This window comes from Sitophilus oryzae, unplaced genomic scaffold (assembly GCF_002938485.1).
Source record: "Sitophilus oryzae breed Bouriz unplaced genomic scaffold, Soryzae_2.0 scaffold_1521_pilon_pilon, whole genome shotgun sequence".
In the NCBI taxonomy this organism is placed as follows: domain Eukaryota; kingdom Metazoa; phylum Arthropoda; class Insecta; order Coleoptera; family Curculionidae; genus Sitophilus; species Sitophilus oryzae.
This window is the reverse complement of record NW_022146194.1, coordinates 1,483,554-1,627,732: the sequence shown is the minus strand read 5'-3', so window position 1 is coordinate 1,627,732 and position 144,179 is coordinate 1,483,554. Positions and strand designations below refer to the sequence as shown.

Below are 144,179 nucleotides of genomic sequence, written 5' to 3'. Positions count from 1 at the left end.
AATAGATTAAGTATCATTTCTAATATTAGGCGAAACGTTTTAAAAATTGGACAAATTTTAAAATTATATTTACTTGTTATTTTTTGTTGTTATATTATAGCCAGACTAATACAATACACCAAAATACTTTACTTTTATTACGAAACGCGCGTCCACCAAAGGTTTAAGGTACTGTAATTTGTTATATTGTGATGTACCTACTATGATACAAACTACGTAAAATAATATTATACTAATGTAAAAAATGCTTAAAAATGTTTACTAGCATTTACTGCAGTCAAACATTGTTCTTTTTATAACCTCTTTTAGTGTTTTAAATGTACAAGATGGCTTAATAGCCGTAAAAACTCATCGCCACCTTATTAGAATATTTTGAACGAAAAAGCGGTAGTAATGGCCCTTTATGTGCCTTAAGTGCTGTTAAGGAGGTGAGTTTTGTTGATGTAAATCATAACTGTTTGCATATTTATAATTAATTTATTTTTGTTTCCTAAAATATTTCGATTAAAAGAAAATATGTAAATAGGCAACGCTGTGCCGGTCAAGCTTAATCACGTGACCAAAAGTTTGTTTGATATGAACTATATGTTATGGTTCTTAAAATCAATGAAGCGATAGTCATACATTACTAATCTGGTTACTTGGTTGGATACCTGGGCAATAAATTTATTCCTATTGAATTGGATTTAAAGAGACAAATCTTAGACCTTTTTTAGATAACATTTAACGGTCTAGATGTTTTACCAATTTAAAATTTCTCACATCCTCTTGGTATTTTTGAAAAACCCCAGAATTCTCTTGAAGAAATGCACCTACCACAAAGGTACATACATGTATTATCGTTAAATTGCCATAGACCATCGAAAAGTTAATTTCACCTCGTAATCAAACACCTTGGTTACTGAATCGAGTGTTGGCTTCTGGGCCCACCCGCACTTTTCAGAATGGGGGCCTCACATTCCGGAGCCCCCGGGGACACCGCCGCAGCGCCGATGGCAGAGATAAAGCGGACTGTGTGCGTGTCGGATACAGGAAAAATTAAGATTTGAAGCCACCTTCAAGCATGCACATTTTATATAGACACCTACATGTTGAACTCCTACTTTGACGCCAAATTATGTCAAAATTGCTTTAGGATCGACTTTCCCTTTTTTCTTCTTATAATGTCATGCTTTGTCATGCTTAGGTAACTTTTTGGAACACTTTTTAGCCGAACTATTCTTAAGCAACCAAGGTAGCAATAGATTACAACTTTATGTCATCGAGCAAACTCGAAGGGAAAAGCAGACCTTCCACTGGAGGAACAGACAAGAGTACAGGTATAGCAAAGCCTTCGTTCAAAGGCCTAATTCTTAAAGCACAAAAGAACTGTTAAGCAATTAATGTTTCTTACAATAGATATTTTGTAATCATCTGGTGGTACAGTTGCCAATATAATCATTGTTACAGGAATGAGTAATGTTATATCGCAGTTGAGAAAGATACCGTTGAATACTTAACTTTTATGCCATAGAATAAGAATAAAATATGCATTAGTAATAGTTATCAATTGATTTAAAAGGTTCATATCACGATTTTGAACATATACAAGACAACTAGCATTGTTAAAACAAGACTTCCAGAATATAGGTACTAAAATTTGAGTTTGTTTAAGGTTATGTCGACACTGAACTATCGATAATATCCTCCAAAATAGTCAAAAAACATACAATGAGTTAGTAGATTATATATTGTATGGTAGGGGCACAGTTTAATTAATATAACATCACAGTTTCATCATCATCATCATCATTCTCAGCTTATTCAACCATTTTTAGACTGGTAGTATACATTAATCGAACGTTTCTTCTTTAGAAAAAGTGGCATTCTAGTTTTGAATATGATTGAGGTTCTTCCATGCTAACTTAATAAAATTCTTCTTTGTCGATTTCTGGTAGTAGAGGTTGTTGGTGGAAATTTCAGTGACATATTTCAAAAAAATTACTATTCGGTAATCGATGTTGACCACAGATTCCCAATGTAATTGTTAGATCTATGAATAAAACGGTCTAAGGCGACCACAAACTTGTCAGGTATCCGATGACATAAAAAATACTTGTTTATATTGGTCCTGACTGTTTGTATGCGGACAGACAGATTTTAAGACCTCGTATGATTAATGGTGGACCGGGCGATAAATAACTCTCCTTTTTTATTGTAATTTTGAGGGACGACGTTGGTGTTAGCGGCGTTAGAAGGGGTGGAGGTTAGGGCAGGAAGGTTAAAGGTGCGGAAGGTAGATCACCGTAAATTTCATTAGGCTTGGGGTATTTTTTAACGTCAGCAACAATGCGGTTTTTAAATTATCCTTTATTTTATTGCTTCATCTGTTCAAGGAATCATTACGTTTTTGTTTATAAGTTATACAGTTGCTACATTTTTTAAGAATAAAACTATTCTAAGTTTACGACTTCTTTTTCTGAGCCATATCATCGTCAATGTCTCACATAAAGTACGTCTACTGGATCTGTGTCTATAAAAGGAATTTCAAAAATGTAGACACAATATTGGAGTATGATCAATTTACTGCAAAAGACATTTAAATAAACAGCAATATAATTTATAGATCGCTACCTATATACACGCGGTAGAGAGTCCACGTGACGAGTATGTCACGGCAAAACACACTCCGCCCACTCATTTTTTACGGGAAAGATCGATTGAAACGGTAGTAGACCGAGCTTGGAGAACAGTGCAGTCGTTATGGGTAAAATATTTGCGAGATTTGATTTTGTTTTTATTCTTAATGGTAATCTGCTGATGGACACATTCCATCCAGTTCGAAAGGGTCCAGTCTAGGAAAGTTTTCTCGTTATAATTCGGTTTTAATATATTCTTTTGATGGTAATAATGTTATTTAATAATGAATTTATACCCCACAACCAAGGAATCATACTTCTTCAGCTAATGGTAAACTGCTGATGGTAGATTAGTGCATTCCATCCATTTCGAAAGGACCCAGTCCAGGAAAGTTTTCTCATTATTATTCGGTTTTCATATATTCTTTTGATGATAATAATCTTATTTAATAATGAATTTGTACCCCACAACCGAAGAATCATACTTCTTCAGCTAATGGTAAACTGCTGATGGACACATGCCATCCAGTTCAAAAAGACCCAGTCCAGGAAAGTTTTCTCGTTACAATGGGGTTTTATTATATTCTTTTGATGGTAATAATGTTATTTAATATTGAATTTATACCCCACAACTGAAGAATAAAACTTTTTCAGCTAATGGTAAACTGCTGATGGACACATTCCATCCACAATATATTGGAGTTTGAAAGGATATCCAGTTTGAAAGGACCCATTCCAGGAAAGTTTTCTCGTTATAATTCGGTTTTAATATATTCTTTTGATGATAATAAGTTATATAATAATGAATTTATACTCCACAACCAAAGAATCATACTTCTTCAGCTAATGGCAAACTGCCGATGGACACATTCCATCCAGTTCGAAAGGACCCAGTCCAGGAAAGTTTTCTCGTTATAATTCGGTTTTAATACATTCTTTTCATGATAATAATGTTATTTAATAATGAATTTATACCCCACAACCAAAGAATCATACTTCTTCAGCTAATGGTAAACTGCTGATGGACACATTCCATCCAGTTCGAAAGGACCCATTCCAGGAAAATTTTCTCGTTATAATTCGGTTTTAATATATTCTTTTGATGATAACAATGTTATTTAATAATGAATTTATTCCCCACAACCGAAGAATCATACATCTTCAGCTAATGGTAAACTGCTGATGGACTCAATCCATCCAGTTCGAAAAGACCCAGCCCAGGAAAGTTTTCTTGTTATAGTTCGGTTTTAATATATTCTTTTGATGATAATAATGTTATTTAATAATGAATTTATACCCCACAACCGAAGAATCACACTTCTTCAGCTAATGGTAAACTGCTGCTGGACACATGCCATCCAGTTCAAAAGAACCCAGTCCAAGAAAGTTTTGTCGTTATAATTCGGTTTTAATATATTCTTTTGATCATAATAATGTAATTTAATAATGAATTTATACCTCACAACCGAAGAATCATAATTCTTCAGCTAATGGTAAACTGCTGATGGACACATGCCATCCAGTTCAAAAAGACCCAGTCCATGAAAGTTTTCTCGTTATAATTCGGTTTTAATATATTCTTTTGATGATAATAATGTTATTTAATAATGAATTTATACCCCACAACCGAAGAATCATACTTCTTCAGCTAATGGTAAACTGCTGATGGACACATGCCATCCAGTTCAAAAGGACCCAGTCCAGGAAAGTTTTCTCGTTACAATTCGGTTTTAATATATTCCTTTGGTGATAATAATGTTATTTAATAATGAATTTTTACCCTACAACCGAAGAATCATACTTCTTCAGCTAATGGTAAACTGCTGATGGACACATGCCATCCAGTTCAAAAGGACCCAGTCCATGAAAGTTTTCTCGTTATAATTCGGTTTTAATATATTCTTTTGATGATAATAATGTTATTTAATAATGAATTTATACCCCACAACCGAAGAATCATACTTCTTCAGCTAATGGTAAACTGCTGATGGACACATGCCATCCAGTTCAAAAGGACCCAGTCCATGAAAGTTTTCTCGTTATAATTCGGTTTTAATATATTCTTTTGATGATAATAATGTTATTTAATAATGAATTTATACCCCACAACCGAAGAATCATACTTCTTCAGCTAATGGTAAACTGCTGATGGACACATGCCATCCAGTTCAAAAGGGCCCAGTCCAGGAAAGTTTTCTCGTTATAATTCGGTTTTAATATATTCTTTTGACGATAATAATGTTATTTATTAATGAATTTATACCCCACAACCGAAGAATCATACTTCTTCAGCTAATGGTAAACTGCTGATGGACACATGCCATCCAGTTCAAAAGGACCCAGTCCAAGAAAGTTTTCTCGTTATAATTCGGTTTTAATATATTCTTTTGATGATAATAATGTTATTTAATAATGAATTTATACCCCACAACCGAAGAATCATACTTCTTCAGCTAATGGTAAACTGCTGATGGACACATGCCATCCAGTTCAAAAGGACCCAGTCCAAGAAAGTTTTCTCGTTATAATTCGGTTTTAATATATTCTTTTGACGATAATAATGTTATTTAATAATGAATTTATACCCCACAACCGAAGAATCATACTTCTTCAGCTAATGGTAAACTGCTGATGGACACATGCCATCCAGTTCAAAAGGACCCAGTCCAGGAAAGTTTTCTCGTTATAATTCGGTTTTAATATATCCTTTTGATGATAATAATGTTATTTAATAATGAATTTATACCCCACAACCGAAGAATCGTACTTCTTCAGCTAATGGTAAACTGCTGATGGACACATGCCATCCAGTTCAAAAGGGCCCAGTCCAAGAAAGTTTTCTCGTTATAATTCGGTTTTAATATATTCTTTTGACCATAATAATGTTATTTAATAATGATTTTATACCCCACAACCGAAGAATCATACTTCTTCAGCTAATGGTAAACTGCTGATGGACACATGCCATCCAGTTCAAAAGGGCCCAGTCCAGGAAAGTTTTCTCGTTATAATTCGGTTTTAATATATTCTTTTGATGATAATAATGTAATTTAATAATGAATTTATACCCCACAACCGAAGAATCATACTTCTTCAGCTAATGGTAAACTGCTGATGGACACATGCCATCCAGTTCGAAAGGGCCCAGTCCAGGAAAGTTTTCTCGTTATAATTCGGTTTAATATATTCTTTTGATGATAATAATGTAATTTAATAATGAATTTATACCCCACAACCGAAGAATCATACTTCTTCAGCTAATGGTAAACTGCTGATGGACACATGCCATGCAGTTCAAAAGGGCCCAGTCCAGGAAAGTTTTCTCCTTATAATTCGGTTTTAATATATTCTTTTGACGATAATAATATTATTTATTAATGAATTTATACTTCTTCAGCTAATGGTAAATTGCTGATGGACACATGCCATCCAGTTCAAAAGGACCCAGTCCATGAAAGTTTTCTCGTTATAATTCGGTTTTAATATATTCTTTTGATGATAATAATGTAATTTAATAATGAATATATACCCCACAACAGAAGAATCATACTTCTTCAGCTAATGGTAAACTGCTGATGGACACATGCCATCCAGTTCAAAAGGACCCAGTCCAGGAAAGTTTTCTCGTTATAATTCGGTTTTAATATATCCTTTTGATGATAATAATGTTATTTAATATTGAATTTATACCCCACAACCGAAGAATCATACTTCTTCAGCTAATGGTAAACTGCTGATGGGCACATGCCATCCAGTTCAAAAGGACCCAGTCCAGGATAGTTTTCTCGTTATAATTCGGTTTTAATATATTCTTTTGATGATAATAATGCTATTTAATAATGAATTTATACCCCGCAACCAAAGAATCATACTTCTTCAGCTAATGGTAAACTGTTGATGGACACATGCCATCCACTTCGAAAGGACCTCTGGCCGCTGAGGTATGTATGCTTCCAAACGCAATAACAATAATAGAAATAGTAATAAAAAAAGCAATATTAAATATCATCCGTTCCATCGTGCCCCTCAACCCTTAACTCCCTTCCCCTCCTCCTATATCGCATTCGGTTCATGTGCCGCCCTTTCATATGCGATCCCGCTCAGATAAGGCTCCGTCCCCATTCAAACGGCGGCCATTAGGCTCGGTCTCCATCGTTTTATACGGCGGAATTATGCAACCCCTGGCCACTACCGGCCTCTACCCGTACACACAAGACGCCGCGCCGTGTCCATTATTATTCGATCTCGAATCCTAATCCTGATGCCACCAATGTCGCAAATAAACTTTATTGGGCCGCTTCTTATGCTGATTGCAAAGCGGTGCCGTTTTTTGACGGAGAGGCAGGACAGTTGTTCGTAATAACGCGGACATAAAGTACGGTAAAAGATCTGGCAGGGCAGGTCTTGAATAGGGTACGTGCGCCCTGGAATATCTAGATTAAGGAAAGCTATTCTCCCTAGATTTGACCTATGGGATTGTTTTTCTGACGTGATTGGAAACGTTCCATATTTCGGAGAAGTACGGTGTTTTTTTGAAGTTATTGCATATAGAGGGTGTTCCAATATTTCGTAGACCTAGAACTACTACGTATTTTTGAAATCCAAGACGGTAAATTGAACATAATTGTATAAAATGTGTACTACTAAAGTATGTTTTGTTTATGTTAAAAAAAAACAGTGTGTGCACTATGTGCGCATATTTGAAGTTAAACTTTTTACTAACAGCTATTAAATTAAAAGATTTCAAGGATATGTTTGAAAAAGTGACATATTATAATGCTGTTTTAATATAAATATTATTTTCAATTTATTTCTGTAATCTGTTTGTTTTTTTTTTCTCTAATTTTATTTCTGTCTGTAAAAATGGGTTTCCTCAATTCCCCATAAGGCCCGGGCCCGTTAAAGGTTGTAAAATATTCATAATTTCTTGAATTTTTGAATTTTATTGGAAAAGAGGGCCCGAATTTTTGCTTGGGCCTTAGGGCCCGACCAGAAGAAAAATAGATCCTGCAAGGTCCAGTAACCTCCCCTTTGCTGTGGAGTGGATGAACTACTAGACTAATTAACTCTGGCGGGAATACACTGCATTGGGTATGCAGATGACATAGTCATGATCGCTCGGGGGAAACATGAAGGCGCCCTGTGTGCACACCCAAAACCGCGATAGTGCCATTCACCAGAAAGCGAAGTCTGAAAAACTTGAAAAGAATCCAACTAGATGGAAAGGAAACACTGCCATCACAGGAAGTTAAATATCTGGGAATAATCCTGGACAGTAAAATCTTGTGGAACAGGCATATTAAGAACACTACCAGCAAAGCCACAAAGACTCTGATGATATGCAGAAGTATGGCCGGAAATAGATGGGGCTGCTCCACTAACATTTTGCGCTGGATGAATACCATGATAGTAAGACCCATGATTACTTATGGAGCAGTTGCCTGGTACACAAAACTAGAGCAACGGACGGCAAGGCTAAACCTGTGAAAAGTCCAGAGACTAGCATGCGTTTGCATCACAGGAGCCACGAGAACCTGTCCAACAGCAGCAATGGAGGTCATTGTAGATCTAACACCACTGCACATTGTCATTGGTAGATATGCCAATGCGATAATGATTAGAATGGTTACTAATGGAATCAGTACTGGGAGAATTGTCAGATCAGGTGCTTGGAACACCCTCAAAAAGGAACTACCACTACTGCAACTCCCAGTGGATGATATGCCAAGAACGTACAACTTTGAGAAACATTTCAATGTAGTATTGAGCAATAAAAAGGATTGGAAGAGAGAAACGTCTGCTCAGCAGTTAAAAGACCATACCATAACTTGGTATACTGATGCTTCCAAAACCAATGGGGGAACAGGGATCGGAGTATTTGGGCCGAGAAGTAAATACTCCGAACCAATGGGCACCTACCCTAGCATCCCACAGGCAGAAATCTACGCTATCGAAAGATGCGTACAACTTATCTTAGATAGGAACTATCGGAAACAAGAAATAGCCATCTTATATGATAGTCAAGCAGCGTTAAAAGCGATCAATTCAAAATCCTCCTACTCTGGATACCTGCTCACCAAGGCATAAAAAGCAAATGATCTAGCTAGAAAAGGAGGAAGAACCGTTGTCTGCGAAAAATTGTAGGAATATTCTGGCCAAACACTATCAGAAATGATGATTTATGGAGCTTAACCAACCAGAGGCATGTGTGTAATGAGATCAAACTGAGGAAATGGAGGTGGATTGGTCACACATCAAGGCGTAGCGACTACAAACTAGAACATCGCTGGCAGAGCTATTGAGTGGAACCCACCAGGCAGTAGAAGAACTGGTCGTCCAAGATACACATCAAAGAAAGATAATTAAAAAGGAGATCGAAACCATAATATAAGGAAACCAGTAGCTTTATTCCTTGTCAAATCTTTTGTTCTTTTTCTGCCACTTTATATGGCCTTGTTCTCGCGTCCCGTGACCACTGACGCAGCTGTATAGTCGTGGTCTGTAACTAGGCAAAGTATTGTCGTGGCACTCGCCGTAGTTTCACAAAGATGTATTTAGGAAAATATGAGTTCACAATAAAATAAAATAAAAAAAAATTGATGATTGAGTAAAAATTTGCTTGAAAACAGAATATTTTCACATTTCGTGTAAGTAACAATTATTCTTCTGTATTTGAAAATCTTCTGATGGGAAGAAACGCGGAAAAAAATATATAATGACATATTTTTATATTATTATCTATTTCAAAGATTTTCCACAACTTTTTTTAAATTTAAAACAAGTTTAATTTTAACATTAATGTGTTTGTTTTGTAGTAATATATTGGTTAGGTGATTTTCATTGGAGAACTAATTAATAAACAACACATTGTACTAAATAATAAAATAACATTTTTAATCTTCAATAATTGCCAATAAACATTACAGAAATTTCAAAAGAGAAAAGAAGCAAGAACAATGAGAAATAGCATCACTACTTTCTCACGTAATAAAAGAAAAAAAATTTAGTTATTGTTACTAGTCCCGAAGGTACCGAAAGAACCGGGAATTAATAATTTCGAGTCCCGGTTCTTTGATATCTCAAAAGAACCAGGAATTTCCGGTTCTGAACCCTAGTTACCATATTATCAAGAAATTATGTTTTTAGCTAAAAACTCAAAAAGATTTTTTTTTCAAAAAAAATTCCGCAGAAAAATCCTCATATTTCTGGTGCCAAAATATACTACTACCCCTAAAAATATTTGCACTTGTTTAAGACTCACCCTGTATAGGGCGATTCACGGTTATGGTACGTTATAGCATTTCCGGAACCGGAGCTGTTTTTCGGAACCGGTAATTTCGGTACCATGCCTCTAAGGAACCCCGATTTCCAGTTTTTTTTCGGTACTTTCGGTACTAGCAAATTTTTGTTCAATGATGGTGCAGTTCGTTAAACAGCAAGCAAGGGATGGTTGTCAAAAGTAAAATCGATAAAAAATTCAGGTTTAAATGAAAATAATATCAAATTATTAAGTAGTTAATCAGTCATGAGAAAATTAACAAACATGATCACAAATGACTCTGAAAAAAAACTCAAAGCAAAATTTTTTAAATTATTACTACAACCAATAGCAGCACACAGTAAGACACTCATTTTTTGTCAATCCGTCTCTGTGCTGGGACGCAACGCTCGAACCTCGCAGGTCGACGGACGGAACTGAACTGAAACGCTCTGCAATCTGCCGATATTCGACAGATTGTAAAAACTGGCAGAAAATATTTGGAAGAGTGCAACTACTCTTTTCCTTCTACTATGTCGAAACATTAAACCGATCATTTGGCGAGATATCAAATCAATTGCAAACAACCGAACCCGCTGAAGAGCATTTTTTAAAACCCTATACTCCACTAAGAGTAAGGGACAAAACGAATGAAATAAAAGTATGTTTTGTAGTAAGTTGGCTTTTACGTGTTAAAAGAATATTCCCTTGAATTTAAACTTCGAACCGAAATATTTTCGGAACGTACTCTGACGAATCGAGATGTGCTTCTGCAGCTGCGAGCTCGAAGTGCCGGACACGCGTCTTTAATGAGGTACGTCGGCGCGACGCCGGCGACGCCTTTGAAGGTACCGCCACGAAACGGCGCGATCGTGACCGAAGATAATCGAACAGTTGTTTTAATATTTTCGGCTGGAGGTTTGTTTTTTTTTTTGGTTTCCAACGTTGTTGACAGGAACAAATAAATAAAAATAAGTTCTGTTACTAATTTACATGATAGATTTTGATGTGTGATATACAGGGTCCGTCAAAAATGTGTCCGGCAACTGTAGCTCCTAGAATCCTAGAAAAAAACTTGAGAATTTTGTTTAAGTACTGATCTAAAGTATGTACGAAAATGTATTTCAGGAAAACATTTTAGTGTGGACCGGGATGATTTTTTTTTAAATAGAACACCCTCTATATTATTGGATTTTTGGTTTGCTTTCAGATCATTTTACATAATCCTAAGATATGAGTAAACATATTTAGAAAATTTCAGAGATATTAATAAATAAATAAAAAATATATTATTGAAATATTTTGAAATACTTGAAATACTCTAAATACAAAAAATGTTCATTTTTTAATTCTCCATCTATTGAAAAAATAATATACAGGGTGTTCCGTGAAAAAAAAGCGAAGAAAAATTATTTTATATTTTAGAAAGTTTGGTTTAGAATTTTGAACATCCTGTATGATTTACGAATATCATATTTATAGCAAACTAAGTACAGACCATCTAAAGTAAATACCTAATATAGTTTTGATTTTAGGACAGTTCTTGAATTTTTAATAATTTTTTTAAGAAAGGGTGAAAAATGTGTATTTTTCATTTATTCATTAATATCTTGAAACTATCTAAATATATTTAATCATATCTTAAGATTATGCAAAGTGATCCGAAAAAAAGCCATAAATGCAATAATATACAGGATGTTCCATTAAAAAAAAATCATCCCGATCCACTCACACTTCTTTGAGCCATCCTAATATAGAAGTTAATATATTTTCCTGAATTCCTTTTCAAAATCAGATTAATTATTAATTAAGCTATTTTTCAATATCCAGCAATCACTGTACTACAAACGTGCTAACATATTCTCTCCCCTACATACTCCCTTTCTCCAACATGGAAGCGAACATTTATCTCCCCCTACCCCTTTACCCCCTTCTCCAACGCTTTCCCCATCACGACCCCTTTAATTTGCAGATAAGCCAACAACAACTAGCGAAACGTACGTGCAGAGGGCGCCTCATTAGCATGCCGACGGCGCGGCGAGATGGCAACAGCGCGCGCGCACCGGGAATTGCCCCATTAATTAGCATTGCTGATGATCTAACGATAATTAGTTGGAAGCGGGGGCAGCTAAGTGGCGCTGCGTGTAGAAAAAAAAACAGTTACTCAGAAAAGCTTTTGGTTAGATATTGGTAAAATATAAGAGGTACTGCAAAAAGTTAAATACAAAAGTTATATATAGGACTTTTAAATATCTATTAACGAGTAATAAATTTAAGTATACAGGATCGGTCATAAAAAAAGTCGTGGCACATAAAAGTTTCAATTTTTTAAATAGAACCCCCCTGTGTATTATTGCATATTTTAATTCTTCCTTCAATTCTAAGCAAAAATCGAAATACACACAATGTAGTTCAAACCAACCGTTTCCGAGTTATTGACTTTTGAACATATCACTTAAACAATTTGATTTAATGAATTTGGATATGTTCAGTTTCTTTTAATGATGCTATTCTGCCGAAACTGTGATACTGTTGTAATCAGTTTTTAAATGCCTATTAGCTACTAGTAAATTTAAGTATTCAGGGTCGGTAATAAAGTTATTGTGGCACATCAAACTTTATTTTTTTTTAAATGGAACCCCCTGTATATTATTGCATATTTCAATTATCCTTCAATTTTAAGCAATAATCGTAATACACAATGTACATAAATTGAAGGATTGAAATGTTAAACGAAGATTTTTTAATTTCCAGACTTGATATAATTTCATTTTATACATCTATAAATGCTAACTTGAGAACTAATGTCAAATATTATTAAGTATGACATGGTATGACAGTTTCGGCAGAATGGCATCGTTAAATGAAACTGAACATATCGAAATTAATTAAATCAAATTGTTTAAGTGCTATCTTCAAAAGTCAATCTCTCGATTTTGGCTTAGAATTGAAGGAAGAATTGAAATATGGCAGTAATATACAGGGGGTTGTATTGAAAAAAATGAAACTTATATGTACCACGACTTTATGGCCGACCCTGTATACTTAAATGTATTCCTCGCTAATAGATATTTAAAAATCCTATAACTTTTGGATTTAACTTTTCGCGGTACCTCCTATATTTTACCTAATAATCCACCATTTCCATTAGTAGTGGGAACTGGGAACTATCGAATGAATACTATCGAAACATTCGATAGTTAATCTAAAAACTATTCGAATAAAAATTATCGAATAGATGCGTCATCTGCCTTGAAATATTGTATTCTAGTAATTCGGCAGCAAAAACCATTCATTTATAAAATTCATTCATTTATGAAATTCATTTATTCGTCAGGATCGATTACAATAAAATATTAACTGGATTTTAGTTGTCGCCCGGCGACGTAGGTTTCTTTCCGAGAAACCCGACAGCGGTCGGTGGCAATGCTATGAAAGAAGCCGGCATCTTTGATTTTTTGCGGAGTCATATAAAGATAAGGACACATTATTTTTTTTATTGAGGTGCTAGTATTTACACAGAAAATACATTATGAAGGGCGCTGTTGCCATATATTGGTATTAGTTGATATTAGCAAAGAATATTATTGTTTGGCTTTAGTTAGTTAGGGATAGTATGTCTATATATTTTGCATTTTTTTATTAATATTCTGTTGTTACACTGCAATAATACTTGTTATTTTGGATGTAGGAAAATGATTTTAAATTTTTAAGCCAAGACTGGTTTAATAAAAATAATCGTAATAATTTGTTATACCTATTAACAACAAATTTAAAATAATTTAATATAAACATTTTTTTTTACGTAGTAGCAAAATATAAACAACAAATTAGATGTCAAAATTATTTATATTAGATCCTATTTAAAAATAATATAGTCTTTAAATTTTTTTTGGCAACGTTGGTTTATTAAATAATAATAATTACAGAACTAATTTGTTATATTAACAACAAACTTTAAAATCATGAAATATAAACATTTATTAATTTTCTAAGCATGCAGTGTAATGGAAGGAAAATATAAATAAAAAATTAGAAATCAAAATTATTTATATTAGGTACTTTATATTACTATTTAAAAATAATATTTATTTTTACTGGCATTTACTTTAAAAAATAAATTAAATATTTCTTCGCAAAAATCTACATGTAAGAGAATTAGCATAAACAAAATACAAACATCGTTAATTTTTTTTTAAATTGGCACGTGTAAAACTTTCAATTTAATTTTCACACCCCATAGTTTGAGTTCGATAACCCCATTTACTTAACCACATTACTTAAATATAATTATTAAGTTCAACTAATTCATATTATTAAAACATCTAAAATCCAAAAGGTTTTTTAAAATTAATTTTAAGTTCATCTCATCTCTCTTAAAAATTGCTACTTCTCAAAATTTCCCATTAAAAAATAGACCATAATATATACCATATAAAATAAAATAATTGAAAGATCGGGCTACGGAAAATCACACAAATTTTCGGAAAAATTTTGACACCTGCACACGCACACAATCGTCAATTAAAAAAAACTACTATTTTAGTATTTTAAATATTTTAATAAACGCAAAATAATAAATAAGGTGAAGTTATAAAAATTTGGAAGAACTAATAATGCACTGACGTACACAAAAATCAAACGAATACTAAATTTCATTTATCAAAAGCATTCGATAGTCGTGGCTCAACTATAACCATTTAGTTGCACGGCGAGGTTGTCACATATGCTTTAGTATACAAATGAATGAATGATTTTATTTGAATAAAACCATTCGATAGTTGAAATCATTCATTCAGTAACCATTCGATAGTCTAATTCATTCGATAGTTCCCATCGCTAGTTTCCATACATAACAGCGACCCTGTATAATAAGTCAAATACTAAAGTTTATAATAAACTGAATTTACAAATTAAAGCTGATATATTTTATATACAGTGTGCTAAAAAAATCAAGAAAATAGGGCTAAAAATTTAAAAAAATAACATTTTAAAATTGCCCAAAAAAATTTCCGTTGCGTTTTTTGGAATCTAAGTGTATATTTTACACATTTCTGTCAATATTTATTCAATTTCGTATTATTATTCAAACCTTTCATTAAAAAGAACCCTTCATATAAACCAGAAGTTTATGAGACAAGGTGAATAATAATCGCAGGTACACATTCTCCAACCTTTTTTCCAACTCGGCCAGGGTTTCTACCGAAAAATAAACATAATACGCGATTAATGCGACACCAAGACGTTTCCATTCTTCTCCGTCCAAACATCGTCAGCGAGCATAAAAGAAATATGGCTGGAAAACATTAATAAATATATAGTTACAAATTCCCACCTGTTGTGCGGGAAAATACGTATTTATCAACTGCGGTTCTTATTTAATTCTAATCTGCCAAGACCGGGCGTATAATAAAATGATTTATGGGCATGGGTCCTTCTCTGTATACCTCTCTTGACACTGTGACGAATAAAAGGTGTGATATAAAAGTGTGGAGAAAGGATGGAAGACAAGAAACCCGAAATATTTGTAAAGCTTTTGAATATCTTTTGCTAGTTTACCGTATTTTTAATAAAAAATACAACTTTACAAATTTCTAATGGACCGCGTAAGTGATGACGTCACGGCAGCCATTTTTGTTCGATTTAGTTCCAAACAAAACAAAGTGCTGTCACTGTCAATTACTACAACAAACTTAAATTTTTTTGTATTTCTCTCAAAAATTAGAGGAGATCAAGCAGGTAATTATTAGTATTTTGTAGATATATTAAGTGATAAACTTTCTGTAAAGTAAAATTAGCCTATTACTTTATTCAGATGGATTAAAATCGTATTTTAAATAAAGTTAAGTTAAAATGCTTAGTTTTCGTTTTCATGATAGTAGGTATTTGTTTACTGTTTTTGCTAAATATTCATTTTATTTTAGATAAACCATGTCTTCTGTTAAACAGGTTCTGAAATTCAGTACAGTTGTGAACTACTTTTCTGGAGCTGACAATACGAAACTTATTTCCACAGTAGAAAATGCAGTGGAATCAAACTAAATGAAAAAATTATATTCAGTTATCACGCAGGAAAATCGGTAAAAATCTTTTGACTCCTCAAAAGGTGGATCAATATTTATGTAAAAGGTAGTATTTATTTTCTAGTCTTTCATTGGAAGTTTATTATGGAATAAATAAATATGCATTAGGTAAAATCAATCAAATTTCAGATTAAAAACAGAGAACCTAGTATCTCTTGGCTACATATTCAACTCATTAGATCATCTATAACCATGTGTGAAGAGGATTCATCTAATAAAAGTGTTCAAAAAATGTTATGTAACGTAACCATTCATGTAACGAATTGGACGAAGTATGTTTCCACCTGACTAATATTTGTACTATTAATTAGTTACCAATTTTTGCTATATTGGAGTTTTCTCCTTAGGCATATAGAAGATAACAATATTATAATAGTATACATAGGTATTCATACAAAGGATATACATATTTTTATCTTTATTTGAAAATTTATAGTTATAATAATACATACTTTCGGAAATGGCAAATGTGAATATTTTAGTAATTTGTAAAAATAGTGACATTTATTTGTATAATTGTTATATTTTTAGTTTTAACTATATTCTTTAATTTTATACTAAATGTGAATTTATATTTTTTATGGGTATATTTATTAACTTTGCAATTAATAAATGAGTAAACAGAAAAGAAAATTTGTGTTGTTTTAAGTAATTTAATTTTACGTGTACATACCTACCTGTTTCAAATATTGAAACATTTATATTGTAATAAGTAACATTTTAAGTCACGTATGTTATTCAGTCAAATAAATTAAAAACATTTAGCTAGAATACTAAAGTTTTTTTATTAAAACTAAAACTAAAGGCATAAAAATGTATTATTTATAAAAAAAATATGTCGTAGACTTTAGATATTTGTTTTCGTCCCTTCCTCTTTATTTCCTGGCAGTCCATCGACTTTGGGTATTGGTAACTGATATAACGTCCATAAATGCATAAGGTAGCTTTGTGATGGCATAAGTATAGGCCTCTTACATTCTGATCTATGAATTGAGCTATCTTCATCAAGTTCTACCTATAAATATGTACAGCACAAGTTAAACATTTTGTACTTTTAATTACACATATTTTTACTCACCTGAACATTAGATATAAATACGATCTCTCATACTGGTATGTACTTTTAATAGTCCAAAGCTTGCCACAAAATGAAAACTTTTTCAAATGGTTGGATTTCAATGCATTTTCTCCTGTGAAAATAAGTTTCATTTCGTCAGCTTTCAGCTTCCAAAAAGTAGTCTACAATTGTACTGAATTTCAGAACATGTTTAACAGAAGCGATGGTTTAACTAAAATAAAATTAATAGTTAAAAAAACAGTAAACAATACTACGAAAAACGAAAACTAAGCATTCGAACCTAGCTTTATTTAAAAAAAAACAATTTTAATCCATCTGAATAAAGTTATTTCTAACTTTGCAGAACTAATTCTACTTTGCAGAAAGTTTATCACTTAATATATCTACAAAATACTAAAAATTACCTGTTCGATCACCTCTAATTTTTTAGAAAAACACACAAATATACAAAAATTTTAAGTTTGTTACAGTAATTGACAGTGACAGCACTTTGTTTTGTTTGGAACTAAATCCTAACAAAATGGCTGCCCTGACGTCACACTTACGCGGTCCATACACTCAGATGCCAAAAAAACGCAACGGAAAAATTTTTGGTTAGGTTTTTAAAATGTTATATTTTTTTATTTTTATCCCTATTTCCTTGATTTGTTAGCAAACTGTACAGGGTGTCCCATTTGGGAAATATTAAAATACATATCCAACGACATTACTTTTCTTTTAAACACAAAACAAAAAAGATTTTTTTAAATTTAAAAAAAAAATCTTTTTTGTTTTGTGTTTAAAAGAAAAGTAATTCGTTGGATATGTATTTTAATATTTTATAAAGGAAATGTCCTTGTATTCCAATGTCATACGATGCTAGTTTTTAAGGCCTTTTTGTGCAGAGGATGTTTTTTTGCTAATTGACTCAGTCAAACTGTCCTGATGACGGGAATAAAATTCTGGAAAGCTTGACAAATATGAAAAAGTAGTTTTATTAGCCTATGTGGTGATTATTGACTGCATCCTCACTTAAATTTTGAGTTTTTTTCTTAGCTTAGTCAGTCACGACTAACCTGCTATTTTTTATAATAAAATAATATACAGGGTGTTCCATTTGAAAAAACATAACTTTAGTTCATGTTTTCAAAAATATTTTTTTCGTAGAAAAACAGACTACACCACTGTATTCTATGTAAAAAGTTCTATAAGAATCAGTTTTCACCTTCTCGACATCATCCACGATAACGGAGATACGGGGACTGTTCGAAATTGCAAAATTTTCGAAAAGACCCTGTAGCTCAGAAACGAAGAGGGCTATGAAAATTTTGTTGACAGCATCTTCAGTTTGACAAAAAAGTGGGACAGGTTTGTGCAAACCGCATCCTCCTATCTTTACTAATAACAGAGATACCGTATGATTTCAACCAAAATGGCACCCTGTACAGAGTGTTCCTTAATGACATGCTAATATTTAAGAGAAAAACATCATATGAATGTATGTCCTAAATCCTAAACATCCTAATTTCTGAGATAGATATTAAATTATTATATATATATTATTTATATATATATTATTATTTAAAAAAACTTTTTTCTATAATGACTTTGATTTTATTACATGTATCTTCATGAAACTTGATATACGTCATCTATGTATCAAAATACGTATTCTGACGTAAAAACAATTTCATTTTTCAACCAGTACCGTCCGTACGGGTTTTACATTGAATATTTTTGACGAAAAATTGGTACTCCACTGACTTCTCTTAAAATAAAAATTATCATCTCTAAATAATTTTTATCTCTTGATTTTTAGTAAAGTTTTTCGACGCTAGTTCAGAAATTATTTGGACCAAATCGAAATAAAAATGAAACTTATACGAACTTTTTTACTTATTTTTATCTGCAGAATACGCTGCTGAAATTTCCCGAGTACAATTCGGACCACCCTGCATAATGAGATACTTCTGACGATTATAAATATTAATATTATTACAATCACTAGGTACCTTGCTATATAAATTCCTTTTTCTTGAATAAATCGGACACTTTGAGTTAAACTCCTCTAATTAAATTTAGTCCCCATCAGCTACCATGTCCGTAAATTCGCCTGCGGGGGCACTTTTCTATCGGCCATCCGCTAAACGAATATTTAATACACCTTTGCGCAGGTATCTGCGGGGTAATTAGCATTTTTATTTGCTTTTAAGCGAGCTTAATCGCCGGGGTCGATTGATTTATGCGAACCGAACGCCAATTACGTGTTTATTAACGCTTGTACGTACACGCACACGGGCGCATCCGCATAATGATCCACGCCTCATGAATAAACCCAAACGGACATCGATTGCTGCCGCATGTGTTTAGCGCCTCTTTTGTTAATGGCCGCCAAAACCATTAAACATGTTCCGCTTAGAAAAAAAACATGAATTTTATTTACAACTACATATATGTACAACCTAAAAAATGTCGACAGTAGTTCTTATTCTTCTTCTTTATCAATCTGCTGGCATCCACTTCTGGATTTACAGGGTGGTCCGAACTGTACTCAGGAAACTTAGGCAGCATAGTCTGCAGATAAAAATAAGTAAAAAATGTATAAATGTATGTCATAAAATGCTTAATTTCGGAGATACAGGGTGTACAAGTTTTATTTTTATTTCGATTTTTTGCAAATAATTTATGAAGTATCGTCAATATTTGGATGAAAATTGGTGTCTGTGAGTTTCTTGACATGAGAAATTTGATTTTGATGTCAATATGACTCCTACTGGTGGAGCGCACCTAATTATTTTTTACTGGTTTGAAGAGAAATAACTTTTTGTCGGTACCTGTATAAAACTGCTGAGTAAAAAATTATACATTTACGTCGCTTTTTACGTAAAAAAGATCTCTTGGTAAAAATCGCTACGAATAGTGATTCTCGAGATATTTGGAATCGAAATTATCAATACCTGTCATCATTGACATAAATTAAACATGCATGTTGACTAAATAGTTATTAGACTGAAATCATAAATTTGAAATGTTATGGTGCCAAAAATTCAACAGAAACTGTTCTATCTCATTTTTTCGGAGAAAAATTTATGAATAATTAAAAAAAATAAACAATTTCCAAATTTGTCATTTCAGTCAAATAACTACTGAACATGTTTATTTTTTATCAATGATGATATTATGTATTGAAAAAATGTCTATACCTATGTGGCCGATTCATCTCTCCAAAAAAATTCTTTATGGGTATTTCGCCACTGCACTGCAAGAAAAACCTACAAAATAAAATAGTTATTTTTTTCTTTGTTAGGCAAATTTTGTATAACTGTAAACATAACTTCTGACAAGCAGTGTCCGTTTAGGTTTAACGCCAGAAGTGTTTACAAAAAATAACTAGGTATTTTATTTTGTAGATTTTTCTTGCAGCGCAGTGGCGAAATCCCCATAAAGGATTTTTTTTGGAATTATGTATTGACTACATATTTCCTTTCTAAATATCTTGAGAACGGTTGCCCATAGTGATTTTTACCAAGAGACATTTTTTATGTAAAATGTCACGGAAAGTTTTATACAGGTACGGATGAAAAGTTATTACACTTCAAACCAGTTAAAACATATTTAGGTGGCGCCCCCTACAAATAGGAGTCATATTGACATCAAAATAAAATTTCTCATGTCAAAAAACTCCCAGACACCAATTTTTAGCCAAATATTATACATTTTCAGTTAAAAATAAATATCATTTTAAATTTCACTCTAGAGTGCCATGACCATAAATTAGGGTTTGCCAACCGTCCTCTGTTCTAGAGGACAGTCCAGTTTTTGATCGAACTGTCCTTTTTTCTCCTCACGTATTGAAAAAAGTTCTCTTTCTTACATACCAAACGCAAAATATAAAAAATATCGACAAAATGCTTAATAAAATTGTTAATTTTTCAACGATGTGTCTTTTGCAATTCTCCAAATTTTGAGTAAATTCTTCACTACATGTAGGCCAGGTTTCAAAAAACGTTTTGGCTTTGGTGCTTTTTTACCCCCTCATCCTCTATTTTTTATTCTGAAAGTTGGCAATCCTACCATAAATTTATTGGAAATTTGACGCGAAATACCAAGTGTGTAGTACCAAATTATTGGCAAAAAAATTGCTTTTTTCCAAATATGCTAATGAGTCACCCTCTTTCCATTAAAAAAATGAGTTATGATTAAAAATACGATTTGGACATCTTTTAACCGGCCAGGACAAAACATGAAAAATATTAGACGATCAAATATATATTTCCAAAACTCCTTGATTAAAAATTAGTGTTTTTAACACAGCCACGACACTCTACAGTATGTCCCCAAACTGCATCCTCTATAAAAAATGTTGCTTGTCCTAAAATGGTTAATCCCGTTTAAGGTTGATTCTCACTATACCTTCCGTTTCCATTCCATATCCGTTCCGTATTTTTTATTGTATTGACGCTATACGTAAGCTTCCGTTCCGTATCAGTTCCATACCTTTTATTGGACAATTTATATCGTTACGAAAGTTTTATTTTAAAAATTTGTATCTTTTGGAAAAGGTAATAGATTTAATTAAGAGGGGAAAGAATAAATAAATATCAGGAAAATGTTAACAGAGCTGGTACAAATGTAAGAACTTGACAACGCTGTTACCAATACGCTTCAGTATGTCCGCCAAAAAATGTATGGAAGGAAAGGATATAGAACGGAAGGGAAACGGAACGTTTAGTGTGCATTATCCCATTCATTTACATGATATAATATTTTATGTAAACGGAAGGGAGCTGATACGGAAGGTATAGTGAGAATCAACCTTTATACTTTCCAAATTTCCATAAAAAAAGCGTGATATTTCAGTGAATATTAGAAGTTATTATACCATCGTAGAAATACTTTATTAAAGACTTGAAGGTTTTATAAAATTTGTTATAATCAAATTTCCTTCTGTCTCATTTATTTGTTACCATCTTGTCCCATAGACCTTTTTCTAGTTATCACAACGATGATCAACACTCTCCAACCTTCTTAAACGCTACAAACTATTATAAATATCGCCCATTTACCATTTTTATTGTCTTCTCGAGTCTCGTAGCGCATTTTTTCTTCACACCTATTCTTCCTAGAGCGAGCTGTATCTTGGGACCCTAGCCATAAATCATTCGATTGTGCGTTGTTGAGGCAGATTAAAATTAAATAATAACCGCGGTTGATAAATACGAGGCACAACAGGTGGGGATTTGTGACCAAAAATAAATGTTTTACGGGTGTCTTTCTGAGCCGGTGTCATAATAGTCGAGCCCTTGGCTCGTTTATCATCGGTACAAAAAAATGGTGGAAGGGTTTTAAGGTTTTCAGGGTTATTTTTATGGAAAAGTTTGGTGTTATTTAAAAATCATAAAAATGCGTGTTTTTTTTTTCATTTTTATTCGTTATCTCTGAAACTAAATCTAAACTTGCTCAGGCAGTAAAAGAAATGAACACCTACCGACTCAGTCTAATGGGGCTATCAGAAGTGCGATGGAACGGACAGGGCCAACAACCAACATCTGCAAAAGGGCTCTTACTCTACAGTGGCAGAGACAAAATACAAGCACACGAAAGCGGAATTGGATTTCTTCTTAGTGATTCAGCAAAAAAAACTCTAATCTCATGGAAGCCAGTCTCAGACAGAATAATAACAGTAAGATTCAAGGCTAAGTTCAAAAATATTACATTCATCCAATGCTATGCTCCCACAGAGCCTGCTCAAGTTGAAGACAAGCAAAATTTTTATGGTTTACTGAACAGAACCTTAAACAACTCTCCCAAGGGAGACATTACAATTATCATGGGGGACATTACATATCACATATAAGTGAACAACCAATAAGTGACTCTAACTTCTGTTCAAACAACAATTTCGTTATTGGCGGGTCAATCTTCCCGCATAAAACTGCTCACAAAGTAACCTGGGTTTCCCCAGACATGCAAACAGAAAATCAGATAGACCATATACTGATCTCAAAAAGATGGAGGAGCTCATTACTGGATGTCAGAAGCAGACGCGGGGCAGACATTGCAAGCGATCATTTTCTAGTGGTGGGTCAACTGAGAATTAAACTTTTAAAAAAGATAGATAAAAATTTTGCAAAAAGATCGAAATATAACATCGAACAGCTTAGAAAACCTAACGAACTCCAGAAATTTAAGAACAAGCTCAAACAACAAAGGGAGAATACTAACGTAGCTTCGTGGAACGAGGCAGCAGACTTGTTTAAAACCATTGCTGAAGCGACATTAAGTACAAAACGCATAAAACGCAAAGAATGGCTTAGCGACGATACTTAGAACTTAATAGAACAAAGAGCTCAGATAAAACAAAGAAAAAATACAACTTCAACTCACGAGACCAAAACTACTTTACAACAACAATATCAAGTGTCGAATAGAGCAGTTAAGAGATCAGCCAGAAAGGACAAACGAGCTTGGCATGAACAACTAGCAAACAAGGCACAAAAAGCCGCAGAGCAACGCAATATGAGGGAACTGTAAAAAATAACAAAACACCTTAGTGGACAACGTAGTAACTTCAATACAGTTATTAAAAGCAAAGACGGCAGACCACTAACATCCTTTGAAGAACAGCTTGACAGATGGAAAGAACACTTCAGCAACCTGCTTGGACCAATAAGTGAACAAAATTTCGACAACGAGGAACCGGAGCCAACAATCGAAATGCCTGTCAACTGCGACACGCCAACGAAAACAGAAATACAAAAGGCTATTAAAACACTTAAGAACAATAAAGCAGCCGGCCCCGACAGCGTCCCTGCAGACCTCCTCAAAGCAGATCCTAGCACAGCAGCAGACATACTGCATCCTCTAATTACACGAGCTTGGGTATCTAGCATCATCCCAGATAAATGGAAACAGGGTCTCATTATTAAACTCCCTAAAAAAGGAGATACCACTAACTGTGACAACTGGAGAGGTATTGTTTTGTTAAACACCATTCACAAGATAATATCATCTATAGTTCATTTAAGGTTAAACTCCTATATAGAGCTTACTCTGAGAGAGAACCAAGCTGGTTTCCGACCGAACCACTCATGCATTGACCATATTAACACATTGCGCAGTATCATAGAGCAGTCAAAGGAATTTAGGTCACCTTTATTCTTATTATTCATAGATTTCGTCAAAGCTTTTGACAATATCCCCCATGCGATGGTATGGAAAACACGAAAAGAAAAAGGTGTTCCGGAAAAACTAATTAATATAATCAAGGAACTCTACAGAAACACAGAATGCAATGTGCTGCACAACGGTAGAACCAGCGACAGTTTTAAGTTAGGGACAGGAGTAAAGCAGGGTTGCACATTATCGCCGCTTCTATATAATATCGTGCTCGACAGCGTTTTGACTAAAGCCACAGCAAACATTAGGGGAGTACAATGGACTCTGACATCGCATCTGACGGATCTTGATTATGCTGATGATGTCTGTCTCACAACGCAATCCTTCAAAGACATGGAAGTGGTGCTCAGACGTCTAAAAACAGAAGCAGACAAAGTAGGATTAAGCATAAACATCGACAAAACAAAGTCAATGCGCATTAACACAAACAACAACACCCCATTCAATGTAGGAATCAAACATGTCGAGAATGTAACAGAGTTTACTTACCTGGGAAGTATTGTAACAGCAAACGGTGTCGCAGACGCGGATATTGTCAGCAGGATCAGGAAGGCACAGCGAGCCTTTGGTCAACTAAAATCAGTTTGGACTTCCCGTCAACTCTCCATATAAACAAAATTAAGAATATTCAATTCCAACGTCATACCAGTTTTATTATATGGCTGCGAGACATGGAGAGTGACAAAAATATCCATCAACCGTCCACAGGTGTTTATCAATCGCTGCTTGCGGAAAATACTTAAAATCTTTTGGCTAGACACTATACGTAACACCGACCTGCTTCATCTTACAAACCAACAAGAAGTAGGCATTGAAATCCGCAAAAGAAAATGGGGTTGGATAGGTCACACTTTGCGGAAACCTGATTGTAATATAGCGAGATCAGCGTTGGAGTGGAATCCCCAAGGAAAAAGAAAGCAAGGACGACCTGCTCAAACATGGAGACGTTCCATACTGGATGAACTTCAACAAGTAGGGTCAACATGGAAGAAAGCAAGAAACATCTGCCAAAAACAGAACCAGATGGAGAGCTTTCACTGAAGCCCTTTGCTTCGCGTAGGAGATATAGGATCCTATATACTATATATATCTCTGAAACTACCTACCAAATTTATTAAAAAAATTTTAATTAAAAAAATAAAAAAGTAATATGGACGAGCCAATTTAACGCCCGATATAGTCAATGAAAAAGCTAATGTAACAAATTGAAAATATGAGAAATATCAGAAGATGTATCTAATTCATTATTAGTTTTTATCTATATTTATTTAAGATTTCTATATAGGTATAGTAGTAGGTACATTAATCTTAGAAAATCGTTAAAATTTTACGGTGGTTCTCATTAAACTTTTACTAAGCATAAAAACTGACGACAGTAAACGAATTTAACCGTATAATTGTTTAGCTAAGAACTAACTTAGACCACACACTAGGTAATTGAAATCCAGCTTTGAACTACTACTGTAACCAGGGTTGGATTTCATCAAAATCAAACAGTCAAAAGTAAAAAAATACTAATTTAAGGAAATAAACCTCTCTAATGAAAATAAATCTCTCTAAATGAAAATAATCTAAGAAAATAACTCATTCCAGTTCTTAGAAGACTTAGATTATTCCAAAATATAGCTTTATATTCTGGAAGGAATTTAGTCAATACAGGGTGAGTCTTAAATAAGTGCAAATATTTTCAGGATTGGTAGATCTCGATAAAGGAAACATATTTTCTTTTTACCGTTTTTCAAATAAGTCCAAAATAACCGGGTTATTTTACTTATTTGACTTAAAATTTCAAAAAAATATTGCTTAGATTTTGAGAACCACTAGATCTTTTCTGGGGTTTCTTTCTTGTTAATTTAATCTACTACTTATATTGCCATATCATCAAGAAACTATAAAACTAAAAAAAAATTCAACATTTTTTTCAGAAAATTCCAAATTTACAAAAAAAATTGCTAAAATATACGACCCCTAAAAATATTTGCACCTTTTTAAGACTCACCCTGTATAAATAAGTCAAAAATTAAATAACTGGACTTAATGTGTTTTGTTCGTGGGCATAATACACCATTTAAAAATCATTTTACTCAACTTTCTTAAGGCCAACTGGCCATTAAAAACTAAAGAAAAGTATAGGCCAAGCACATGACGCCTAGGGCTTGACCTCGCCAAAATTATAATTGATTGTCATTCCCAGCCGTCTTTGACGCCATTTTTTTTTACTCAACTCTAACTGAACTGTTCCTGTGGGAGATGTCACAGCTGTCAGTTGTCCGAGATTATAATAAATTATTTCATAGGGAGTTGATTCTGTGGATGACAACTATATATTTTTTAAATTTAAAATTACGTTTTTAACCATTTTCTAAATACGTTAAAGCTATAGAAAATGATCAAATTGTTATGCCCTTTATTTTATCATGACTTGCCTAAACAACCTTGTATACACTCACAGTAATTTTTCATGCATTTAGTATTAAAAATGTATTAGCCATCCTAAGGATACAACAAGCTAAGTAATTTGCTTGACTGTTTCACATAATTTGAATTATTCCAAATTAAATACTTCGGTTTTCGATTCATATACCAAGAAGAAAGAAAAAAAAATGGAGGAAACCCTTAAGTATGTACAAAGCGTTCTAAAATGGGAGGAGAATACAACAGTCTATGAGACAATAGAAGCTGTCATTAATGGTGGAAAGCCGAGAATAAAACCCTAGACCATAAAATGCATAGACATTTTTCTTCGACACACTGTTCAAAAAATTATATCAGGTTTTTGTTCAGTTTATATTAAATCATTATGATCATCATTTTTAGCTTATTCAAACATTTCCAATTATGGTGTAGCCTCCCTCACATATTAAGTTACTCTTTTTGTAGATAACCATATAAGTCCATTGTTGTTTATTGTGGGCTTTTTTTATATATAGATGGAAAACGCCTTTAGGGCCGGAGTGTGGAGATCTCCCTCTCTACTCTACCCAGAGGGTCTACCCACTAAAAACCCATCTTTGACAAACCTCACTCTCCGTCTCGGAACCGCCCGGGGCATTACTTCAAGACAGAGGGTTGTCCTATGTGTGCATCCTATGTATTAATCGTTGCGCCAACTCTTCCTGAAATTTGGTTTTCATAAAAACCCTCAGCATTTCCGCAACCGCTATGCTCTTCTCTTGGTCTTCACCCATAAGTGACCCGACGTTATCTAGCGTGACCTTGGTGCCGCACCTTTCCTCTGCCACGTCCCTAAATTCCCTCCATCTTCCACACTCGAATAGAGAAGCATCCTTTTCAGGTATGTGTCAAAACACCCATGACCTGTGATAGCTTGAGTAAGAAAGTGGTCTACCTCCACCCATCCATTTTTGTGCCACTCCGCCACATTTTTAATAAATTGCTTTGCCCAGCCATCATATCTCTGCCAATCCTCCTGCCATTTCATCAAGATGTTTTCTCTTACTTGCAACCTATGTCCCTTGCCCAGCCTGTAGGTGTCGCATCTTTCCTCTACCTGGTGTACAATAGGCATGACACCAGCCAGTGCGGTAGGCGCGTAATACGTAAGACCAATCTCCTAATCATAGATTGCAGCATATTTTGATAGTGTTGATATTGTATAGCTCTTCTCCAAATTGGAGCGGCATACAATATCATAGAAGTCACGGCCGATGCCACTGTCCTCCTCTTCGTAGCCCTTGGTCCTCCAACATTGGGCATTACCCGCGACAGTATGTTAGTTGCAGGTGTGGCCTTTTCCACTATTCTGCGGACGTGGGTGGTCATACGCAGACCGCTGTCCGACCACACTCCCATGTACCTTACAGCTTTGCAGGGCATAATAGTCATTCCCATGATATCAGCGCTCCAGCCTTCTAATTTCCACTGTCCCACCAAAGCAAGCAATTCCGTTTTCTGTTTTGCTAAGCTGATACCCATGCTATCCAGCCTGTTGCCGATTATCAGCGCCGCAGTCTTCACTCTTATTTTCAACATATTGGGCGTTGAGGCTGTGATCAGGACTGCCAGATCATCTGCGTAAGCAAGAGTCTCGTATCCAGTTCCTATCTACACTGCGACCTGTGAGGCCTATTGTGTTTGTCCCCTTTCTATATCTGCACCCATTCTCTTATCCCTGTGCTCTGCATTAACTTATGCAGGTCCTTGATAGGATGGGAGCACAGTTCCTCCGGTTCTAGCCTTGCTTTCCCAAATAAAAAGGGTCGCTTGCGATCCAGAGCTTCGCGGTGACATATTATGTGCTCCGCTGCTTCAGGATCTTTATCGCAGAGTCTGCAGCAAAGACCTTCTTGATACAGGTTGAGCTTATTCAGGTAACACTTGACAGCCATGTGTCCTGTCAAGAGGCCTGTTGTAATCCGCAATTTATTCCTGCTAAGCATTAGCAGTTCTTTTGCGGTTTTAGAGCTAGGTCCTTGGATAAAAGCCTTGGTGTGCCTGTGCCCCTGTCTGTTTCTCCGGTGGACATTCTGGTTTTCCCTGATCCAGAGTTTTAGTGCACTACGGGCCATACATTTGGGTATTCCCAGTACTGGCTCTGGAACAAGATAGGATGCCGATGATCCTTGCCTAGCTAGCTCATCGGCTTTTTCGTTGCCTTGGATGCCGCTGTGGCCCGGCACCCAGAATAATTTAATTCTGTTTCTTCGAGCCAGAGCTTCTAGTTCACATAGGCATTCCCAGACGTGTCTCGACGATACCTTTGGGCTCATAAGCGCCCCAAGTGCCTCAAGTGCCGTCATGAATAGTACACATTGGTCGAATGTTTTCTTCTTTAGATAGAGCGGCATTCTAGATTTGAATATGATTGAGTTTTTTCCAAAAGTACATGCTAACTTAATTCTTCTGTTGATATCTGGTAGTAGAGATCCCGAGCTGTGTGTTAGTTGTCCCAAATATATAAATATATTCTTCTACTATTTCCAGTTTTGTGTTATTTATCAAAATTAGAGATAGCCTCTCTTAAATATCTAGATATTCTTTTTTTGTAATTATTGTGGCATTTCTTGAAATACCCGCAATATTTTAAGAAATGAATCAACTACAACAACGTGGACGGTTAAATAAAAATTGTACAAAGCTGTGTCTATGAATCGTACTCACATATGGTCAAAGGCTAAAGAAATGAAGTGGGGTAAGGGAGACGTATTTAAATTACTACTGTTTAGAAATGATAGGGACGATTTGATAATAGAGCTGGCAATATTACATGTCGTCATTGCAGAAAATTACCTCCTGTGTGCTTCGTGCATAATTTAGCTTAGTTTTGTATTCATATAAAGGTCTAAAATTCTGAAAACTACCAAGCTATGTTCGTTCAATTATTTAATAACTAGATAATTTGCTAGAAAAGGAGGTATAGTTTAGATTTCTTTAAAAACGAAGACAATTCAAATTGTTGTCTATTATATTTAAATTTGTATTTAAATCACAAAAATAGCTATACAGGGTGTCAAAAAATAGTGTATCTAACTTTGGTGTGTGATTCTACAGATAAAAATAAAACAAAAATGCCCTAAAATGCTTCCCGAAGAAGTTAGAGCCCTCGAAAAGTTAATTAAAAATAATATCTCTCCAAAAAAGTCTTATATGGTTTTTTCGCCATTGCAAGAAAATCTACAAAATAAAATAGTTATTTTTTGTAAACACTGCCGCGTTAATCCCACGGAGACTAATGGTCAGCAGTGGTCTACCAAGAAACAAATTTGCCTAACGAACAAAAAAATGCTTAAAGTTTTGGAAAGTTTATCCCTTTCCGTCATCGGAAGCAAAAAAATACAAAGAACAAAGAAAAAAACTGTTTAAATGCAACTATTCGAGAACAGTTTAGTTTTTTAAAAACAGATACGTCTACAAAAACCGTTGACGTTCTGTTAATCTGCTAAAATGACATTATATCAAGTTAAACTTCAAAATTAATAATTACTACCTTATAACAATTAGTTAATAAGGTAAAACCAAAAAGCTTCAAATTTTCTATTATGATTATTTTTAATTTGTTTGTAATTTTTACGTATGCGTTATATTTATTTATGTTATGTTCTTTAAAATCAAAGAAGCGATTGCCATATACATTACGCACATCTACAGATGTATGAGCAATACATTTATTTTTATTAGATTGTATTAAAATAGCCTCTTTTATTTTTCTTTTATAGGCTATCGCTTCTCTCATTATAATTTTGAAGTTGTTAAAATCTATAATAATTTTCTCTAAAAAAATCCTATATGGGTATTTCGCCACTGCTACATAGGATTTTTTTAGAGAGATGAACCCGCCACATTGGTATATACCAGTAGCGGCTCGTGACCCGTGGGTAGGCGACAAAATTTTAGTTGCATTTATTTGCCCCCCCCCCCCTTAATTTACATAATATTCTAGCCCACATTTTATGTAAATATATGTTATCTCTGGGTTAAAAAACATGACGTAATGATTGACATAATGTACAAGTATAGTTTTTATTAATCTATTTTATCTATTATATCTAATATTTCATAAAATAAAATTCGCAAAGATATTTGTCTTAGCCGTTTTTATTAACATATCGAATTGAAATGGCACAAAGACTTTTCTGTAATATCGGTTTTATCGTCTTCTTGCACCGAATTAAATAACGCGCTTTTTTATTTCGGATTCTTTTATTTCTGTGGCGTGTTCTGAAATACAACCGGTTATATCATTTTTAATAATTTCGGATAAGCCCGAAAAATGTTTCCAATTTGCTTTAAACGTTTTTTGATTTTTCATATAAAAGTTTTAAATGCTACGTATAATGAATCATATGAAATATCCCCTTAACGAAATGTGATATATCTCTTTATGAAATATCCGGAATATCCTCTTAACATCTAAGCCTACCGAGCCTCCACGACTTCATGCGTAGGTGACCGGAGATTTCGCCTAAGCCCCGCCTTAATATGATACAATTCCGACTTAGTCGCGTCGCTAACCGCACGATGGGTTAGACAGAGACAGAAGACTGCCGTACGTCGTGCATCGACTCTGATAGTAGGCGATGTAGAAATCGCCGAACAAAGGCACTAACAACGGCCAAAATTATTTTGTTTTCTAACGCAGCGGCACAGTCGGCGGTCACCATACGCCAGCGGTAGTGTTAATATACAAGACCACAAATATTAAAATAATATTGATTATTAAAACACACTTTCGTGTATTAACAGTATTTTTATGTATTGGCAACATTAAGAGTAAATTCTGCCAAAATCTTAGGGTAGGCGCCGCCTACCTTGCCTACCCTGACGAGCCGCCAATGGTACATACATTTTTTATAATTATTTTCTTAAAAATTATATATTTTGTTTATTCTTAAGAACATTGGTAAATGTTTGTTTTCTGAAATGTAGTACTCTTACACACATTTTAATGCAAAAGGGAATAGCGATTGTGAAAAATTCCGTAAGAGCTTTGAAAGGGCACTTTCCATTAGGGTAGAGAGTACTACTGGTGGTACTTCTTTTATCCTAATAGATACAGTAATCAAAAAATTATTAAAATTATTTTTAATCATCTGCTGATGATGCTGATATGGTTAAATCCAGTAACGTTGCAAGAGTTCTGTTTTATTTTTAAAAGAATCAAAACCTGTTTAGAAAACTAAATATTTTGGCTTCTCACAGCTTCACCAGGCCTTAAAATGCTTTAAATCTTCTTCACTACATTTATTTACGTCTATTTACCCTTTTTATTGATGGTTTTTACGTGACAAAACATATCTTCCCTTAAAAAAAGCACCATTTAAAAAAAACACCTCGTTGGTGGTATGTATTCATCGATTTTCTTATATATAGAACATAAAGCTAAGCATTCTTTTATAAGCCGCTTTAATCCTGGTGGTAAAAGATTTGAACGAGTATATGGGTATAGAAGGATATAATACCTTGTTAATTTATTATAATCTCGGACAACTGACAGCTGTGACATCTCCCACAGGATCAGTTCAGTCAGAGTTAAGTTAAAGTCATATACCATACGCTCGAAAAAAAAAACGGCGTCAAAGACGGCTGGGAATGACAATTGATGATAATTTTGGCGAGGTCAAGCCCTGGGCGTCACGTGCTTAGCCTAGACTCTTCTTTATTTTTTTAAAGGCCAGTTAGCCTTAAGAAAGTTGAGTAAAATAATTTTTAAATTTATATATTATTTTATATTACAGTATATTATTTTTTATTTTTGAATATTTAATGCTATCATGAAATATTTTTTATTCTTCGATATATGCCTTATCACAATTTTACGGGATATGATTATCCGATTCTTGTTAATTATAAAATATTTAGATTTCGATATAGGTAGTTAACTTAATTTAGCAAAGTTACGTTTTTAGTTACTAACACTTTAAAAAAAATGTATTTTCTTTGAAATATATAAAATATTAATATATCTTTTAGAGTTTTTTTATTTTTATTTTTTTTATATGAAAATATGTATTAAATTTTAAAATTCTTCAACAACTTTGTTCCTAGATTTTTCTATTTGTTGTTATTATTACAAAGTTTAGATCTTTTGTTAACGAATTCATATATTATACCTATCTATGTATAACTACCTTGTTTGGTAGTACCAGGATTGAACCTTTTTATGCAATTTATCGGAGGATTAGTTAATATTCTAAGACACACAATATTGAATTATTGATAAGAATTTTAAATATAGATCACACCAAATAAAGTCTTAGTCACGTGGCAAATTTGGCAAAAACTAGTCCATTATGAAGATTATTCTAAGCGATATTATGGGTTATTTATTTATTTATTAATTTACAACTTATAACACCACAAGTGGTAATAACAAGTAAGAAAATTTCATATATGCACAAACTAATAATCACAGAATTTACTAAAAATTACTATAGAAATAACTTTGAAAGTGGTATAATGTGCTTACCAATCAAACTTGGAATGAATTTCAATTCTCTGAATGCAATCAAGGGCAATAAAACACCTTTATTGTCACGTTTTATTTCAAAATAGTTTATCAAGGAAGCTAGAAGCTCTTTGCTTTGACTGTTTAAATGCTTCGGCATATTTTCAATGCATAATTTCAAGAAATGCAATACAAAAACTTGAAAATTTAGTTCTTAAAAGAACTGTTTGTAAACTTAAAAATACAATTAAGAAAAAATACTATGAAAATAGGCAAAAAAACAGAATTACTCACAAAGATTCAACAACAACAAAATATTATACAAAATAATTACTGACATTATGATAATTGTCAAATAATAAACGACAACGTTGCTGAACATGGCGCAATGTGACCAATATAGCGATAATAAAATTCGGTTCCAACTAATTTTTGCAGCTTTAATCTAAATAAAATAACTGTTACATTACATCATTTGCCCTATAAAGTACAATGAATAAAAATGATAATGTAATAATAAAATAAAATGATAATTAGTGTTTTATTTACATTCATAAATAATTCTCATCAAGGTTCCTATACCTACATGTCAACACACTTCTCGACAAAGACCAAAAAACAAACAACCCAAGCCATTCCAATCCACAATTTTCGATTTTTCTTCTTCCTAGAGCTACTATCACATCCATCCTCTTTCTCATACAAGAGTGGGCGGCATTGAACCTCCTGCCACAGTGGCAGCATCGGCGGCAGCAGCGTTCCCTGCCACTCGATATCAATCGGCCTCCCTGCTGTCCACATGCCACGTCGCCACCGTAACCGCGACCGCTGATTGATGGCCTCGCCCCATACCGCGCCGCCCGTCGAATCGACCACACACATTCCCCTAGGTCCCGCCCACAACACCCAATCGAAACGTCGCACCCCTCCTTTAACTCCTAGACCCCGCCCATAGGGAACGGGTCCCGTAGTGCCGGTGAACGCGGAGGGGTCAGTATATCCGTATATTCCGTGCGTATAACGTTTGATATAGGTTGGAGAAGAGACTTTTCAGTGGTTTTGGTGTGAGTTTGTGGACAGATAGTATTGAGTAGTGACAGTTATGTTGTTGGGCGCGATGCCGGAAGAGGTGATTGTGGCCGCGACGGGTAAGAGCCAGAGGGCCACGGACTTTTCTATTGCGGCTATTATGGCGAAAAATGAGAATGCGACGGATCGTGAGGATAGTGTGTTGGAGGGTAAAGAAATAGGAAATGAGGGTAAGTAACCCCAAAAAATAATGCTATAAACGTTTTTACGGTGAATTTATTTTGAATAATGCTGCAAATTTCATAAATCAACTAGTAACTCTGGATGTAAGTTTTTGCTAGGTGGATGTGTATTGTAATATGTCAAAAGGCAGTACAAAAATCTGCTTTACTTTATATATACCTTATTATAAAGATATTATTCTCTTTCATTGAAAATAATTATTGGCTACTCTGCCACTAGTTGAAAATCTACAAAATAAAAAGGTATTTTTTTTCAAACACAATTGCGTTAATCCAAATTGTTAGTGGTATTTTACTAGTAAAAGAAATTTTTTTGGCTGACAAAAAATGCTTGACTATTTAGGAGGTATATCTTCCCATCGTCCTTATTCCTCAGAAGCAAAAAGAACAAAGAAAAAACTATATAAAATATATAAATACTTCTATTCAATAACACTTTAGTTTTTCGCAGAGTTGGATATTGAAATTTTCATAAATCAACCACTAAAACACTTTTTTAAACTCTGAATTCTCTCTTTTTGTTACAAGGTTAGGTACAAGATCTATTGTACTAATTTGTGTTTCATAATGTAACACCAAATATTCTAACTTAAAATGTAGCTATACTTGAATGATGTGTTTTTCCTGAATTTTGTGTTATAATGTTCTTCTAAGTATCCAGTCAAAAAATTATCGGTTTTAATTTGTCAAAAAAAAACAACATTAAAATTAACAGATAAAACAGATTTGAATTAAGTATATATTTCAAAAATTTAAATACTTTTAATGGGGTACCATACAACTATGTATATAAAATTAAAGAAACGGTTCAAGTTTTTCTATTTGCCGCTAAAAATATTAATAAAATTTCAAGACAATTTAATTTTACAGAGAATGTTTAGAATTGTTATGTACTTTTAGAATAATATGTGTAGCAATGTGAATATGTGTGCAAAACCGTTTCATAGATCTGACTGAATAATACAATTTTCTATATCAGTACTTTTAAAATACATTCGTAAGATGTGAAATTAGTGAATCTATACATGTGTGCAAAATGTTATATTCTTTAAATATATGTATGTCTCCGTTTAGTCTGAAATGTTAGTAATTTTAAGGGAGTACAAATCCCTGTTTACAGTGATTTTGTTTAAAATTAAAAAGAAATATAATAGTCCAAGTTTCTGTATTTACTTATTATTAAATTATTATTTTAGTCATCATTTATCAAAGTATGATTCACCGTTTCTCACATATTAAATATTAACTCCATCTAATAATGCCCACCTAAAATCATTTATATTAGCAAGGATTTAAATATAATTATTCGGTAGGTAGTAAGTACCCTATGATCGGAAAAAACAGCGTCAGCGATGGCTATGAAAGAAGATCGCTGTCATTTTATATGTAAAATTATATGGGAAATGTCGTCGATCGTCAACTGAACGCCGTATTTTTTCGATCATACGGTATAAAGGCAATTATGCATTTAGTTTTCCATATCCAAATATTAGGTTTAGTTTTCAAAATATATGGAGACATTTTCATATTACTTAAATGACTTTTTAGGCATACCTACTGATAGATCAATAATTTTTTAGCCTATAGTAACTCCGATTGATTAACTTAATTTAATTTGGCATAATTTGTACATTGGTTAATAATTGGCATCTCTTTTACTCTGAATCATTATTTTGTATAATAAGAGAATTATTATATTTTCGGACTTGTTTGATTAGATAAATAACACTAACTCTTTAAATTAGATATTGATTTCTCATTGCTTCAAAATATTTTAAACACTAAATGAAAGTCTAGTCGTAGCAACTATTTTATTTATTTCTGAATACTGCAAATACTGAAATTTAAAAATTGATGCATTCAGTGTCTAGAGAATACTCTTCAAAGTGGAATTAACTAGATAAGATAATACCATTAAAAGGGGAACAAATAACTAACTCTATTTCTAATATTTTTTCCTTTCGTGTTCTTTATACTTTAAAAGTATAATTTCATTGCATAGTCTATCATAAAGCACACCTTTACATATTTGACTTTTTGGTTTTAAAGTAATAAGCATGGTATTTTTAGGGTTCCGTACCCAAAGGGTAAAAATGGGAACCCTATTACTAAGACTTCGCTGTCCGTCCGTCGGTCTGTCTGTCACAAAGGTCTATCTTATGAACCGTTATAGCTAGACAGTTGGCATTTTCACAGATAATGTATCTATGTTGCCGCTATAAGAACAAATACTAAAAACAGCATTAAATAAACGTTTATAAATAAAAAAAGTACTTTCACTAAACATTATCTTTTAAGTAAGAATGTTACATAGAATCTTTTAAGCCCTCGGTGGCCGCGTGGTTAAAGCGTTAGGACTTTACGCTGCTATGACGTTGGAGCCGTAGGCATGTTCGAATCCTAGTCAAGGCAACTTTTTTTTAATCGTTTTTTTTTAATTTTTACATATTTTTACACATTTATTTATACTTTTTACATATTAATTATTGATTAATACAGTTTTTAGTAATGCGTTTCTTCATTTCTTTTTAAATTACTTATACGCGCATTCAAAATTTCAGCTAAATCAGAAAAAAAAAGTTTATAATAATACAGTGTCTAGTGTTGTATTCGCGCGCGAGTCCGACTCGCACTTGATTTAAATATATTTTTTTAAATTCTAAAACTAATCTTAATGTTTGTGCCCTGTAGCCTCGTTATATTTCATTACAGCATTCCACAGCGTGGATATCCCAAAGTATTCTGCAACAAATTCAAACTTTATGTCAGTATACAGACACTGTTTCCACCAAATAAATGATTATGTATCCAAAACATACATAAACTGATTAAAAAAATAAGAAATTGTAAGAAGATATAATAAAAGTTGATTAGTTGATTTACTTGGTTATTTCTTTAGTTCTAAATCGTTATTTTCGAAATTTAAATAAATCCACGAGACAAACAATAAGAGAATTAGTTATTTTAATCGTCACCTGTCAAAATATGACTCCCCATTCCCAACCATCACTCCCAATTAATGTTACCACTCTCAAATCATTTGTTATTTGCCCAGAACACAATGTATCTCCAGCGACGGAACCAACTCTATCGTCACAGACATCTTGTAAACATACCTCCGTATAAATGGTACCGTAAATCATCTCGCATACCTCTCTGGTCGTACCCTTCGACCATGGGTCCCGACCGGGATCATTTACCAAACGTTTCTAGAGAAAGAGAGATGGTATCTGGGCAGTAACTTGCACAGGCTCGTGTTCGGAGTGGATCAGATTACCTAATTTGAGCGTTTAGGTGGTCTGAAGTAAGTTTTTTTTTCTCTGGGGTTCGTATGTCTGATGATCGGATGAAGAAGGTGGCGCCTAGGTGTCACTGGGTTTATGTCAACTGGAATAGTTGGAATGTTTCAGATTTAGGGTTAAACTAGAAATAATGTGATATCTGTTTTAATAAGGTTGGTTTTAGCATAGTATAAGGAAACTAGTAGCTTTACTCCTTGTCAAATCCTTTGTTCTTTTTCTGCCACTTTATATGACCTTGTTCTCGCGTCCCGTGATCACTGACGTAGCTGTATAGTCGTGGTCTATAACTAGGCAAAGTATTGTCGTGGCACTTGCCATAGTTTCACAGAGATGTATTTAAGAAAATACTATCAGTTCACAATAAAATAAATTGATTATCGAGTAAAAATTTGTTTGAAAACAGAATATTTTCACATTTCGTGTAAGTAACAATTCTATATCTGAAAATCTTCTGATAAGAAGAAATGCGGAAAAATATATAGACATATTTTTATATTATTATCTATTTCAAAGATTTTCTACAACTTTTTAGCCGACCATACCAACAGGTATGGTAAGCTATTAAGATCGGCAAAAAAAGTTTTTTAATTTCACTCAAAATGAGTTATTTGGATCATAAATGACCTAAATACAAAATATTTTCATGGTCTGTCTGTCTGTCTGTCTGCCGTCTGTAACACGATAACTCAAAAACCGCTGAACCGATTTTAACCAAATTTGGCACAAAAATACTGTGGCACCCGAGAATCTGGCCATTAGTTTTTGGTGGGGGTGGGGGGTTGGTAAGGGGGTATGGGAGGGGGTTAAAAATTAAAAAAAAACCGTAACTTCAAAATTACAGTAGCTAGTAGCGAAACGCGGTTTTCAATTTAAAATTAGGAATAATATTTGCAACAAAATTTGTAATAACATCAAAATCAGTCAAAGTCGCAGTTTTTTAGATATTCCGTGTTTCCGTAGTCCGTTTTTGAGAAAATCGTGTAGAGAACTCCAAACTCCCATCGGACGCGACTCCAGGTGGCGGATAGGGGAAATAACCGCGGACCAAGATTGAAAAAATTCGTTTACTTTGAAACTAAAAGAACTGCCTACTAACTTTTTATTAACATATTTTAGTATGGGCGGCTATACGTTCCTCCCAGCGCCATTTTTTTTAATTTAAAGAAAAAAGAGTTAAAAGTAGTAATAAGAGTTAAAGTATTACTCTTCCCCAACTCAGTGTGTATTCTATAATGTCCATAATTTGGGGTTTGTATTTCGTTTAATGTTTTGTCAATAAAAAGATGTTGGATAGCCATTTTTTATTGATAATAATTGTGGTTTATTCTCTTTTATTATTTCTCTCTGTTTGAACATAATTATTTTTGCCCTATCATATAAACTTTTTATAAACGCTTTTTTACATTTATACTGTGATTAGATAAATAATCTGAATCTGAAAATTTTGAGAATTACCACTACAGTTCTTCGCTATTTTCGTATAAATAAAAATATTTTCGTAAATCAAGCACATTTAACTATTTTGGAGATTTTCTGATAGAAATAAAACTACATCGTGATTGTAGGGTTTATTACAATTTATTTTTTCCGTGTGAATACAAAAATACTCTAAAGAAATTAGAATGGTCCGTTATTATATCTATGTATCTATAGAAATTTTCGTTTTAATTGCAATATATCTCTTTCCAGGCCCTCTTCCTACTTTCGTAGGCCCTCCCTCCGACTTAGACCCTCTTGACGATGACGAAATCGAAGTAGACGTGGAGGAATGCTCAGACACAGAGTCTCCCAGGCCTCCCAAGCAGGCCAAACTATCCCGCCGATCGCCCACAGTCTCAGATTGCGGATCAGAATTGGCTGATCCCGACAGAGACAGTCCGGACATAGTTCCGGACAAAACGCCAACTACGACACCAAAAAAACCGAAAATTCTTTGTAACTGCGAGGAGTTACTGGGCGTGGAGTGTCACTTGGAGACGAAGGATCTGTGGGATAAGTTTCACGATTTGGGGACGGAGATGATTATCACAAAGACCGGGAGGTAAGCGATTAAATTATATTTTTTATTTAAAATTGAAAATGGTGAGGTTGGAATAGAGGAACTAGATTCCTCTAAGTCCATAAATAGAGAACAGGTGTTTTATAGTGAAAAAGAAGGTTTGCTGTTAATTTTAAAAGAAGTTATTTTGCTAAAATTGAAAATGGTGGAGTGCGAGTAGTGGAACTAGATTCCTCTAAGTCTATAATCGAAGAACGTGTGTTTTGTAGTGAAAAAATTGTTACCCTTAAAGAAATATGTTGCTTAAAAATTACGATTTTGTGAAAATTGAAAACGGTGGGGTACGGGTAGTGGGATTAGATTTCTCTAAGTCTGTAAATGAGGAACAGGTGTTTTTCAATATAAAGAACGTTTCCATTAAAGGAATATTATTTACAAAAATTATAATTTTTGTTAAAATATACTAAAATGAGTTAAATGAGTTAGTTAATGTTTTTTGTGTCTCTAGTATTCAAAACAAATTCATTTCAAAACTATAGCTTGGTGTGAACCATTTTAAGCGTTCACGCTCTGCTATAGCTTACATAACAGCCTATAATATTTCGGGGTTATCTACGCACTTTTTGTATATTTACACTACATGTCCCAAAGTCGTACCGCACCGTATGGGCGTATTTATACAACGTGTTCTCCAATGAAACGCGTGGCGGTACCTCAGACCGAAAACATAAATATGTCCCCCAGTTTACGCTTCGTTGTTTTCATAAATCACGTTATATATTAATAATAATAATGGGACGCGTATGTTTATGGGTAATTACAACACAGAAGAAAAGAAATAGGAGTGTGGAGACCAATTTTATCACATTTTCTTTTGGGTAACGTAAATATTTACGTTATTCACGTGTAAAAATGCGAGTTTAGGAAACGAGTAAAGTTATAGAATCATTTTGGTGCATATTGTGAAATTTAATGACAGAAAATTGTATAAGACTTATATAAAATATATATTTTTATTTTTTCCATAGCAACTGTTAAACCTGCCTTATATCTATCAAAAATAGTAGATAAAATAGTACTTTAACCGCAAGTGTAGATTAAATGATACTTTAACAGCGAGGATAGGTTAAAAACTTTATTTATTCTCGCACGTTTTTTAATTGCTTGCATTTTTGAAAAAAACATTATGAGCCTGAATACCTATATGTTGGTAATTTACTTATTTCGTTTTGAGCCATCTCTGGCTTCAATTCAATCAGCAATCGACACGAAAGAAAATTAAAAAATATTGACTCAAAACTGACAACTAAAGAGACAGCTTTATTTATTTGTCAAATTACAAAGAAACCAACGCCAACCCAGCACAATATTTTTTCTACTCGTAATAAATTTCTTGAAATAATAATTTCTGAATATTTTTTAAAACGTAACTCGCTATGGAAAAAAATATTGTTTTATACACGACGATAAAATTGCATTCATCGTTTGTGAATTAATCTATTCGGTCGATGATAAAATACTATTTTATCGTCTTGTATAAAAAATAACTATTAGTTATCGTGAAAATATCGTTCACCGATGTTGGAAAAAAATTTGGTAAAGTTTAAGCTCTTAATATTAATATTAAGAGGCATCTCATGGTGATTTTCTATTTCCCATTTAAATGACACACGCGATTTTTTTTTAATTTTATTGCTTTCTAACCCATCAGCGTGTAGTTGTAAACATCAACACATGCTCTTGTAGGAAATTGAATGATTTTCAAAAAAGGTCTGATATGATTTTTCATTTCATTTAATCGACTCGTTTGAAAGTTATTGAAGGTGTAGCAGATTTAGTTAAGAAAAAAATTATCACCTAAAAAGCTATACTGTCCCTTGTGTACGGTAGCTTTTCATTAACAAAGCAGTCATGGGTTCGTTTGTATTTCACTGGAGGAAACCAAATTACACTAGAACTAAAAGTGTTTGGCGCCAGGCAAGATACAAAAAAAACACAGTAGTAGTTGAAAATAAATGACACTGTAAATGTCTGAAATGCATTTCGAGGTGGTTAGCGTGGTTATTTGGGGGGTGTTAATTCATTGGAAATCCTATAGGTTTAGCGCGCTTATCCTAGGTTTTACTGCGCTTATCCTAGGTTTTACCGCATTTCGGACATTTACAGTAACAACTATATTGAATCAAGGATGATTCCTAATTATTACCAGTAACGATAATTAATAATTATTGTGTTCAATAGATAAAAAATTGCTGAAGTTATCATATAAGATTTGATTTGGTTTAGACTAGTCGATTAAATGAAGAATCATATCAGACCTTTTTTGAAGACCGTTCAGTTTCCTACAAGAATATGTACCGATTTTTACAATACGCTGATTTGTTAGAACGCCCTAAAATTCCAAAAAAAATCCCGTGTTATTTATAAGAGTCCATTTCACTAGTCCGAGAAAGTAACAAAATAAGTGTTCGGCATTTAAAGTTTTATGTAAAACTGGCTAGGTATTTTTACACAAATTAAGAAAGAAATTAAAGATAAAGGATTTTACTATATTCGTATTGTAGCACATTTTTAGACAACTTCTTTATTTTTAAGATTTTGATGGTCAAATATCAAAAAAATATTCCTTATGTTTGGAATAAATTTTCTCGAAAATAAAGACATAATTTAAAATTCCGTTACAATACGGAAATAGATTGAAGTTGTGTGATTACAGTGATATATAATTCATATGGTTTTGTAACAAATTGCTCGTTATTGTATGGCAAATGCTGAAGCTCTGCAAACCTTAATCAAAGCACGTATGTTTGGAATTTTGGGTATGGCTTAACACGACAGGATCGGGTTAAGCCTTAAGGATAATTCTCGCTATACCGAGACGAGTCTGAGCCGTGCGTCGGTGAAGACACGGCCAAACATTGTCAAGTGTTATTTACACATATACATTCATGCCATGCCGAGCACGATCCGAGCTTCGCCGGAACTCGTCCGTGCTCCGTCACAGAAATGTCGGTGTACATTTTTTCTCGGATCCGCTTCGTTCCCGCCATGTTGTGGAAAGCATGTATGTAGTTTTCCTGGTGCCCCGACTGCAATCTGCAGTCATGATATAAACAAAGTACGCTTTTTATCATGTCTGTAGTAGGTAGTGAATCTTACAGCAGTATTTGATGACAGGGAATGCATAAAACTGGACAATGAAAGGATGTAATGAAGAAGATAGGTCCTTCGTCTTGCCCTTTGAGTAGGTGTTGTTCTTTCTTCATCAACTGTAATTGGTACCAATTCCACTTGCGAGAACTTTGGCATTGTTCGTATTAAATCTTCGTGTGTCTATGGGGCTGTGTTTTATAATATACTCAGAACTAATACGAGCCCCGTTATCAACTCGGTGTTGCATAAACAGAAGGCTCGGACGCGGCTCGGTGTCTACTTCACGGAACGTGCCCGGCTCAGACACGGTCCGGTGTACTGTGAATCATTCTTTAGGCAAATTTCTGAAATATAATATATATTTCCTTCAGCGACACACCCGCTTTACCCGACCCCTGAGAGCGACCCGAACAGTACAGCGTAATAGACTCTTAAATGTGAACTAGAAAATCACAATGAGACACCTCTCTCTCTTAATATTAATATTAACATCTCAAACTTTACCAGATTTTTTTTTAAGAAAATACATATTCTATATCTAGTAGGCATTTCAAATATTTTCAGCATTTCAGCATTTTGTAACTGATATCTCAAATACTTAGCTTAAAAGTACCTTGTAACTTGTATTTCAGATACTTTTTATGAGGTATCTTGTATATCTCTACTCACTACCTTCTCTAGAATTTTTTTAGTAATGTGACGTAATAAACTATTATTTTCCTACATATTTTACTACCTATTTTACTACTGGCCAACCCTGGCGAGAAGACATCTTATATCATCCAATTTTTTTCTCCGATAAACCTAAATATTTACGTTGGTCCCGTGCAACACAACGTACGCACGAACGTGTGTATGTATAAACATACGCCCACCGAAACGCGTGTGTGAACCATTATTTATAACCTTCTAACAGAAAAATCGACGTAAAATTTGAAAAACTGGAAAATTTCTGTATAGGGGGGCCTTCGAAGGAGTGAAAAAAATGAATTTATTGTGTTTTAGTCTTGTAATTAATGGTTAATTTCTAACACAGTTAATGTTTCATTAAAACCTATTTTTTCTTTTAATATTGTAAATAAAAATAATATTTTTACCTAGGTTTATATAAGTTCAAGATGAAAATGATTACATTTTTATTCAACAGAATCCAGGAAAATATAGTGTTAAGTTCGATACGAACATCATAACGAAACGGGTGTAACGTTAAGCCACGAGGCGTTAGCCGAGTGGCTTAGTTACACAAGTTTCATTAAAAAGTTCGTATCGAACGTGTATCATTCAAAATTTAATCTACGACGCGACACGAGGGACGATCCAAAGAGATTTGATTTAATTTAAAATATCAGAGATATCCTCATAAAAATTAAAATTCAAAATTATCAGGTGCCCATATTAGTCCACACCGTGGTAACCGTGCTTGTTGATTCTTTCTATTTTGACTTTGACAACTCAATTATTGATGTTCAATTTTGTGTTAAACGTTCAGTTTTAGCAAAAAGCAAAAAATAATATTAATATGGGTGATTCTGATTCTGAAAGTGTCCTTTCGGATAATGAAGGCATTGCGCAAAACGTTGTCGATTCCCTACTTCCCTAAAAGACAAACGTACGAGAAAGCCTATGTAAAACTTGAAGATTGGTGTAAAGGGAAAGGAATCAAGAATAGTAGTAAGGAAAAGGTTCCCCTAGCATATTTTGAACATCTTTCAAAACATAGGAAGGCTTCATCGCTTTGGGTATATTATTCCATGCTACGTTCAGTTATATGAAGGAAGAAAAATACAGATATTAGTAAGTACGTCCATTTAATTGCATTTCTAAAAAGAAAATCTGAAGGATTTCGGTCAAAAAAATCGAGAATTTTAAGAAAAGAAGACATAACTCGTTTTTTGTTGGAAGCCGATGATAAAACTTATTTTCTGACACAAGTTTCATTGATAGTGGGACATGCGGGAGCCTGCCGGCGCCGGCGTATTGAAGTTGACAAATCTGCAGCTGCAAAATGTTAAAGATGAAGGATAATGCATTCGTGTCATTATTCCATTTACGAAAACAAAGATATCACGAGATTTTTTTATAACGAAAGGGAATGTTGAAGGAATAAATATGGTGGAAATGGTTCGAAGATATATAGCTATGCGGCCAAGCAACACAGAGCATACTCGATTTTTTGTGGGGTACAGAAATTGCTGTTGGCATTAATACTTTAGGGAAAATGCCGTATAAAATAGCATTAGTCCTAAGTCTTCCAAATCCAAAACAATACACTGGACATTGTTTCCGTAGAACGTCATCGTCTGGAATTAATTTAACCAGTTGTACTGATATTATAATTATAGTTTACAATAAATAAACGTATTTAGGTACCTTTTTTTGCTTGTTTCTTATTTTAAAATTTGCGTGTTATTATGAATTCATAATAGACATCCAAATGACAATGTTAAATGTGTCATAATGACATTTTCGTAGATTGTATTTATACTACTCTTATAATGTAATGAAATACTATAAGCTTATAATAATTGATCTATATTAAAATATTTCTATAATAAAAAATCGGCAAAGTCTAGGATTCTTCTGTTTTTTTTTTATTCAAAATTGTTAAGTAATTAAATGCTCAAAGATTTTTTTTCTATTAAAAAAGGATAACCCAATTCTGACGTCTATAAAGCATCCAGTACAAATCTTAGTACTGCTCATAAAGGCAAAAGAGTATAATTAACACTTTTCTAACTGCCTTTAATTATCGCTTCAAATTAAACTATGTTCACTTTTAGGACATTTGCAAAGAATGAAAAATTATGAAAACTTTTTACAAGAAAAAAAATGCTATTTAATATTGATACACAGTTTTTCATCTTAAACCCAAATCTACTAAAACCAAAACACTTAATTACAAAAAAGGGCCAAAATGGCACAGATATAACTTAGAAAAGAATCGAAACAAGAGTAAAACAGATGAAAAAGAAGATGGAGAACAAGATACAGTGGAGAAAGGGTGTGATAGAGTCCTTGCTGGCAACCCTCTCCATCCAGTTACAAAGTTGTTGTAAAAATTAGGGAGCGAACGGATGCACGCTGATGCCCTTTCAATTAAGAGGAGATTTGGAAGTGGCACGCAGGGCCGGGAGGAAGGGCAAGTAAATTAATTAAATTAATCGCCCGGAAAAGGAGTAACTTCGAGTTGGAGAGGGTTTAGTCGAAGTCGGGTAAAAGCTTTAGAGATGAAAACAACCGAGTTTTTTTAATGATTTTAAGCTGCGTTTTGTTAGAACGATTTTTATTGATCGAATAAAAATATGCTTGTTAACCAAGTTTTTTGGATTTAAGTTGATCAGTTTAAACTTAGCGCCAATAAATGCAAATTTTAGTGTGAACGTAGACAGTTGAGTTCTGTATTCATTTTGGGTGTGCTAGTTTTGAGTTAACTAAAAGACGCCAAATATTTTTTTTGGTAAAAACTTGAATTTTTGATATAATCCAAAAACGAATCGTGAATTTTTTTTAATTCACCCCCGAGACGGAGTGAAATAAATAAATAAAACTATGTTTTCGAAATTTTGAAGGAACGGTTTACCGGTATTATAGGTTGGTATAGTTTTTAAACCAGAAAAAAAAATTATTTCAAAAAATTGTGGAGCATCAAATTTTACATAGAAATGATCTCTATATTTTTAGCCGACCATACCAACAGGTATGGTAGGCTATTAAGATCGGCAAAACAAAGTTTTTTCATTTCACTCAAAATTAGCTACACACACCGAAAAAGTCTAGGGATATTACAATTTTATCCAGCCATCGTCAGTAATTTTATTATTTGCATTTCTGATATAATAAAATTAAAATAAACAAATAGTTTACATGACGTATTGGAAATAAAAATGCGAAATTTATCGAATTTTTCAAATTGACCTTGATTTATATTGAACTCAAAAAAATACACACATTTTTTTTAATTCTAAACTGTGAATTAAAAAAAAAAAGATAAAACCATTTTTACTTAATAAAGGATATGGCCTCCTCTACTGTTCATTACAGCCCTACATCGTCTCTCCATACTCCTGATCAGGTTGTCGATCTCTTCTTGAGGTACAGCCTGCCAGGCTGCATTCACGGCCCGAACCAGATCCCTACGAGTTTCACGTGGCATACCCATTCTCAAAATTCTTCTTTGAACCGCGTCCCATACGTGCTCGATGGGGTTGAGGTCAGGAGATTGTGCCGGCCAGGGTAAGATGTTTAATTGATGAGCATTGATAAACTCACTTACCACTCTGGCTGTATGAGGCCGTGCATTGTCATGCATGAGAATGAAGTTTCTCCCAAAATCATTGGAATATGGTAACACGACAGGCTCAAGAATTCAATCACGATATGTGATTCCTGTTAGAAACCTTTCAAGAAAAGCGAGATCGGTTTGTCGGCCTAACTGGACTCCTCCCCAGACCATAACTGTTCCACCTTGATAAGGGTGCACTTCCTGAACCTGATCCAACCGAATAAGATTTCCCGGTTCTCTCCATACCCTGAGCCTTCTCGAATCCGGATGAATTTCAAAGCGCGACTCATCCGTGAAGGGAACATAGCCCATTGTTCATTCGACCACTGAACATGATCTTGAACCCACAAATATCGTACCTCTCGATTTCCTCTCATTAAGGGTTGAGCTCTCCAGGGGCGTCTGCTTCTTAAGTTGACCTCTCTTAATCTATTGCGAATAGTGTCAGGACTAACGGTTACATTATGTGTTTCCTGGAGAATTAAACTAAGCTCTGGTGCTGTAAGAGTCGGTCGGCGTCGAGCATTTAATTGTAAAAAATGATTTTGCTGAGGGGTAGTAATGCGATGTCGCCCTGTGTGCCTTTCAGCAACATCACCACTTTCACGGTAGCGTGCACTTAATCGCAATATTACACTTTGCGTTGTATTTAATGCTCTAGTTACGTCGATTTGGCGCATTCCAGCTTCGAGCATACCCATGGCCCTTAGCATTTCGTCTCTGTTAAGATGTCTACGCTCCATAATGTCGTTTAATACTAAACAGAGTTATTTGAATGAATTCTGGCCAGTTATCATAAAAACATAGCCAGTACAGGTTAAATTCGAACAATTAGTGCTAGGTGCTTTTTATACATTTGACAAAAAATGCACAAACACTTCTGCAAATATCCCAAATTTAGAAATAACTAGTGTGACTACTTCGTTTCAATCGAAGTAGAAAGAATCGGCCTACATGAACATTGGGTTCATTATTTAAGGTAAACGTGCATTCGTCAGTGAAACATATGTTTTTTAAAAATTCCTTATCCGTGTTTGCTCTTCCCATCATATCAAAACAAAACGCCTGCCGCCTTATTTCGTCCCCATCTCGTAGCTCTTGGTGATTTTCATATTTGAAGGAATAGTATTTATGTTTGGTTCGGTAACCAAACCGATTTTAACCAAATTTGGCACAAAAATACTCTAGCACCCAAGAATCTGGCCATTAGTTTTTGGTGGGGGTGTGGGGTTGGTAAGGGGGTATGGGGGGTTAAAAATTTTAAAAAATCGTAACTCCAAAATTACAGTAGCTAGCGAAACGCGGTTTTCATTTTCAGATTAGGAATAATATTTACAACAAAATTTGTAATAACATCAAAATTAGTCAAAGTCGCAGTTTTTGAGATAATTGAAACTAAAAGTACTGACTACCAACTTTTTATTAACATATTTTAGTATGGGCGGCTATACGTGCCTCCATACGTGCCTCCCGGCGCCAATTTTTTTTGCTCAGATCAAAATTAACCGAGATAGGGTGGCTAGAAGCTAGGGGATCATAGTAGAAATTAAAAAAAATATAAGTTGCTGAGAAATTCGTATATTTAACATTTTTATTCAATTTGCTTGGAACATTATAAGTTTTAATTAAGATTTTTTTAAATTCACCCCTAGAAGGGGTTAAGAAAAATATAAATAAAGTTTTTTTTTCAAATTTCAGAGAAACGGTATAAGGACTAATGTTTCAATAAAAGCTGTCCAACCTTTATATATGTACTGACATCTATTTCACTCCAAAATCTACCATAAACGTCAAAACATCAAATTATGTTTCTAAATGACTTAATATCCTAAAAACAGTATCGGCTAAAAGACATAATTTCATGTAATAACTGGATTACCCGAACGATAGAGACATTTAGAGATCCCAATCATATTAATAGTGCTAATAAAGGAGAAGCTAGGGTTCTACTAAAAATAAAAGCTTCCATCAAGCAAGTAAATCAAGCGGAGCTTTTAACTAATTAAAGCCCTCTGTAGGTTATTTGTGTCAAAAATGAATGAGAATAAGGTTAAGTTGGTGATTTAAAGACTTTTAGTTTACCATTTTGCCACTATGTCTTCTAAATTATTTTTAATTATTTACCCATTATATTTTGATGCAAAATTGCATTCAATATAAAGAGCAGAGTAATATGAAAAGCAGACTTTCTAGATGCAGTTTGGGGGGTCTATTTTTTCGAATAATATACAAAGAAATAGAAACTGCTACGTTTTTTGCAAGAAATTTATCGAAAAACTAGTAGAGAAAGTGGATAAAACCCATAAAAATAGTAAACCTTCATGTGAAAAATCTGGTTTTGATGATACCTGAAAAAAATTGAAAAAAACTGTTCACTGCCTTTTAAACGTGAAATTTCTCTTTATTTTTCTGCTACCACAGTCCGTATTCACAACTACTATTATTATTTCAAGGAATTTAATACGAGTAGAAAAAATATTGTGCTGGGTTGGCCTTGGTTTCTATGTAATTTGATAAATAAATAAATCTCTCTCTTTAGTTGTCAGTTTTGAGTCAATATTTTTTAATTCTCTTTCTTGTCGATTGCTGATTGAATTGGAGCCACAAATGGCAAAAATCAAAACGAAATAGTAAATTACCAATAGATATTCAGGCTGAGGCGACAAACGCCATATCCAAACTACTTCCATTTAAATCCCGAATAACTTATGAAAAGGAATACAAAAATTTTCAAAAATGGAAGCAATTAAAAAAGTGCGAGAAGAAATAAAGTTTTTAACTTATCCTCGCTGTTAAAGTATCATTTAATGTACCCTTGTGGTTAAAGTACTATTTTATCTACTATTTTTGATAGATATAAGGCAATTTTAACATTTGCTGAAAAATGCATTTAGTGAGTCTGTTCCATATACTGTATGGTCGAAAAAAAAACGGCGTCTAAGACGGCTAGGGAATGACAATCGATGATAATTTTGGCGAGGATAATCTCTAGTCGTCATTTACTAAAAATTGACATAAAACTTGTCAAAAACATCAATTAATTATAGTAAGATTAAAAAAGGATAGAGCGTTTCCAGACACATAGGTAAATCTATTTGGACAAACTCATTTTTACTCAGTATAAAAATAAATTACACTCTTCTTAAGGCCAACTAGCCAAGTAAGCGACATTAAAACATAAAGAAGAATACGGGCCAAGTAAATACCGTAGGCATGACTTCGCTAAAATTATCATCTATTTTCATTCCCCATCTATCTTTGACGTCGTTTTTTTTTCGATTGTATGATATTTGATGTATCGGTGTTGAATAATGTATAGGGTCCAAAAAATCGTTGGAAAAATAAAATTTTAGGTGTAGTCTGGTATCAAGTCCGCGGAGTCTGCCGATACTTATTCATGGTGTTGGCTCAAAATTGGCCAGCCAATCGTACCGGTTAATTAGGCCATAATAATCGCGCCAAAATTCGATATCCCAGTGGCTGTCCGTCGGTCGGCGAAAACGGCCCTAATGACAGGGCGATCGCGGCCAATTTAGCCGCGGTAATTGGCGGTGTTTAATTTTAAAACGCTTCGAAAACTGGCCGGTTATCGACGCTTTCGCCGATGCCTTTTTTTTCGCGTTTATGGGCAACTCGAAGGACCATGAAAGGTCCATGGAGGGAATACTATCTAATTTGATTTGCTAATACTGTTTAAATTTTAGAAAAAAATTGCCTACTTTTTTGTTAATTTAAAAAATGAAATAGAATAACTGTAGTTCGTATCAAATAAACTTTTAGTCACGTGATTAAGCTTGACCGGCACAGCATTGCCCACTTTTACATATTTTCTTTTAATCAAAATATTTCAGGAAACAAAAATAAATTAATTATAAATATATAAACAGTTATTATTTACATCAACAAAACTCACCTTCTTAACAGCACTTAGAGGACATAAAGGGCCATTACTACCGATTTCCCGCTGAAAATATTCTAATAAAATTGCGATGAGTTTTTTACGGCTATTAAGCTATCTTAATGAAACACTAAAAGAGGTTCTAAAAAGAACAATGTTCGACTACAAGGTCTGCTAGTAAAAAATTTAAGCTTAAAGTATCACAACATGATTCATTTAAACCAAAAACTCACAATACAAAACTAAAGTGTCAAAACGAATGACAGTGTCAGGAAATAAACAAATAAACGTGGCAACTTGACATTTTTTACAGCAGATCTACCACCTGAATCCCCAGCGGGAAATTTGGATTCCAGTCAGTCAGCCCAGCGCCGAATATGTCCATTGTTGGCAACAATGAATTCAAAAATCGCGATTACGTAACTATAAATTTAATTGGTATCGAATATACCGGGTGTTGCATCGTCAGACGGGACATAGGAAATCCCATGTAAATTTTAATGGGGTCATTTATTGGCTTCCCTAATTATTTTAGAGAATAATTCTATTTAGGTTTATTGAAGAGCACTAAAACCCACATAACAAAAGAATAACTTTAGATATTTTTGATTAGCTCGTTTACGAGTTATCGCCTATTTCTTTTTAAATATTTCTCCTTTCTTATGGCCCCGTATTTACTTATGAGCACCAGTCAAGGTAAAAGATAACTGTCAGATGAAGTTGTCATTTTAGAAATTTACCTATTTAGTGCTTTATTATTATTGGAAACTCATTCCTACATCGGATATCTTACAGATGTATTTATAAATACAAATTAATATGAATTAAAATAAAATAAAGTAATCAATTACATGGTTAATTATAGTATTATTACAATACTCAATAACTTATTAATTTAGGTACAATTCAATTGTTAGAACTTTAGGATTTAAGAAGATGTTCAAATATTCCTCCATCGACTGCTAGACAATAACCCAGGCGATCATAAAATTATTTTCTTACATTCGCTAGTTGGTAAACTGAAATTCTATTGCATTCGGCAGAAATAGCATTTTTTAACTCGTCTAGATTTGGGTATTTTTTATCCTTGTATATCCTGTTTTTTAAATGGCTTCAGAGAATCATTTGGTGAAATATCAGGAGACCTTGCTGGCCAATTTACTGTATGATTTAGGCCAATAACGTTTCCGTTAAAACTATTGTCTAAATATTCCCAACAGCCAGAGTACTATGTGCCGGGCAGGCATCCATTTGGTACCAAACTTCCTGATTTTCCCTAGCGGCATCATGTAAAGCAGGTAAAATATGATTATCGAGTAGTTCCAAATAATATTCTGCATTTAAATTTGGCGTAAGAATTAATGGCCCGATAATATTGTGTCCGAATATCCCTGCCCAAACATTTACTTTCTGTGGATATTGCGTCCTTGTTTCGACAAACCTGTGTTGGTTTTCTTTGTTCCAATATCGATAATTTTGAACATTGGGTTCATTATTTAAGGTAAACGTGCATTCGTCAGTGAAACATATGTTTTTTAAAAATTCCTTATCCGTGTTTGCTCTTCCCATCATATCAAAACAAAACGCCTGCCGCCTTATTTCGTCCCCATCTCGTAGCTCTTGGTGATTTTCATATTTGAAGGAATAGTATTTATGTCGTATCAAAATTCAAAACGCTGTAGTGTGATCTATTCCTATTTCATCGTCAAGTTTCCTTGTGCTGATCTTTCCATCGTTCTCTTCCACGCACAATAAAACTTCCAAGTCGGTATCATTTCTTGCATCTTCTCTTTGTTCCTGCCTTGCTTCACATCTGCAGTTATTTATTAGGGTACCTTTGGTCTCAAATTTCTGGATATTCCTTGCAATTGTAGATTTTCCAGGTATCGGTCTATTCGCATACAGAGCAGCAAACATGTGCGACACCTTTTGATAACTATTTCCTTGATAATATCATTTAATCATCAATACTGTTACTTCGGTAGTGTATTTCATGGCTAATATTTTCGATGTAGGTATGAGTTTTTAATAATAATAATAAAGCACTAAATAGATAAATTTCTGATATGACAACTTCATTTGACAGTTATCTTTTACCTTGACTGGTGCTCATAAGTGAATACAGGGCCATAAGAAAGGAAAAATATTTAAAATGAAATCGGCGATAACTCGTAAACGGGCTAATCAAAAATATCTAAAGTTATTCTTTTGAATGTGGGTTTTAGTGCTCTTCAATAAACCTAAATAGAATTATTCTCTAAAATAATTAGGGAAGCCAATAATTGACCCCGTTAAAATTTACATGGGATTTCCTATGTCCCGCTCGACGATGCAACACCCGGTATTTAGTAAGGAAATACAATTTCCGTTTGAAGCTTTGGTGTTGATTTTTTTAAGATATTGTAGGGGGGTGACCAAAACAAATTTGGTCAAAAAAAAACATAGTAAAATGTATGTATGAGTTGTGTAATAACTTATGGGCATAGCTTTAGCCTCGAAGTTTCTAGAGTAATCTAAGATCACCAAATTATATTCCAAAAATATTTTTGTATATGCATTAAATACACACAAATAAATCACTATGAACGGGAGTGGTTTATTTTTGAATTAAATTTTTGATACTATCTTAACTTAAAGCACCTGCTTCATATTCGGAAGATTTTAATCTTACATACGTCATATATCATACACGTCGTTTGTTGAAGGCTTTTTTCTTTTCATTTTCATTATTTTGCTCTTTCATTCTACACCTGATCCTTTCAGTTTCATTTAATATTTTATTTAATAATATAGAGTATTCAAAATATTGGATGTTTAAATTTTAAAGAAGAAATACAAATTATTAAAGAACTTTTCTGGAATTCTCAAAACTGTTACGGTAAAAAATAATTCCTGCATAACTATTGAAAAAAAATCTTAAAATTAAAAGAATTTCGGACTTCCATTGTCTTTATTTATTTTGCTTACACAATGGATGTTCGTGTCAGTAGAAGCAATGGATCCATTAGCACTGATGTATATACCGTGCTGGCAACTGTTACTTTTGGGGTCGGCATTTGCATGTGTGGAAGTAAATCGCATAGGGATCTTATTAAGTCGGAGTGAGAGAAATGCGACCGACCGACTCGACGCGCGATGGTGTGCTGTTGCGGCGTTGCCGATACGCCTTTCCCTATCAAGTAAAGTAAAATCACGATCGCAAACCGCTTATTTTTAAAAGACTTTTTTTTCAAGAAATAACTAGATAAAATCATTAGACATGTTTCTGAGCATCTGAAATGGAATTATAAGGGTATCGTTAGGGTGTCAATCTTTTTTAACGACAAAACGTCAGTAATCGCGATAATTTAAAAACTCAACTTTTTAACACATAACAGGCCATAACTCAAGAACCACTTTAGATATTGAAACTTTTTTTTGTTTTCAAGATCGGATATTTTACAAATATGTTTACATAAGAAAAATTCGATAAGGTTGTTTTTTTCATTCAAAAATTGTAAACAATCCATCCATTTACTTTTAGAGCATAGCAATTTTCAGCAATCGTGTAATTTTTTTATTGATAAAGATTTTCACATACTGTCTACAAAGAAAATACAGCAGAAATATTAACAAAGTTCTTGAAAATACTACAATCTATTATTTCTAATAGATTTCGAGATATCGATTTTTGAGTTCTAATAGCGCGACCACTATCGAACACCCACTCAATTCCACTTATTTTTACCAAAAATGCAAGTGTTTCTAGCTTGCACTTAAAAAAATTCAAGCTATAGGAAAAATTACAACGACTCGTTAATAAATAAAAAAATTAAGTCTCACGAGACGTAATTAAATCGTGAAGCTGAACGCATGACGTACACCTTTCCCTAGAACTTTAAGTACTGACATAGGTATTGATTGGCTAGACCGGTCAACGGCGACAAATCTGCTATATCCCCTTCCACGTCTCTTAGCGATATGCACAGTTTCTAGGTTTATTTCATACGTTTGGCAACATGTTTACTGTCCTCTCTTTATTCAGTACATTATAAACGCATTGTACTCTTCTTACATACGGAAATCTCGACCCAAGACTAACCTTTGCCAGCCCTTAGTATGTCTTAATTACATGTGTTTCCACTATGGTGACACTAGCCGTTTATTATTGCAGAAAATGGTTCGAAACATTTTCTGCAATTTGTGTCCAAGATGTTCCCTTTTTCAACTAGTCACCTGTCAACAACGCCAATCTTCTGGTCAAAATAATTAAAACATTTTATTTACTTATTATAACACAATTAAAACATAAAAACATATATTCCATTGTGAAAAAAAGAGAAAAAACGTTTGCTGGTTAACATTTTTCTTCGGTCTCCTGTTGGGTATGGGTAGTGGCTGTTATTACATTTATTCCCAAAACAAATCATCTCTGTAATGCTTATAATAAATAATTATAAAATCGCATAAGAAAAATATCTGTATTTGTACTCACCATATGTTTTTCATTCTGCTTTTTTAATTATAGTACTATAAAAACTTGAAGAATGCTTAAATGGAAAAACTGCAGAACAAAATCCAAACAATAAAGTATGGTTATGTTCTCATATTTCCCAGAATATGAAATAAATTAATGGAAACTTTTCAGGCACAAAACGGGTACGAAATCTGTAAATGTGAACCACATCTGTTTCTTAAAAGTTTCGAAAAATTTGTGGCAGTAAGATCTTTATTATTACAGCTTATGTCGCGAAACCATATTTTTGTAAAATGTTTCGAAACAAAAAGCGATTTATGTTACGAAACATATGTTTCAAAAATGTAACGAAACTGTTTCGCAATGTTTCTCAGCAGAGATTTTGTTTCGATTTTGTGTCTAGAAATGCTACTTGAGATAGAGTATTCAAAATATTGGATGTTTAAATTTTAAAGAAGAAATACAAATTACCTATTTAAAGGAACCTTTCTAGAATTCTTAAAAATATTACGGTAAAAAATAATTCCTGCATAACAAAATTCTTGCTAAATTTGTACGACTCATAGTTTAAATTCGTTTTAAACTGATATTCAATAGGAGCCATTGGACATTGATAAAAAAAAAAACATTTATATCAATAAATTCTTATGCCATAGTCATGTAAATGTGCTTTCCAAAGTTATTTATATCCACCTGTCAGCAAAATCAGCCAAATAAGTGTTAACCTTAAACAGAATCCATTAAAGAACGAAAAAAAAACCTTAAGAATAGCTTCCATGTAGGTCTAACCACCTCCCCGCACCCCTCTGTCACATTCCCGGGGCTTTTTGTGCCACACAATCGAATTTCCTGGCGATTTCTCGTTTTACGATAGCGTATAGCGACCACGAACGAGAGGACGGGCACAATATTTATGTCGAAACGTCGTAAAAATGCGACGTCCCGCGTTAACTCGTCTCTCTCCGTCCGGCGCGTTTGCGAACCACCCACCAGGCGGAGGGAGTGATTTATGGCTTATGGCGCCCCCTGGTGACAACACTGGAGGCCCCAATTGTTCGCCGGATCGGAAAAATAAGTGAACGTAGAGCTGTTAAGAAAGCTAAGATAGCAACTAACGGGGCAAAACAAGAAGTAAAAAAATCAGATTTATTTATTTATGTAACAAGTTGCTAAATGAATGTGTTTGAAGCAGGGGACGCTAAATTGTGAAAAAACTGCAATTGACAATGCGTCGAGTGCTTAAAACACTATTTTCGTAACGAATTTTATATAAGATTTTTTTGTGAAAGCGGATAATTTGAGATTTTCATGCTATTATTATTATTTATTTTTAAACATTTTTAAAATGTTCTGGAAATCGGTTTCTAAGGCATTCTTTATGCTTTGATTAAAGACAAAGTTCTGTCAGGTTCAAACGTCGCCGTATTTCCTACAACGTTTAGTGAAAAAATGAGTGATAATGACGAGTCTTTGGATATTCAACAAGCTGCTGAAACTGCGCTATCCACGTTAGTGCCCGAGAAGTCGAAAAACTTATACGAGACCACCTACAACAACTTTGAAACCTGGGTCCAAGAAAAACATGTTCAGAATTTCACAGAAAAGGTATTGCTAGCCTATTTCCTGAAGTTATCCACTACCTTAAAGCCGTCAACTCTATGGAGTTAATATTCGATGCTCCGCACCATGATTTACCTGAACAGAAACGTAGATATTAGCAAATTCACAAACCTTATTGCATTTTTAAAAAGAAAAGCTTCCTGATATCAGGCAAAGAAATCAAAAGTATTTACAAAACTGGAAAAAGGAGCATGTAGGAATGAGTATTTGGAGCATGTAGGAGGGAAGAAATCACGTTTTTGACCGTAGATGCCATTAAAGATTGTCAGTCATTTATTAGTGTGAAGATTCCGAATACAAAAACTCATTTTCCAAGAGTCTTTACGATTACTGAGGGACCAATAGATGGTATCAATTTCTCACATGTATTTCGTAAGTACGCAAAACTTCGACCACTCAATGTGACACCATTGTGACACATCAGCGATTTTGCTTCACGTATCGAAAAAATCAATGCTGTACCCTGCCAGTTGGAATCAATACAATTGGGGGTATGCCAAAAAAATAGCGGAATTTCTTAGATTTTCCAACGCCATTGAATACACTGGTCATTGTTTCCGATGCAACAATTCTGGCAGATTCAGGAGCGGACATAACATAAGAATCATGGGACAGAAAGATACGCCAAATAAAAAATTAAAAGCAATTCACGTAGAAGCAGAAGCTACCAGCATTGCCAGTACAAGAAATTTACTTATTCCGACTCCTACAACTTGCATTTCTCTTAGAGACGAAAAGTTGGATGCCTCTTCTATTCACTTTAATAATTTAAATAATTGTACCTTTAAGATTTATAATAAATAAATATTTTCATTGTTTCTAACGTTTCATTTTTTAGATACTAGTGCCTAAAAGAATGTCATTTCGAATCTCAAATAAATATCAAAAACTGTCAATTCCGAAACGCTTTCCCAAAAATATATTTTTTGAGCTAAATGGTGTTAAATATGTGCTATTATTTAAAAACAATTTGTTTTAATACACACAACAGTTTGCTGCTGGTTTTTAAAGCGCCTCTACGCTACGGATTTCTATGGGTTCTGTTTATTTTTCGAACTGTTGATAATACAGAGCAAGAATATTTGAACGGTCACGGTGGTTTTTCCGCAATGAAAAGGTGCTTGCGATGCTGAAGCTGAAAGGAGCACAGCTTTAGAAATCAGTTTTTATTGTGCTGCGTGGCGAATTGCGGGCACTAAGCGTGCTGATTTGCCGATTTCGAGGCTTCAATTGCTGTTGTGACATTGAGGGTTTTCGAAAATTAGGGTCGAACTAAATGACAAAAGAGTTTCTTTAGAAAAGCTGTGTACAGTTGGCTTTTTTAGGTGTTTTGTTACTGAAACAAACTTAAAATTCAATATATCGTTTCTTATATTTATAGACAGAGTATTCTACCGGATGGTTAGGGATCGTTGAAAAAATAAGAAATCTCATGCAAATTTTGAACTGTCAAATGTTGGCTCCCCTGTTAATTTTACAGCGAAGTTATAAATCGGTTTTTTAAAGGTCTGCGTATGGTAAATATACAGGGTAGTCCGAACTGTATTCCGGAAACTTCAGCAGCATATTCTGCAGATAAAAATAAGTAAAAAAGTTCGTATAAATGTATGTCCTAAAATGCTTAGTTTCGGAGATACCGGGTGTAGAAGTTTCATTTTTATTTAGTTTTTTTCCAAAAAAATTCTGAAGCAACGTCAATATTTGGATGAAAATTGGTGTCAGGGAGTTTTTTGACACGAGAAATTTGATTTTGATATCAGTATGACTTCTATTTGTAGGGGGCGCCACCTACCTGTGTTTTAACACTTTTGAAGAATAATAACTTTTCGTACGTACCTGTATAAAAGAAAAAAAACTACTGAGTGGAAAAATATACATTTCCGTGACTTTTTACGTAAAAAATATTTCTTGGTAAAAATCGCTACGAGCAACCGTTCTTAAGATATTTAAAATGGAAATAGTCAATATATGTCATTATTGACAAAAAATAAACACGTTGAGTAGATAGTTTATTTGACTGAAATAATAAATTTGGAAAATTTTTATTTTTTTTAAATTAATCGTAATTTTTTCTGCGAAAAAATTATGATATAACAGTTTCTGTTGAACTTTTGGCACAAATTTATGATTTCAGTCTAATAAGGTGTTAGTCAACATGTTTAATTTATGTCAATGATGATAGGTCTTGGTAATTTCGATTCCAAATATCTCGAGAACCATTACTTGTAGCGATTTTTACCAAGAGTCATTTTATAGGTAAAATACGTCGTAAATTTATATTTTTTTACTCACTAATTTTATACAGGTACGGACAAAAAGTTATTTCTCTTCAAATCAGTTAAAAAATATGTAGGTGGCGCCCTCTACATGTAGGAGTCATATTGACATCAAAATCAAATTTCTCATGTCAAAAAACTCCCAGACACCAATTTTTATTCAAATATTAAGTTACTTCAGAAATTATTTGGAAAAAATCAAAGTAAAAATGAAATTTCTACACCCTGTATCTCCGAAACTAAGCATTTTAGGACATATACTTAAACGAACTTTTTTACTTATTTTTATCTGCAGAATATACTCCCGAAGTTTCCGGAATACAGTTCGGACCACCCTTTATAGGTATATTACGGTTAAGGTCCGATATCCGGTTAATGTCGACATTACCCGGTTAATCTCGAGAATAACACAAATCAAAACAACCAAAAACAAAACCAAACCAAGACATTAGCGTGTTAATGTCCACATTAACCGGATATCGGACTTTAACCGTAACATATACATGCCAAATTTGAACAAATTTGTACAAGAAAATTTTAACTAATTTAAGAAAAACCGCATCTACACTTGCGTGCATAGAAATCGGCCCAAGGCAAACTTTTGCAGTTAACTATATATTTTTTAGAATCTATTTGTCAGATTAATAAAAAAATACATGCTGTTTGAAAAACAATTTCATATTCTTTGAAAAGAGTTAAGAGATATTAATTTGTATTTTGGTTTCTTTGGATTAAAATTAATAAATTAATGCATGAAACAAATTATCGTTTTTTATTACTAAGAGGTATGTTATTATTTATTTATTTATTTATGGACAATTAACTAAACCAAATTTTTAATAATGGGTATGACCCCCTCTTGCTCTAACAACATCTCTCATACGATTTGGCATAGATTCGATCAAATTTGATATTGTTTCTTGCGGGATGTTAAGCCACTCTTCCTCTACTGCAACAATGAGCTCTGGGATAGAAGATGGGGCTCTTCGTCTAGTACGAATTCTTCGTTTTAGCTCATCCCATAAATGTTCTATCGGGTTTAAGTCTGGACTGCATGCTGGCCATTCCATAACCCGAATTCCGACTTATGAAATGTAATCGTGTACGATTCTTGATGTTTGTGCCCTCGCATTGTCATGCATAAAAGTGAATTCGTTTCCAATGTAGTCGACGTAAGGTACCACAAGAACTGCTAAAATCTCCTCAATATACATAACACTAGTTAAACCTCCTCTCCCGTGCCGAGACTGTCGACCCAACGGATGAAAACTGGGTCGGTTTGCGCAGTCATAGAAAAATTGCATCCCAGATCATGCAGGAACCACCTCCATAAGCAATCCACTCCAAAATGCAGCATTCTGCGAATGGCTCACCTGGCCTCCGGTACACTTTTCTTGTTTGGTCGCTACCATAGAGGCATATCCTGGTCTCATCTGAGAATAAAAAAGATTCCTATTATTCTAGTGTCCAATTAAGATATTCCAGTGCAAAGGCGTGCTTGACGATGAGCTGGGGTAAGTTTTGGATCAATTGCAGGTGTTTTGGGGGTCATGTTACTTTCCTTCAATCTTCGTCTTACTGTCCACTGACTAATAGTCACTCCTCGTGTTTCACGGAGGTGTTGTTGCACCTGAATAGCATTAAGACGCCGATTTCTTAACATTGTTGACACAATAAAGCGGTCATCACGATCCGTTGTATATCTCTTTCTACCAGTTCCAGGTCGACTACGAAAGGATCGAGTCTCCTCATATCGTTCACACACTCTTCGAACCGCTCCGCGTGTCATATCTAGTTGCCGAGCTACAGCCCTCTGTTTAAGTCCATTTTGAATTAAAGCGATTACTTGGGCGGCTTTTTCCGATGATGTATGCATTAAATTGAAACACTAATCAAACAATGAAATACAACTAATCAAAGAATAAAAGAACAATGTGAAAATTTCGATTACAAAGGTAGTAATTGCAATATTTGACAAGTTTGTTATTCATATTGTCACCACAACACAAATACCTTTTATTTGTTTACCAGTTGGTACGCATATAAACGATAAGTATCCCGAATAAATTTATGCTCATATTAAAGCATGTTAAATTGTCTTTGAGACAGTTCATATTATTACTTGCTCTGATAAATAGATTCTAAAAGACACAGTTAAAACCAAAAGTTCACAGTGGGCCGATTTCTATGCACGTAAGTTTATTTTTTAACTAAAACTGAACAGTGTTTTGTTCGGTATTTATAGTGATTTGCAGTAATTTTGTTAAATTATACGAATATTCTCCTTCATTATTGGTTTGAAATAAATATGATAATGTCCTCCAATGAAAATGCGAGTTGCTTAACTCTAATAATTCTAATTCTGAGATAGATGCTTTACCTAGACGGTTATGTAGGAGCTACAAACCTATCGATGAAAACATGCATGAAAATTTACTTTCTAGCACACAACGAGACAACGAATATTGGTACACAAGTACAGTATTAAGTTTATTATAATGCTTTTCTTAGCTTTAAATCAAATATTTTTTGGTGTTTGCGTGATTGTGCGATCCTTAACACTTTTCATCTCGCTAGCTCGAATTTTTACTCTCAACGTGCCTAAAGAATAAGTTTCACTTCAAAAAAGATTTAGAAAGAGAAAATTGTTTAAAACAAAGTTAAAATTTGCACGTTGCCGAATTGCTGAAAACATAAATCGTCTTAATTTTCAACCAGTCCACTTTTCCACGCCTTTTAACATTTCACTTTTACGATTCTAGCAAATGATTCCGCGAAAAGTATAGAGGCTATTTTGTTGAGGCAATGTTTAGAATGGGAATCGACGAGCGCTGGAAGAGATTGTGTTTATTTTCAAATCAAACAAGAAAATCGAATTTAAATATTTACGCTGCCGTTCGGCACATCATCATCTGCTTTATACGAGTTACGAGATTTCATTGGCCGAGAAGAAAAAATAACTCTCGATTTTATTGGGTAATATAAATAAAATTACAGAGGCTAAACTGTGTTTAGTGCAGGCAAAGTATTTTAAATAGAACTTGAATTGAAATCTGTAGTGGTTATACTGGTCCAATTTAGGGTAACTTCGGCAGCCGATTCTGCAGATAAAAATAAGTAAAAAAGTTCGTATAAATGTATGTTCTAAAATGCTTAATTCCGGAGATAGAGGGTGTGGAACATTATTTTTTTCGATTTTTTCCAAATAATTTCTGAAGTTACGTCAATATTTGAACGAAAGTTAGTGTCTGGGAGTTTTTTGACATGAGAAATTTGATTTTGATGTCAATATGACTCCTATTTGTAGGAGGCGCCACCTACATGTGTTTTAACTATTTTGATTAGTAATAACTTTTCGTCCGTACCTGTATAGGTATAACTACTGAGTGAAAAAATATCTTCTTCTTTATCACGCTCTCTGCTGCCGAAGGTTGGCGATCCAAATGGAAATCGTGGCTCTGGAAACTGCAGACGAGCATTCAAACCATCTCCTTAAATCTTTTAGTTCTGGCGTCTTCCTACCTAATCTTTTTCCTTACACTTTGCCCTCTATTATGAGGCGCAGTATTTCGTATCTATCACCTCTCATCACATGACCCAGGTATTTCATTTTTCGTTCCTTGATGGTGTTCAGTATCTCTTTTTATTTCTGCATGTGCTGGAGTACTTCATCATTGGTGATCCTTTGTACCCATGAGATTCGCAGCATGCGTCTGTACACATACATTTCGAAGGCTTCATTCTCTTTTCGGTCTGTGAATTTAGTGTCCAGCTCTCACATCCATGCAGTAACACAGAGGAGACGTAACATCTGGCCATTCGAGTTCTGAGTTCCGCACTGTGGTCTCATCTTGTAAAAAATGATTTCATACTCACAAAGATTTTTCTCGCTTGCTCAATTCTTGAAAATATTTCTCTTTTCGAGTCGCACTGACTATTGATCTTAGCAATACTGTATTGAGGTCACTTGTTCGATTGTTTGTCCCTTGATACGCAGGTGTGCATTTATTGGAGTCTTAGAAAAGACCAATAGTTTGGTCTTGGAGACATTGAGATTTGAGATGCAGTCCAAACATCTCACTATAGTGAACTACGGAATCCATGATGCTTTGCAGTTCTTGTATATCGTTGGCTATTATAACCGTATCATCGGCATGAAAAGATATAAATTTAGAAATAGTCAATACATGTCATTGACACATTGTCATGATAATTTTGGGAACTTTTTATTTCATTAAATTAATCATAATTCTTTCTTCGAAAAAATAATGATAAAATAGTTTCTATTGAACTTTTGGAACAAAAATATTTTAAATTTATGATTTCAGTCTAATAACTATTTAGTCAACATATTTAATTTATGTCAACGATGACAGATATTAATAATTTCGTTCCCAAATATCTCTAGATACATTAGTCGCAACGATTACCAAGAGACTTTTTAACGTAAAAAACATTGTAGATGTATATTTTATTACTCAATAGTTTTATACAGGTACGGACGAAAAGTTATTACTTTTCAAACCAGTTAAAAAATATGTAGATGGCGCACTCTACAAGTACTTAGGAGTCATCTTAGTTTTCTTTACCTCAGAATTATTTTAGTATAAAATACTGTTTTCTGTGTTTATCTCTTTGACTTTCATTCTAATTTTCTTAGTCATAAGATTACTATATAATTTACTTATTATTAACTTATTTTATTTACCTATTTTTTTACTTATTTTTTTTAATTTTGTAGTTACAGTAAAACAATTTAGCTACATAACACACATTTATACTAGTTGATATTGTGATTTGACAGGAACTGAATTTAAACCTGTCTCCAGTTCCTTTTTTGCATGTCTTTTTTGATTATTATTATTTTTTTGTAAATTACTTTTAGTAATAATAATATAATAATAATTGTTGTATAACATTGTATTGTATAACATAATTGTTGTAAATGATATTCATGCAAAATGGAGTATTATTATTATATTGACATCAAAATCAAATTTCTCATGTCAAAAAAATCCCAGATACCAATTAGCATCAGAATATTGACGTTACTTCAGAAATTATTTGGGAAAAAATGGAAATAAAAATGAAACTTCTACACCCTGTATCTTCGAAACGAAAAATTTTAGGAGATAAATTTATACGAAGTTTTTTGCTTATATTTGTCTGCAGAATATGCTGCCAAACTTTCCCGAATACGAATCGGACCACCCTGTATACAGAGTGGTCCGAAATGTAGTTTCAAAAAAAAGTTTCAAGAGTTCGACTTGGCGTAAATTAATTATAATACCTTAGAATAAGCAAATGTCCAGTAGTAGTTATTAATATCCTTAATTCTGGTTAAATATTCTTGAATTAAAGTTACACAAACCCAACCAGGTGCACCGCACCACCGAAATGTCATAATTTTTCATAGAAAAAGAATGGCCTATAATCTACGAGGATATTATTCTAAAGGCTCGTTTAGACGAGATGGTCGGCGCGATAAAGCCCGAGCCTAAACAAGATACGTTATTTGTCCGCGAGCGTTTATCCTCCGTTGATATCCGCACGATATCTGCCGAAATTGCCCGATCTGATGCGCAGATAAGGCCCTATCTGGAGGTGAGATCTGGACGGCTCTAAGCCGGAAAACGGACGCGCTGCTCGTTCGCCGTTATTAGTGTGGACACGGCTGGTTCGGCCACTTAATGGCTCTATATAGGAATTTATAATTTCATAATTTTCGGGGTGGTTTCAAGCCTATCGCTGGTTTTGGGGAGAAAATTTTGTTTTAAATGGGTTTTTAGAGAAGGTTTAGGGTCAGACAACAGGGGATGATCTCCTTTGAATTAGAACTGTTTTATGTGTTAGCATTGTTTTGATTCGTATACGAAAAATTGCCCAAAAACAAATAAAGAGGGGGCTGTAATAACCAAGACCCGAATTCTGTAACTTAGAACTTCTTAAAATAGAGCTGCCTGGTTATTGTTATTACAGCCATCAGTGCCACAGAACAAATAAAGTATGTACATGATTTGTAGAATTTACAACAAATATGAAAACACTAACTAACTTTACATGATGAATATCTTGAAATTGCTCGAACTTATATTAAATCTGTGGTCAAATCACAGTCTAATTGGAAAAAAGGTTTGTGTAAGTCATTCTCTGCCAAATTTGTCATTAGCTTGGTTTATAGCTGTTGTGTTTATGTCAAAGAACATTAAAAATGTTTAGAATAATGTAATTTTAACACTTCATCCACTTTATTGTAATGTCTTTTAAATATTTTTTTTATTATGTGTTTATGTATTCTCATTAAACAGTTTGAAATGTGTGTCTTTATAGTTTTTTTTAATTAAATAAACAGTCATAACCATTCACACATTTCTTACATTTACACATTTACAAGAGCACATATAGACGCACCAAGTTCAATGAACAGTGCTTTCCATAAAATCAATAAAATGAAAAATATACGAAATAATATACATGTACTGATTTCTTTCGAAAATCGGCAACTATGAAACTATGAACCTTCCCCGACACAAACAGTACATTTTGAGACAGGAAATTGTAGAAAGAAACAAGCCATATAACATAGGATACAACATTTTAATGAACAGTGCTTTCCATAAAATGAATAAAATGAAAAATATGAGAAATAATATAAATGTACTGATTTCTTTCGAAAATCGACAACTATTAAACTATGAACCCTTCCCCGACACAAACGGTACATTGTGAGACAGGAAATTGTAGAGAGAGAAATTGTAGAGAATAACATAGGATACAACATTTTAATGAACTGTGCTTTGAAATATCTGATCTCAAACGTTTGTTTCTTAAAATGAAAAAAAAAACAGATAAAAAAGAATAAATAAATATCAGCAAAATTTTGACAGAGCTGGTACAAATAAGAACTTGACAACGCTGTTTCCGATACGCTTCAGTCTATCCGCCAAAAAATGTATGGAAGGAATATATGGAATATGGAACGGAAGAGAAACGGAACGGATAGTGTGCATTGTTCTATTCATTTACATGGTATAATATTTTATGTAAACGGAAGGTAGCTGATACGGAAGGTATACTGAGAATCGATCTTTAAATTGATACTCTTTGTGGCAAGGCTGTACGTTTGACGTTATGTTCATCTAAAATGCAAAATTCAATTTTGGTTTCGTCTAAAATATCACACAGCCCATAGAAGCCATAAATTCTCTTAATCGCTTTCTATATTACACATTTTAACATTACGATAAATTACCTAACCACATTTCAACCGTATAAACGTCTAAAATAAAATTTAAACGCATACCAGTGTTTATACTACCTCTAGTTTCATTAAATTTCAATAAAATTGCATATATTTACTGAGAACTTTGGAACGCATTGAAGAATTAGGTATATTTAAAGTGGAAATTACACATTCGGTATGTTGGTCGATTTCATGACATGATTTATTTGTCGATGAACAGCTTAATGACAAGTGGACATGTGAACACGCTCGTTTAGGGTAATTTGGCCATAATGATAAACAAATACAAGCTCGATATGTTCCTCATCCATTAAGTGAATTAGAAAATTGTAATATACATAGTGAAGAAACCAAGAAACAGTTAAGTAATTCTATATTTCTTAACAAGAATTTACATCTATTGAATTAAATTGAATTTAATTCAATAGATTATCCTATATACAGGGTGATCCGAACTGTATTCCGGAAACTTCGACAGCATTAATTAATAATTAATAAATGTAAAGATAGTATGAACAGAGACAACGGTCCAATTCCTTCAAGTTCTTTGTTCCTACTACTCTAGTCGCGGAAATTTAACTGTTACGCTCGGTGGGCTCTGACTCGGTTGGTTAGATCTTGCCACGCCCACTCGGTGCCCACTGAGCGAGTATATAAACGCTCAACTTGTAGAGTGTATTTTAGTTTATTATCATCTGCTGATGATGCTAACATGGTTAGCGAAACGCGCGTCCAGTGTAAAAGTAAAAGTCTTTCGGTGTATTGTGGTGATTTAGTGTTTTTATTTTGCTGTGTAACACCAAAGGTTCCAAACCTCAACTGTAATGTTTATTTTTTGCCAATAATGACATGTATTGACTATTTCCATTCTAAATATCTTAAGAACGGTTGCTCGTAGCGATTTTTACAAAGAGATATTTTTTACGTAAAAAGTCACAGAGATGTATATTTTTTCGCTCGGTAGTTTTATACAGGTACGGACAAAAAGTTATTACGCTTCAAAACAGTTAAAACACATGTAGGTGGCGCCCTCTACTAGTAGGAGTCATATTGACATCAAAATCAAATTTCTCATGTCAAAAAACTACCAGACACCAATTTTCATCCAAGTATTGACGTTACTGCAGAAATTATTTAGAAAAAATCGAAATAAAAATGAAACTTCTACACCCTGTATCTCTGAAACTAAGCATTTTAGGACATACGTTTATACAAACTTTTTTACTTATTTTTATGTGCAGAATATGCTGCCAAAGTTTCCGGAATACAGTTCGGACCACCCTGTATAGTAACAACAAACAAAGATATTTTATTATTGTGAATTTACAAACTATTTGTAATAGTCTGTTACTCCCAATTACCTTTGTAAATTCATATATATACCTCACAAAAGTCACTGTGAAAATAATATCCTTGAGTAATAGTCATTCAGTCAACAAGTTTCTTATTAAAAATGCTCTAATGTATCAATATTTTTTTTTGTAAAATTACTTATATTTTTTTTAGTGGCAGAAGCAAAATTATAATTATTATATACAGATTTTTCTCATTTTAACTGAAATCCCTTTCTCAATAAGTCATTCAATCTAATACCTTTATTATCCCGAGACTTATCCCTTATAGCTGTTCAATCTAACTAGCCCTATAAACTCGCAAAACCACCCTCCAGGAAAACAATTACACAGGGTGGCTACTTACCGCCAGAGCCGGAGGGTGGCCTATATAACTACGGAAATAACACGGAAAATTATTGATTGTATACATGGGTGTAACAAGTGTAATGAATGCGCTACGGGGTCCAATTTTAGGGGTATATTCACACTTTCCCCTTGTATAGGGCGAGCTGATGCAGGCTTATAGGAAATCAATTGTTGGATTCTCTACGGCTCATAAATGTTTGATTAGAAACTGGATGCTAGATTTTATGGCTTATGTATGCCTTTAGGTCTCGTTAATTCAGTATTGAGAATGTGTTTGATGTTAAAGACACTAATATCAATAAATACCTACAGTTCAAAATCAAATGTTAGTAAAATTCGTTAAAAATTTTGTACACTCAGATGCAAAAAAACGCAACGGAGAAATCTTTGGTCAAATTTAAAGTGTTATATTTTTGTTATTTTTAGCCCTATTTTCATGAATTTTCAGCAAACTGGGTATAATTGTATCAACTTTAATTCGTAAACTAAGATTTTTATAAACTTTAGTATTTGGCATATTATACAGGATTAATCGAGGGGCTGTTTTTTACCCTAATTTTAAAACACCCTGTGCAATAATTTCGTGTGTAAATTTTCCGAAAATATAATTTTTCTGTCAGAACCATTACTCCTCAGCATTTTGTTTTTTGATTCATGTTAATACATCCTTTGGCTAATTTTTAAGAGGGAAATGAACTGATCACGATCAATTTGCAATTTTTTCAATTATCATTACTTTTTGATTTAATTTTTTAATATGCCGAGATGGTTTTGGTGACTATATATTGTCTTAATGTCATATTACGCTGCATTGGATACTCTATACTAAATAAAAAAAAATTAAAGACTAACGATACAGTCCTGATTTTAATAAACATTAATTGTGATAACAGAACCAACGATATTAAAGAAAGCATCTGTAATTCTTAAGTATACAAACAGATAAAGAAAAATGTATAAATACAGTAAAATGTACCCTAATACTTTGCATTGCTTCCCTTAACTGCTATAACTGCCTGTATACGTCCGTTCATACTGTCATTGAGGCAGCATATATCATATTGCGTTATGCTTGCCCATTCTTCTTTAAGAACCTAGTGAAGTTCTTTTAATGAAGCTGGTACCGCTTCGCTACCTCCAGCCCTCCTGCCAAGCATGTTCCAAACGTCGAACATGATGGGCAGTTCATAGTAGCATATATGTAGTTCAAATAATCCCCAAAGCCGGCTTATCATATTGAAAAATAACTTGATTGAAAATAAATGATAATTGAAAAAACTGCAAATTGTTGGTGTCAAGTTCATTTTGCTTTTAAAAATTAACCAAAGCATATTTTGATATGATCCAAAAAACAAAATACTTAGGAGACATGGTTCTGACCGTAAAATTATATTTCAGGAAAATTTACACACGAAATTATTGCACAGGGTGTTTTAAAGTTAGGGTAAAAAACAACCCCTCGATTTACCCTGTATAATATGCCAAATACTAAAGTTTATAAAAAACTGAGTTTACGAATTAAAGTTGATATAATTATATACAGGTTGCTAAATAATTCATGAAAATAGGGCTAAAAATAACAAAAATATAACTCTTTAAATTTGACCCAAAATTTTTCCGTTGCGTTTTTTTTGCATTTGAGTGTATAAAAAATATGAGCAAAATTGAGGAAATATAGAGAATGTCAAAAAAATAGTGTATCTAAAATACCTTACCATCTACATTTTTTACGTAAAAACTCACGGAAATGTATTTCACTCAGTATTTTTATACAGGTACGGACGAGAGAAGTTATTATTCTTCAAAACAGTTAAAACACATATAGGTGGCGCCCTCTACAAATAGGAGTGTTATTGACATCAAAATTAAATTTCTCATGTCAAAAAACTCCCAGGCACTAACTTTCGTTCAAGTATTGACGTAACTTCAGAAATAATTTGGAAAAAATCGAAAAAAATAATATTCCACACCCTGTATCTCCGGAATTAAGCATTTTAGAACATACATTTATACGAACTTTTTTACTTAATTTTTAACCTAATATTGACGTTACTTCGGAAATTATTGGGAAAAAATCTCTCTCTCGAAATAAAAATTAAACTTCTACACCCTGTATCTCCGAAACTAAGCATTTTAGGACATACATTTATACGAACTTTTTTACTTATTTTTATCTGCAAAATATGCTACCGAAGTTTCCGGAATACAGTTCGAACCAATCTGTATAGTACTTTTTAAGCTTAATAAGCTTTAAAGAATTTCGGAAGTTGTCCTTAATAAACCTGTATCGATTTTTCGCGATAAAATACCCTCGATCCGGGCCTGTTAAATCGTTATTCGACACGTTATCTGAGCCGGGAATCTCGCCCAACAGCATATTTACAACCTTCTGGCTCTTTTACAGGTGTTAAGGCAAAAGATAGATACGTTATATATGTTTAATGGTTCGATTAATGCCCAAACCGCATTAAAATGACTTTTTTTTTCGTTTTTGGCTTTTGTTTTATGATTTTTTTTTCGATTAAGGTTCAGTTGAGTAGTTTTTATTGAATATTTCTAAAAAATATCTGTAGATCAATGATTGTATCTTTGATATAGTTAGATAGTGATAATGCGGTCATTAGATTTTACCAAAAAATACAATAATTTTGATTTAAGTTTTTCAAACAAATGTATTTTTTTTCAATTCTTAACTGTCTATTGTACTTGAAGAAATCTATTACAACTCTCAGTATCTGAGACGGTTTTACAGACCAACAGATATGGTAGACTATTAAGATCGGCCAAAATAACTCAAAAACCGCTAAACCAATTTTAACCAAATTTGGCACATAAATACTGTGACACCCGAGAATCTGGCCATTAGTTTTTGGTAGGGGTGGGGGTTGGTAAGGGGCTATGGGAGGGGGTTAAAAATTTTAAAAAATCGAACTCCAAAATTACAGTAGCTAGCGAAACGCGGTTTTCAGTTTAAGGTTAGGAATAATATTTGCAACAAAATTTGTAATATACATCAAAATCAGTCAAAGTCGCAGTTTTTGAGATAATTGAAACTAAAAGAACTGCCTACCAACTCTTTATTAACATATTTTAGTCTATACGTGCCTCCCGGCGCCAGTTTTTTTCTATCATCACCACAATTAAATAGAGCGTTTCAATAAGTTTGAACCCATATGCAGCTCCTTCTGTCTTTCATCGTTGACTTAAGGCGCGTCCACAATACCATATAAACCAAACAACCATAGAATTATTTTCTTTACCAAACGGACCTTTCTTCTCGACACAAAAGACAGTCCCACCGAGGGTAGAGTACCATATTTCACTGGTCGGTAGCCACAGCGTCGTATACAGCGTGTTGTTATGTGTGTAGGCTCGCTGATTACGGTTGAAAAGTAAATAAATGGAACCGAAATGACTGGACAGATGGTAAAAGAGATCGGGAACGCGACAATGGCCGTAACGAGACCGTACAACATAATATGATACAATTTAAGCGGGTATATAGGCCTTGATTCGCTTCATTCATGCACACGCAATTTTTGGCCGCTTTTGTCAACGGTAACGAGCTCACTATGTGAAATACGTCAACACCTACTTGGAGGTGATTAGTTTTTATTTTGTAACGAAGGAGAAAGAACAGTATACAGGGTGGCCAAGTATAAAATTAATGGTGAACGTTTATCACCATTAATTTTATGTCTACTTATTTTTAAGAAATAAATATAAATATTTTTTTAATAACACCACTATTGACGTCGTGGACTCTTAGGACTTGTATAGACAACTCGTTAATATGGGACTTGCACATCGCAGATTTATCAAAGAAACTAAGCGCTGCCTGTTTTGCACTAAGATCAGTTTCTAAGGAACTTAACTTATCAACCTCTAGAATAGCCTATTATGCCCTTTTTGACTCGCATCTTCGTTATGCCCTTCAATTCTGGGGTACTTGCAGCGCGACAAAATTTGATCGTATTTTCAAAACTTCAAAAGAGAGAGTAGTTCGATATTTATTGGGACTGAACAGTAGAACTAACTGCCAGAATTTGTTTAAAAATTTCAAAATACTCACTTTTCCTTCTTTATTCATTTTTGAATCCGTTTGCTTAATCCGCATGCACATATTATCTGCTATTCCCGAAAGGTCATCGCACAACTATCCACTTAGAAATGCGGACCACGATCTTTGTCTGCCAACCCCGAGCTCAGAGAACTAGTTAAAGGGTTAATACAGAACAATGCCAAAAAAATGTACAATCATCTGCCTTTGAACATCAAGTCACTTTCATTCTTTCCCGCATTTCGCAAAGCTGTGAAATCATACTTACTTGAGAGAGCCCTATATGCGGTAAACGACTTTTTTGTTGATATTTAATCATGAACAATTTTGAATTTTAAAATTTTGATCATCCCACACTGGTTAAAAGTCTAGTATTTACTATTTTATAACTCTTAAATCCATTTTTTCATCCATTTACAATTTTCCTATTGTAAAATAATTTTATTGATACTCCTTTTTTGTGTTCTGCAATGTCCATGTATGTTCTATTTGTAATTTTAATGACGTATTTTTTTTTGTTATTTGTTTGTTTTGTAACTGCTTTGTCGATGAAGCTATTTTGGCTTTTTGTACAATAAAGCGTTATTTATTTATTTATTTGTTAGTTATAATTTAATAAAATTTATCCTAGTTCAATATGAAAGAAAAAGTTATTAATACTTTTCAAAGAACATCCCAGAAACTGAACACAAAAAACGGTAAAAATTAATAAAATAATAAAGTCAAAAACAAATTAAATATTAAATAGTATCCTTCTCAATTACCATCAGACCCCTCATAAATTCATTGTGTGGTCCAAACTCTCTAAACTTTAACCTTTTCATTGACAACTTCGAGTGGTCTCCGTCACTCCCACTATACCGTATAAAACCAGCTTAAAATAGGCTTCATTATACAGAAGAGCTGTGTTAAAAGTGGTATGGTTAGTGTAAGAAGCCGGGGTCCAAGTGGTTAATTATAAAGCGATCATTAATATCGCCGCCAGCTGACACGCATCTGTCCTTTGGGGGGCGCCGAGGACGGGGGCAGGGGGGCACTTAAGCCCCCTGATCGGCAGCCAGACCTCGACGGAAAACAAAAAGGATTAAGAATGTTAGTAGTTGTACAGTTTAGATAACGATATCGGGAGGAGTTCCGATGGTTTGTAGTCGTGTTTGTTTTTTGAAGAGGTCCGTTTATAAATTAGATTTAAAAGTTAGGCATACATTATCAAAAAAGCTAGTATTTATGCAACTATACTCTGTTTTTTTTTCTTTCTCTACAAATAGGAGTGTTATTGACACAAAATTTGTAATATACATCAAAATCAGTTTTATTGGTTTATTTCAAAAATGACAGATCACATTTCAATTTTATTCGTTTGACGGAACGATGAACGACAAACAGACGCCGACGCGTATGAACACGGCTTTCGATTTTTGATTCTTGTCAAAGTCTTGCCAAATTACAGGTTATAATTTTGTGTCAAATATCTGCGTTTTGGAAGATGATGCATTTTGACTCGTGTTATTACGTGTGTTTTGTGTCTTTTGAAATCAAGTGGAGGAAAAATCGAGTGAAAATTATAGACCCAGAGCACAGTTTATAATTGTTAATATTTGCTGCCCAGGCAGAAAGTCTTATACACCAATAAAATTGCCATCAATAATGTTTGTATACCATCTCCTCGTAGATAAGTGCATCTCGTATATGGTACAAGGATCGTACTAAAAATATACTACTGGAGTAGCTGTAAAATATCGACATCACGCGATGGGTAAATAATGGATTTTAGTACTGCAGAAAAATAACGTCAAAAGGTGCTGGTTTTTTCAGTTTTATACAGTTTTTTTTCACAATATTTTGAAATAATCACTTATCAGTCAAATTTTAAATATACTAATTTCCATGCGTTCCAGTTGTACCAACTTATTTCTTTGTAAAATAAAATAAACTACTTTGAAATTAAAATGACAGACACATCTATCACTGTGAAGGATCTTGTCGTTGGACAGACTATAGTTCCGAACCAGACTATTTTGTGTAAGAAATAAAGTTTTATTTGTTCAAAAAAGTCAAGATCTTTCAAAGTAACTTATATCAAAAATTGAAGTTTTTACCAAAACTTCGCATTTAAAGGTCTATTTTCTTAGACTATTATTTAACAGACGTAACCATTTTTAATAAACTAAGTATATAATGGCATAACATTTCAACAGATCGTTTAAGAAAGGAACTCAAGAAAGGCTTAGTTTTGAAAATGTTTGACCACACAGATGACGACTACGGTGGTAAATCGTAATTATGCTCATTAAACCTGACTTTAGACAGGCTTGTCTACTTCCAATGTTCATAATTATAATTCAGCATAAATGCATTATGCATTTAAAAACTATATTATTGACTTTATTGATTTTAAAAATACCTACCATTATGAAAATGGAGAAAATAAGATCTATAATTATTAAGATAAAACGGCAGATATCTTGCAGTGGTCCATTACATGTGGACCACTGCATAATTATATTACTTACTCATGCAGTAGGCTTGATAAAAATGCAATGAGTGCAGATTCTGTGTGAAAAGTGAAGAACAAGACCGGAGCCATTGGAACAAGAGAAAAGTGTATCTGTTACGGCTAAAGTGGATACTTGGCTAGTTTTCAAACTAGCCGGCTATTTTGCAAAAAGCGCTGTTATTTTGTTGGTATATTAGGTGTCAGTTTGTGGTGTTGGTTTTGCTATTTGTTTGCAAAATAGCTTGCTAGTTTGAAAACTAGCCAAGTATCCATATTAGCCGTAACATATACTGACCGGACCAACGTAGTAGTAACATAGGCAGAACCGGACGAATTAGCGTATACCCGTCCGCCGGATAAAAAGCAGGCGAAAAAATGCGATAAAATAAAAATAGGTAGATATGTGATAAGAATGTTTCAGAATTTGTATTTATTCGTGTTTTAATAGCCAAAACGAATACATAGATTCTCGCGACAGTTCTCGTGTAAAATTAATTTTTTATGTAAAATAATGGATGTTTACGAAGTTCGTGAGAAAATTCAAATTGTAAAATGGTATTTCCAAAATAGGTCTTATCGGAATATACAAACAATTTTTCCACAAACTTTTGTAAACAGGCCAATTCCATCTTTACCCACTGTATCAAGAGTTATTAATAATTTTGAAACACATGGGTGCGTGTTTCCACAAAAACACAAAAAGCCTGATTGTTGATTGAGCTGAGTGTTGATTAATGAAGAACAGGAGTTAAAGCAAGTGTTCATTTGTGCTACCGCGGATCAAAATCCCACGTTTTCAAGTAATCAAATTGCTGAGGTGGTTGTCCTGCCCACAATGCCCGTATTGTTCAAGAAAATTTGAACAATACTTTTCCCAGCCGTTTAATTTGTGGATATGGAACTATTTTGTGGCCCGCTAGATCACCAGATCTTTCTCCCAATGACTTATTTTTGTGGGGTTATGTAAAATCCAAAGTGTATGGTCATAATAGAGCTAATAATCTGGATGAGCTTCAAGTAAAAATACGAGAGGCTTTCCAAACTATTAGCCCTAATATGTTAGTCAATGTCAGACGGGGATTTTACGACCGCCTAGGCTTCTGTCTAGCACAAGAAGATGGTCTTTTTGAACACTTGTTATAACTTTTTCTTATTTAGAGTAATATTTTAGTTTTTTTTGGGTTTAGAGAATTTATTTATTTTTAGTTTTAGCTTGTAAACACACTCAAATAATAAATATTTAAGTATTTTCATTTTAAATGTTACCTTAAGTGAAGGTAAACACTTAAAATGAAAATAATAAATACTCGACACTCCTCGCGTCGTATTCCTAGTCTGTCACAACCGACCCGTCCAAGCACAACTGCAACTGCGTACTGCCTGACCAGCCTACTAGCCGGCAGTGAATCTCGAGTACGAACGCAAAACGGGTAAACGTAAATTCGCCCGACAACTTGTTATGTTACTAATAGCCTGGTCTTCTCTGTATATTATTTCTTGGGTGTAATACTCTCTTGCCGCATTTATTTATTTATTTCCTGACATTGTCATTGTGATTGTCATTCGTTTTGACACTATAGTTTTTTATTATGGGTTTTTAGTTTAAATAAATAGTATTGTGATACCTTAAGCTTAAAAATGTTTACTAGCAGATCTTGCAGTCGAACATTGTTCTTTTTAGAACCTCTTTTAGTGCGAAGTGGTACAAGATAGCTTAATAGCCGTAACAAACTCATCGCAACTTTATTAGAATATTTTGAACGGGAAAGCGGTAGTAATGGCCCTTTATGTCCCTTTAAGTGCTGTTAAGAAGGTGAGTTTTGTTGATGTGAATAATAACTGTTTATATACAGGCATTAAAAACGTTCCGCAAGTTGAAAGTCGGTTGAGTCATTGAAAGAATATGAAGGATTGAAATTTGAATGAAAAGTTTATTTAAACATTTATCAGAGTAAATGTTAAGGATAAATTCCTTCGACCAATTTGAGGTTTTTTCTTATTATTTCTAGATTTTACGCATTTTTTCACTTGCTATAAGGTTGAACGATCAGGTGCGGTAGTTGCTAGATAGCTGTTCTGTGATTTGTGCGTTGAAGTTCTTCTCAATATATCCTTCATATTTTCTCAATGGCTCGACCGATTTTCAAAAACGAAGCGGGAAAATATAGAGAATAGAAAGCCCTTTTCATTGCGGTACAACTTGACCCCCCTTTCCATTTGAAAAAAATTGGGGGATGACACCCCCGCTTAGAGGGTTGAAGATTTTGCATTTTTGTGGTAAAAGTTGTCCCCCTCACAAACAAATTTGACGTGTTTTTGAATTTTCTGAAAAAAAAATTACCCTGGCCGTTATGCCTTGCGGAACGTTTTCGATGGGCCACCCTGTATTTATAATTAATTTATTTTTGTTTCTTAAAATATTTTGATTAGAAGAAAATATAGAAAAGTGGGCAACGCTGGGCCGGTCTTACGTACATATACTAATATATTAGTTTTTCAGAAACTTAAAAATCACGGTTCTTTAAATATAATTATAATATTTAAATAAAAATAATTAAATATAAATTTTTACGCACAAAAAAATCTAAATAATTTATAAGTATAAACCTAATTTCTCGGTTGACATTTTCTTGAAATTGCCCAATTACAGCAACATTGTATAACAGTAACAAATTAGAAAAAAAAGGCAATGTTAAAAGCACTCCTGTATAATAATAATTACAAAAGCATTTACGCAGAATACAATTAACTACACAATTTTTTTTGGTTATTTTAATATAATCTCGTAAGTACCTTCAATTAATTTTTTGTTTCACTCAAATAAAAAGCTAATATAAGTGGAAAGTATGTAAATTTTGTATTTAAATTGTTTTATATTAAAATTGTTACAATAATTATCGCTCAGCTTGATACAAGCGTTCGTCTTGGACCAGGAAACGTTTAAAGAGATGGAACGTGTTTAAACATGTACCTTTTTCTGCTGGTAATACCGTTAAATAAAAAATTTATGGAGAATATCATCCTGTTGAAATGTTAAATAATTGTTTGTAACGGTTATTACCGTTATTTGTTAAGCAATTAGTTTTTTATAACTATTATATATTAAAATAGATGAATTGCAAGCTTATTATATCTGATAAGGTACGTGGATAAGCAAATCCGCTTCATTCTTGTTCAAAATATATCAGAAATACATATATTTCTGGTTGTCTCTGTTTTTGACACTAACTTGATGAATCGTCTGCTTTTGCTTTGGGGGTAAATTCATCACCCGCGACCTTATAGATACAGGGTGGCGCACCTCATTCGTCTTGGTTGATTATACGAAAACGGAAAGATGTAGAAACCAAATATTTTATGGGTATATGTGGGGAGGCAATGTGCACAATTTAAAATTATTTTGAAATATACAGGGTGTTTCAGAACTGAGATCCATACCAAAGTTATATTTTTTTCTTATAGAACACCCTGTATTTTATTTTATTTTTGGATTCTTGGGCCCAAAGTAAGGCATTTATTGTAGGGGTTAAATATGTTTAAAGTCTTTGGTTTTTGAGATATTTAAATATGCATGCTATAAAATAGAATAGATTATCTATACCATGTACATTACTTTTCAGAATTAATTTGTGCTGAGTTTAAAGGTAGAGAACTAAACTTTACTGAAAAATTTTATTGCTTCTTTAAATTTATAGAGGAATACCAAAAATTGCTGATCTATTTTAAATATTTATTTTTACATAATAACTTCGTTATTTCAAACGCAACACCCTGTATTTTTTAAAATAAATTGAAGCAGATTCAAATGCTCTTTCCAATTATATTAGGGTTTCCTATACCTATCTAGCTCATATTGTGATAAAAAGCGATTTTTCAATAAAATGGCAATGAAGATGACTGGTGTCGCCATGGCAATTTTCTAATGACAGCTAATCACTATTTTCAATATCGACATTAGTTTATGGACATTATTATTTAGATTTATAACAGTTTACTTAAATTTACCCACAATAGTTTAATAAGTAAGTATTCATTATTTTATTAAAAAAAAATAAAGCAGTATCTGCTGGCGGAACGAATGGATATGTTACTAGTGATTTTATTTTGTGGAAAAAATTGCTCCTTGGTCTCAAGGGCTTCCTGATAATCGTTCCATTGAAAAACTACTTGGTCCTAATTTGGAAAGCTGGTAGTCTGGTTTATAAAAAAAACCTATTAGATAGAAACCTGTCGTTGGAAGTGAAGAAAGTGAATTTGCCGTAATTGGCTCTTTTACAATCCATATATCTACAAGTCATCGTAAAATAAATCAAAGAACTACTTCTTTTTTTTTGATTGAATAATAAATACATATTTAATAAATGTTATTTAACTTGTGTAGGGGTAAATTAAATAAAAGTAAACTGCTATAAATTTAAATAAAATCCATAAAATAATTTCGATTTTGAATATAGCTACTAACTGGAACTAAAAACTTGCCATGACGACTTGCCCTCTTTCAAACACCCCGTTATTATTTCTTTGTTTGGTGAAGAATTAAAAAATGGATTTTTTTTTGTATTCAAAGCATTTTAGAATTTTTAGCGGTTCCATTTAAAAAAAAACACCGAAAATACGAGAACAACTCATCATTCTCTCTCCCTCCGAAAAACCACCCTTTCTCTTCTCCATCCTTCCCCCCATATTTCCCCAAGCCAGCTCAGTCTCTCCACGCGCCATTTGCCACTAACCGTCGATCGATAGGGCGGCAGATGCTACCACGCCCCCAAAACGCGCTCCCCTCCCCTCCATTAACCCCCTGCCTCCATTACTACCCCCTCTGTCCATCCTTGTTTAGCTCAAGCACACATATAGAGAGACACAGAGTCGTTTGTTGTCACCAATCCGCTCGGCCAGTAATTAATGAGTCGGCGGTCACAACTGAAACGATAATTCCACGATAATGGCAAAACGCCAACTACCCTCATTATTTTTGGGGGGTGTGGGGTTGGGGGTGGGATATTCGAGGGCGATAACACACCGACGTGTGATATAAAAGGGTGGGGAGAGTGTATTATAGGGTATGGAGTGGGAAGGAGATTTTTAGACATCGGAGTAAATGATTTTACACGAACATATCTATCCTAGAAGCATGTACACCATTAGTTTGTAGCCAATTGTGAGATGCAAAATGCTCATTGATTTTAGTCACTCTCTAGATATTTTATTTATTTTACAAGGTGTTTCTTCATATAACATAATCTAATAATATTCTTTTCATGTAACATAATAGGGTGGCGCCTCTCATACGCCGCGGAAGCTCCGAGGAGAACGGTAGTTTATATCAGCATATGTAGGTTAAATGAACGCATTTTATAAAAATATATAGAATTATACAGGGTGTCCCCAAAAAAAGTTACACATCAAAGTTGTGTTTTTTCTAATGGAACACCTTATACACTTCCCCAATAAATTAACGCACCACAAAAAAATAACCAAAAGTTTAAGTTAAGTTTTTGTCAAAACCACTTATCCATCCGATTTGGACGATTTTTTTGAATGATAGGCTATACTATACTCTGTTTTTTTTCTCAGGTAAGATTTCGACAGACGATGATTTTTTCCATTCAAAAATTGTAAACAACCCATCTATTTACTTTTAGAGCATAGCAATTTTCAGCAGTGGTGTAATTTTTTTATTGATAAAGATTTTCACTTACTGTATACGAAGAAAATACAGCAGAAATATTAAGAAAGTTTTTGAAAAAACTGCAATCAATTATTTCTAAAAGATTTCGAGATATCGATTTTCGAATTCAAAGTTCTAATAGCCCAACCACTGTCGAAAACCAACTCAATTCCAATTATTTTTACCAAAAATGCAAGTGTTTCTAGCTTGCACTTAAACATTTTCAAGCTATAGGGAAGTACAACGACTCGTTAATAAATAAGCAAATAAAGTAAAGAAAATTACTATCCCGGTGACGTCATGCGCGCGGAGAACCGAGTTGCCACCGCCAGCGATGTTCTGAGAGAAGATATTGCGCATGTAGTTGGCGGAGCTTAACAGAAAATTACTACCCGAGTGACGTCATGCGTGCGGAGAACAGATTTGCGACCGCCAAGGATCTTATCTAACCCTTATTGTATCATACAGAGGTACTGATTGGGTCGACCGGTCAACTGCGACAACTCTGCTATATCCCCTTCCACGTCTTTTAGCAATGTGCACAGTTTCTCGATTAATTTCATACGTTTGGCAACGTGTTAACTGTTCTCTCTTTGTTCAGAACATTATAAACGCAGTGTACTCTTCTTACATACGGAAATCTCGACCCAAGACTAACCTTTGCCAGCCCTTAGTATTAACGAAATAATACGATGTGTTGGTTGCTGAAAATCGTTCTTAAATCTAGTGTTAAAATCATGAATTTGGGATTTTCTAAAATATTTGGACTTGCTCTGAAATACAAAAATTCCAATTCCCAAAATATAATATTAGTCAGTGTGAGCAATCTGTTTTCCCTAAATAAAGTAAGCAAGTAAGTAGTATAGTAATATAGATGTAAAATTAAGCAAATAAAAAACTGAAATTAATAAAAATTGTGAATGATATATTATTCTTCTTTCCGTTTGACAAGTGGAACAAATGAATGACGGGAATTAAGACATTCGGTTCTTTTTTTCTGTTCCTTTTACACCCCATACAACTGTCGTATCTTATTTCAGTACTTTTTTGAAGATAATTATTTTGGGTTCACCCTAATGACTTTCGAATTTCGAATAATGATATAATTAGTTTATTAGTATGAAAATAAATAAAGGATTAAGAAAAAGTGTGACTTTAAGTGCCAAAAATAGAAAAAGAAAATTAAACTAATAATAAAAAAAATAAACAGAAGAAGTGTGACCAAAGACGGACTTTTAACTCTCGACCAGTTCAAGAATTTCGTCTGGGTCTGCGGGCATCAGCAGCAGTGCCGGAGATGGTGGGGTGCCTTAATGGCCATAATATAGGACCTCCATCAAACGGCTTTAAAGCGACTTGTCCTTTCACAACTGGGACGGAATATAGTTATGCTTATTATGCATAAAATATTTTTAAAAGCCCTGGCGAGGCACGGGACGCGTAACAAAGCAGATCGGGAAAATATTACTGTATGGTTCTTCGACTTTTTACAGCGCAGGAGATGTTGAAGGTTTCTCTTTCGTTTATTTTTATCTCTTTTAGTTTTGTTCTTACCTATACATTTAATGTGATATTGGTTTACTATGTTTATAGGTAAACATAGTAAACGTATAAAAAAGTAAAAAAGATCGCTTTAAAAAATGTATAATTATAAAATATATACAGGGTGGGCCGAACTGTATTCCGGAAACTTCGGCAGCATATTATGTAGATAAAAATAAGTAAAAAAGTGCGTATAAATATGTAACAAAATGCTTAGTTTCGGAGATGCAGGGTGTAAAAGTTTCATTTTTGTTTCGATTTTTTCCAAATAATTTCTGAAGTAACGTCAATATTTTGATAAAAATTGGTGTCTGGGAGTTTTTTGACATGAGAAATTTGATTCTGATGTCCATATGGCTCCTACTTGTAGAGGGCGCCACCTACATATTTTTTAAATGGTTTGAAGTGTAATAACTTTTTGTCTGAACCTGTATAAAACTACTGAGTAAAAAAATATACATTGACGACGTTTTTTACGTAAAAAAGATCTCATTGTAAAAATCGCTACGAGTAATGGTTCTCGAGATATTTGAGATCGAAATTATCAATACCTGTCATCATTGACATAAATTAAGCATGTTGACTAAATAGTTATTAGACTAAAACCCTAAATTTGAAATGTTTTTGTGCCAAAAGTTCAACAGAAACTGTTTGATCATCATTTTTTTACAGAAAATTTATGACTAATTTAAAAAAATTAAATTTCCCAAATTTGTTATTTCAGAATGACTATCTACTCAACGCGTGTTTATTTTTCGTCAATAATGACATGTATTGACTATTTCTATTCTGAATATCTTGAGAACGGTTGTTTGTAACGATTTTTTACCAAGATACATTTTTTACGTACTAAAAAGTCACGGAAATGTATATTTTTTCACTCAGCTGTTGTATACAGGTACAGCCGAGAGAGAGAGAGAGAGAGAACAGTTATCATTCTTCAAAACAGTTAAAACATGTGTAGGTAGCGCCCCTTGCAAATAGGAGTTATATTGACATCAAAATCAAATTTCCCATGTCAAAAAACTCCCAGGCACCAATTTTTATCTAAATATTGACGTTACTTCAGAAATTATTTGGAAAAAATCGAAATAAAAATGAAACTTCTGCACCCTGTATCTCCGAAACTAAGCATTTAAGGGCATACATCTATACGAACTTTTTTGTTTATTTTTATCTGCAGAATATGCCGCCGAAGTATCCGGAATACAGTTCGAACGACCCTGTACATATAAACTTTTTTTTTATTATTTGCCACATGATATTCAGATCCATTTTTTATTATAAAAAACCCTTTCAACAAAATGTCTTTTCTAACGCGATCATTTTTATTACCACCCTTTTTTTCAACTCTCCTAAATGACCAAAGTCATTAAGACAGAAAAAAGGTCTAAAAAAACGAGGTTAGAAAGTGTCGCCGATGCCGTGCACGAAACCGCCCGAAAAACTCGACAATGACATCTGTCACGACATCACACAAGCTCACACACACCCGAAGAAATAACAACTCCAACCACTACCGAAAAAAAGGGCATTAAATACATGTGAAAATTACTGTAATCGACACATGAAACGCGTCGCCGTAGTTGGTGCGAGTTGAAAAAGTGTATAAAGCCCGTAGGTGGCTATTATTACGGCGTTTTTTTCCAACCCCGTTCTGTGAAATTACCGCGGAGCTTCTGTTTAGGAAGAGGTGTCAACAACGGCGGACAAAGTGAATAATAATGGAAAAAAGTGTCGGGAAGAGTATTATTATTGGCTTTTTTACCTTGTCTGAGTAAAAGAATAGACATGCGATTTGCTCGTTATGTACGAATGGTAGGTGTCGATGACGTCTGTTTGAAATCATTGTTGCCAACATATTATACAGGATGTCCCGGGAAATAAGGGCAAATATTGTTAGGAGTGGTAGATCTGGTCAAAATAGACATGTTTTCTCTATACCGTTTTTAAAACAAATTGATAATAACCGAGTTGAAATTTTTTAAAAATAATGGCAACATTTTGAGAACCGCCGCCGTCGGCAGATATCACCGGATTTCAGGTTATTCGAGTTCCTATGTTGCCACATGAGCAAGAAAGTATACGCTTAAAAATAATTCAGAAAATCACTCCACCTGAGGATAAAAAGCAGAGTTAAAAAAAACTTAACTAGATCATTAAAAAAAGATACTTATGACAGATCGATGTAACTGTGACAGTTCCCTTTTTCGATACACGCACTTAACTAAAATACAGTCCGCTGTGCTGCTTGTACAGGGTGGACCATTTTGGTTGTTTCTATAGGGTATCTAGGAAACCCTAAGAAATATTCAAATTTTGATACTGCAGTCTCGGGTTCTTTTTTTGAAAAAATCACAATGCCGCAAACCGATCGTGGCTATCTTGATCGGTTTCGAAGCTATATACAGGGGGATTCTCAAATTGTGTACTTTTTGAAGATGTTCGATAGTTTGTTTATTTCAGCAACTACGCAAAAATGAATTATACATTCTAAAGGCATTTTTCTGTGTAGGATGCAGTGGCGTAGTCAGACTTTTTTCGAAAAAAATATTTATTTAGATATTAACTATACATCTGTTTTTTTAAATAGAACCCCCTGTATATTTTTAAATTCCCTGATTCAGCTTGGCATGGGCTTCTCAAAAATATATAACACTCTATATTTATTTACACTATTAACCTCAACAGTTCAAATTTTTCTTAAAATATCCAGTTAGTATAGTAAGCCGCGCCGAGTAACAAAGTAAATGGTTGTCATGGTGATCGGCACATACCTTTGATAGATGCGTGACATTTCATTTCAACAGATTGATGTGTGTGTATTTTAAATAATGAAAAAATGAGTAAATCTGAAAATATTGAGAAATATATAATATGTTAGAATGTTATATTGAGTCTAAGAAACATGAGCAAATGGCAGCTGATTTATATTTTGACCGCGAGCAACCAAACCCAGCCATTTTTAAAAGGTCAGGTTCTAGCTAGTTTAATCCTAGCCACCTAGGTCACGTGATATCACTCTCTTAAACTTCTTTCTCTGGGGATTTCTGAAAAACGAAATTTATCGAAATGCAAATTTATTAGAAGAGTTACAAGATAGTTTTGATGTGGCTTTGCTAAGTGTAACCAACATACACATTCGAAATGCTGTTAGAGTTAGAGGCGGCGTGCAGAGACGGTGCCGTCTAGATAATAATGGACAGCAGTTTGAACATTTAATGTAGTCTTTGTGTTTTTATTTTTTATATTAACTGAGAAGCCCTATTGAAGTAACCTGTTGAGTTTGTATTAAAATATGTTCTTTTGTTTTTGTCAAACTTATTTTTTATTTGGTTCGTATTTTTCGAATTTTTATTTAATTGCTTATACATGGATTAATTTGAAAGTAGATATTCGCTTGTTTCCTTTAATACTCGGCATGTCCTACCAAGAGGAAAGTCGATTTCTTTAAATAAATTGGAATTTTAAAGTTAATAGTGGAAATAAATATATAGCGTTATATATTTTCGAAAAACCCATGGCAAAGTGAATCAGGAAATTTAAAAATATACAGGGGGTTGTATTTAAAAAAACATAAGTATGGTTAATATCTAAAAAAATATTTTTTTCGAAAAAAGTCTGACTACGCCAATGCATTCTACACAGAAAACTGCCTTTAGAACGTTTAATTCATTTTTGCCTAGTTGTTGAAATAAACAAACTATCGAACATCTTTAAAAAGTACAAAATTTGAAAATCCCCCTGTAGCTTCGAAACCGATCAAGATAGCCACGATCCGTTTGCGGCATTGTGATTTTTTCAAAAGAAGAACCCGAGACTGCAGTATCAAAATTTGAATATTTCTCACACGGTTTCCTAGATACCCTATAGAAACAACCAAAATGGTCCACCCTGTACATGCTATTATAATAACAGCTAAAATAACAGTCTCCATTTCTAACATTATTTTCATAAAGTCTTCATGATCATTTGAACCACTGGTTTACAAGGCACCTTGGAAAGCGCACACTACTTTAAATACTTTTCTGAATGAATAAATGTTGACTCTGAATTATTGCCTCTAATCGCCACTCTATGAACTTCTTTTAATCTAAGAAAATACATGCTTCACTCATTCACTCAGCAATCTTACAATTTTAAATCCACATTTTTTTTCTATAGAAATTTAAAATTGCTGTGAATTTATAAATATGTAGGAGGTGGCAACACAGCAAGCTTTAGATACACCGTAGAGAAATCTCAAGTGAATAAACAAGTGGCACTAAAAAGTTTTTTAAAATGTCAAGAAAATTTAAAATTTTCAAAAATTTTTTTAGCTCAAAAAACCTTATAGGCTTGTTTTGGGGGTCGAAATATACTACCAGTTAGAATATTTGCACTTATTTCTGATACGCCCTGTAGAAAACAAAATTTAATCATCATACAAATGAATATTTTATAAATTTTTAGAGATAAAATATGGATGAAATTCATTGCATTTGTCTTTCAATGCACTTTACACTAAATTATACATTATGATCGAAAAAAAAACGGCCTCTAGTTGGCTTGCAAATGAACATCGATGACATTCCCCATATAATTGCTGACACTGTTTTTTTTTCCATCGTATTTGTATTATGTTCAATAAAAATGATAAAATATTACCTAATTCTTTATGAATTAACTGTTAACTGGCTGTGAAATAAAAGAAAACAAACCACAGACCTGTTCGAGTGGAAGATGCTTGCTCATAAAAATTAATTACGACAAAAATTCACTCGTATTTTACCCGAAATTAATACTGAGGGGATATTTAGAAACACCATTAAATAAACTTTACCTCGTTTCATTTACATATAAAACGAATAATATGCATACGTTATAACGTGTAGTATTCTCATTCTCATTCCTTTTATTTCTTCGTTTATAAAGAAGCTGAAGAAACCCAAACTCGCTGGTTTGTTTCATTAAATTAAGATAAAACAAATTTTTAAGCCTACAGCGTTTACAGAAGCCGGAATTTTATAGCTGACTGTCTTTTATTTTTGATAAAATATTACTTCCGCATTAGTTTACCACTTTTTCGATCGTTACCACTTTTCGTGACGTTTGTCGTGACGTTAGTTCGTGTGTCACGGTCTTGAATTTCTTCTCCAAGCGTGCGTAAAGAAGTTCACTTCAAAAAAGATACAAAAAATAAAAGAATTTAAATTATCTACATTCTTCTCTAGTATAATTATGAAATTAGAAAAAAAAAACACGGAAGGGTAATGATGCTTTTGTCAATTTAACAGCTACTTGCATATTGTCAAAGGGACTAAATGAGAACAAACGAAAAAACACGATTAAAATATTTAATGTTCCATTTTTTGTGTCGTTTGATGCGCTAGAATGAAATAGAGTAATCAGCGTATTAGCATTAATGTCTTCCTGCGCCTGTAACTGGCTAGAACTAAAGCAATATAGAAACAACATTTTTTACAGTAATTTTCTTAAATTATACTAATATTCTCGTTGATTTTTGGTTTGAAATATATATGACAATGTCCTCCAATAAAAATTCGAGTTACTTAACTCTAATAACTCTAATTCTGAGCTAGCAAATGAGCTAGATGCTTTACATAGCCCGTTATTCAGAAGCTACAAGACTGTCGATGAAAATATGCATGAACATTTACTTCCTAGCACACAACCCGAGGATATTGGTACCGGGTGGCCAAATAAGAATGGACGCCGGCTGTATCTCAGAAACTACTTAACGTATAACTTTGGGAAAAAAATTCTAATAGGTAAATCGATCAAGAGAAATAGCTGGAAATTATTTTCAAGTTCGAAAAATGTCCGTTAGGGGGCGTTTCTCTCATACCCAATCAGAAAACAGGGTTTTTCTCAAAAATATGCAGGTGAACAGGTATTTTAAATATTACTATTGTAATAATCGAGAAATTTGTAATTTTGCTCTCTCGTAAAATAAAGTGGTGGGGGAAGGTTAAACTCGTTTTAATTAAAATAAGGATAACTCTGTTTTAGGTTAGCCAATTTAAACAAACTAGGGCTCGTTTAAAAGAGCTTTTCTTGCCTAATGATCTCCTTTCTTGCCTAAGATTTTGTTTGCATAATTTTTTTCGTGGTAGCTAGAAGGCGCTGTTTGACATCATAACAGATATTGCGCTTTTGCATAAAAAAATTAAATAGGAGGCTATATTTCTGTTCGCACAGTTGAATAAAGCACAAAATTTCCAAAATATCAGCTCAATCCGCAACTTTGCATCTTCTATCTAACCGGAGATATTAAGATAACAAATCATGTTAGGCTGCCGCTTAGGATTATATGGTCTAAACATTATAGTGGTAGGCTAGGAAACAAAAAGAGGTAAATTGGTTATGTCAAAATATCAAAACATATATTTTAATCTAATTTTAACACCATTTAATTGTTATGTATCCATGTTCGTTCTTGATTCGATCCCATAAATTAAAACCCATGTGGCTGGCGATGGAATGGCGATGACCTAGCTGGCCATGGAAATATGCCGCTCCAGCGACTCTATCTACTAAAGTAAGTGGTATCCAAGTAGCCCCACACATTCATAGCAAAATAAGCGGCACAACTGATGCTGATTCTGCAACTGATAGTTTAGATAATTAAAAAAATCCAATCATTTGCCATCCTAGAATTCTTGCCTAAACATGTACCCACCAAAGGTCTTGGTGCTGAACTACTTGCATCAAGGGTAGAGTTGGACCAGTAGTGCATATTGTTAAGATTCGCACCTTCGGGGCTCTATGAAAAGTAACCCGAACGACATAAACTTTATAATATAAATATAAATAACACAAACAACAGGTAAAACACGACAACAAGTGAAATCAAGGACGAACTTGAATTAATAACTAAATGACGTTACATGAAATAAACCCCTAGTTTTCGGCCATACGAAATTTGGCCGTTTACTGTTAAAATCAATATGGCGGCACAAAATTCCTAGAAATTTTAATAAAATTGTTGATTCTCCGACTTTCGAACATTTTAATCTGAGAACTACCTATGTATAATTAACAAAGAAATTCATAAAAATTATATGGATGGACTATAATTGTTTTCCCAAAGTTATACGATAAGTAGCTTCCCAGACAGCACATAATATCTTAAAGACGTCTTTTTTATATCTTAATTAGATCTTAACGCCTAAAGACTAAAATAAGACAACTTTTGGACATCATTTTAAATGATGTTAATTTTGGAGATCATTTTTAAGATGACGAAATAAAACATCTTTAGGACGTCTCTAAAATGACATTAGAAATGATTAGAAATTTTAAATTAAATTTTTTCTATTTATCTCGTTTTTTTTCTAGAGTAGGCGATAATCATAAAAAAGGAGAGTATAATCTGGTATAATATTACAGAAATATGGTATTTAAAGATATTCATAAGATGACGAAATAAAACATCTTTAGGACGTCTCTAAAATGACATTAGAAATGATTAGAAATTTTAAATTTAATTTTTTCTATTTATCTCGTTTTTTTTCTAGAGTAGGCGATAATCATGAAAAAGGAGAGTATAATCTGGTATAATATAACAGAAATATGGTATAATCTTAACGGAAATGAAAACATTATCCTGATTTAATTTCTAGGCGCAAATATGACGATTGACAGGCGTGACAGTTATCTTCTGTGGTTGTGGTTGATGTTGATGTGAGGTTATGTGATCGAAATTCTCTGGAAAACCTCGCGGAAAATGTTTGTTCTCGTCGTTGTTGTAAGTTGTAAAAAGTGATATAAAGTTTCATCAGAGAATTTACCAAAATTTCATCATTAAAGCTGATCAAAGAAGTTAAAGCTGATATTGTAGGTAAGCCAGGTAAGTTTAAAACAGTTAGGTTGTTAGATATATTTGAACAATTATCTTATTTCTATGATTCATATTTTAGATGCGCATGATAACACATCTGAAGATGTCCCTCCAGTGGTTGTCCAAGAATACCAATACATAACATTTCGGTCAGATATATCACTATTATAAAATGTTAACTGTTCACTTCATATTCATCAGTATAACATCTGAGAGAAACATGCTTAATTTAAACAGACAATGCCAGTCCAAGAAGATGTTTTATTTTATAATTGCGATCGTGCTATCCTTACCACATTTCATCCCACTAGCTCGTGTGTCACGGCCTTGAATTTTTACCCCGCACAAAGCCAAAAGAAAATAAATTTTCATACAAGGGTTTTAAAATCCATTAAACGAAATCTCGTTGATTGCGAGGCACCTGCAGGTGTGCGTCCGGGGTGCCGCCGAATCAATAAAAATAAGTGTCACTTGGGGCCCCGAAAAGCCTCCAGAACAAATTGTTCTAGATAGAGCGCGTGGTCACGCTTTACACGGGCAGCTGTATAAATGACATACGATAAAGCGGACGATATGTTGAATTTACAAGCGGCCGCTTACATTTACATAGATAATCGATATCAACGTGAAAGCTTTGATACGATCGATAAATCAGTTGACGTAAGACACCTCCAGAATGGGAGGCCTTTAATATATCACTCCGCATTAAAACTGAAATTGCTCTTTAGATACCTACTTTTGTGTGTTTAATTTTAATAATAGGTACCCATGTATGTGTTATGTCTTGTGTCCTCCTTTCTCCTGGGCATACGAGGCTTTGGGACTTAAGCTGAACATCGATAAAACTAAAACATGTGCACTCCCCCGGAAGATCACAACAATGTTATAAAAATCGGAGAAGAACTATTGAAATATGTAGCGGAATTCAATTACCCACTTCGGCAGTTTGATTTCGGAAAAGGCCAATATCGACTCTGAAATTCAGCCCAGGATTAGCAGCGCCTCAAGAGCATTCTGGAAATTAAAAGACAGGGTTTTCTACAATCGTTACATGAGCAGTGTACTGGGCAATAATAATTCCCATCATGTTATATGGAGGAGAAACCTGGGTGCCGTACCACCGACACATGAACGCATTACACAAGTTGCAACGGAGACATCTTAGACAACTCTTAAGAACCAAATGGTTCCATCATGTCTCAAACTTGTGTACTTTACTTTGCAGAGGTTTTTCTTTTCCGGTTCATTTTATTGCTGAATACTACAGTGAGGTGTTTCTAAATGGAGCATCGAACGGCTTTTAACGAAGCTTGCTAAATCTGCAAACAGCCGAAACAAGAGGAAACTGTACTACATTTTTTATGCCGCTGTCCGCCATTGTATAGGACCCGGAAACCTTACCTCGGAAGCTAGAGCTTCGTAGATCTTGAAAATGTTGCCGGGAAGAGCATAACGGAAGTCACGTGTTTCCTCAATGCCGCCAAAATGGTTATAAACACTTAACAATCCAATCGTACTATCCCTGGGGATAGGGTCTCAGAATGAATGGTATGAAAACGACAAGCCGTTGTATTTACGTTTTAGCCATTCTCAGTTTATTTTTAAATTGTTAATACCTGTGAGTTCCTACTTCTATTTCACTACAAAAATAACACAGGTAGTGATTTTTAGTCTGTATAGTTAAAATAACTGCATAAAAAGAAATGTGTAGAAAACAATAAAAAAAGATTGACACGACCCGTAATATGTTAATAGCCCTACATCTGCTTAACTCATTACCTTTTTTAAGCTAATAATTCCCGAGTTTATTGTCCAGATGTCGACCATTTTTAAATTCGTAAGCCGAACACACACACTCACACGTTCGAGCACCGGACGGATGTGTGGAACGCATATTATTTATTACCTCTATACCAGGGCTGTTTTTTTAATACAAATTGATTCAAAACGATTTTATATTTGTACATTTATTTGTGGATACAGCCAGAAGTAAAATACTTCTCAAAATGAATTTAGCAAAAAGTAAAGCAATGTACAATGAATTAGTCGACAGAAAAACATTCTATAAATAACACAACACTGGAAATAGAAGAATAAATATATTTGGGAAAACTAATATATAGATCGGGAACTCTAGTACCAGAAATCAACAGAAGAATTAAGTTAAAATAGAGGACTTCTTTTTCAAAACTGACTTGTTGCAGCTCTGATTGGAAATGGTTGAATAAGGTGAAAATGATGATGATCTATACTAATGTTGCGGACCCGTGTGGACTGGACCTAACCTAACTATAACGTAACACTAATATATAAAATCCTTTTAAGTGACTGACTCACTGACTAATCACGATCCTGCTCAAACCACTCAACGTAAGAAGCTCAATTCTGGCATACAGGTTGGTTCTAGAGTGTAGAGGTTCGATAAGAAGGGATTTTTCGAAATTCCAGTTCCATGGTGGTAAAGGGGGTGAATATTTTTTATTTAAAAACGGTCAAGTTTCCGAAAAAACGCTTAAACAGGTATATTTTATTTTATAAAAATAAAAATTTATACAGGGTATTTCGAAATATTGGGTCATTGATTAATCACGATCCTGCTTAAAGCGCTTGACGTAAAAAGCTGATTTTTGGAAAACGGATTGACTTTAGGGTGTAGAGGTTCGATAAGAAGGGATTTTTCGAAACTCGAATTCTAAGGGGGTGGAAGAACCCCTCAAATATTAGAATATTTTTTATTTAAAAACAGGTGAGTTTTTCGGAAAAACTCTTAAACACGTATATTTTATTTTGTTGTTTTACATATTTTAAGATTTTTAAAAATTTATACAGGGTGTTTCATAAAATATGACCATTGAGCATTCACGATTCTGCTTAAACTGCTTGACGTTTAAAGCTGATTTTTGGCAAACGGATTGACTGAGGGGTGTAGAGGCCCGATAAGGAAGGGTTTCTCGAATCTAGAATTCTAAAAGGGTGAAAACGCCCCTCAAATATTACAAGGTTCGTTATTTAAAAAACGGTTAGTCTTTCGGGAAAACGCTTGGACACGCATAATTTATTTTGTTTTTTAGATATTTTGAATTTTTTTAAAAATCATACAGGGGGTTCCAAAAAGTTGGGTAATTGATTAACCACGATTCTGCTTAAACTGCTTGACGTAAAAAGCTTATTTTTGGCAAACTGATTTTTCGAAAATCAAATTCCAACGATTTGAAACTACCCCTCAAATATTACCAAGTAAATAAAATATAATAATATCGCCATATTGTTTTTTCTCATGCTGCATTGTTGCATGCATAATTTATTTTGTGTTTTACATATTTTGAAATTTTTTATTGGAAATTTTGAAATTTTAGAAATTTTACATATTTTGAAATATTTATTTTTGGCAAACGAATTTTTCGAAAGTCAAATTCCAACAAGATGAAACTACCCCTCAAATATTACCAAGTTATATAATAATACCGCCATATTGTTTTTTCTCATGCTGACATAAATGTGAGAAAATTTTATCCAGTTTATATGTAATATATCTGCTTATCTGCTTAAAAAACTCAAATGGAACTGGGCTTGGCATATTGCCAGAAGAACGATATATACAGGGTGATCCCTGTAAGTCGGTCATGCTTTCGAGGAATGATAGGGGACGTCGAAATATTAATTTTGATATAGCACACTATGGGTCGGAAATGCCTCTTACGCAAGATATAGGATGTTGAAGTTTTTCAAAAATTAAAGATATTCTTTAACAGTTTTTTAACAGTTGAAAGTATCGTTATAAAATTTTATTGTAGGAGTCTGCCTAACAGAGACACTTTAAATGTAAAAAAGAAGAGGTTTTAGTTTCAACCAGTGGCGTAGCTGTGATACGCATCGTCTAATATTTTCAAAAAAAAAAATAGTACGCTATTGATAAAAATAAAAATTTCGGAGTTTTTTTATTTACTCGGTTTATTTCAAAGAAAAAATGTCTATTGCAACTTTCTTCTATCTAACACCATTTTGTCACAATTTAAAAATAAATATTTTTTTAATGAGAACCTTAAATATGCGAATTATTATAACTACCTTAAAACTACGAATTTTATTATTAACAATAAAAAAAATTCTACTTTAAATTTATAATTTTTTAAAAATTTATTTAGTGCTAATAGTAAAAAGTACTAAAGTTACCCAAGATGAAGGGAGCTAACGATGCACATGTGTTTCTGCCCTCTAGTTACAATAATTCGTTGTATTTAAGATTATCATTAAAAAAAATATTTATTTTAATTGTGACAAAATGGTGTTAGATAGGAGAAAATTGCAAGAGACATTTTTTCTTGGAAATAAACCGAGTAAATAAAAAAACTCCGAAATTTTTATTTTTATCAGTGGCGTACTATTTTTTTTTTAAATTACCTCATGCCTATCACAGCTACGCCACTGGTTGAAACTAAAACCTCTTCTTTTTACATTTAAAGTGTCTCTGTTAGGTAGATTCCTATAATGAAATTTTATAACGATACCGTCAACTGTTAAAAATCTATTAAAGAATAAAAAAAAGCAAAATAAAATTACACTAAATCACCACAATACACCAAGACACTTTTACTTTTACACTGGACGCGCGTTTCGCTAACCATGTTAGCATCATCAGCAGATGATTATAAACTGGAAAAACCAGGTTTACCTGACTGGTTTAGTTTATAATCATCTGCTGATGATGCTAACATGGTTAGCGAAACGCGCGTCGAGTGTAAAAGTAAAAGTGTTTTGGTGTATTGTGGTGATTTAGTGTAATTTTATTTTGCTGTGTAACACCAAAGGTTCCAACCCTCAACTGTAATATTAAAGAATATCTTTAATTTTTCAAAAATTTTAACACCCTGTATCTTGCGTAAGAGGCATTACATTACAAATGATTAATTCGACGCGAACGAAGTCGCGGGTACACGTTAGTAAAATGAGAAATGATGAAATAATTGGTCATCCCTCGTAAGTTTTACGGAATGCCGATACGGCAAAGAACAGAATTTCCTCCGTTTCTTATTTGCATAACGGTAGCCCGTCGGTCCGTCGGCCGCTAATATCGCGAAATTACTTAACTGCCTCTTTAATTCGCTCCATTACTCGGGACTTTTAATTATTCCTTAATAACCCCGACTTATCGGCTATCTCTATCTTGTTAACACGCCTTGCTCTTTTTTTACGGTGGTCGGTACGCTGCCGCGGCCGATATGCGCGTCTACGGTGGCCCATTAACCGTAGTTTTTTGTTACATTGTGTGCGGAAAGTATGGGAAATGTTACAGTTCTAGAGGTGAATAATACTGGAGCCACGATTAGTAAATCAGAAACGTTCTGTGGGTCCATTATCGTCCATAGTATTTATTTTGTTCCATAGCAACTGTTAAAATTGCCTTATATCTATCAAAAATAGTAGATAAAATAGTACTTTAACCGCAAGGGTAGATTAAATGATACTTTAACAGCCAGGATAGGTTAAAAACTTTATTTCTTCTCGCACGTTTTTTAATTGCTTCCATTTTTGAAAATTTTTGTATTCCTTTTCATAAGTTATTCGGGATTTAAACGGAAGAAATTCGGATATGGCGTTTGTCGCCTCAGCCTGAATATCTGTTGGTAATTTACTTATTTCATTTTGAGCCATTTCTGGCTCCAATTCAATCAGCAATCGACATGAAAGGCAATCAAAAAATATTGACTCAAAACTGACAACTAGGACTATTACTAGGACCTTTACTAGGACCTTTATTATTTTCTTTGTACACCTGCGACTTTAGTGAATTTTTAACTGTTTGTAAATCTCATCAATACGCTGACGACACCCAAATATACCACTCTTTTCAATTATCTAATGTGAATAAAGCCTTAAGAAATATTAATTCAGATCTTGATACGATTGTAAAGGTGTCTAAATCTCACAAACTGTTACTCAATGGAAGCAAATCCAAATTGTTGTTATTTGGCATGCCTGATCATCAATGTATGGAAGTTATTATTGATGGCACACTAGTTGTACCTTCAAGCTGTGAAATAAACTTAGGCATATTGTTGGACAACCAACTTAAATTTGAAAATCATGTGTCCAGCGTTCTGCAAAAAGCTTATTATAAATTAAAAGTACTTTACATGCATGCAAATATTCTATCTACTGATATTAAGTTAAAGTTAACTAATTCTTTGGTGTTATCTATGATCTCCTATAGTGATGTTTTATTCTGGCCAGCCATTACACAAAGAAATAGATATAGCCTACAAAAGCTTCAAAATGCCTGCTTAAAGTTTAGTTTTGGCAAAAGAAAATTTGACCCTGTCACCCCATTGTTAGAGGCGCCCAACTGGGTAACATTGAACGAACGATTCAATGTTCACTTAGCTACTCTTGTTTATAAAGTTCGTCACAGCCAACTCCCTAAATATTTGTATGACAAATTAATTGCTAATAATAGTATCCACGGTCGGGCAACACGTAACTCCTGAAATTTTGTTGTACCTAAACATAGAACTTCCAAGTTTCGAGGCTCATTTAGTTATTCTGCTGTAAAGGTATTTAATGGTTTACCAAATAGTGTATTGTGCAGGCCCTCTGTTGGCTCATTCAGGAAAGCTGTCAAGCGTCATTATATGAATGAGAGAAGTATTTAATTTCGTCGAGAATATCATTTTAAAATAACTTATATTTATTTCTGTTTTTAGTTTGTTCATTTAATGCTCGCCTTTGCTATCATATTATTGTTTTCTATAATCTCTTAGTATCATTAATTACTGCTCACGAAAAAACTTAGGCTTAGAATTTAGTTGTTAAGCTTATATTTAATAGTGCGGTTAGATGGAGTAGCATTGTGCTACATCTCGCCGCATCTTTTATTATGATATTTTGAAATTTGTTTTTCTTGGGTACTAAATAAAAACATTTATTATTATTATTATTATTATTAACTAAAGAGACAGCTTTATTTATTTGTCAAACTACATAGAAACTAACGCCAACCCAGCACAATATTTTTCTACTCGTAATAAATTCCTTGAAACAATAATTTCTGAATATTTTTTAAAACGTATCTCGCTATGGAAAAAAAATATTGTTTTATACAGGACGATAAAATTACATTAACGTCTCCCGAAATTAATTCACTCGCAATTTCATTGTTTGACCATTAAAATCTTAAAAATAAAGAAATTGTCTAAAAATGTGCTACAATACAGATATAGTATAATCTTTCCCCTTTAATTTCCTTCTTCACTTGTGTAAAAATACCTAGCCAATTTTACATAAAACGCTAAATTCCGAACGCTTATTTTGCTACTTTTTTGGACTAGTGAAATGGACTCTTAAGTTTTGTAACGAATTAAAATATCTTTGGCTGTCTTGTTATTACTAAAATTTAAAAGATCCTCCCAAAATACACCATTAATAAATTTCAAAATATTAGACCTATCGAAACGCAGTGGTACCATAACATTTTAATTAGTTAACCTCCACCGGCCAAGAAAACACAATTCTATAACAGTTCCCGTTCTCGATCTTGTCTCAGCCATTTTATTAATTACTAAACGACCACAGAACCAAGTTAACGCCGTTGTTGTTAGCTTTAAATTTCCCGCCTATCTCTCCACTTCCCCTATCATCCTCCGGTTTGCCGGAAGTGAGCGAATAAAACGCCGGTTCTGCGTAATGGGAAACTCGAGTACACGAGCGATTAGCGATCTTTACACGACCTAAGGGCCGCCAAGGTCCGATTTTGGGCCGTGGAGAAAACGCCAAATCATCGCCTGTTAATGCATTTTTAACGGCTTATTAAGGCCTTCTGTTTGACCGGTGGGTGAAAAAAAGTGCCCGGTAATTGGCCGGTTAACTGGCGTAATGATGTTGTGACAAGTCACTGTTTGGGGAAGGAGAATAGAACGCGTGAAAATACTATTTTTTTCAAACGTCACAAAAGTATTATTTTTTGCCACGGGATTGACAATATAAATACGTCATTTTAAGAGTCTATTACGCTGTACTGTTCGGGTTGCTCTCAGGGGTCGGGTAAAGGGGGTTTGTGGCCGAAAAAAATATATATTACTAGTGTGTACCCGTGACTTCCTTCGCGTCGAATTAATTATTTGTAATGGTGATGATAAAGCAAAGCAAGAATTTCCATTAACATAAAAACTGGATAAAATTTTCTCATATTTATGTCAGCATGAGAAAAAACAATATGGCGATATTATTATATAACTTGGTAATATTTGAGGGGTAGTTTCAAATCGTTGGAATTTGATTTTCGAAAAATCAGTTTGCCAAAAATAAGCTTTTTACGTCAAGCAGTTTAAGCAGAATCGTGGTTAATCAATTTTAAAAAACAAAATAAATTATGCGTGTCCAAGCGTTTTCCCGAAAGACTAACCGTTTTTTAAATAACAAATATTGTAATATTTGAGGGGCGTTTTCACCCTCTTGGAATTTGAGATTCGAGAAACCTCTCCTTATCCAACCTCTACACTCCACAGTCAATCCGTTTGCCAAAAATCAGCTTTAAACATCAAGCAGTTTAAGCAGAATCGTGATTACTCAATGGTCATATTTTATGAAACACCCTGTATAAATTTTTAAAAAATCTTAAAATATGTAAAACAACAAAATAAAACATATGTGTTTAAGAGTTTTTCCGAAAAACTCACCGGTTTTTAAATAAAAAATATTCTAATATTTGAGGGATAGTTTCACCCCTTTAGAATTCGAGTTTCGAAAAATCCCTTCTTATCGAACCTCTACACCCTAAAGTTAATCTGTTTTCCAAAAATCAGCTTTTTACGTCAAGCGCTTTAAGCAGGATCGTGATTAATCAATGACCAGATTTTTCGAAACACCCTGTATACATTTTTAAAAAATCTTAAGATATGTAAAAGACAAAATAAAATACACGTGTTTAAGCGTTTTTTCGGAAACTTGACCGTTTTTTAAATAAAAAATATTGTAATATTTGAGAGGTGGTTTCACCCCCTTGGAACTGGAATTTCGAAAAATCCCTTCTTATCGAACCTGTACACCCTAGAATCAACCTGTATGCCAAAATTGAGCTTCTTACGTTGAGTGGTTTGAGCAGGATCGTGATTAACCAGTGAGTCACTTAAGGATTTTATATATTTAGTATATATAGATTTCCTTCTTCATTTGTGTAAAAATATCTAGCCAGCAAAGGTAACTATAGTTTTTTTTCTTTTGAGGTACGGGTCCCTAAAATGAATTAAATAATTTTTTAAGATTATAAAATAATAGACAGTGACGCTACTGCTTTTCAAGCAAATATAAAAAACAAAAAAGCTTCAACCGCAAAACGCTTTCTTCCCACCTTTGAAAATTAAATCACGAAATCCGTTAATTTAGGACTAACGCCCCCTCCGTGATCCGCGCGATCATCACTTCCACGAAACCTGTCAACTGTCAAAGGTTGACGGCCGTGCTGTCACACGCACGCAACCTCACGAAGAATTAAATGACTTTCGCCATGACAAAAAGAAAGGTCTCCGAAGAGACGAAAATTTGAAGCAAAATATGCATTTTGCATTAGTATATTTTTTTAAATTATTGTTTTACTTGATTCTACAAAAAAAACAATGGGTGAATAAAAATACAGTAGACTAAATAATATTTATCCACAATAATACAATAATGGGAGATATTATATCAATTTAAATTAATTTAATAATTAATTTATTTTTGTTTCCTAAAATATTTTGATTAAAAGAAAATATGTAAAAGTGCGCAACGCTGTGCCGGTTAAGTTTAATCACGTGACTAAAAGTTCAATTGATATGAACTATATAAAAAATCTTCGTTAATATATTTAATCTACGACAATGTCATTATGACACATTTAACATTGTCATTTGAATGTCATTATATGGCTTTCATAATAGCACTAGTGCTATTATGAATTCATAATAACACGCAAATTTTAAAATAAGAAACAAGCAAAAAAGGTACCTAAATACGTTTATTTATTGTAAACATTAATTATAATATCAGTACAATTGGTTAAATTAATTCAGGACGATGACAGGTGAGTTGAATTTTTAGAAAGTAAATTTATTTCCTGAGTGCTTGAACTTGTTGAAGACCCATCATTGCCAGAAATGTTACCCAAAATATTACATGACACTTTTTTCTTATTTTGTTTGGAATTTTCTATATAGCTCTCTGCCACTGTGTTAGAGCGCCAACCACCATGTCTTTTAACAGTTAATAAATCCACTCCTGAATCTGCAAGCAATGACGCAGACGATCTACGGAAACAACGTCCAGTGTATTGTTGTGGATTTGGAAGACTTAGGAACAATGCTATTTTATACGGCATATTCCCTAAAGTATTAATGCCAACGGGTTGCTTAATACATTTTCCATTTCTGTACCCCATAAAAAATCGAGTATGTTCTGTGTTGCTTGGCCGCATAGCTATATATCTTCGAACCATTTCCACCATATTTATTCCTTCAACATTCCCTTTCGTTATAAAAAAATCTCGTGATATCTTTGTTTTCATAAATGGAATAATGACATGAATGCATTGTCCTTCATCTTTGAATCAATGAAACTTTTGTCAGGAAATAAGTTTGATCATCAGCTTCCAACGAAAAAACGAGTTGTGTCTTCTTTTCTTAAAATTCTCGATTTTCTTTTTAGAAATGCAATTAAATGGACGTACTTACTAATATCTGTATTTTTCTTCACTGATATAACTGAACGTAGCATGGAATAATATACCCAAAGTGATGAAGCCTTCCCATGTTTTGAAAGATGTTCAAAATATGCCAGGAGAACCTTTTCGTTACTACTATTCTTGATTCCTTTCCCTTTACACCAATCTTCCAGTTTTACATAGGCTTGCTCGTACGTTTGTCTTGATTTTTCGGGAAGTAGGGAATCGACAACGTTTTGCGCAATGCCTTCAATATCCGAAGGGACACTTTCAGAATCAGAATCACCCATATTAATATTATTTTTTGCTTTTTGCTAAAACTGAACGTTTAACACAAAATTGAATATCAATAATTGAGTTGTCAAAGTCAAAATGGAAACAATCAACAAGCTGGGTTACCACGGCGTCGACTAATATGGGCACCTGATAATTTTGAATTTTAATTTTTATGAGGATCTCTCTGATATTTAAAATTAAATCAAATCTCTTTGGATCGTCCCTCGTGTCGCGTCGCCGTCGTAGATTAAATTTTGAATAATACACGTTCGATACGAAATTTTTAATGAAACTAGTGTAACTAAGTAACTTAACGTTACACGCGTTTCATTATGATGTTGGTATCGAACTTGTATCATTAATAACTATTTTGGGTCTGTATATTCTTGGAACCTTTATTTTGTACAGTAAAATTTGTCTGTTGGTATTATTTGTTACAGTAAACCCATCATATAAGTATTCAAATGAGTAAACTAATAATATCGATAAAGTAATCATTATCCGCCTTTTTCTAAACGTTATTGCCTTGTTAAATCTTCCAAACCCATACAAGACCAACCGAAAATATCACACCTAACACACAATCAACCGCCAGCCTTACCTATAAAACGCCTTTTTTCAAAACCCACTAATAATCCTCTCTAACACTTAAAGCCTAAATGAATTCACCGCACCGAAGAGCCCCATTTTTCCCATTTATTTTCGAAAATTTACGGTTTTCTGGCCTTTATAATTAGTATAATAATAGCCACCTGTCGCCCGAAAAGAAATTTGATGAATTTCTAATCGAGTCTAAGCGTCTAAAGTGGCGGTTTTTAATCTTAATATGTTTTTTTTCGAGTGGATGGTTCAGGAAAAGTTAATGCTTTTTGAAATATCGTGTTGTTTTCAAAAAAAACAGGACAGGTTGTAATTTTAAAGTGTTTTCGATCGGTTCTGAGTTTGCGTTTGAGATGTTTGATGTGTGACGTTGCATGTTTCCGAATGTGCTAATTATTTCTTCATTCATTCATTGTTCTGACCGCTCTTGTTAAAGTTATCTTAGATATTTTAGGAGAATATGATGCGTAATAAGTTTAAAAAGGTGTATAATATATTGTGTGGGAATTTTAAAGATATTTTGACATTGACGACGTTGTCTAGATTAAACTGTTTTCGATCTTTCCACGCCCCTGCTTGTAGATTTCTGTCACAATAGGCTTGGTGCATTTCAGTTGATTTCTATAAGTTCCGACCGCAGCGCTTCAACGGCAAAAATCAAAAATTATCAGTATATGTAGTCCGTCTAGAAAGTATCTGGAAAAAAGAAAGCAAAATTACAATTATCGATATATATTTTTAGGACTTGAGTTTAAAAAATTATAACAAATTATTAATTTTATTTACTTATACAGCCTCCATCTAAGTCCAAACACTTTAACTAAACGTCCAGGTACACCCGAAACTAGGTCCACACAATAATGTTCAGTGGCGTAGTCCAGGTCTGTAAAACTGAGCGAAACAAATCTTGTTTATTTCGTGGAGCTGCTCGTTCCACTTCAATCTTCATTAGTTCCCATATGTTTTCAATCGGACTAACGTCTGATGAAGCTACTGGCCATGGAATTGTTGCCAAATGGTATTCTTGCATCCAAGCTTGAGTATAGGCAGACGTATGGCATCTTGCATTATCCTGCTGAAAATGCCACCCTCTGGATATAAAACATGAGCCGTCTCAAGAACAAAACCATTAAAAATATCGCAATATTTTGCACTATTAACAGTTCCATCAACTATACACAGAGGTTTAGCACCACGCTGAGATATTGCTCCCCAAACCATTATTTTAGCGGGAAATTTTGAAACTTGAACGGTAACATTTTCTTTTGATAGGATTTTTAGGTGGTTTCCACCAAGCTGGTAATAACTTTCGTCAGAAATAAAAACATTAAAATTATCTTCTTGAAAACATTGACAAAAATCCATTCTTCGCTGCCTTTGTAGAGGTGTTATTGCAGGGATTTTTTTGGCTTCCTTGATATGTAGTCGTGTCTTTTCAGTGACATGCGGACGGTTTCTGGACACACTTTTAATTTTTGCTGACTTCCAAATTAGCCAATTTGCGAAACCCTAGACGCGGATTCTGTCATTCTAATGCCACTAAAGCGTTTAATTTTTTTTTTGCGAATCTTACGCGGTCTTCCTGAAACTGGTCCATGCTTCATATCTGTGTCATTTTTTATCCTCTTTATTGTCTCATACATACTGCACTTTTTCCGAGTTCAGTCAATTGCACTAATTTTTTAACGTTTCGAACACCTTTTCTATACAAATATTCCACCATTTCCCTTTTTTTTAATTACGACATTATTTCTCAAATCTTAAGCCGGTTTACAATCGACAATATTTGACAGATGGTGTTGCCATGCGATTTTGGTCATAACCTACTATCGGCACAACCCATGGTACAAAGAAAACAAGGTATGATCGATAGCGGCTCCAATTTCGTTAAGTTTGCGCATACCACCTGTGACGGCATACGCCATACAAAAAAATATCCATATTGTCCAATTGCCACTAATAAAAAAAGACCTAAAATAGGGAAGAATTAGGACATAACCCCAAAAGTTATGTTTTGACATCGAGCTTGACATTTGAAAAATTATTTTCACATTTTGACACAATCAAATTTCACAGATGACACAATCTGTTTGACAATTTGAAATTGGCGCGCAGAGCTTGCCGACCAACGGTGCCGGTTATCACCTATGACGTAATGACCAACCTGCGCAATATCATACCTTGTATTCTTTGTACCATGGGCACAACCTACGTGATTGATTACTGTTGTCTTAGAGTGTTACAGAAAAAAATACATTAAAATTAGGAAAAATATAAAATTCCGGATACTTTCTAGACGGATTACAGTTTCCGCTACCCTCATGTTGATCATATTAAAATAATATTGAAATCGTGGATTTGTTATAATATTTTTAAGTATTTTACTTTTTTGCTTGTGCAGTTATTGAGACTATAAAACACTCAGGTACGAGGTTTGCGCGTTGTAACGCTGTTTCGGGTAGTAAAAATAAGCGAAAAAGGATTCGAACTAGGCGTCGCATCTTGGTTGTGTTGTGACATATACAGAGTGGTCCGAACTGTATTCCGGAAACTTCGGCAGTATATTCTGCAAATAAAAATAAGTAAAAAAGTTCGTATAAATATATGTTCTTAAATGCTTAGTTTCAGAGATACAGGGTGTAGAAGTTTCATTTTTATTTCGATTTTTTCCAAATAATTTCTGAAGTGAGGGCGCCACCTACATATTTTTAACTGGTTTTGAAGACTAATAACTTTTTGTCCGCACCTGTATAAATCTAGTGAGTGAAAAATATACATTTACGATGTTTTTTTGCGTAAAAAAGATCTCTTGGTAAAAATCGCTACGAGTAATGGTTCTCGAGATATTTGGAATCAAAATTATCAATACTGTCATCATTGACATAAACATGTTGACTAAATAGACTGAAATCATAAATTTGAAATGTTTTTGTACCAAAAGTTCAACAAAAACTGTTTTATCATAATTTTTTTTGCAGGAAAAATATGATTAATTTAAAAAAATAAAAATTTCCCAAATTTATTATTTCAGTGAAATAACTATAGTCTATAAAATGAATAACTTTGAATTTTGACCGTTATTTTTTACCAACATGGCAAATATAAAATCCCTCTGTCCAAAAAGTTACTGATATTCTTTAAAATGAATGCCTGAACGAATCAGATAGGTAACTCTTTTTACTTTCGTGATATAGAAAAGGAAAATAATAAAACAAGTGACAGTTCTTCCTCTTCTTGCAAAAATTAACGCGAAATGTCATAATTGACAAAAGTAAAATGTCATCAGCCTTTGACATTTCTAAATATCAGACCAATGCCGTCTCTAATAGAACAGCCTCGGGCAGAGATTTATGACGTCACGCTAGTTAGATAACACGGATTAATAAATATGTTGTAGAATACACGGTAAACTTAATTATTCCTCATATTTTTTGGTTTGTATTTTAAAAATGATATAGTTTACATGAAATATACATAATATATAGTTAATAAATACAATATATATATATATATATATATATATATATATATATATATATATATATATATATATATATATATATATATATATATATATATATATATATATATATATATTATATATATATATATATATATATATATATATATATATATATATATATATATATATATATATATATACCTATATATATACCTATTTATAGTAATAAATACTTTGGCAAATAAACTATGAACCATACAAATGCAGCAAATGTTTTACAATATACAAATAATGAATAGATACATAAGATAATGGGTAAAATGTAAATATTTTTAAATTTTGGGGTTTGAAAATCAATCTAATTTAACAAACAACATTCAGTATCTACTAATAGTGATATATTATTATTTGCATTCACAAAATTTATATGTATATTTTGCAAGCATCAATGTTCGAAAAATTATATTTGCAAATAATACAATATCATAGAAAAAAAGGCGTCAGCGACGGCTATGAAATAAAGATCGCTGTCATTTTATATGTAAAATTATTCTAAAATTTTTGATTTTCTTGGGATTTAGATTCGGGAAAACGCTGATTAAGTTTTCATTTGGTTTTTCATTATTTTTTTTAGTTTCAAAAAAACGTCATAGCTAACGTTTATAGCCTTCATCAGTGTTGTGTCGTATAAAAAAAATAGTGTCGAATATAATCCAAAAAATTACATATACGAGGAATAATTATGTTCATGTATTCTACAACTAACTAGCGTGACGTCATAAATCTCGCTCTAAAGCTGTTCTCTTCATTAGAAACGGCATTGCATCAGCATGGCCGCAAGTTGCTAACCTAATAAAATATACACTAGAAAAGCCCGCGGGAACTGTCAAGTTCAAAGTTATTTGTTTCACAGACTATATCTACTCAACGTGGTTATTTTTCGTTAATAATGGCATGTATTGACTATTTTCATTCTAAATATCTTGAGAACGGTTACTCGTAGCGATTTTTACAAAGAGATATTTACTACTATACAGCAAATCACAGAGATGTATATTTTTTACCCTCGGTAGATTTATACAGGTACGGACGAAAAGTTATTACGCTTCAAAACAGTTAAAACACATGTAGGTGGTGCCCTCTACCAGTAGGAGTCATATTGACATCAAAATCAAATTTCTCATGTCAAAAAATTCCCAGACACCAATTTTCATCTAAATATTGACGTTACTTTATTTGGAAAATATCGAAATAAAAATGAAATTTCTACACCCTGTATCTCCGAAACTAAGTATTTTAGGACATACATTTATACAAACTTTTTTACCTATCTTTATCTGCAGAATATGCTGCCGAAGTTTCCGGAATACAATTCGGACCAACCTGTATAGTCGTTATAGCAGAAATAGCCTCAGTTATGTCCCCATTAGCAAAACCGTGCGTAAAACTATGTTCGCTACCGTAGTTGAACTCATCTAAAAAGATTTATTAGCTTGAATAATAAATTATAATACAAGTTAGACCTTCTGAAGATATGAAAATATTTACTTTCTTATTTTTATTTTTAGAATTTTCACAAATTATATTTCCTAACACATTTAGAATAATTAAATAATAAATTTTTCGTATACTCGCTATTTAAACCCGTGTATTTGTATATATCGATTGTTTACGATATTCTGCGATGGTGGCAGCACTGGCGGAGAATGTATACCAAGCCTATTCTCAAATGAAAACTATATCTATATACAATAATTTTTGATTGGATTACAGAAGAAAATATTTACAAAACAAATTTATAATTTTTATTAGAAATAGATCGTATTTTTTCGAAAAAAAAACCAACTCATCATGACGGTTTCCTTAATAAAATAATTTTGTTTGTTTTGTTCCGTTCTTTTATTTTTCAGCGACTTCCGTAGGTACGATTTAGTTATACATTTAGTGTCATTAATCAAAGATGGTTCTGACATGAGCCCCGGGGGAACCAAGTCTCGTTTTACACACCGTTCAATCTCTCAACTACGAATTTGATGGATCGATTCGTTAATGGGGCTGCAGCTTTATTTATTTATGCAATTTTATGTCGAATAATTAGCAAGAAATATGCAAGATTCGCATCTTTCATTTTAATTGTCAATTATTTATTTATTTTTAATTATTTTAGTTTTTCAGAAACACCTGTTGAACTAGTTACAAGTCAAAGAATCAACTTCTCTATTTTGGAAGCTTTTTCACAACTTGACACAATGTGTTTCCAGATTTATATACTTGCCACTGAACGAGGAATCATCATCACGTTCAACTTGTTTATCCATTTCCAATTTATGGTGTAGCCTCCCTCAAATATTTAGATACTCTCTTTGTAATTGAGCCCACTGTAGTTTACTGTTGACTATGAAGATCCAAGTTATTCATTAACATTTTTAGTCAATACAATTAATGTACTAATTAAGGTAAAACCTGCTGTATACTAATTATTTTTATTTTTTTTTCAGGCGGATGTTTCCAACTCTCAGAGTCTCCTTCACCGGTATCAGGCCCGAACAAAGATACGCAGTACTACTGGACATAGTACCGGTAGATAACAAAAGGTACAGGTATGCGTATCACCGGTCTTCGTGGTTGGTGGCTGGAAAAGCGGATCCTCCGGCTCCTTGCAGGATTTACGCACATCCAGATTCGCCTTTTTCTGGAGAACAGCTCAGGAAGCAGGTGGTGTCTTTTGAGAAGGTGAAGCTGACGAATAATGAGATGGATAAGAATGGACAGGTATGGATATTTCCTTTTTTTATTTACAACCACATGAATATGTATTGTTTACCCATTACTGAGTTTTTAAAGTTTTTAAGACCACATTTTCGATATATCACTACTATACAGGGTGATTCCTGTAAGTCGGTCATGCTTTCGAGGAATGATAGGGGACGTCGAAATATTAATTTTGATATAGCACACTATGGGTCGGAAATGCCTCTTACGCAAGATACAGGGTGTAAAATTTTTGAAAAATTAAAGATATTCTTTAATAGTTTTTAACAGTTGAAGGTATCGTTATAAAATTATATTATAGGAGTGTGCCTAACAGAGACACTTTAAATGTAAAAAGAGGAGGTGTTAGTTTCAACCAGTGGCGTAACTGTGATACGCATCGGGTAATATTTTCAAAAAAAAATAGTACGCCATTGATAAAAATAAAAATTTCGGAGTTTTTTTATTTACTCGGTTTATTTCCAAGAAAAAATGTCTTTTGCAACTTTCTTCTATCTAACACCATTTTGTCACAATTTAAAAATAAATATTTTTTTAATGAAAACCTTAAATATGACGAATTATTATAACCTTAAAACTACGAATTTTATTATTAACAATAAAAAAAAATTCTAGTTTAAATTAATAATTTTTAAAAAATTTATTTAGAGCTAATAGTAAAAAGTACTAAAGTTACAAAATAGGAGGGAGCTAACGATGCACATGTGTTTCTGCCCTCTAGTTATAATAATTCGCTGTATTTAAGACTCTCATTAAAAAAATTATTTATTTTTAAGTTGTGACAAAATGGTGTTAGATAGAAGAAAGTTGCAAGAGACATTTTTTCTTACCGAGTAAATAAAAAAACTCCGAAATTTTTATTTTCATCAGTGGCGTACTATTTTTTTTGAAAAAATTACCCAATGCGTGTCACATTTACGCCACTGGCTGAAACTAAAACCTCTTCTTTTTACATTTAAAAGACATTTGTCTCTGCTAAGTAGATTTCTATAATGAAATTTTATAACGATACCTTCAACTGTTAAAAAACTATTAAAGAATATCTTTAATTTTTCAAAAACTTTAACACCCTGTATCTTGCGTAAGAAGCATTTCCGACCCATAGTGTGCTATATCAAAATTAATATTTCGACGTCCCCTATCATACCTCGAAAGCATGACCGACTTACAGGAATCACCCTGTATAGTAGTGATATATCAAAAATGTGGTCCCAGGTTTCTTATTAGTTGAAAAATTATGGCGCGCAGTTTAAACTTCACAAGACTAGCTATTAAACTTCTGTGCGCAAAGAACAATGGTTTAGAGTTTCTAAACCAGAGTAAAGATGAAAGAGCAGATAATTTTACTGAAAATTACATAGATCCAGCAATAGTACAATAATCATTGCACTCTTGAGACAGGGCTCTAGTCTCCACTGACTGAATTAGAATAAATGTCCCTTATTAATTTTAGTAGTTCCCATTTAAGTGTATCATTGTGGTTTTAGATTATGATCTAAAGAATCTCAAATACTAGTCTTTATAAAAACAATAAAGCAAATTGCGTTTTTTTTTAAATAAATTCCACACATAAATGGAAATTTTACTTGATACTGCATATACAGAGTGAGTCTTAAATAGGTGCAAATATTTTCAGAGCTGGTAGATCTCGATAAAAGAAACATATTTTCTCTTTACCGTTTTTCAAATAAGTCCTAAATAACCGAGTTATTTTACTTTAACCAAAAAAAATATTTTGCTTTAATTTTGAGAATCACTGGATCTTTTCTGTTTTTTTTTTGTAAATTTAATCAACTATATATGTTGCCATATTATCAAGAAATAATGTTTTTTAGCTAAAAACTAAACAAAAATCCACAACAAATTTCAAAAAATTCAAAAGTTTTTTTTTCCGGAAAAAAATCTCATAATCGTGTTTCTGGGGTCGAAATATGTTAAAGTCAAAAGTCAAAATATGCTGCTTTTATTTTACGAAATATGCTACTTTTATACTTAGTGCACTTTTATACTTAGTGCACTTATTTAAAACTCATCATATATATAAATTTACACTTAATTTGCAATTTATAATTTTTAAAGACGTCTTTTGAAGCCTCGTATCATGAAAAGGGGTGTGAAATATGTGTTTAGACCTCCATCTTCGATCAAAATACACGATTAAATGCCACGATCTTGCCGAGGAGACGTATAAATTCCCAGCAAGTGACAAACGAATTTGTCCATATAGCGAGGGACAACCGGTTCGGGGGAAGCACATAAATTAGACGGTAGGTAGCTGGCCGGACATAAAACCGACTAAAATCATCATTATAGCTCTGTGGAAATATGTTGTGTGCGACTGTGGTGGTGTGGCCATTTAACGATGGAATGCGATGACCGACGAAGGCTTAGAGAGGCGATAAAGATATTTATTTCTTCGGGTGATTTTCGAAATTTGTCCAAAGGGTGATTCGAGATATATTTAATGTCAACGAGGAGTTTAACTATTTCCTTATTTGGAATAGCTCACAAGATAGATTGCTGACTTAAGCGGGATGGTTAGGTTATATCCTCACTCGGAGGGCTTGGGACCATTGCGATACCTCTGTTTTATTGTACCAAACCTTCCCCTCATTTTTTCTTTGCATTAAAGCACCTCCAGCTCTTTGCAATGTTTCCAATGTCGCTGATGTTGGCTTCTGCTGCTTCCTCTAGTCCCTCCAAAAAACATTGCCCTAAAGTTTTAAAGCTTCGGTATTCCAGTGCCGGACAGTGGCACAGCAGATGTCCGCATTCTCTGCAGTAGTCGTCGTTGGAAATCTACCATCTCACGAGGTTTACCCCCGTGGGGCAGTTTCCAGTGATGACATCTATAATTATACTAGGTTCTTTTTGTGTTCTGGTAATTATTTTGTCTTTTTGCTATCTACAACTGGCCACAGTCTTCGAACTGTAGCGCAGTCCTCACGGTCTTGCCACGTCTCTTGATGCTTGATTTTGATGGTAGTTTCTATATAGCTTCCTTCAGTGTTTTGATCGTCACAGGTGGGGACACAAAACGAAAAAATAAAAGAGTCTATATACATCAAAGTCTAAAAATAAAAACGCCTTCTTATCGATAACGATATCAAATAATTATGAACTTTCGTATTCACTACTTCGTCGAGTCGTTTATTCGCCATCATTCCCAACGATCTGCACCACGAAACCAAAAATAAAAAAGGCGAAAAAAACGAAGGGAAAATAAATGTTTGCCTATTGAATGTGCGAGTTAAAACGACTTCGACCCGCGGCCATTACCTAAATATATATAAGGCGTCGTAATAGTCGGACGATAAATCACCAGGGGGCGTTGGCGCTGGTGGCGACTGGCTGACGTGACAACAACACGAAAGAAAGAAAACGCAATTTCCTACTTGGCCGGGAAAATATGTGTTTATCTTGGGAAAACTGTAGCGCAGGTATAGGGAAAAGAACGAAAATTATTGGAAAATCGAGGATTTTATAGTGCTAACTTTTTCTTTTTATAACATTAGTCTCAGTGGATGGTCTGCATAAAGGTTGATTCTCACTATACCTTCCGTTTCCATTCGATATCCGTTCCGTATTTTGTATTGTATTGACGCTATACGTAAGCTTCCGTTCCATACTTTTTATTGTACAATTTATATCATTACGAAAGTTTTATTTTAAAAATTTGTATCTTTTAAAAAAGGTAATAGATTTAATTAAGAGGTGAAAGAATAAATAAATATCAGCAAAATTTTAACAGAGCTGGTACAAATGTAAGAACTTGACAACGCTGTTTCCGATACGCTTCAGTCTGTTCGCCAAAAAAATGTATCGAAGGAAAGGATATGGAACGGATGGGAAACGGAACGGATAGTGTGCATTGTCCTATTCATTTACATGATATAATATTTTATGTAAACGGACGGGAAACGGAAGGGAGCTGATATGGAAGGTATAATGAGAATCAACCTTTACTCTCCAGAGTTTTTTTTGTATCTTGGATACTTTTACTTTGTATTGCCATTTTATCAGGAGCTAGAAGGTAATGAAAAAGCAAACGATCTAGCTAGAAAAGGAGCGAACGTTTCACTAACTGAACCAGAACTGGTTCAAGTGGAAACCAACTTAAGGCGGAATCCTCCAACGCAACGGTCAAAAGACACTCGAAGACACTTCTTAGGACTTACAGCCGAGAAAAAATCAAATATTTTCATGGATTTAAGTAAAAATAATTTTCTTAAATAATGTCAAGGGATTTTTAACAGGACCCTGTCTCTTCAATCACCTTAGTAGATTGAAGCTAAAAGTGCTTATTCACATACAGGTCGCCGGCAGTTCTAGGACCGTACTATTTGAACTGAAGATATAAACTTTGTCAGGCCACACACAATGCAGTTACGTCGAACGATGCGTCAATTCTTAATCGAATGATCTTCTGACAGTCTCTCAAGTGAAAAATGTTTTTAAATAATAACGGTAGGAAAAAATGCTAGCCGCATTTCTCGTGCTTTTGTTATTGCATGAACCAATTGCGAAGATAAAAAAAACGTTTCTGATTTTATGAGATGTCTATGTCATGAATAATTAATTTTTAACGAAATTACACGTCTCTTATATTTCGTACATTATAAAAAGTATACAGATCATACTGTGAATAGTTCTGACTGACAACATTAGCAAGCAACGGGGATGTCAATGTTAGTCGGGAACTATTGTGAACTAAAGACATAGTTCAAGGAACTATTCTTCTGGAGGAAATAGAACTAAGGAACTAGTTCCTCCCAAGGAACTAGAATTCCCATCTCTACCCGTCATCATGGCACGAAACGTTAAAAAGCGAAAGAATTTCACGTCCACTTATGACATTCGAGTCGTGCCATAACGCGCCATCTCGAATATAGTTCAGTTTAACGTTTTGGCGTGGGCGTCGGTTTGCATTAGCCACCGCGGTGGTCTAATCCCCCTTCACACTTTACGAGGATGATAATAAGCGTTACGCCTTTGGAGCAAAACCCCCCAATGCTCGCGCAATGATTCTGTTCCCAATTTACGATTCCTATTTACGATCCGTAGCGCTCCCCGATATAAGCGTGCATATATCGACCAGTTTTAGAGGTTTACGTAGTCGTTGCTGGGGATTATTAAAAAGCCTTAACAATGGAGTACGTACGGTATAAATAAAGCTAGAAAGTGTATAGGAGCGACTTGAACTAAGAGTAGGTAAAGTGAGAGTCTTTTAAAACGAACACCATTGAAGAATGAGAATTTTAGTGTAACTAAGCTTGTGTCAGAGTATCGATACTTTTATGTTCCATAATCGATGATTTGTATCGTATGTATATGTATAAAATTCATCACAGAATTTCAATATGCTGATGATTGCGCTCTAGTTGCAAAAAAGGTTACAGCAATTACAAGAAATGCTGAACACAAACACCTGGGAATACGAAGCTTTGAGCTGAACATAGATAAATTTAAAATCATGTGCACTCCCCCGGAAAATCATAACATGAAGTTATGAAGTATAACAGTGCTATAAAAATCGAAGAAGAACTACTGGAATATGTAGCGGAATTCAATTACCTTGGCAGTTTGATTTCGGAAAAGGCAAATATCAACTCTGAAATTCAGCACAGAATTAGCAGCGCCTCAAAAGCATTCTGGAATTTAAAAGACTGGGTTTTCTACAATCATGACTTGAGCACAAAAACGAAACTTGCAGTGTACCGAGCAATAATAATCTCCACCATGTTATATGGAAGGGAAACTTGGGTGCCGTACCGCCTACACATGAACGCATTAAACAAGTTGCAACAGAGACACCTTAGACAAATGTAAGAATCAAATGGTACCACCATGTCTCAAACCTATCAGTCTTTGAAAAAGCTAGCTGCGAAAGCGCTGAAATTGATTAAATCCCGCTTAAGATGGGCTGGCCACGTATGCAGGATGCAAGAAAACCGCCTACCGAAATCTCGTCTTTACGGTGAGCTTGTAGACGATAAGAGGAAACCGGGTGGACAACTCAAAAGGTACCTACAAGGATATTTTCCACGAAAACTTAAAGAGAAGCAACATGCAGAATGAGTGGGAAGAAGCAGCTCACAATAAAACGCAATGGAGAAGAATTGTAAAGTCAATTAACAGCGACAACCAAAAAGTAAAGAGGCAACAAAGCAATGAAATTTTTGGATGTCCGGAGTGCGGAAGAGAGATAGCATCACGTATCGAGCTTTTCAGTACCAGAACAGCTCACTAAAGTAGACGCCCTGCGTAAACATCTTCTGATGTGTGTCAAGTACTCGTCAGCGAGTAATGGCAGTAGTAGTAGTATTTCTCTGGAGGTAATTTGTAAATTCACCAGTAAAAAAACTTTCACTGCACTTCACTTCACAGTCATAAGTTGTACGAAGTTTCGGCAAGGTCTGCTAGTAGTGTTGCACAAGAGTCTTGAGAAAAAGTCTTGCAAGACTAAGACTCTTGCAAGAAATTCAAGACAAGACTTTCAAAATTTCTTGTCTTAAATTTCAAGACAAGACAAGACTTTAATATGCAAGAAATTTCAAGAGTCTTGCAAGATTTCTTGAACTCAAGATTTCTTGAAAGTTAGAAATGTTACATTTTTTTAAGTGATAATTAGGTCTTTGCGCAAGTTATGCCGGGTTTATACAACATTTACATAGTCGTAATCACAATCATAGTCATAATCATAAAAGTTAAAATATACACTTCTTATAAACCTGTTGACATCTACCATGAACTTAGCCTTTAATTATGTTACCCAACTTCAATGATATAAAAATTATGATTATGAATATGTTGTTCTATAAACGCACATTAAAATTGCGTTGTGATTATATGAAGGTGATTAAGACGGTGATTATGATTACGACTTATGCAAATGCTGTATAAACCCGGCATTAATATTTTATTATTTAATAGTTTATTTATTAATATTGCCCAGTGTCCATTTCTTTTCTATCATAACCAGTGTTTAGAGTTGAGAATGAAATAAAATAAAGTAGAGGCAACAAACCGTATATTGGTAATTGGTATTATACACAAAATTATATTGGTATAATGGTATTATAAAAAAACTAACGGTAGTTGAAACTAATGGTGGGTTCGTGGAGCACGCTATTTGCGCTATTCGGCACTACTTTCCATGCACGAAATTGCTCTGTGAACAAAAAGTGGTATCAAATAGCGCAAATACCTAGTACACTCAGCATAACCTTTCCGGATACCCTGTATCCAAACTTTTCCAACCAATCTTCCATAATAAAAAATAAAATAAATACCAAAAAATAAAAGTAACAAACGGGTAACCAAAATAGAACATAATAAACTAACAAGAATTAACAACTAGAACTAAAAAATGAACGCACAAGGTTAGGTACGAAATAATAACCCAAAACCCATAAATCGAACTTAACCTTACTTATTCTTATTCAGCTTTTATTTGGAAATGGCTCCTGTCTCGTCAAACGGACTAGTTGACGTAGTTCGTTTGCGGTCCGTTAAGATTTTTTTTTGCTAAAATTAGCATCGTTGTTGTTCATTTTTCCGTATTACATTTTGTATACGACGCTTTCTATGAAATTAAATATAGAAATATTATTACCTTTTTGTTAGAATGTAAAATTTTTCAAGACAAGAAATTTCAAGAGTCTTGCAAGACAAGACAAGACTTTGCCATTCAAGAAATCTGCAAGACAAGACTTTGAAAATTTCTTGTCTTGAATTTCAAGACAAGACAAGAAATTTATTTTCAAGACAAGAATTCTGGTCTTGTGCAACACTATCTGCTAGTATATTAATAAACAAAATATTAAATTTAAATATTTTTTCTACTTATTATTTATTCATTATCATTATACTATTTATCATTTTTCCTAAATATATAAATAAATAAAATACCATCAATTATTTCACCATCAACACCACTATAACCTATAACTCTGTCGAAACCACGAAAATAAATGAAAATTAAGAAAGCAATTTCGAAAATTATACACATTTAAATGTCGAAACGTTTAAATTATTAAATATAATTTATCGTTCAACTTAACGCGGGGACACACGCCTCTATAACATATTGTAATATTATTTTTATTGTCCCCATGGGCCTGTTGACGAGGAACCAGAAAAGGACACCAAAATACGGTCGAACCGGCCCATAACCACATAACAAAATACACACCTTTAATAAGCAGGGTTGGGTACGTAGTAAATTCAGAAAAAAATTACTACGTTTCTTACCGAAGTAAAAAGATATTTTTTATGAAAGCGTTTCGAAATTGACAGTTTTTATATTTATTTGAGATTCGAAATGACATTCTTTTAGGCACTAGTATCTAAAAGTGACACTTGTTTAGGCACTAGTGCCTAAAAGTAAAAAATGAAATGTTATGGTGCGTCCAGACCTGAGGAGTCGAGTGCGAGACGAGCGCGAGACATTCCAAATTTGCGGTGTTTTTCAAAGGGTGGAGGGGTCTCGCAAGAGCCTCGCGACCGTCTCGCGAGACAACCCACGGAGCCTCGTTGCTATCCGTTCCCTGTCGGTTTTTCGACGGCCGATCAAAGAAAGCTCGCGGCCAAGTCTGGACGTGGTTTTGGTAGGCTCGCTCGACTGCGAGATATTAGCTCTGATATTAGTGCATATTGAAATGGAGACTTGGACGGAAAAAGATCAGCTGAAATTCATCTATTTATATAAAGCAAAACCAATATAAAGAATCCATAAGATAAAGAATATTAAAAAAAAAACAATAAACCCGATGCGTGGGTAGATATTTCACAATCGATGAATAGAACCTTTATAAGAAGAATATAAAAGAGAATTATTAAAAAAATAGAAAAACTGTAAGGAAAGTTAAGATACACATTTTAAAATTATTATAGAGTCCCTGTATACTCTGGTTCAAAATATTGTTACGGATAAAACATGGTTTTTTAAATGTAATACCCTATTTTTTATTTTATTTTTAGATTCTGCGTAAAATTTTATAACTTTTTTTATGTATAATGCCAGGTATAATGTTATATATATGTACCTAAAACGGTATACCCCTAGAACTGATAGTTTTTGTAATATTTCAATTTGATTAAACAAAAGATGTTAGATTTCAGTGTCGTAAAAAATTGTCAGTCATGCTATTGTTTCTGAAATTGGAGTTCTAAAATTTGTTAGGATAGTTTTATAGGGACGAAGAAAAAGATATACCTACAAGGTAGTAGGTAAAGCGATTTGTGTTACATGCTACAGTGTGTTCAACATATATTTATGAATTTCGACTATTTAAAATTAAATAATCTCAAATTTTTTAAATGGAACACCGTATGTATTATCATTTTTTTTTAATAGAATTTACAAATTATGCATCACTGACACTTTTTACCGTACCGAAATCTAACATTTCTTTAAACAAATTGAATTATTACAAAATCTATTATTTTAGATATATAGGTAATATGATATGCAAAAAAATTTACCGAATTGTACGTAGAATCTAATAATAAAATAAAAAATAGGGTACTTCCATTAAAACATACCTATATCCGTAACACTTTTTGAAGTACATTGTATACACTACAGTAATTTTCAAATGTGCTTTTTAACCTTTCCTATAACATTTCTATTTAACATTTTGTTCTAAAAAACGAATTTTGTAAAAGACGTCGTGTCTCTAAACAAATGAAGGGTAAAAGGGGAAAAAATCGACGATGAATAAAATACGACAAACCAAATATCATGTTAAAGATACAAAAATGTATTACTTATGCGTTATTATTTGCTGCAGGTTTTTCATCGGACATGTTTACACAAACCGGTCACCTTTCACTATGATCCAACTCGCTTGTCTCGCGGCAGGCTTGCGTCAAAAAATGGATAGAAAATGTCTTGCTCTCGTCTCGCACTCGTCTTGCTCTTGCTTCGCTCTTGTCTCGCGCTCGTCTCGCACTCGACTCCTCAGGTCTGGACGCACCATAAGAGAAATGCAAGTTGTAGGAGTCGGAATAAGTAAATTTCTTGTACGTTTGAACCTGACAGAAACTTTGTCATTAAAAATGCATAAACAATACCTTAGAAACCGATTACTACCTACTTAAAATAAATAATAATAATAGTATGAAAATCTCAAATTATCCGTTTTCACAAAAAATCTTGTATGAAATTCGTTGCGAAAAGAGTATTTTAAGCACGGGACGCAAAATTATCGGACAATGCTTCGTCGTTCATTTCGCAACTTGTTACATAAATAACTATTTTTTATTTATACAGGGTGGTCCGAATTGTATTCCGGAAACTTTAGCAGCATATTCTACAAAAAAAATGAGTTAAAAAGTTCGTATAAATACATGTCCTAAAACGAGATACAGGGTTTAGAAGTTTCATTTATATTTCGATCTTTTCCAAATAATTTCTGAAGTGACGTCAATATTTGGATGAAAATTGGTGTATGGGAGTTTTTTGACATGAAAATTTTGATTTTGATGTCAATATGACTCCTACTTGTAGAGGGCGTCACGTACATATTTTTTAACTGGTTTGAAGAGTAATAACCTTTCGTCCGCACCTGTATAAAACTACCGAGTAAAAAAATATATATTTACGACGTTTTTTACATAAAAAATGTCTCTTGGTAAAAGTCGCTACGGGTAATGGTTCTCGAGATATTTGGAATCTAAATTATCAATACCTGTCATCGTTGACATAAATTAAACATGTTGATTAAATAGTAATTACACTGAAATCATAAATTCGATATGCTTTTGTGCCAAAACTTCAACAGGAACTGTTTTCTAGTCATTTTTTCGAAGAAAAATATATGATTAATTTAAGAAAATTAAAAATTCACAAATTTATCATTTCAGTCAAATAACTATCTACTCAACATGTTTATTTTTTGTCAATAATGACATGTATTGACATTTTTATGTAGAAAATCACGGAAATGTATATTTTTTCACCAGTAGTTTTATACAGGTACGAAAGAAAAGTTATTACTGTTCATAACAGTTAAAACACATGTAAATGGCGCCCCCTACAAATGAGAGTCATATTGATATCAAAATCAAATTTCTCATGCAAAAAAACTCCGAGACACCAATTTTCATCCAAATATTGACGTTACTTCAGAAATTATTTGGAAAAAATCGAAATAAAAATGAAAAAATGACTTCTACACCCTGTAACACCGAAACTAAGCATTTTAGGATATACATTTATACAAACTTTTTTACTTATTTTTATCTGCAGAATATGCTGCCAAAGTTTCCGGAATACAGTTCGGACCACCCTGTATAGCCTCAATTGTGGAGTTTATTAAATTTTTTTTCCGTATATCTACCCAACCCTGATTTTAACAAAGCTTATTCTCTTTTTCTCTCGCATCGTACCCGCGTCGAAAATATCGTAAATAACCACGGAACGCGTTTCGATTCTCGTCGGGGTACCGGCCGCGTATCGCTAGGTGGCGCGACATAAACAAACTTTGTCGTAAAAAAGCGCCCCTTTTTAACGGCCCCCAATCAACGGAGAATTAAAATTAAATTTAACGCGGTATTTTACGAGGGTTATTAAAAACGGCCCCCCGCGGGGGCGTTTATACCAATGATCGGACACCCCCCCGTAGCGAGAGGCCTCAGAGTGACAAGCCGAGCAGTCTTGAGATCGATCAAGTCGGTAACCATCAATTCGAAGTTGGTCAAAGAATGTCTAGAGAAACTGAACAAATTAGGCAAAGAAAGTACCTACTCTGGGAGCCAGTTCGCCAAAGGATAGAAGGTAATGAAGAAAGAAGCAAATGATCTAGCTAGAATAGGAGCGAATACTGCATTAACTTGACCAGAACCTTTCTGCTTCCCAATGGAAACCAAGTTAAAGCAGAAGTTAAGAACCTGTAAGACACTCCATTTTTTTAACCTGGAATAAGAATCCTCCAACGGTCTTAGAGACTCCTTGGTTTTTCTTGATTTAATTCTATGAACAACCAAACCAAACCGATTTTAACCAAATTTGGCACAAAAATACTGTGGCACCCGAGAATCTAGCCTTTAGTTTTTGGTGGGGGTGGGGGGTTGATAAGGGGGTATGGGAGAGGGTTAAAAATTTTAAAAATTGTAACTCCAAAATTACAGTAGCTAGCGAAACGCGGTTTTCAATTTAAGATTAGGAATAATATTTGCAACAAAATTTGTAATAACATCAAAATCAGTCAAAGTCGCAGTTTTTGAGATATTCCGTGTTTCCGTAGTCCGTTTTTGAGAAAATCCGTGTGGAGAACTCCAAACTCCCATCGGACGCGACCCCAGGTGGCGGATAGGGGAAATAACCGCGGACCAAAATTGGAAAAATTCCTTTACTTTGAAACTAAAAGAACGGCCTACTTACTTTTTATTAACATATTTTAGTATGGGCGGCTATACGTGCCTCCCGGGACGCGCCAATTTTTTTTTGTAAAATTATATATCATATTTTTTCAGTGTAAGGTCGCGGTGATTACCAACCCCCTCCATTATCGTGTCATGTAAATACGCTAAATAAATATTATAATAAATAACCTGACGTATATGTATTTTTTGTCACCCAAAACCAAAGAACCGAACGCAATCATTAATATTTCAATCGAGAGTTCGACACGGGTTTCTAAAATAACGTCACAAATAAAGAGAAGGATGATGAGAGACGAAAGGAGAAAAACGTCTCGGCTGCAGCAGCAAGTGGAAAGCCTAGGTGAGAAATCCGTTGTTGCCCGGACTTCCCGCTGCGGCGCTGTGGGCGTACGACTGTCATATTTTATAATAGCCCGTCGCGTTCGAGAGAAAATTAAATAGGGACGGGGTCAGTTTATGTATCGAAACGTCGTTCGTATCTATTTCTTTATATCGTAAATAGCTCTAAGTGATTCCGGGTAAACTTATTCGGTTCTTTAACTTATGCTGGTCCTTCTACTGGTCTGTGCTCCTGTATGACTTGAGCACAAAAACAAAACTTGCTATAGCACCGAACAATAATAATTCGCACTTTGTTATATGGAAGCGAAACCTGAGTGCCGTGCCGCCGGCATTTGAACGCATTAAACAAGTTGTAACAGAGACACCTTAGACAACTGTTAAGAATAAAACTGTACCACCATGTCTCAAACGTATCGGTCCTTAAAAAACTAGCTGCAAGAGCGCTGAAGTGATGATTACTAAAATCCGTTTAAGATGGGCTGGTCACGTATGCAGGATGCAAGAAAACCGCCTGCCGAAATCTCTTCTTTACGGTGAGCTTGTAGACGGTAAGAGGAAACCAGGTGGACAACTAAAATGATACAAAGGGCACAAGACAACGCAATGGAGAAGAATTGTATATTTACTTAACAACGACAACCAAAAAGTAAAGAGCCAACCAAGTAATCAAATTTTTGAATGTCCGGAATGCGGAAGAGAGATCATCACGTATCGGGCTTTTCAATCACAGAAAAGCTCATGAAAGAAAATGCCTGGCGTAACCATATTCTGATGCGTGTCAAATACTCGTCAGCGAGTAATGGCAGTAGCTCCTGTATGGTGTTGAGTCCTGGACATTGAAACATGCATCGACAAAGAAAGTTGAAGTCTTTGAGATGAGCTATATAGACGACTTATTTTAGAATCTTCTGAGCAGACCACGTTATATAAATTCTTTAAGAGGGGAACGAAATAGTGGAAATTTTGAAACAATGAAAATTAGAATATCTGGGACACATAATGAGGAACCAAAAGAGATATAGTCTACTTCACTTGATACTCCAGTGAAAGGTCTTAGGCATAGAATGTCCTGGTTGAAAGACCTTAGAACTTGGTTTTCCCTGTCTACAGGATCATTTAGAGCAACAGTCAGTGAAGTTCGAATCGCTTTGCTTATTGCCAACATCCAACACGGATAGGCATACTCAGAAGAAGAAGGTGTAATTCCTCAAACAAATAAACACCTATTCTACTAGATGAAGGTTAAATTCCAACCAGAAAAGAGTGGGAGACTAACAAACTCTTATACGAATTATTCAACATTATTCGCACCATTTAATGATAGATCTAAGATGGCGTCAGGCGTAGATGCCAGAGTTTTCTCGGAGGGTCTTGATATCGCAGGGCTTCTGCACAGGTCAAAGATTTTCCAGGCAGATATACTTACCATCTGGAAGCTCAGCGAATAATTGACCAAAGAGACAAAGAGACACCTTCCTGCAATAATCACTGACAGCCAAGCAGCCATGTCGGCGCTGAACTCATCTACCATATTTTCCAAAATAATCAGAAAGTCGTACGAAAAGGTAACCTACGTATCAAGTAGATACGACATAATTTTGCTTTGGATTTCTGGAGACAGGGACATTACCAGTGACTACCTTTTACATGCCTATTTTTATCGATATATTTTAGTATGTCGATTTCCTTCGTACATTACTATTGTTAGATGGCCCAAAATTCTGATGACGTCTCAGCGGTCGTCACAATTTTAAAGCTCACCCCGTGCATTCCACATACAAAAGTCTCTTCTATGGTTGATTAGTGAGAAGCTAGGTGACAGTTGTTTTCTCAGTTGGGGTGCAAAGCATGGATTAGAATATTAGGATGCTTTAATTCCCACATATTTCAATATATGCACTGGGTATACAGAAATTCTTATAATAAAATAGTTAGTTTGTAGGCACTTGGTTGGAATTGTTACCGAGCGAAACATTAATATTCAATGTAATTCATATTTTAGAATTTTTATGTCTCCAAAAAATCCTATATGAGTTTTTCGCCACTACAAGAAGGTATAGACATTTTTTAGAATTTTTAGTTTCATCTTCCAATCTTTTTGAAGACTACATTAAATTTTCAAACTGTTATGAAATATCAATGCCAATAACACTAATTTAAAAAAATAAATGTAGCTGTCTGCATTCTTTTTGAAGTTTAGTTACGTTTAGTTACGCCCGCTGGGAGTAAAAATTCAAGGCCGTGACACACGAGCTAGCGAGATGAAAAGTGATAAGGATCGCACGATCGCACAAACGCCAAAAAACATTTGATTTGGAGCTAAGAAAATCATTATAATAAACTTGATAGTGTACCTGTGTACCAATATCCTCTGGTTTTGAGCTGGGAAGTAAATTTTTATGCATATTTTCATCGATAAATGTGTAGCTTATGAATAACGGTCTAGGAAAATCATCTAGCTCATTTGCTAACTAAGAATTAGAATTATTAGATTTAAGCAACTCGCATTTTCATTGGAGGATGTTGTTATATTTATTTCAAAACAATAATTAACGAGAATATTCGTATAATTTAACAAAATTACTGTAAATCGCTATAAATAATGAGCAAAACTTGTAAACAAAAACAGACCACACGAATCGTTGGTTAAGTTCAAAATTTCTTCAATTCTTAAAGGGCGTTAACATTATTAGGCATTTTCATAAAAGTGTGTATTTTAAGTGATATTCCACAAAATTTGCAGGCTATTGAGGAAACAGAAAATATACAAATTACAGATATAAATTGAAAATAATATTTATATTAAAACAGCATTATATCTGACTTTCTCAAATATATTTTTCAAATTCTTCAATTTAATAACTGTTAGTAAGAAGTTTCTCTTCAAATATGCACAGATAGTGCACACACAATTTTTTTTAATTATTCTTCAATTAATATTCATAATTTGTGGATGTATGATAACCGTTTTCTATTTAAAAAAAATATTTTATACAAAATTTTCAAAAATACATAAAATCTCAAATTTTATCTGTTTTATATTTATATATTTTAAATTAAAAATATAAACAAAAACACGCATCTGTGCACGAACGCGTTGGTAAAAAATATAATTCAGTTATAAAATGGATTGGAACAGATTGTTATCTTACGAAAGTGTTTTAATTGAATCAAATAAATAAAACATGAACACCGTGCTGTTTCGGTTATGTACACAATCTCTTTTTATTTACTGCTTAATTAATTCCACGCAGTATCTGAGTCTGATCTAAATTTAATTAAAAAAATTACGCAGAGATTAATAAAGTCAATAAAAATTAAGAGAATGCAATGCAGTAATTTTATTCCTGCACTACAAAAATTATTTTCTGTTTTTTCTATATATTTTTAACCGTTTAGAATGTCATTTATTATACAGGATGTTCCAAATATTTCCTGGATATAAAACTAAATTGAAAAGAAATATTTTTTTTAATGTCATATTGATTTTATACATGGGGATGAAGAACTTAGGGCAAATTTTATCCATTTTTAATTATTTACAAGTACTTAATTTTGTGAATTGAACTTAGTGTTTAATAAATAAGTTTTCTTTTGAAGCAGTGTGTCTACATATCAATGAAAAATATTTCATTTTTAAAAGATTCTCGTATGTTTACAGTGTACTTTTTGTAACTTTCCATACATAATATAAGTGAGAATATTTTTAACAGATCTCTCACAAGAAAGTCATAATAGATTTGTCATATTGTGGCCATAACTTGTGATTGTGTTTGTTTGACCAAGACCGCATTATTTTCAATTTTCGCCAAATTTTGTATTTTTGTATCTCTCATAACTCAAGAACGAATTTGTGCAAACCATTCAAAATAAAGAATTTGCTTCATTTTAAGGAGTTCTTTAAAAAGTTTCAAATAAATTTTTCTGTAAAATAAAATGGGTAAAACTTATTCATCATTTTTAAAATTTGAATCACAATCAAGTTTGTAGAAAATTACAGTTACACTCTGTTTTTTTTTCTCATGTAAGATTTCGACAGACGATGACAGATGAAATGCAGGTGACGTCCTATACCAATCTATTTATTTTACTAAAAAAAGTTTCTAATATTTTTTAAGTTAACTATGGATGGATTTAAATATAAATCCGTCATGCGTCGTCTCTTGTTGTTTTTAACCAGTTTTATTGGTTGATTTCAAAAATAACAGATCATATTTCTATTTTATTGGTTTGACGGAACAAATGAACGACAAACGGACGCCGATGCGTATGAACTCGTCTTGCCAAATTATAGGTTATAATATTGTGTTAACTTATGTCAAATATCTGCGTTTTGAAAGATGATGCATTTTGATTCGTGTTATTACGTGTGTTTTGTGTCTTTTGAAGTCAAGTCGAGGGAAAATTAACTGTAGACCCAGAAGCACAGTTTATAGTTAATATTCGCTTACAATCAATAAAGTTTGTATACCATCTCGTATGTCGTACAAGAATCGTACTAAACATATACTAAAAACTGGAGTAGATATAAAATATCGACATCACACGATAGGTAAATAATGGATTTCAGTACTGCAGAAAAATAATGTCAAAAGGTACTGGTTTAAAAAAATTAAGATTAAAGTTAATCAATCAACCTTTAAGGTATAAAATTTGGTGTGGTCTGGTGTTAAAGTGTTATTATTAATAAAATAGTTTATTTTATTTATGTTGTTTTATTAATTCCTGTGGAATATTACAAATTTGTATTTGTACATAAGTTATATTGATAAATATAATAATAAATGCGGGAAGTTTCTTGAAGCTTCAAAGTAAGAAATAGTTCTTTTTTATATTTTTTGGTATGTGGTGTTTTGTTCTTGTTTGTTTTGTATTAACACATACCTTTTTTTTAAATAAAATAACTCGATTACATTTTTCAGGTTTATACTTTTTTTCACAATATTTTGAAGTAATCACTTATCAGTCAAATTTTAAATATATTAATTTCCTGCTATGCGGTCCAGTTGTAAGTATCAACTGATTTCTTTGTAAAATAAAATAAACTACTTTAAAATTAAAATGACAGACACATCTATCACTGTCAGGCAAAGCTGTCAGGGATCTAGTCGTTGGACAGACTATATTCTACTACTATTTCCAATGTTGTCTTATCTATTAGAATGCCTTTTATCTCTACCAGTAACCAGTACGATGTACATAGAACTAATAACAAATAAATTAATATTAGTCAGAATATTAATAAACATAACTAAGAAAACATTATAAAACTGACCTAAGACATATCTATAATTTAGTGACAAAGCTCAGCGGAGATTAAAAATAGGATTAACCCAAACGGAGCCATTAAAATAATCAACACCGAAATTTTGACAAATAATCCATTGGAATTTCTCCTTTATTTCTCGGTTGACCACGCGGACCCGTGGTCAAGTCCGATAATAAAAGTCGAAACGAGCTGAAGATTTATTTATCCGGTAGTGATTATTTATTTAAAAAAGCCGTGAATGAATCGAGAAGAGATGGTATTGTGGTCGGTGGCAATCGGTGTGTCTCAGCTGTAAAAGCCGTATAAGTGTGCTTATAAAATTTATAATTCGGCTTGTGTATACGAGGGTGAGAGGTAAAGTTTAAAGAAATAATTTAGAAATATTTTATTAAACCTTATTTTAAAAAGTACTTGGCTTTTGAGAAACTAGTAAATAGAACGTCAATGTGTCGGTCAGATGCTTTGAATAAATAGATAATATATTATGCAGGGTGTCCCAGAAATAAATACAAGTATTTTAACTGATAGTATAGTTCAACCTCAGAAACACGCCCATGAAGTTTTTTTGGCGGAAAAAAATATTAAAAATTTTATATTTTTCTTGACACTTTCCGGAAAATATTGAAAAACTTTTGAGTGCCGCTTGTTCAGTTCCCGGAAATTTGTTTATAGTGCTTCGAGAGAATGCTATGTTGCCACCTCCTAAGTTATCCACTTTCTGTATTAATCGGAGACGTAGAACTAACTTCTGTAAAACCGTCTCAGATAGCTAGCTTTTGTCAAAGTTATAACTGAAGAAAGGGGTACTCAATAGAGGTGGGCAAAAATTGAACGAGTCGTTCATTTGAATAAGTATTAAAAGGAATCGTATGATTCGATTCACTGCTTAGAATACGGTTCGTTCAATTGAATCGAAGCCAGCACGGATTCATAAGAGTCGTGAGAATTGATTTATTGCTTGCAATACGATTCGTTCAATTGAATCGTGGCCGGCACGGATCCATAACATTTGAACGATGAGTCGTAAAAAAGAATCGTGAGAATTGAATCGGATCACAATGCGATCGTTCGTTTCTACGGCGCGATGCGACGGTGATATAGGCATAGAGTCAGGCACCAATATTTAGACTTGAACAAAAGCCCTAAAGAAACATCATGGGCATAAAATTCAATTGATAAGAATGTTATTTACAAGAAAAAAACTTATTTATACTGTGCTTAGTACAGGAGTATCTGCAAGGTATTTAATTTTTACGTTAATATTTTTGTTAAAGTAATATTACCGACTATAAACCCTTAAATGTCGGACTAAAGAACGAAATCGTGTTTTTATGCAACTCCAAATAAATAATGTTGGCCTTTGCTCAATATGATAAAAAAACGGCGTCAGCGATGGTTATAAAATGAAAATCGCTGTCATTTTATATGTAAAATTATATGGGCAATGTCATCGATGTTCATTTCCAAGCCAACTGGATGCCATTTTTTTTGGATCATGCGGTATTATATACTATTTATTATATGATTATTAATTCGGAATTAAAATATGGCTCTAAAAATATTAAATTCGTATTAAAAAGTCTTTAATAAATAGTAAGTATATATGAATAGGATTGACAATTTAATATTATTAAATAGTAATTTGTAAAATAATCAGTCCAATTACGCTAGTGTCATAAAACAAATGAGAGAACTATATTTTTTTTCTGGTATCTAAGGTAATTGTTCGGGCAAATTATCGCCGGTAATGCCAGTTACGATTCTTGTTTTTATAAAACGTAAATTGTGCATGTGCTTTTTTTGTTCAAATGGACGAATCGTAGGAGTCGATTCAATACGAGAAATTGAATTGTGTGATTCTATTCACTAAAAAGAATCGTAATGCCCATCACTAGTACACAATATATCTATAAGGCAGTGGTGATCAACTTCCTCCCTATCATAAACAATCTTGGGTCAACTTTTCAGCTATCCCCTGTATTTCCGGGGATTAAACGGTCGATGTCGACTCCTCGGCCATTCTCCCGAACAGGTGAGGGGGTCGGCCCGTAAATACGCCGTTTTATATCGGCCGCGGCATTGTAACGAGGCGACTCGAGCGAAGAAAGAACGATAAAGTGCGCTTTTCAACTAGAATTTCCAACAATAATAAGGCTTTTTATTGGATCGGGCGCAAAATACGCGCGGCCGTCCGCCGTTCTTCCTCCGTATTTTACAATTAATATTCAATATTTAGGGAGGTTTAGTGTTGGGTCGTCAGCGCGACTTGTTTACTGCGCTCGGTCAGCGCGTTCTCTGGCTTTTCTCGGCTCTGTGGTCGCTCCGTGGGTGTGATTGTGTGAATAAAAATGAGTTGAGGGAGTGATAAAAACAATCTTTAAAATTATATGTTTATTTTTTCTATTGTAAATAGTTATTTTTTATACAAGACAATAAAATGGTATTTTATCGTCAACCGAAAAGATTTATTCACGAGCGATGAAACCGCGAGTGAATTAATTTCGTGAGACGATAATGCAATTTTATCGTCATGTATAAAACAATATTTTTTCCATTGCGAGTTACGTTTTAAAAATATTCAGAAATTATTATTTCAAGGAACTTATTACGAGTAGAAAAATATTGTGCTGGGTTGGCGTTGGTTTCTATGTAATTTAACAAATACATAAAGCTGTCTCTTTAGTTCTCAGTTTTGAGTCAATATTTTTTAATTCCCTTTCGTGTCGATTGCTGATTGAATTGGAGCCAGAAATGGCTCAAAACGAAATAAGTAAATTACCAACAGATATTCAGGCTGAGGCGACAAACGCCATATCCAAACTACTTCCATTTAAATCCCGAATAACTTATGAAAAGGAATGCAAAAATTTTCCCATTCCAGGTTACCTATAAAGTTTTCCAAGTTCTTGAATGTTACTTTAAGTTGTTTTTCCACGTTCTGGTCCAGTTAGTGCAGTGTTCTTTCCTTTTATAGCTAGATCGTTTATGTTTTCATTACCTTCTATTCCTTGTTGAGCTGGGACTCAAAGTAGTGGGACTTTATTTTCTTTGCTTAATTTGTTCAGCTTTTCTCAGCATTCCTTGATCAACTTCGAATTGATAGTTATTGAGTTGATCGCTTTTAAAGCTGCTTGACTATCTGATAAGATGACTATAACTTGGTATAGCTGGACTTTTGACCAAAGCTTGTTATTAAAAAGTTTTTATTAATTAATAAGTTTGTTTTCTTTATCTTTGGGGGTCCGTCAGTGTTTTATCCTTGCTGCTACAGCCTTGACTTCGACGTCGTCTCTGCTTGAACAAGGAGCGTCTCGACGTTCGAGCGTCGGCGCTTTATCTCGCTAGCCCCGTTGCTAAGCGACGCCCGATCTAGCCGACGCTAACGATTGGTGCGCGCGGTCCCCGCTCGCCGGTTCACAATGGCCGCCTCCCCTGCGCGCCACTGGCCCCCTTTTCATGCCATCCGCACCCGATAAACACCGCGTTTAATCGAAGACGGCGGACGGATCGCGGAAGAACCGTAGAGGATAAGCGAGAACTGGATACGGTGATTGGAAGCTTCGGTTTGAAGCGATGATGCTATCGTGCTTCTAAAACCTATTTGTTCTCGTCGTTATGCAGCGTCGAGCGTGTTTTGTATTCTGTTTAGTATTTTTGTGAATATTTTGTATGTTACTGGTTGTAGGCTTATTGGTCTATAGTGATGTCTTCTTTGCTGCCTTTCTTATGAATTAGAAATATGTTGCCGCTATTCCAATCGGGCGGTATATTTTTTCTCCTTAGAAAGCTGGTGTATACTAAGGACTGGCAAAGGTTAGATTTGGATCGATATTTCCGTATGTATGAAAGGTACAATGCGTTTATAATGTACTGAACAAAGAAAGACCAGTAAAAACGTTGCCAAACATATGAAATAAACCAAGAAACTGTGCGCATTGCTAAGAGACGTGGAAGGGGATATGCAGATTCGTCGCGCTCAATCAGTACTTAAAATTCTAGAGAAGTGTGTACATCATGCGGTCAGCTTCACGATTTAATTACGTCTCGCGATACTTTATTTGTTTATTTTATAACGAGTCGTAATTGCCCTGTTGCTTGAATTATTTTAAGTGCAAGCTTTTTAGATAAAAATAAGTGGAATTGAGTGGGTGTTCGATAGTGGTCGCGCTATTAGAACTCTGAATTCAAAAATCGATATCTCGAAATCTATTAGAAATAATAGATTGTAGTTTTTTCAATAACTTTGGTAATATTTCTGCTGTATTTTCTTTGTAGACAGTATGTGAAAATCTTTATCAATAAAAAAATGACACGTTTGCTCAAAATTGTTATGCTCTAAAAGAAAATGGATGGATTGTTTACAATTTTTGAATGGAAAAAACAACCTCATCGAATTTTTCTTGTGTAAACATATTGTAAAATATCCCATCTTGAAAAAAAAAGTTTCAATATCTAAAGTGGTTCTTGAGTTATGGCCTGTTATGTGTTAAAAATTTGAGTTTTTAAATTATTTTTTTTTCTAGACGTTTTCTAGTTATAAAAGAAATGGACACCGTAACGAATTCCATTTCAGATGCTGAGAAACGTATCCAATGATTTTGTCTAGTTATCTTTTCGAAAAAAAGTCTCTTAAAAATAAGGGGTTTGCGATCGTGATTTTACTTTACTTGATAGGAAAAGGCGTACCGGAGAAATGTGACAACGCCACAACAGCACACCGTCGCATTTCTCTCACTCCGACTTAATAAGATTCCTATGGGATTTACTTCCACATACGTAAATCCCGACCTAAAGGTAAGAGTTGCCAGCACGGTATAAAAGTTATTTTATTTACTGTGACATAATATTTGCGTATAGGATCCACCGGTTCTTTTAAAAATATTTTAATAATACTTTATATTAAAATGTGGTTGTAGATAAAATTTTTACTTAAATTGAATTGGATTATGTAGATAAATAGAAAAAAGAAAAAACCGGAATGGGAAAAAAATGTTTTTTCATAGGTTAGAAATCAAAAAGATAGCCGAAAACTGATGTATATCTATGTACCTACTACAGTTTCTTCAGGTAACAAATCTAATTAATTAATACTTAGTCAGTACAATGTTGGTACATGATTTTGGTAGATAAAAACACGTCTAGGTCTGTTATGCTCGAACGTTCTTGTAACAGACAAGATAGAAAAAAATGGAATCGACGAAAGGGGGAAGCAAGAAACAAGGCGGTGACTCGGATTGGTTTCGCTTGGTTGGTAGCATTGAAAGTGGTTCATTAAAATCCTGTTAAATAAGCTTTTAGTTTACAGTAAAGGTTACGTTCTTACTCTCATAGATAAATGAATATAACGATGTTTTGTGTTGAAATGTTATGGTTTCTTAAGCTTCAGAATTGTATTTACAGTTCTATGTTATAAATAAAAAAAACAGTTTCATTAATTGCTATACGTATAAACAATTATTTTCATCACTTTTAACAAACTTTTAACACTATGTAATAGATATTTAGGAGATTTCATCTTTCATTGTTGAATACCATCTTTAAAAATGGTTTATTTTGCACACTGCATTCACCAACTAATAGAATCATATCAATTCTTTCTGATGTAGGATAAGTTTGCATTTTTGGCAAATTTCTGAGAATTTTTTTTTTGTTTTAACTGACACAAAATGATAACTAGTTGTTAAAGTTGGACTAATTTGACAGCTATGTTGAAGTAACGTCAGACATAATCACCAGCCACCTAGATTTTATCAAATAATAAAGATCTACTCAGATCAAATTATGTAAATGAGAATATCTAGGAAAGTCTTTCTTTGAGGGGTACGCAAACTTAATAGTATTTTGAAGAGACATGAATTCTCCATTGAATATCGGAATAATACACTGGGTGTTCCATTTAAAATAAAAGAGTAAAACGCTTTTAAAGGCGACCAATGTTCAATATTAATTTTGTCTCACTCTGCATAACATTTTGGATCAAGTTTTAATTTGATTTAAAGTACAATAGTTAATTTAACTACATATTACGCTATACCGGGTAAATTCCAGTTTAGGTAGCTTTATCGCAATTTAAAAATTGTTCTTTATTTCTAGAAAATGTCAAATATGTCAAAAACCTTACATTTTAGTCATATACTTCTCTTATAAAACTCACCTTTATTTTTTTCCTATAATCTAAAAATAAATTAATATATAGAGTGTTCCATTACAAAAAAAAACAACTTTGATGTGTAACTTTTTTGGGGACACCCTGTAGAACTCTATATTTTTAAAAAGTGCTATGAATTAACCTACATATGCTCACAAAATTTCATTTCAATACAAACTGTCGTTCTCCTTGGAGCCTCCACGGCATATGAGAGGCGCCACCCTGTATACTTATTCCAAAAGTATGTTATTAATGTTTAAATTACCACTCAGTACTAGGTTTGTCATGTATTGTGTCTTTGATAAGTTAATTTTCAAACCGACTTTTTCCGAAGCATCATTTAGCATATCCAGCATATTCTGTTCTTCCTGTATGTTGTCTGTTATTAAAACAATATCTGCAAAACAGAGATGATTTATCAATTTGCCATCGAACAAAAATATATTAATTCTTTTTTTTTTCTTTCCAGATAGTACTGAATTCGATGCACCGGTACCAGCCAAGGATCCACATAGTCAAATGGAAGGACCACTCTGGCCCCATTACGGATCTGGAGCAGGAACAGTACCGTACCTTTGTTTTTCCCGAAACAGTATTCACTGCAGTTACAGCTTACCAAAATCAGCTGATCACAAAGTTAAAAATCGACTCAAACCCTTTTGCTAAAGGGTTTAGGGATAGTTCGAGATTGACAGATTTTGACAGGTGAGATAAATTAATATCTTTTTTTTCATAGCGACTGTTAAAATTGCCTTATATCTATCAAAAATAGTAGATAAAATAGTACTTTAACCGCAAGGGTAGATTAAATGATACTTTAACAGCACGGATAGGTTAAAAACTTTATTTCTTCTCGCACGGTTTTTAGTTGCTTCCATTTTTGAAAATGTTTGTATTCCTTTTCATAAGTTATTCGGGATTTAAATGGAAGTAGTTTGGATATGGCGTTTGTCGCCTCAGCCTGAATATCTGTTGGTAATTTACTTATTTCGTTTTGAGCCATTTCTGGCTCCAATTCAATCAGCAATCGACACGAAAGAGAAAAAAATATTGACTCAAAACTGACAACTAAAAAGACAGCTTTATTTATTTGTCAAATTACATAGAAACCAACGCCAACCCAGCACAATATTTTTTCTACTCGTAATAAATTCCTTGAAATAATAATTTCTGAATATTTTTTAAAACGTAACTCCCTATGGAAAAAAATATTGTTTTATACACGACGATAAATACCAATTAATATTTTCGGTCGACGATAAAATACCATTTTATCGTCTTGTATAAAAAATAACTAGGTATAATATTTTTTTCATGAGAAAAATAAAAAAAACTCCTGTAACCTTCAGACATGAATTTTCTAATCAGATTGTGTGCAACATTGATTTCTTTTGATCCATCGTATACATAAAAAAATAAAAATATAATCAAAAAATAATTTGAAAAGAAATTCTCGTGTGAACAAATTTTTAAATAACCCGTAGTAATCCAAACTTTTATCGAATATACCAATTGATTTTATCATTTATTTATCATTAATCTTTGGTGAGATTCTAGACTCGCTGTTCATCAAACCCGAATGATATATCGTTGCTTGAGAGTATGTTTTATTACATTACGATGGCCTTTGAACTTACTGTGTATACGAATGTGCTATAAGATTGAAAAAGGAATAACCAACAGATAGAATTACCTGTGAGAAATATATTATACTGTATATACAGGGTGTCTCAGAAATAAGTGCAAGTCTTTTAAATGGTAACAGGAACACCGACCATGAGGTCTTTTTGCGAAAAAAAAATGTTGAAAATTTTATATTTTTCTTGACTTTTTCCGGAAAATATTGAAAAACTTTTGAGTGCCACTTTTTCAGTTTCGGGAAATTTGTCTCTAATGCTTTGAGAGAATGCAATGTTACCACCTCCTACGGTATCCGCATTCTGTAAGTTATAAGTTGACATTTTTGAAATTCGTCAAAAAAAGTTAAATTAATTTTATCCATTGTAGATTTTCTTAATCATTGTATGAACAACTGAACTAACTGAAATAATGAAACCAACTGAAATAACTGACTGAAATATCAATTCTTGTTCTGTCTTCGTACAGATCCCACTACCTTCATCACTCTACAATTTTACTGGGATTAAACGTTACACATATATTCTGTAAGAAGTGTTTGGTTTGGTTTTTCAACAAAATTTCTGATATTTTTTGCAGCATAAAGGTTGATTCTCACTATACCTTACGTTTCCATTTCATATCTTTTCCGTATTTTTGATTGTATTCACGCTATACGTAAGCTTCCGTTCCGTATCAGTTCCATACCTTTTATTGTACAATTTATATCACTACGAAAGTTTTATTTTAAAAATTTGTATTTTTTGACAAAGGTAATAGATTTTATTAAGAGATAAAAGAATTAATAAATATCAGCAAAATATTAACAGAGCTGGTACAAATATAAGAAATTGACAACGCTGTTTCCGATACGCTTCAGTCCGTTCGCCAAAAAAATGGAAGGAAAGGATATGGAACGTAATGGAAACGGAAGGGATGGTGTGCATGGTCCTTTTCATTTACATGATATAATATTTTATGTAAACGGAAGTGAAACGGAGGGGAGCTGATACGAAAAGTATAGTGAGAATCAACATTAAAATGCGATATTGATTCCACACTTCCTGACAACTTACACACTTTTTTCATTCTCCTTCATTTTGTCTCTTGCCCTCCACTCTCCGGCACTGTCTGCTCATAATTCTCATCGCGTTTCTTCGCTCGAATTTAATTTGGCTGTTTTGAGCCGGGGGGCGTCGCCTTGGCCGGCCGCCCTGTAATTAGGGCCGCCGCCGCCGCATTTTCTCACACCTCGGACCTCTCGGCCGCCCGTTTTCCTGCTCGTTTTTCTAACGCGAGGCGGCGTTGTTGTTGTTGATGCCGATGACGGGGACGCGAACGCGCCGCGCGAGATCTCGCCTTTAATTAGGCGAGCAGCCGACAACAGGGGCAGCGCGGTCGATCAAAGACGCGGCCAGTGGCGCCGCGCGCACAGGGAAAATGCTATGTTTAGCTTGACAAAAATCTAAATTATAATTTTTTTGTCGTATGTTCTTCCACTCACTGTCGTTCTTATAAAATCTGTGGACCTAATTTTAAATGTTATTTTTTTTTTCCGAACAACTATAACGGCCCAAACGCTACCGAAAGTTAGCCTTGCCCGAACGTGGAGCGCGAAAGAGTGTCATTTACACCCAGCACACAGCCATTTGAAAATTAATTATCAGTATGGACAATACAGCTACAGACATACAGGGTGTCTCAAAAAACATGTGCCATCAAAAAAACATTAATAAATCGAAAAAATATTAATACTGTAACATCCTGTAGCTACGAAACAAAGCAGAATCGGAGCTATGTTGATCTAAAAAAATGTTATTTTTACGTTAGGAATCACCCCACCAGAGATGGCACATGTTTTTTGAAACATCCTGTACATGTATAACATAATGATAAATAAAAATTTTCGTCAGTGAAATTCTAATAATTACTTTCTTTAAAGCTTTATTTGCATTAAAGTACTAAAATTGCATTTCATTTAAAGATTCTCTATGTAAAGAGTATATCTAGTAAAAGTCTGTTAAAAAGTCTTGCAGCAAGACCGAGATAACGGGAGTGAACAGAAGAACAATAAAATTTTAGAATTTTAGTCCGGTAAAAATATACCGGAATTATTACTGTATAACCATAATATGTAAAGGTATATTTTTACGATACTGTATGAGAAAAAATTATAAAGGTAAGGAGTGCTAAAAATCATAAATCCCAACAAAATTCGTGAAAATAATTAACTAATCGGCCTTAATCAGAGCTAACTAAACAATCCTCCAGCATAATTATTGTCGAATCGATAACATCAGCCCGCCAAACTTGCCACTCACCGACAACAATCCCAAACAAAGGCCTCCGAGAATCGGGAGAAAAAAAAGGAAAGTTTTCTCGTTATAATTCGGTTTTAATATATTCTTTTGATGACAATAATGTTATTTAATAATGAATTTATACCCCACAACTCAAGAATCATACTTCTTCAGCTAATGGTAAACTGCTGATGGACACATGCCATCCAGTTCAAAAGGACCCAGTCCAGGAAAGTTTTCTTGTTATAATTCGGTTTTAATATATTCTTTTGATGATAATAATGTTATTTAATAATGAATTTATACCCCACAACTCAAGAATCATATTTCTTCAGCTAATGGTAAACTGCTGATGGACACATGCCATCCAGTTCGAAAGGACCCAGTCCAGGAAAGTTTTCTTGTTATAATTCGGTTTTAATATATTCTTTTGATGATAATAATGTTATTTAATAATGTATTTATACCCCACAACTCAAGAATCATACTTCTTCAGCTAATGGTAAACTGCTGATGGACACATGCCATCCAGTTCGAAAGGACCCAGTCCAGGAAAGTTTTCTCGTTCTAATTCGGTTTTAATATATTCTTTTGATGATAATAATGTTATTTAATAATTAATTTATACCCCACAACTCAAAAATCATCCTTCTTCAGCTAATGGTAAACTGCTGATGGACACATGCCATCCAGTTCGAAAAGACCCAGTCCAGGAAATTTTTCTCGTTATAATTCGGTTTCAATATATTCTTTTGATGATAATGATGTTATTTAATAATTAATTTATACCTCACAACTCAAGAATCATACTTCTTCAGCTAATGGTAAATTGCTGATGGACACATGCCATCCAGTTGAGAAGGACCCAGTCCAGGAAAGTTTTCTCGTTATAATTCGGTTTTAATATATTCTTTTGATGATAATAATGTTATTTAATAACTAATTTATACCTCCCAACTCAAGAATCATACTTCTTCAGCTAATGGTAAACATGCCATCCAGTTCCAAATGACCCAGTCCAGGAAATTTTTCTCGTTATAATTCGGTTTTAATATATTCATTTTATGATAATAATGTTATTTAATAACGAATTTATACCCCACAACTCAAGAATCATACTTCTTCAGCTAATGGTAAACTGCTGATGGACACATGCCATCCAAATCAAAAGGACCCAGTCCAGGAAAGATTTCTCGTTATAATTCGGTTTTAATATATTCTTTTGATGATAATAATGTTATTTAATAATGAATTTATACCCAATAACTCAAGAATCATACTTCTTCAGCTAATGGTAAACTGCTGATAGACACATGCCATCCAATTCAAAAGGACCTAGTCCAGGAAAGATTTCTCGTTATAATTCGGTTTTAATATATTCTTTTGATGATAATAATGTTATTTAATAATGAATTTATACCCCACAACTCAAGAATCATACTTCTTAAGCTAATGGTAAACTGCTGATGGACACATTCCATCCGGTTCGAAAGGACCCAGTCCAGGAAAGTTTTCTCGTTATAATTCGGTTTTAATATATTCTCTTGATGATAATAATGTTATTTAATAATGAATTTATACCCCATAACTCAAGAATCATACTTCTTCAGCTAATGGTAAACTGCTGATAGACACATGCCATCCAATTCAAAAGGACCCAGTCCAGGAAATTTTTCTCGTTATAATTAGATTTTAATATATTCTTTTGATGATAACGTGTATTTTCAGGACACAGTATGAGAAAAAATTATAAGGTTAAAGAGTTCTAAAAATCGTAAAACCCAACGAAATTCGTGAAATTAATTAACTAATCGGCCTTAATCAGAGCTAATTAAACAATCCTCCAGCATAATTATTCTCGAATCGATAACACCAGCTCGCCAAACTTGCCAGTCACTTCGCGTCAACAATCCCAAACAAAGGCCTCCGAGAACCGGGAGTGTCTAATGGCACTCTGTCCGTGGCTCGTAAATCTGGGCTCGCCGCGCGAAACTACCGGGACCCTAAACACCGTTTTAGAGCCGCGTCGAGCGGGCGCCGCCCTTTCATTACCGACACCCGACAAAAACCCAATTAATTTGCCCCACTCTGTAATAAGCGGAGTTCAGGCACGCACACGCGGGTTGGAGAAGGAATAACCGATTAAGGCAGAAAATAAATCTGCTGGTGTTAAAGAATGCTTACCTTAGGGTGTATTCCGTTGCTTACCTTACTTATGGTTTTACATATGTTCCGTTTCTATCGGTTTTCTGAAAGTTTTCTTGTTACGGAACACGGTTCCTGAAAAATTCGGTAATAACTCTCACCAAACTAACCAGCGCGACAAGGCTGGGTTTTCTGGTTTTGTTTGTCAATCAATGTCATTTATGTGACAGAAATCAAGCAAATATTGGAAGTTCGAGTGAAATTATCATTTAATTTCAAAAATTTGTAATAATATTTTGTATTTACATCCAAAAGCAGTGGAGGTAGGCAGTAAAGGTAAATAAATTTCATTAACTAAATAGAATGACTTTTTAGGACCATTTAAACTTATCATGCGGCCATTGTTTCTTAAAGTCAGGAATATTTAAAGAAAACATGAAAAACAAGACAACAAGTAATAGTGAATGTTTTGTAAGCGATAAAAATATAAATATTGATTGAGATTTGTCTATTTCTTAGTGATCTGTTTTAGTATTGGACCTGCAAATCTTCACTTGAGCTGTCTAACGAGTTTAACAGTTTATTAATAAAGTACTTTTCAATATTAAACTACATTGAAAAGATGAAGCAAAGGTAAATGCAGAGAATAGGGAAAGAGACACAATTATAAGTAACATTGCCTAAAATGTGTCCAAAAATGCTACTTGGGTATAGCTTAAATTTATGGCGTATCTTCGTGTATTAAAAATTGAATGTGTGTATTAAAATGTATTAAAAATTGATTATCAATTTTGGCAGTATACTATATTTCTTTGAATATGGTAGACAATGATTCAGTATTGAATGTAAAAGAATTTCGAACTTCCATTGTCTTTATTTATTTTGATTAACACATTGTTTCGGTCAGAAGGTTCCATCGAGTTCCTTAAGTCCTTTGATATCGATGGAGAATTTAAAAGTGCCAAAGATTTAAAATAGACAGCTTTAGTTTACTACACTTGAACATTGATAGTCAACATCGATAATTTGCCATTAAAACATCGACATATCACGAGCATCGATGTATCATTCGCATCCCTAATAGCACCGACCGTCCACCGCTGCAAACAAAAAACCGATGCTATCGGGTTTTTGAGAACCGCGCAGTAATGGACTTTAGCGTTAATGTAAATGAATGCGCGCACGTCAGAAAATGTAGAAGCACTTTGTCAGAACGGATTCGAAATGAGGAACGAGCACTGCCTTATCTTGATCCGGTATCTGTGGGTATCCGAGGAATGTCGAGGGGAGTAGAGAGGCAGAGAGTGAAGAAAACAATCGTCGAAATCGGCTATTAGTAGAATTATTATTCATAAACTGGTTGAGATCTGATTTTAAGAAAGAGACACAGGCATGAGGCAAGGCAATGAAGGAATTTTGCAACCGAGATTTGTATTGGAAGGTTTTAATAGATGTTGTTTCATTCTTAGTGAAAGCCCTCAGAAAGATAATATATAGACAAACCTCGCTGTACGAATTAAAGGTACTCAAGATATACATACCAGAAAAATATTAGTTTGCCACTTATGTACTACTCTTAGTACGAGAGCTAGCAACGTCTGGAAAACAAGTATTTTAAGAAAGCTGGCTCTTTGATATATATTTTTCTATGCTCTCTGGAACAGCCTATCAACGTTGCGTTTACTACTGCGCATTGAATAAAGTTTCTATATTTGTATTTAGTCCTTTAAATTCGAGTATTGAATATAAATGGAACAAGTCTCCATAGCGCGGCGCGAAAACGTTCTGCCTATAAAGCGAGAAGTCCCGAGTTCAATACCGGCTCGGGGTAAACTTTTTTAATTTTATTTTCCTTTATATTCTGATAGTAAAGTATTAAATAATTCTGGTGATTAAAAAAAACAATTATTATTTTCAATTTATTTCTGTAATCTCTGTATACTTTTGTAAGATAACAATCTGTTCCAATTCATTTTATAACTGAATTATATCTCTTTCCGACGCATTCATGCACAAATGCGTGTTTTTGTCTATATTTTTAATTTAAAATATATAAATATAAGGCACATAAAATTTAATATTTTATGTATTTTTGAAAATTCTGTATAAAATAATTTTTCAATATAGAAAACGGTTATCAGACACCCATAAATTATGAATATTAATTAAAGAAAAATTTAAAAAAATGTGTGTACACTATCTGCGCATATTTAAAAAGAAACTCCATACTAACAGCTATTAAATTGAAGGATTTGAAGGATATGATTGAAAAAGTGACATATGATGCTGTTCTAATATAAATATTATTTTCAATTTATTTCTGTAACCTGTACATTTTCTGTTTCCTGAATAGTCTGCAAATTTTGTGGAACACCACCCAAAATACACACTTTTATGCAAATGCCTAATAATGTTAACGCCCTTTAAAATGTATTTAAGAAGAGAAGAAATTTTGAACCTAACCAACAATTCGTGTGGTCTGTTTTTGTTTTATGGTCTTGTTAAACTTCCTTCTAAACATCTGTTTCTATCTTTCCAGAGAGCCAATGGACAGCCTCTTCATGGACCAGCATTTTCTCCGTTCCTCACTCAGGCTCTACGGCGGTGAATCCCCCCTGGACGCGGAGAACAACAACGCCAACTCATTCTTCTCAGCCGCCATGATGGAGAAAGCCAGGGCCCACATCCAGATGTGGAACAGAGCAGGAGCTGCGGCAGCTGCCGCATACAACCCCAGCGAACTTCACGCCTTTCTCCTTAACAGTTCCAGCCAGCAAATGTTCCTAAACCAGCGAAGTTCCATGCCTCTAGGACTTGGAAGTCATTTATGGTCTCAAGGAGGAGCTTCGTGGCAAAACGCCATTCACCAAGGGATACCTCCTGGATTACTGACCACGTCTTCAAGACCGCAACTGACTCCACCTCCTGCATCGACTCCAAGTTCGTCAGGATCACCCAGTCCAACTTCAATAACGTCATCTTCGGAAGTGAGGTTACCTAAAGCAGTGTTTCCACAGTCAGCAATGCACCATCATCACCAGCATAGGTTTAGTCCGTACGCTTCACCTTTGTCAAGGCCCAGTTCGGCAGCGTCACGGTCAAACCACTGATGGACAGTTGGTGGGGATGTTTGTTTCTAAAACCAAAGAGTCTACAGTTTGTTGGACCTTAAATAAATGTGAAAATAAGAAAAAAACGTTATTGGTGTAATTGTAAATATTAGTACATGGATTATACAAAAGGTGTTTAGACATAGAACAGAGATTTTAGTGAAGGTTTATATACAGGGTGGGTCTTAAATAAAAGCAAGTGGTAGTTGAACCGGTTTTTTTTTTCAATCTTGGCATTTTAAGGAAAATATAAAATTCAATGGACCTTCTCTAGAATTTTTGTAGTATGTTTTAAAAATCCTGTATATACAGGATGTTTTTTAATTTAATCAGTATAATATATTAATTTTAAACTGTGATGTTATTTCAAAAGTTATACAGTATGTCCCCGGATTGTTTTTACAAGAGGAAAAAAAGTTTTTTATTATTGACATTTTGAAAAAATACAATCTTTATGAAAATTTTTGCTTGTTCTAACATGGTTAATCCCGTTTATTATATTTATATTTTCCATTAAAATTCTCGAAATAGAGTAGATTTTTTTCCTAAAAATCAAAACTCATTTCTAGGGTATTATAATTTCGTTTTTATTTTTTGATAGGTTGTTATTCATAGAATTTTAATTAACGTCATATTTTTTGCTGTTTTAAAATGTTAAAGAAACACAAAATTTATTTAGTTTAATGCTACGGAAAGGGTGATAATAGTTAACAGAAAATGTGATATTTTAACAACAGCAAAAAATATGACATTAATCTAAATTAATAATAACTAACTTTTGATTTCTAGGAAAGAAATACCTTATTAACTTATTACTTAACAATATTCTATTTTTTTTAATTTTCTCTAAAACTGTATGGAAATTTTGAAAAGTATAAACGGGATTAACCATTTTAGAACAAGCAAAAATGTTTTTTTTTCTGAAAAATAAATTTTTCTCCAAACGTCAATAATAAAAAAGTTTTTTCTCTTGTAAAAACAATCCGCGGACATATTGTATGTATAACTACTAGAAAAATATTTAGTTTTTTTGTTTTAAACAACATTTTTGAAAACTCTCAGATATGAGTAATAAACTGACCGGCAAAAAAAACCGGCCACTAAAAACTAGTCCCAATTTCAAAGTTCGATTTCTCGCGAACCACTCATTAAATTTTGATGATTTTTTTTTTAAATTGTAAATTAATCCCTTCTTAACGGATGTTACGTCAGAAATTTCTATTCCGAATTTATTTTGAACATATACAGGGCACAACAATAAGAAGAAGTTTTTTGCCCGAACTTTGTAACACTCTGTAGGGTGTAGCAGCTATAGTAGCTATTGCTAAATCATCAATCACATTGTAGCCTCATCTTTTGTGAGCATTTTGTGTTTTTTATCACGACATTATCTCTGTTTTTATTGGAGATACGCTGCTTTAAAACGAACGTCTCGGAAAAATGCTTCGCAGGCAGAAAGTTTTATCTATAAATAATCAACGCGACATAGACGAAAAGGGACTTGTGAATATTTTCAATATGACAACGACGGTTGTCAATTCAAAAATGCCATTATCTGTGACGGATGTTGCGGCTTTTATTGTGGCTTTAATTGAGGATGGCCGAAGTCAAACGTTATGTGTCCGATACCTTGGGTATACCTCGAACAACAGTCCAGGATGCCTGGAATCGGTATATGGAAACGGGAAATTTCACCAGGCAAGTGGGTTCTTGGAAGAAAACGGAAGAAAAATACAATTGACGACCGCTTTATTATTCTGAATACTTTACGAAATCGTAGAATTACAGCGTATCATAATCAACATCTGCTACAAGCCGACGTAGAACTCAAGTCAGTGAGAGAACAATCCGACGAAGACTCAAAGAAAACAGCTTGTCTGCAAGGAGGCCTACCAAAGGACCTCAACTACTTCGAAGACATCGTCGAAGACGTCTTCGGGGTGAAAGGGTGAAGAAGTCTCCAGGGTGTTACAAAGTTCGGGCAAAAAACTTCGTCTTATTGTTGTGCCCTGTATATCCTCAAAATAAATTGGGAATAAAACTTTCTGACAAAGCATCCGGTAAGAAGGAATTAATTTACAATTTAAAAAAAAATCATCAAAATCTAATGAGTGGTTTGCGAGAAAACGAACTTTGAAATTGGGACTAGTTTTTAATAGATGTTTTTTTTGCCGGTGAGTGTATCATTTAATTATGTTACATCCTGTATATGTATAAAGTGTTTTTATTTGCTTGTTTTCAAGCATAATGATGATGTTTTGTTGTTTTTTTAGTTAAAATAAAAATAAAGATAGAAGAAGAAGAAACAGTATTATTCTAGATGGTTTTTAGTTGTTTTAGTTGATATTCAGATTGTTCCTTTATTGGGTTTGAGGTTATGTAATTAAAACAGAATTCTTAACAATAAACATTCCATATAACAATAATTGATAAAAATAAATAGCATATAAAAAACATTTTGTGAATTTTTAAAAATCTTGACAATATAATATCATAATTTCTTAAGAACTAAAAAAAGGAATTCTGATTTATTTAGAGAACCTATATACCTGTACCTATATAAAACTAAATATATATAACGCTATGTATATAATATACTTACTTGTGTAATAGATGACAGAAAAATACAGAATCTATCACTACCTAATGTAAAATCTTTGGTTATTTTTGTACTCTATTATGTTGAATTGAAAATTATTTGTTGTTGTGTATATAATCAAGTGGAAATGTAAATTATTTAATAAATATTATTAATTTAATTATTTATTTGTGTTTTTATTATCATCCTGTATCCTGTTAAAAAACAATTATAAAGAAACATGTTTAAAAAAATAAAATTATTAATAAAAGAAATATATTTAAAAAAAGAAGAAAATAAAATTTAAATTAAATTAATCTATCAATTTTTTACATTAAACAATTTATATGATATAAAAGCTTGCTTTGTGATTGGTTTACTACACGCGTATAACTTATACAGGGTGTTTCAAAAAACATGTGCCATCTTGATGAGATAAAGTCAATTTTATTAATTTGCCTTGACCCAAGTCTAATAGCAGTATTTAAAAAAAATTAATATCATTAACTTGCCAAAGTTTTAAATAAGTACTTACTCATTGATTCCTTATCAAAAAATATGAAAAAAAG

General features: G+C 33.6%; 1 protein-coding gene and 1 long non-coding RNA gene across 2 annotated transcripts; one reads left to right on the top strand and one right to left on the bottom strand.

The window, feature by feature from the left end:
• Window positions 1-16,811: 16,811 nt before the first annotated feature.
• Window positions 16,812-17,521, bottom strand: LOC115878636. Its single transcript, XR_004049576.1, has 3 exons — window positions 17,442-17,521; window positions 17,038-17,248; window positions 16,812-16,974 (listed from the first exon to the last, which is right to left on the bottom strand). It is a non-coding gene; the product is annotated as an uncharacterized LOC115878636 (long non-coding RNA).
• A 16,595-nt stretch (window positions 17,522-34,116) lies between these two features.
• Window positions 34,117-141,393, top strand: LOC115878738 (T-box transcription factor TBX20-like). Its single transcript, XM_030895322.1, has 5 exons — window positions 34,117-34,359; window positions 39,363-39,714; window positions 107,438-107,711; window positions 132,330-132,565; window positions 140,462-141,393. The coding sequence occupies exons 1-5, from the start codon at window positions 34,203-34,205 to the stop codon at window positions 141,030-141,032; spliced, it is 1,590 nt and encodes a 529-aa protein (XP_030751182.1). The 5' UTR covers window positions 34,117-34,202; the 3' UTR covers window positions 141,033-141,393.
• The last annotated feature ends 2,786 nt before the right edge of the window (window positions 141,394-144,179 follow it).

Excerpts from the sequence above, each read along its gene's own strand:
- LOC115878738 (XM_030895322.1), top strand. The coding sequence starts at position 34,203 with ATGTTGTTGGGCGCGATGCCGGAAGAGGTGATTGTGGCCGCGACGGGT. Across the intron at positions 34,360-39,362 it reads TAAAGAAATAGGAAATGAGG|GCCCTCTTCCTACTTTCGTA; the intron begins GTAAGTAACCCC and ends ATCTCTTTCCAG. Across the intron at positions 132,566-140,461 it reads AGATTGACAGATTTTGACAG|AGAGCCAATGGACAGCCTCT; the intron begins GTGAGATAAATT and ends CTATCTTTCCAG.